Here is a 141,934-nt window from a genome sequence, read left to right on the forward strand (position 1 = left end):
CATGTGCTCAACTCCAAAGACCTCCTCAACTCCTGCTTTGCCTCCTCCATAGGTTCTATAAACCATATGAGTCATCTAAAAACTCCAGTCTCTACAAATGGAGCCAGTAATGGTACCATTTCCTGGCAGTCAGTCAAGATCGCCCCACTTACCCCGTTTCCAGTTCTGCACTCCTGCGTCTCAGTGATGGACACCTGGTTCCTCTCCTCACTCTTCAGGACAAGGGCTTGTATTCATCAAAAGGGTAATTCCAACTTCCCAGGAAGACAAGCTGCCTGCAAGAACGAAACTCATGTTCTCAAGGAATGAGGGAAGGGGGTGAGCTTGCAGGGCAAGGTGCTTGTGATAACAGTAACATCAATAATGATGGCCAATACATGAAGCCTTTCCAAAAAGCTGAGATCCAAACTCAGACCACATGCCTCAAAGAGAGGATCTTAGCACAGAGCAGCAGCCCGAGGATGAGAGGGTGCGGCCGGGAGTCAGGGGCCAGAACCAGGGAGCAGACCTCATGTATTCCGGCTGGCAGGGTGCAGGAAGTGTGCCTAGCCCTGGGATGTGCCCAAGCAGTTTTCTCCCTTTCCTGGCCAAGATCAAACAATGGTCTTCTTAGCCCAGGCCTGTGCTTCCTTCAGACAGCCAGTACAGTGGAAGAGAGACTCAAAGGCAACCAGCGTGTTTTTGGGAAATGGGACTATGATAGAAATGCCGTTGGAATCAGAGGGTGGAGAATGAACTGCTCATAGGCAGTGGGAGAGCGGATCGACCCTGGGATTCTGACCTCACACCACACACACTCAGCCTCCAGCTGGATTACACACCTGCATGTGAACAGCAAAAGAACGAACATGGTGAAAGAGAACATAGAAGAGCAAAGGAAAATATTGTTAAAATAAAAAACACAAAAGCACAAACCCTAAACAAAAACATTGATACATTAAACTGTCGTCAATTTTTAAGAATAGTCTATATGGTGAAAGAAATGAGGCTGCATGTGGTGCTCACTCCTGTAATCCCAACACTTTGGGAGGCTGAGGCGAGAGGATCACTTGAGCCCAGAAGTTCAAGACCAGCCTAAGCAACATAGTGAGACCCCATCTCAAAAAGGAAAAAAAAAAAGAGAAAAAAGGAAATCATCAGCACAACGATCCCTAATAAAGCTGAAAGATTACCTCATATGTCTGCATTTTCTTCCTGGTGCCTACCCTGGAGAAACTCTCACACATGTGCACAGGAAAACCCACGGGTGATCGTTGCAACCCCAATGTAAGAGGAAATGAGTGGAATCAACCCAGGGTAATGTCAAGTCAGTAGAGACTGCTTTAATTGACCAGAGTCTGTTAATTATCATCACTAGAGCCTGACCCTGCAAACTCCACCCCATTTCACCATCCCCAATTAATTCGGAAGGACAAAATTAACTACAGTCTGTCAGGACGAGAGCCAAGTGATTTAAGCAAAACAGTGATAATGAAGGAGCTAGAGCGACAGATGTCAACACAGGTGAATCTTACAAATACCGTTTGAATAAAAGCATCAAATGGTAAGAAATGCAGTCATTATTATTTATGCAAAATGTTGAAAAATAAGATGTAACAATATATGCCATTTTGGTTGACTGTTTCCATGTGAGGCTTTTAAATGAGTCAAAGTCCCTAAGTGCCTAAGGCAGTCTGCCCAGCAGGAATGAGGCTTGTTTGAATTCTAGTCATTGTCAGCATCCTGAGAGAGAACCCTACACAGGCTTGTTTAAGCCACGGGGTGTTTGGAGTTTCTATTCTGTCGAAACCTACATTTCACATTTCAATTAGTTAAGAGTGGAATTGTAGGCTGAGGCCAGGGATTCCAGACCAGCTTGGGCAACATAGTGAGACTCCATCTCTTCAGAAAACGTTAAAAATAAAAAAGAAGTGGTATCATAACATCTTTTTACTCTTTTATTTCAATTAACGTTTTCAAAAAACGAAAGAAAACACTGGCTGCGTTTGATGGGAGAGGATTCGGTGGGGAGCAAGCAGAAGCTTAGCAAAGGCCAGCAAATGGGAGGGCTGCGGAGGGCTGCTGGGCCAGCAGCTCCTCTTCAGAGCAAAGCTCCCTGACCCAGGACAGCACCCCCGACCTAGCCAGGGCAAGGGACCTGCGGGACCCACAAGAGGGAGGAGAAACAGCCCATGGGACTTCAGATTTGCCCGAAGCACGAGTGACCCCTGATTTAGGCCTCATATATGTAGCGGTAACGTTTGTATTTTTATTTCTTCTTTTGTCGTTTTAAATTCAATGATTATTCCTCTTTTTCAGTTTACATCTGCCATAAGTCTATACAAGATTAATTCCTTAAATTATCAAAACTCAAAGTCAGCTGAAGACTGAGCTAGGAAGAACGCCCCAGGTGGGAAAACTGGAGGAGGGGAGGGAGGCATGGAGAATGCCCTGGAGTTCGCTGGCAACCCCTCAGCTGCCCCTTTGATGAGTGCTGTGGCAGCTGGCACTGGATCACTCCTCTGGCCTGGGGCTCCTCCCTGCCCCTGCTGTCTTCCTTTGATCTCCTGGACACCACCCTGTTTTCCAGCAGCGCACTGAATCCCCAGCGAATGCTGGCTTGTCTGGGGAGTTTCCCAGGGAAAGCAGGAGGAATGGGGAGGGGGCTGAGGAAATGAACTGGAAGCCCAGCAGGCCATCCTGAAACGGGCAGGCCCCGCTGAGCCTGGCCCAGCTTGAAACAAGCAGTGAGCAAAGTCGAGCAGGACCTTCAGAGGATGTGGCTGAGAAGGCGGGCAGTGAGGGACGTGAGCCTGATCCTGCGGAGAGCACCCAGCCACAGAGTCCACGGGAGCTGGGGAGAGCGTCCTGTGTCAATGGGCTTCCCCTGGCCCACCACCCGCTGTTCAGCTTCACAGAGAAGGGCCAATGGCTTGGTCCTGGTCGTTGCCAGCATTCTCTAATCATTCAAAGCAATGCATTCAGAAATACAGGGCCTCGGTTCCCCGAAAGCAGGTCCATTTCAGTGAGGAGTCACTGGGACCTTCCTATGAGACCACACGGGTGCTCGGTGCCAGTGCCAGCAACACAAAGAGGGCACCACACAAGTCCCAGCTGCCTTGGAGGCAGACAGGCCAACGAGGGCCCAGGACCAAGCTGAGTGAGACAGAACTCTTGCAAGGGGACTCGGGAGAAAAAGCCTCCAGACCTGAGACCTGGGGATAGCCCCGTAGAGAGCTGTAAGCTGTGGCTGTGGGCTGGCCAGCCAGGCCCTCCAGCCCTCCGGTTTCAGTCTGGCCTCAACAACGTGTTGACCACATCCTTGGGGCTCCACGTTCTTTATATTCCCATCTCTCTCCACCTGGCAAGAGTGGCCACCCCAGGCCGCTGGGGATTCAACCAGAAAATAGACACACTGGTAAGGGTCCATGGTGTCTGCATGCCTGTGGTCCCATGTCTGGGTGTGAAGATCTCCTGTCTCCCCCTCGGCTGAACAGTGAGGACAGATCTAGTGCCCCAGACCAGATAACACTGCTCATGTAAGAGTGAGTGTGGGCACCCCCTTGGGGAGCACGTGGATATCTGCCCTCGGAATGGTGGGAGACCCACTGGCCATTGGCAAGATGCCCCAAGTTTGCCGGTCCCTCGCCTTGCAAGGTGAGAGTGACCTCCGTGGGCATTGCAGGCGTCTCTTCAGACACTCGCACCTATCCAGGTGGCAGGATTCTAGTTCTCACAGCTCCTTATGGCCTGCTCATCCCAACACCCACGAAGGCATTTCTGCAATCGCTGACACCCCCTTCCCACCCCCACATGCACCATCCCTCTCCAGCTAAGAACCACATTACTTAAGCTTTAGCTGCAGTTCCTGTGAACTCCACACCATCAGAGGACGGACGCAGCTCCCTTGGGTGGTGTTTTGTGGCACATCTGGCAGCTTCCTGGAATGGTCACATTGAGTTGCTTTTCCTTTGCAAATGGGGTCTAGAAACAAACTTACTCTTTATCACCAGCCATGCTGTCTGAGCCTGTCCCCCATCCTGTGTGCCCTGCAAAAGCCATTCTCATCCCCCGTGCCCCTCCAGGTGAGTCACTTCTCACTGTGGTTTGGTCTGTATGCCCTCCCCAGGAAGTATTCTGAACCTGCACCACTCCCGGTTTCAAGACCGGGAACACCACCATCCTCTGGAAGCTGGTGAGAAATGCAGGTTCCCCGGCTCTGCTCACAGCTTCTGGGTCAGAATCTTTGGGTGGGGGAACCAGGAACTTGCTTTTTAACATGACTTCAGGGGATGCTGGTTTCTTCTGAAGTTTACAAGGAGCTGTGGATAAGCATCGAAGGCATGTTCCACAGGGACAAAGCTTTTATTAAGTCTGGTCTGGGAAGAGCGCATTATTCAGTGTTTTCAGAGCCCTGTTCGCTGCTGGAGTTGGAGGCTCTGAGGGTCTTGGTCCTCGAGACTGTAACACTGAGCTGTGCCGGCTGTGGCCACCGGAGGGCACTCGTGACGACCAAATGGGCACGCCTCGGCCATCCTGGGGGCGTCTTCTTCCTCTCTCAGGCTCTCAGTGCTCCGGTTGCAGGCGTCCGCCTGTCCTCATCCTTGAAAAGCCTTTGAGGGATGGGGGCGGCCATAACCAGCCAGACCCCAGCCCAGCACTTGGCAGCACGTGCCTGGGCTGGGAAGCTGCGCTCGGGGAGGCGCAGAGAACGAGGTTGAGGACACCTGCTCTTGGGTTCCTCAGCCCCTGTCCCTGACCCCCAGGCTGGCGCCCCCCTCTCGAGACCTTTAGCATAGGGGGAGGGGCTGGGGAGGGGATGGGGAGGCAGACACTTCCCGGACTCCCCGCCTCTCTCTCAAGAGGCGCAGCGCTTTCCCGAGCTCACCCACGACCCTGGCACCCACTGTCACCCTTTCCATTCCTTTCGCCTCTGCCTTTCCAAGGCTCCTCCCCTCCCATCCCACTCCCACTGCTGTGTCCTGGGGTCACTGTCCTCTCACACCTCTCACACTTGTATTCCGGGGTCTGACTCTGGGGTGCCCCGTGGAGGTCTCCCTCTGCCCACGGGGGTGCTGGGCTGCTGGGGCTGGGGCTCATGTCTGGGGCACCCTCTCTCCCATTGCTCGTCCTTCCCAAACCACCTGCCTGGGTGTTCACGTTCCTCTCCCCTGAACAGGAGGTGATTTAACAGGCTTGGGAGGAAGGAAGCTTCTGTGTGGGAGAGACAGGGTGAAGCCATGAGGCCTGGAGGAGGCGTTTCTGCAGCAGCAGGTCAATTTAAGGGCCAGACCTGAGCCCTGGGAGGCTTCAGTGGACACCAGGGCTCTGAAGGGCAAAAGCAGGGACTGCTGGGCCCTGCACCATGTCGACTCCGCAGAGGAGGGCTCTGCCCTGGGCACTGTCACTGCTCTCCATGGGCCTCCAGCTGCTGGTGACCTACCCTTGGTGTTCCGAAGAGGAAATGCGTAGTGATAATAAAATGGCCCAGGATCCTGTGTTCCTGGCCACAGTGGAGTTTGCCTTGAACACTTTCAACGTGCAGAGCAAGGAGGAGCGTGCCTACAGGCTGCTGCGCATCCTGAGTTCATGGAGGGAGAACAGCAATGAGAGAAAGGTCGGTGATCACATCCTCTTCTGGCCTGTCCTCCTCCATCTGCCCCTAAGTGAGGGACCAAGGCATCTGGTCTAGGAAACTTGGTTCGCCATCTGCAGTCCATACCTGGGTAGTTTCAGTTCTGGAAAACATTGAACTCAGAGATCGTTTTAAATTAGGTAAATGTCTATTCACATGCAAGATGTATTTTTCAATCTTGATGATTGTTATGATGTATAACTGAAGAGTGACTTCCGAATAAGGACTTCTAAAGAGATGAAGCTGAAAAGAAGGGAAAATGACTGAAGAGATTGAAATATTCTAAGGTCATAAAATGAAAATAGAAAAGCAAGGGAACACACACACACACACACACACACACACACACACACAGACACACACACGCATGCATAGGCAGAGAACAGTGAGAATTTGGGGGCAATAAGGAACACCACCAGCCCCGAGAGGCCGCTGTGAGAGGTCAGTTCTCTGATTCTCTGGGCTCCTCGTTCTGTCTGCACTTCATGAACTGAAGGCTGATTCACACTGTTCCTCAGTCAATGGTCCTTCATGCTAAAATTCTTGTTTTTTTGATGAAATCATTAATGCAGTCGGGAGTGCACAGTTCATCAGGGCTGCAGGCATGAATGTTAAAATGTGCCCCTAATGGAGCACTTCCGGTTGCAGGGGAGCAGGAGCATTGGTCTTCCTTTCTCGGCACCAAGAGCCTGAGAGAAGGGCAGACGGACTCCAGTGCTGCACAGAGCTTAAGCTCTGCAAAGACTCTGTGCAGGGCCCCCGCTGGTGCTCTGCCCCTGGGGTGGAGTCCTCACTGCTGTCCTCAGGATTGCAATGCCTGTGCAGAGGAATTCTCCTCCTTGCTCATGTGCTGCCTCCTCCCAGGAGAGTTAGAAGCCCGATGCAACAGAGGGGCATCTGGTCAAGTACTGGTGTCTGATAAGATTCATGCTGGAACCTTGGAAGCCTCTGAGATTGAGATTGGCCAGACCTCCTGCTTCTGTTTTCCCAGAGCTTTGCTTGATTCTCTAAGACCTCAGTGTAAGCCTCCGTTGTGATACCGTTAGAATAAAATCTAAGCTCCTCACTATGGTCTGTAAATCTCAAATGACTGTGAGTCCTAAAAGCCTTCCACGTGGCTTCCTGGATGTGGCAATCCCAGAGTCAGTTTGGGGGCTGAGAGGAAGGCGTGGATGGGGAGGGAGGGTATGGAGTGGAATGCAATGGAATGGAGTAGGAAGGCGAGCAAGAACGTCCGTGTGCGCTCTGCAGTGTTTCCTGAAGCCCTTTTCCTAGGGTTTGTGCCTGTGTGTAGTGAGAGGGCTGTAGGTCCTTTTCCTGCTGGAGGTCAGGTGAAAGGTTTCACAACACGCTGTAGATGCAGCTCCCTCTGCCTCAGGGCTGAGGGTACCCTGAAAACTCTTGGAGAGCCAGCACCCTCCTGGACATGTGGCTCTGTCCTCCGGGAACGCAGCTGCAAGATCAGAGGCCTGCTGAGAGTGATGCTGGAGTCTCACGGTGGGAGAGGGGGGTGGGTAGAGGTGGAGCATGTGTTAGTGGGGTCTGACTCAGCCTGCATCCTCCCCAGCCCCACCACGGCCACCTGCTCTTTGCTCTTAACTCCTCAGTCTAGAGAAGATCCTTTGGGTTTTACCTCTAGCGAGCTGATGCCAGGCCCATGGGCAAGGTCCCAAATGCAAAAGGGTGTTGGGGCCTCTCCTACGCAAATGGTGTCTTCACTTGCAGCTACTTAAGGGCAGGAAGACTGTGCGTCCACTTTATCTTTTTTTTTCCCCCAACAGTGGCGAGGTAAGATGGTGTACTCCATGAATCTGCAACTGCGCCAGACCGTATGTAGGAAATTCGAAGATGACATCGAAAACTGCCCTTTCCAAGAAAGCCCGGAGCTGAACAATGTAAGACAGGGCACCAGCTTCTCTCATTTCCACAGCTGTGGATGTTGCATGGGGTGTGGCTATGGCACAGGAGCCGCTGACAAAGCCATTCTGAGGGACAAAGGCGAGTGAGCCCACAGCAGGCTCCACCAGGCTGCCTTAGCGGGGAGCCCAGTGAGGCAGGAAGCCCAGGGGTTCACTTTCAGGCCCCTGGCCAATCTGAGTTTCCTTACTCTGCCCTCTGACCCCATTGCAGCTACCTGCACGTGGGCCATGTGGCCTTCAGAACCTTCTCTCTGGTCTTCCTCTCTACTTCTTCCCTGTCTTCTAGAGAAAGATCCTGGAGACAGTGGTGACAATGTCTGTGGGTGCTATTCTCAGGGTTTTCCTACCCTGCCCTAGACTCAAAAGTGGTGGAGGCTGAGAAGAAGCCCCCCACCTCACTCTCAGGCCCTGCTGAGCTGCAGCACCTGCTCTAGAGGACACGCTCCAAGGGAAGCCTGGCTCTGGGAAAACTCTTCTCATTCTTAGTCAACCCCCTTACTGTAAGATGAACAAATAGGTAGCTAGTTGCCTAAGCCTGGGAATTGCTTCCGTGGGGACAAAGCATTCTCCTGCTACTCTTGGGTGCAGAGATCACACAGGGACATCCTAGGGTTCCGCTAAGGGCCACTGGCTGGAGGAGGAGGCATGGCACAGGTGACCCTGGCTAAGGAGGGAGCCTCAAATCATGATGCGATTCAGGGTTGACATCAGGGTCAGGTTAGACCTGAAGGCCGGAGCCACGTGGCTCAATTGCTGGCCCCAGGAATGGGCAAGGTGGCGATGGAACCTGTGTTGAGAGCGGATGCCACGAGATTCCCAAGCCTCCCCCCCACCCCCGCTCTGCTGTCTCTTTCTATGCTTTGTTCCCTCAGACCTTCAGCTGCTTCTTCTCTGTGGAAACCATGCCCTGGAATACGTATTTCGAACTCCTGAACAAGACCTGCTCAGAGGGTCTCTCCTGAGTGGAAGTCACTGACATGCCTGACCACACGCTGTCCCCTCCTCTACGGACACCAGCTGTTCCCAGGAGCTGACACATCAGTGGCTGAGCAGCTCCTTGCATTATGTGTTCTCTCACTTTGCAAGTGTCTGAAGTTTTATGGCTTGGCATTTTAGAAACTTCTCTTTGTCCAGGGTCTTCCTGTAGAGTAGGTCATTAAACATCAGCATTTTCAGAAGTTTCCTGTGCCATGTGCTGGAGAAAGGGGGTTGGGCAGTCGATGGCGTTCCTCTAGGAAGGGCAGCCTGTTTGCATCTGGATCAGTGGGGTCCTCCCTCCCTTAGGACCCTGTGCGGCAGCTCCAGGTGGAGCAAGCAAGAAGAGTCTGAGCTGCTGTCTCCAGGCTTATGGCTGATGATGGCCCACGTGGCCAGAGGTAAAATGTCTGTGATCTTCCGGGGCCCCTAATGTGCACGATGGAGCAAGACAGGGCCTCTGGGTCCCACTCAGCACAGTCAGAGGGGCGTCTGGTCAAGTAATGGTGTCTGATAAGATTCTTGCTAGAACCTTGGAAGTCTCAGAGATGGAGACTGGCCAGGCCTCCTGCTTAGGCTTTCCCAGTGCTTTGCTTGATTCTCTAAGACCTCAGTGGCCACTGCTCTTGAGGGGTGGCTCGCACACCTTTCCTGGTCCATGGAAGGTTGGTGAGTAGAGGAAGAACTTCTAACCCCACCCTTATAAATTTGTCCTGGCATCCAGAGCAGCAGCATCTTCTGGAAGAATCTTAGAAATATCCAACTTCAGGGCCTCTGACCTTTGGAAAATGCATCTGCACTCTCACAAATCCTCAGGCATGCAGAAATCCCCGGAACATGCAGGATTTGCAGGAATGGGCACCCCCAGAGGATGCAGCGTGAGGTGCACGGGCAGGCTGGATGCCACTAAGACCCTGGCCAAGTCACCTAAACCAGAGTTTGGCCAAAAAAAAAAAAAAATCTGAAGAAGCCAGAGAGTAACTATTTTGGCCTTTGTGGGCAGACGGTCTCTCTCAAATACTCAGCATTTCTGTCATATCTTGAAAGGAACAATAGCCAAGCAAACCTATAAGATTGGTTGTGTTCCAATAAGTGTTTATTTACACAAACAAGCAGTGAGCTGCTTGGGCCTCGGGCCGTAGTTACCAGTCTCTGACACTAATCGCTCCTCTGGTGCCTGAGACGTACCATGCTACCAGCTCCCACACCAGCACCTGCGTCTCCCCCAGCTTCGCTCAGGTGTTCATCTGTGCAAATGGCCTCCATCGGCAGGTACACACTCCAGGTTTGGAAGAGGTCAAGTCTGAGGGCCACATTCTGTCACTGGAAGTGAGCAGGTATATGTCTCAGTCTTCCCAACCTCAGTGCATCCAGTTCAGAGTTGAATTTTTGCATTTACATCCCAGCAGGAGATACCCCTGTGGTCCACAGTCTGGCCTCTAGAAAGAAACCATCATATTCTCCAGCTAAAAATTAATTACTCTTTCTGGACAAGACTTAAGTTTCTTTTCCACAAATATGCCTTCAGCATTTATCTTCACTTACTTGTGAACTTCAGAGGGACTAGAATATCCTGAAGGCAAGTTCTAAATACCCTAAACCCAAGTTCTTATTCTCCCTATCCCCCAGGAATCTGCCCGCTAGGCAGGGCCAGGGAATTTGTATGTGTCACCAGCTCCCCTGGGACAGACATTTTCCTGTCCCCCAGACCACACTTTGAATGATGCAGGTTCAGAAGACATCACTGCAGTGTCCCTGCAGACCAAACCACAAGTGAGAAGTAACTCACGTCAACGGGCACTGGGGTGAGGCTGAGAATGGTTTCTTCAGCACACATTGAACTGGGGAAGGGGTCAGAACACTATGCCTGATTGTAAAGAAAAAGGAGCATTTCTATTGTGTATATATGGTTATTGCTTTCTTATAGGCAGTGTGCTCAGAGATTAAACTATTGCCTAATGTTACAATGTCCTCTATTAAAGCAAATAATAGGTCGTTATCATGAGGTTGCTTTTGTACTTGGGACTCTTTCAGAAGTAAATCAAAACTTAAGTTGGAGGCATTTCTCATGGCTGACTTATAAATTAAAACCTAGCATCAATCAATCACAAACAGCCAGCCAGTTAGTTATATAACTAGGGACCTCTGGTCACAAAATACCCAAATAAGGCAAACCCCTAGGACTAGGAACATCACCGTTCCCTGGGTGCTGGTTAGCGATGGGATTTTCTGGGCCCCGCCCACACTCACTTTGGCAGTATCTTGGGAGTAGCGTGGCTAAAACTTGGGTTTTCACAAGCGTTCAGGCGATTCTGGTGTCTCTGAAGTTTGCAAGTGCTGGCAGATAAATGTTGAAGTCATTATACCTATCATTACATCATGCCCAAATAAGGTAGACATCTAGCTAAGCCAATCAGATAAAATTATCTTTTACTTTGCTACCTTCTTTAGCCTGTGAAACCTCGCTGTTTATGCTACAAAAGCTTTCTCAGTCTTTTCCAGTTGCCCAATTCATGAATTCTTCTTTGCCCAATAAACTCTGTTGAATTCACTTTGTCTGAAGTTTTTCTTTAACAATTTCATGTCAGATGTGGAATCTTAAGGCAAACTCCAGCAGCATCTATGAAAACCTACTACCCAAGCCAAGGCACCAACTGAGCCACGGTGCTCTCTTGCTGCAGCTGGAAAGTGGGGGTGAGTTTCCTGCCAAATAGGAGCTCCAGAAACTTGCGTTTTGACGTCGCCAACTTTATTTGCACATTTCCTTAGCCAGACTACATTCACAATCAGAATGGATCCAATAAATAGCCACCCTGGGACCACTTAGAGCCCTCAGGTAGGTATTTTCTGAAAGTTGATTTCTCCAAAGAAAGGAGCCTGTGACTCCACTTGCTGGGATACTGGCTAATTTCATGTCTGATAATTAGGGACCAGGAACTTTTATATTTTTGAACAAACAAGTTAACCTTGCTAAGGAAAATTAGAATGACAGCATTCACACAGGGAAGTTTTAACCTTGGCAACATTGTTCATTTGCAAGGTGCAATAGAAACGAATCCAAAACATCTAAAAGCAATACCATCACCAACAACAAAATAAGAAAACTAAACTATGGAACAATGGGTTGTAGTTTTCATTAGCATGCAGAAGCTCCTAAATAATAAAATGAATAAAAACTATCTTTCTAAACGTTTCCTCCCAAAAAAGAAAATCAGAAGTCTTCAAAGTTTTTTTCCATATATATTAGTAAAAAACTTCAGCCTTCTTAGCAGGCAATTTTGTTCCATCAGTCACAAGCACAATTCGAATCAAGATACTATTTTATAAACTTGTGAGCTTTGTATTATTGTACCTGGCACATAAGTAAAGTTCTGAAATGAAAGCTATAGTATTTGCTTCTGTCTGTACATTTCTGTATGTTATATGCATATGTTCTATGTTCCTACCTCTGGACGGTATTATCAAAAATAATATAAAAAGGAGCCGGGCGCAGTGGCTCAAGCCTGTAATCCCAGCACTTTGGGAGGCCGAGGCGGGTGGATCACGAGGTCAAGAGATCGAGACCATTTTGGTCAACATGGTGACACCCCGTCTCTACTAAAAATACAAAAAATTAGCTGAGCATGGTGGTGCGTGCCTGTAATCCCAGCTACTCCGGAGGCTGAGGCAGGAGGATTGCTTGAACCCAGGAGGCGGAGGTTGCGGTGAGCTGAGATCACGCCATTGCACTCCAGCCTGGGTAACAAGAGCGAAACTCCATCTCAAAATAATAATAATAATAATAATAAATAAAAAGGAGCTCTATTTAATTGGCTTAAAGAAAAATAAGCACTTATATAAACGAAACATTTACTAAACTCATAGAATGATAGGAACTACCATAAAATACTTTCCCAGTTCATGTGATCTGGAATAATTTTTCAGTTAAAAAAAGCTAGTTTATGTTGGTTGGTTGAATTAAAACAGGCATTTCTTCAGAGTAGTCTGGATTAAATATGCAAACACACAATTTATTCTTCATAGGTTACTGGTCATGGGAGTTTATGTAATGTCTACCAAAAGTTTAAGATTATTAAAGTATGAGTTTGACTTAACAAATGTGCAAGTGAAAGATAGTGTCCATTGCTTCACGTATCTCAAGCATAGCAGTGATACAAAAAATGAAAACAGAAACATGTATTTAACTTTTTAGAATTCTGGCTTTTATGATGACTGCCTAACATGCACATTCTTTGAAAACAGCTAAAAGAAAAATAATGTGGTGATGGCTAGACTTGTTTGGTGTTACAAAATATCTAATCAGCTTCTCAAATCTCTTTTGTACTTTTTGGAGTTTGGGTAGCGAACTTAAAGAATGTATATTAATTGAATATCTAGGTCATTTACAAATAAGATAAAATATTAAATATTTGGTAAACGTAAGATTTCTGACTTTGGGCTTCTTATTACAAAAAACTTAAAAACATTTGGTCATTTAGTAAACATGCCCTGTGCCACATTGAAAAATGATACCATGAGGAAGCAGATGCTGTGAGAAATGATCAAGTAATATTAATTTACAGAATGCTCATATGTGACAAGCCATTCACACTTGCTTACCCCGTAGTTTTCACTAGAAATTCAAGCTACCAATAATTAAGAGTTATAACTAACATGTGATAATTAATGATGGAAATAATAAGAGAAACAACTTTGTATGTAGGACTAGTAAGACAAGTTTTTGGTAGGTGAAGCTATGAGATATACACAATGTGTTTTTCTTTAAAGAGAAAGACTAATTTTTTTTTTAACCTAAAGTAGAATGGTTGGTTTTTCCATGATGGAAAAGAGAAAGCAGATAGGACAAAACCAAACTGATAGTCAAGAAGTTGCAGAAGGTTTGTGGAAAGAAATCTTGGAAAAGAAATTTCATATGTGATAAAGTTTGATAAAATTTGAAAGAAATTATTTATAATTGTGCTTCATTGATCATTAATATCAAAAGTATGCTGATGTAACACTAGAATTTGGTCTCCTATGTTAACATGACAAGGATATCTTGGATTATTGGAATGCCCTAATATGAAATTGTGAGGGGTTTTTTTTAGCCTTTTAAGAATTCTAGCTAGGAGACAAAGATTGTGTCTTATCAAAACAGTTTACCGTGCTTCGAGTTGTCTTTGGTCAAGTCTTTAATTACTTAAGAAAACCAAAACCTCTATTGAAAGAGCCAAGATTTCACTATAACAACATAACTTTCTGTATTTGCCTTTAAAATCTGTTCATCACTGTCTTGAGTAGCAGCATTTTGTCACGGTGACCTCATATCCTATTTAATCGAGTATTCAAGCATCAAAATATTTGACAACTTCCCAAAGTCAAATTCTATTTTTTATGTGTTTTTAAATTTTTTTGTTGCTTCTTTCTTTTAATTTTTAATTTTTTTTTAAGTTTATATCTAAAATCAAATTCTAAATTAAGTCTTGTGACCTTAAACTAACTTTGGGAGTTTCCAGCTGGCCCGTGTCACATCTCCGAAGAGTTTGTTTTCTCTCCTCACAAACAATAATAAACTAATCAGGCTTATTTGATATTTTAAATTGTATAAGAAGTACTGTAAAATAATAAAAACCTCAGGTGGAGTATTTCCACCACTATCTGGATCATTTGAGCACTTACAGTTGAACTCATTCAGTTGCCACTCTCAGTGGGAGAGCAATATGTTCTTTTATATATATATGTATATATATATGGAGAGAGAGAGAGAGAGAGAGAGAGAGACAGATGGGGTTTCCATGTTGGTCAGGCTGGTCTTGAACTCCTGACCTCAGGTAATCCACCCACCTTGGCCTCCCAAAGTGCTGGGATTACAGGCATGAGCCACTGCGCGTGGCCAACAATGTGTTCTTATAAAAATCTGTGTGTTCTCTGGTTGTATAGAAGCTTCCCCATGCAGGAAGGATAGCATTATAAAATAGTAGCTGGAAGGTTTTTAGAAAAGGTGTTACCTTTATGGGGAATTCCTGAATAAATCTCCAGCAATAGAAATACTCACTTCACTGGACAAGTTATGACACAGTTAAATAAGCTATTGCAAGCACGATGGCATTACCATTATTTCTATCACACTTAATTTTATGGAGAAAGAACAAATGGCATTTTAAGACTGAAACTGGAAAAGCTGATTAATTGACAAGACTTTCTTGGCCAAATGTATTACTATCAGTTTTGGTGGCAATTAGATCCACTCCCACAGGAAAGCACAAATTAATATTTCATGACGTGTAAGTAGACCTATGCACCCGATAATAGAGTCTTATATAGCTCTTGATTTTATAAATTCCAACATGAGTCAGTGTTATAAATTTTACTGCATTATTTCAAAGTGTATTTTCACCAAATGAAAGAAGCCTTACATGACCCTCCAACTGACGACAAACATACCTTTTACAATCTAGAACCCAGAGACTGGGTCTTTAAGAAATAACACCAGAAAAAGACTGCCCCTAAACCCCGCTGGAAATGACCAGGCCAAGTTCTTCTCAGTATCCATGCTTCAGCAAAACGTAAGGGCCTTGAGCCCTGCGTCCACATTTCTCAGCTCACAAGGGCCCCTTCAGACCCTTGTGACTGTACATCCATTGACCACTCCAAGGTGAAACTCTCCAGTGTGGTTTCTCTCCAGAAGCAGATGGCATTCTAGCTGTAGACAGCTTCTCCAAGATCATGAATCAAGACTTCTCTTAATGCTATCATAAAAGAATTGCTCCTTCTCTTTTCCCTGTGCCTTCTTTCTGTTTATGAGTGGCATGATAGTGCCATGATCAGGATCTCCCAATCAATAGCTTCAACAAGAATTTTAACTGAATGTTGAACATGTCATGCTAAGCTTAAATTCCTACATGATTTTAGAGATCCTCTAGTTCACCCTATAACAAATTTTACTGATATTCCTAGTGTGAATCCCTGTTGGAATCACATATCTGGGTTATACTTTAAGACTCATACGTTCAGATTTCTTGTTTAAATCTAACAGTATACAGAACCTCCAGTGAGGATTTTGCAGTTAATTTTTGCCGGAAACTGAATTTAAAAACCAAAGGGAAAGATTATCCAACAGTTTATAGACACATTCATAACCCATGGCCTTCAGCCATGCAATAATTCAATAAAATAACCTTGGATACGTAATACTAATGCTTATCTTCCGGTGGCCCCTGATACACAGAGCGCCCCACAGGAAACTCGCTGTTGTGCCCCTACAGGATATATTTTTATCTGTAGAAGATTTAACAATCAATCATAAGAATGAGCAAATCCATGTTTTCCTAAGTGAGAAATTAAAGGTCAATGTGCATTGCGGATTTCCACAGCACCACTCTTAATCGGTAACTGTCTGGAAACTATGCCTTGGTCAACACCTGTTAATTTGCGTTGTAGAATAGCAAAGAATTTGCCAGCAGGCATAAATCCCCCTAAATTTGCATCTTGTGGTAGAATACTCCTTTCCTGTGTTGACATAAATATAAATGAGGTGATGAGAAAGAGGTTGCAGACAGACAGCTGACTCTACTTCGAAAGCTCCACAACCTCCTCCAAAATGTCTTGCTAAAGTTGTTTTAGTTCACAGCATTGCTTTGGAATACTTTTTGCTCAACAGGAAGGGATGTGTGAGATAGCTGTCACCGTCTGCTACACTTAGAGAATTACATCGGGTATAGGAGAAACTCAGTTGCCGGGCGCAGTGGCTCACGCCTACAATCCCAGCACTTTGGGAGGCCGAGGTGCAGGTGGGTGGATCACGAGGTCAAGAGATCAAGACCATCCTGGTCAACATGGTGAAACCCTGTCTCTACTAAACATACAAAAATTAGCTGGACATGGTGGCACGTGCCTGTAGTCCCAGCTACTCAAGAGGCTGAGGCAGAAGAATTGCTTGAACCCCAGGAGGCGGAGGTTGCAGTGAGCTGAGATCGTGCCACTGCACTACAGCCTGGGTAACAAGAGCGAAACTCTGTTTCAAAAAAAAAAGTACATTTTTCTTTTGGCTCATTCTTTAATTTATTTAACTTTACTCGTTGAGGTTCATGGTGGTCTTGGTTACAGAGCATATTTTAGTCTCAGCATTTCCCTCCTGACAGTCAGATTAGCCCCCCTGGTGCTCGGTGTCCTCATGAGTCTTAAATGTTTGCGAGGAACTACCTACTCTTTGCCAAACAGCATCACTCCAGTCAGAGTGACAAAAACATGAAGAACAACAAAAGGAATTATTCAGTTAGCTTGGTGTCTCATGACACCAGTTACCATATTGAGACGAGCTAAGTCCTTCATAATGATGAGAGAGAGAGTTATGCCGAAGTTTTAGTCAACCTCTCCTGATCCTTAAAGCAAATAAGAAGGCCAATAGCTTGAGGTTGTCTCTGCTCTGTAGCTTTTATGTAAGCGAACTGGTGCTTACCTTGGAGGCATTACTTGTAGCTGATATTCAAAAAAACAAACCTAGCCTCAATCAGTCACAAACAGTCAAACCGGCCAAGTGCTTATATAACTAGACATCTGCGTGCCCAGTCATGAATCCAAGGGAATGGTAAATTGACAAGAACAAACAAGTGTGGAGCTGGTCAGCTACTGCAGAGCCACCTTTGGAGAACTGGCGGTGCCCACGGAAGGCGAGGACAGCCTGAGCCCAGGCCGGTGGGTGGGAAGCAATCGAGGGACCCCTCTGAGCAGGTCTTGTTCAGAGCTCACACTGTTACCCAGGGCTGGGTGCTGAAAGCGAAGAAGCAGGTGAGCATCTGGGAGGGAAAGGATGGGAGAGGCCGTGGGATCAGGGGGCTCAGGAAACCTGTAGCTCCTACTCTGAGCAAAGGATCAATATCCATCTTGCTAATTTCCCAAGCTGTCAATTGATGGATGCGACTGTCATCCTCATATGGGGCCATCCAGCCTTACTCCTGGGACATTTCTTAGCTGCTTCCAGATCTGGGGCTCTCTCTTTACTCAGGGTAACCTGTGTTAGGACCTGATCCCCAGACAGTAGCCTCCTGGGACTCTGCAGGCTGGCCTGTGTGATTCATACCACCAAGAGCACCAAAGGTCACTCTCTCCCCAGAGCTGCTCTCAGAGGTAAGCCAATGGTTAACCTATTTGTTAATCCTTCAATGAGTGGGTCCACCTGTCCTAGGTAGGCTGTCCTCAGGGCTGGGCTTCCCCTTGTCATCTGTCCTTGTCCTCTGGAGCAGGCATTGCAGCTCAACAGGGGCCAGGACAGGACCAGGGAGGCAGGGCAGTGGGGCCCCTCCTCTGCCTCCATTTACTTTAGGCTCTGGATTAGGGGAGGGGAACCCTGTGAACTACACTCTCAGACAGAGGTGATGTTGGATCCCCACTAGGCTCTTTCTTCAAAAGGCAGAGGAAGGCTGGGAAGGAAGACCAGAGAGGGGACAGCCTCTATTCAGGCCTAGGACACCAGGACCCCAGGGGGACAAGAGCAGTGATTCCTTGTGCCCTGGGTACAGGAAGCTACAGTGGCATGACAGGGCAGGGTCAGGAAGCCTGCAAGTGGACCCCTGGCTGCCTGCCCTCTGTGCTCCCCTCTAAGGGTAGCCTGGTGGAGGCCGCTGAGGGCTCACTCCTCTAAGTCTCTTTGTCAGCTGCACCCGTGCCCACACCACACCCATGCAGCATCCACAGCTGTGGACATGCGGGAAGCTGGTGTCCGGTCTTACTGTCTTACATCGTTCAGCTCTGGGCTTTCTTGGAAAGGGCAGTTGTCAATGTCCTCTTCAGATTTCCCACACCTAGTTCTCCCCAGCAGGAGCTCCATTGAGAATACGGTCTTGGACTCCACCTAAAGTACACAGAGAGATTAATATGAGCACGCCCTCTTGCTGCACCTAAATCCCTGCAGGTGAAGACGCTGTCAGTGCAGGGAGAGGCCCAAACATGCTAATCCAGTAGGGAGCTCACTCATGGGCCTGTCATTAGTTAACTGGAGGTAAAATCCATGGGACCTTCTCCAGATTAAGAAGTTAAAAGCAAAGAGCAGGTATGCATGGTGGGTCCTGGGGCAGACACAGGCTGAGTCAGACCCCATTAATGCATCCTCTGTCTCCAGCTTCACCTCCCCATCTCCCGTGATGAGACCCAGCTTCACTCTCAGCAGGCATCTGATTCTGCAACTGCTTTCTCAGAGGATAGTACCGCATGTCCAGAAGGGTGTTGGCTGTCCAAAAGTTTTCAGCATAACCTCAGCCCTGGGACGGTGGGAGCCTCATCTAGAGCGTGTTGTCAAACCTTCCACCTGACCTCCAGCCAGAATGACACACAGTGCTCCCACTATACACAGGCACACACCCTTGGGACAATGACTTCAAGAAATAACATCTGTCTCATTGCAAAGTGTACTTTGAAATTTTTTTGGAAAACTGGGCATTTAAATGCTAAATTGTGGTAACTCTAGGAGTCTGAGTCTGCTTTCTCCTTAAGATTTACTGCTGTTTCCTGTGGATTGTAATTGTGTCTGTGTTTAGTGACTTTTCTAAACTATGTGCAGAGTGTGTTACTTGTCACATGTGGTCAAAGTCACCAAACAATTGTAACAGCAATGACGATCTTCCAAAACTAGCCCACGGGGTGCGTGTACTGGGCACGCCTTCAATGCTTAGACCACACACACCTCCATCCTGGCCACGGCTTCTTCCTTGCACTGAAGTTTAAAGTCAGGCAGAGATGCAAGTTCAGGGTAACCTCTGGTCTTTCTTGACCTGTCTCTTGTTTTTGAACAGAGCAAAGACATATCTATGAGCTGTAACTGTGTCAATTTGTGCCATTATTTTTGTTGTCATTATTTCATTTCCCAATCTCAGTTTTTAGGGAACCGATGAGAAGGTTTCATTTCTGTCTAACTCATGCAGCGGGAAAGAATCCTGTAGTGCCGGCTTCTGCCTCCCAATTATAAGCAAGACTTTGCCAAGTGAAAAGGAGAGTATGAATCTTGTGTCATGGATTCCTTGACTTGTGAGTTGTGTTTGATTGAAAATCTTTCTCAAGTGAAAATCTTTCAGAACCCAGTAGATCTCGCAAATAATTTTGCAAATAGTTGTATGGCTGAGCTGTTTGTTTGCTGTGGGTAAATAAATATGAGGAGAATGAGTCAGCTAGGTTTGATCAGAAGACAAGTGACATTTCAACAACCCAATAGGGTCCAGGCATGGTGACTCATGCCTGTAATACCAGCACTTTAGGAGACTGAGGTGGGAGGATCACTTGAGGCCAGGACTTTGAGACCAGCCTGGCCAACATGGCAAAACTCCTTCTCTACTAAAAATACAATATTAGCTGGGGCTGGTGGGGCATGCCTGTGATCTCAGCTACTTAGGACGCTGAAGCAGGAGAATTTCTTGAGCCCAGGAGGTGGCAGTTGCAGCAAAGAGGCAAGATCACACCACTGCACTCAAGCCTGGGTGACAGAGTGAGACTCTTGTTTCAAACAAAACAAAACAAAATCCGAGAAAAACAAAAACAAACAAACAAAAAACATGAAACAGTGCAACAGCGATGGATTTCACTTGTGATCACTGCTAATCAGGACACAGGTTTCAGCTATTCTGTGTCACCCACTTCCTGGAGTCGGGGCAGTTGATCGAGATGCAGGTGGCACCTGGCTCCTGCACAGCAGCTCCCCGCATGCTAGCTGCTTTCTTCCATGCCTGGTGGGTGAGGTCTCCTGTGAGCAGACACTCGGGACCTGGTATTGGATCAGGCAGCAGGACTGTCTTCACCTGCAGCTTTCTTGACCTGGCCAGTGCCATGCTAGTGTGGATAGATGCAGGGACACTCTGCCCGGGGCTGGCCCTGCTGTGATCTGGGAACAGGTGTGGGACATGGTCAGAGCAGGTCTTGTAGAATCAGTCTTGCTGACTTGGGACTGGACGTTCTATTCTATTAACTGGCAACAAGGCTAGGTTCTTGCCCATCTTGCACTGCCATAGTCTTCTCAGCCAAATTCCCCGCTCTCACCTTTTCATACTTCACCTGTCCTGCACTATTTAATGTCCATTCTTATAGCAACACAATATTATCATTTCCTCCTTCAGATTAGTTACTGCCAGGAAATTGATTTAAAAGTAACCACCTGGCCAGGCGTGGTGGCTCATATCTGTAATCCCAGCACTTTGGGAGGCCAAGGTAGGCGGATCATGAGGTCAAGAGATTGAGCCCATCCTGGCCAACATGGTGAAACCCCGTCTCTACTAAAAATACAAAAATTAGCTGGGCATGGTGGCATGTGCCTGTAGTCCCTGCTACTCAGGAAGCTGAGGCAGGAGAATTGCTTGAACCCGGGAGGCGGAGGTGGCAGTGAACTGAGATCACGTGTCACTGCACTCCAGCCTGGCGACAGAGCGAGACTCCTTCTCAAAAAAAAAAAAAAAAAAAAAAGTAACCACCTAACATCACCTAAGTGTTGGCAAAATATCTCGCTCTAGAACACCAAGAAGGATAGTCAGATTGAGACAAAAATGATCAAGGGTCAGAAGAATAGTCCAACCTCTATCTCACTGAGAGAGAAACATGTGCTCTCCCGGGCACGTGTTTAAAAATTTGATCTAGAATGGTGCTCCAGTCATAAAACGTTTAAGTGTCTGTGGTGGGGCTGCAGTTGTCGGGAGGTGAGCCCTGTAGGAACTTTGGCTCTGGCTCAGATGGGACCGGGGCTGACAAGGCTTAGAAATGCATGCAGGGCTGGGCTTGGCATGACCAGGCTGGGGCCTCAGGACTTGGGTCTCTGTCTTTCCTGTCCTTTTCTCACAATACTCATTGTCCCTTCCAGGTCAAAATGGTTGATAAAAGTTGCCATTTTTTTTCTTAGCATTTTTTCCCTTGGTTCACAGAGTAGAACTGCTGAGATATTAGACAACAAAAGAACAAACTGATATCTTAGTTATTTTTCTGAACAGCGGAGATCCTTTTTTTGTTTGGGTGAAGGAGGAGAGAGTGAGAGTCGAGATTTCCCCAGGTCTTATCTCAGTTTGCTGTGGGAGGTGAAGGCACAGAATCATCCGAGGACACCAGGCACCTGAGGGCACCCCGAGTCTGTTGAAGAAGCTTTCATAGCTAGTGGCAGAGAGTAGCTCCTCTCCTGCCTGTGCCTGGCACTGCGTTAGAGAGAAGAGGGCAGAAGGAAGGCAGATGAGTGACTCCACATACAGAGCTGCCTTCCTTTCATCCAGGATTCTGTCCCTCCTGTCCTGCAGAACTGCCTGTCACCAGTGTGGGGTGAGACAAGTTTGTCTCACAGAGCTGTCTTCTCCTTGGAGTCAAGTTTGCAGCTACTCGGTGTCACCTGCTGACTCAGTTTGGCGCCTGACCACTCAGCCTGCTTCTTGAATCTTTTGGGAGGAGAGTGCAGGAACAAAGCTTTGGTGCAGTTGGTGACCTGAGAAGCTCACCTGTAGGGGCTGCAGATGACACAAAGCCAGGGGCCAGCAGATGAGCTCCCAAGGCTCAGGCCTCACAAGGAAACTGAGGGACCAGGGCTCAGCGTCCTTGTGATGCTTGCCCTCTCACCTGGTAAAAGGCAAACTCTTTACTTCCTCTTGTGGATTTCCACACATTCTGTGTGCTGCTGCTTTTTCCTTCTGTGAGTATTTCATGATTTAAAATTCACCCTGATATACAGGGCCAGCCATAAGCTGCATGGTGGAAATAAATTGCCTTGGCTGGAGGAGGCAAGGCAACGTGTGGGAAGGGACAGGGTGTCCTGGCAGAGCTGAGGACCAGTAGGAGGAGTCTGTGCCTGAGCGGATGAGATTGAGGACTGCGCCCGAGTCCCACTAACTCCTGTGGACACAGGGGCTGAGAAGAGCAAAGGCAGGGGTGGCTGCAGTCAGCACCATGCCAGGCCTGCTGCAGAGGGGGGCTCTGCCCTGGGCACTGCTGCTGCTTCTCTTAGACTTCCAGCTCCTGCTGACCCATGCCTGGCATTTCCATGAGCAAAGGGACTGTGACGAATACAATGTCATGGCTCGTTACCTCCCCGCCACAGTGGAATTTGCCATATACACCTTCAACCAACAGAGCAAGGACCACTACGCCTACAGACTGGTGCAAATCTTGAATTCCTGGAAGGAGCAGGTTGGTGACCATGTCCCCTCTTGCCCTGGCATCTGCTGCTAAGGGAGAAATGGGAGTGGGGTGGGGACAGGGGTAATTATTGAAGATTATTGTTCACCAATTATAGTCCATACTTGAGATAATACAAGGTAATTTAGTTAATTTTTGATTTTAAAAACATCTAAGGTAGCAATTTTTTAAAAAATTGATCCTAATCAACTTTCATGCAAAATGTATTGTTTAATCTTCATCTTTTTATGACATTATTTGACTGAATAATGACTTCAAAATGAGCACTACCAAGGAAACGAAGATACAGAATAAGGAAAAGGGCTAAACAGAAAATGTCCATAGAGAGAAATTGAGAAATATTTCCCCAAAATGTGATTTTAAAAAAAGGTAATTTAATTAAAAATAAAAATTAAAAAAGAACAGTACGGGTTCAGGAGCAGTAAGAAACCCCCATCAATCCCAAAAGACCTCTGGTCTGGTCAGTTTCTCTTTGCTGGTTTCTACCTTCTCTGGGCTCCTTGCTATGTCCACACTTAATAAACTGAAGGCTGTTTTACACTCTTCATCAGATCAGGTCTTAATGCTAAATGTTCTCCTTTTAATGGAGTCACTACAGAACGCAATCAGGAACACAATGTTCATCTGTACTGCAGGCATGGACAATGAAAATAGTCTCCAAGTGGAGGACTTCTATTTGTTTTGTTTTGTTTTGTTTTTGAGATGGCGTCTCGCACTGTCATCCAGGCTGGAGTGCAGTGGTATGATCTCTGCTCACTGCAACCTCCACCTCCCAGATTCGATTCTCCTGCCTCAGCTACTCCGGAGTAGCTGGGATTACAGGTGCCTGCCACATGCTTGGCTAATTTTTTGTTTTTGTTTTTTTTTTTTTTTGATTTTTTTTTTTTGAGACGGAGTTTCGCTCTTGTTGCCCAGGCTGGAGTGCAATGGCGCGATCTCGGCTCACCGCAACCTCCGCCTCCTGGGTTCAGGCAATTCTCCTGCCTCAGCCTCCTGAGTAGCTGGGATTACAGGCACGCACCACCATGCCCAGCTAATTTTTTTTGTATTTTTAGTAGAGACGGGGTTTCACCATGTTGACCAGGATGGTCTCGATCTCTTGACCTCGTGATCCACCCACCTCCGCCTCCCAAAGTGCTGGGATTACAAGCTTGAGCCACCGCGCCCGGCCTAATTTTTTGTATTTTTAGTAGAGACGGAGTTTCACTCTGTTGGCCAGGCTGGTCTTACACTCCTGACTTCATGATCAGCCTGCTTCGGCCTCCCAAAGTGCTAGGATTACTGGCGTGAGCCACCACATCCAGCCCCAGATGGTGTTTCTTGAAGCCATTGTCCCCAGGGTATGTGCCTAGGTGTAGTGGGAGAGCTGGGTGGCATTCTTGCATTTTTTTGGTTGAAGGTCAGGTGGAAAGTTTGACAACAAGCTGTGGATGAGGCTCCCTCTGGCCCAGGGCTGAGGTTACCCTGAAAACTCTTGGAGAGCCAACCCCCTCCCTGGGCACATAGCTGTGTCCTCTGGAAATGCAGCTGCGGGTTCAGACACTCGCTGAGAGTGAAGCTGGGGTCTCATCATGGGAGAGTGGGAAGCACATCTGGAAATGAGGCTACATTTGTGGGTTATGACTCAGCCTTGTCTGCCCTGGGGACACCATGCCCATCTGCTTTTTGCTCTTAACTCCCCAGTCTAAAGAAGATCTCCTGATGCCAGGCCCATAATGGAGAAGAGTGTTGGGAATTCTCCTACATCAGCAGCTACTTAAGAGCAGCAAGGGGGGCGTGTTCACATTAATCTCTCTGTGTACTGTAGGTGGAGTCCAAGACCGTATTCTCAATGGAGCTCCTGCTGGGGAGAACTAGGTGTGGGAAATTTGAAGAGGACATTGACAACTGCCCTTTCCAAGAAAGCCCAGCGCCAAACGATGTAAGACAGTAAGACCGGACACCAGCTTCCCGCATGTCCACAGCTGTGGGTGCAGCACGGGGTGTGGTGTGGGCGTGGGTGCAGCTGACAAAGAGACTTAGAGGAGTGAGCCCTCAGCGGCCTCCGCCAGGCCACTCTGCTTGTGCCTTCGTGGGGAGTGCAGAGGGCAGGCAGCCAGGGGTCCCCTTGCAGGCTCCTGGCCAATCTGAGTTTCCCGACTCTGCCCTATCATGCCACTGAAGCTGCCTGTACCCAGGGCACATGGGCTTCAGCCTGCTCTTTCCCCCAGGGTTCCCAGGCTCCTGGGCCTGAGTAGAGGCTGTCCCCTCTCTGGACTTCCTCCCCTGCCTTCTGGATGAACCTGGGATCCGACATCACCTCTGTCTGCGGATGCAGTTCTCACCTCAGGGTTTCCCTACACTGCCCTAGACTCAAAAGAGGTGGAGGCTGAGAAAGAGCCCCACTGCTCTCCCTCCCGGGCCCTGCCCAGGGCCCTTCTAAGCTGCAGCACCTGCTCTAGGGGACAGGCTTCAAGTAAAGCCTGGCTCTGGGGAAACTCTTCCTATGCTTAATCAACCCCCTAATTGTAAAATTAACAAACAGGTAGCTAATTGCTTAAATCTGGGAACTGCTTCCACTGAGACAATGCATTCTCCTGCGCTCTTGCGTCCAGGGATTACACCAGGACAGCCTGGGGTTCCCCTGAAAGCCACTGCCGGGGGGACAGAACATGGCATGGGTGTCCCTGGGTCAGAAGAGAGCTGCAGTTCAGCTCAAACCTCCAGAACTGCCCAGGACTCAGGCTTGGGGGCAGCACCTGATGGCCACAGCCTCCATCTTCCCGCTGCCTGACCTGGGAAAGGGCAATGCGGAGAGGAAGCCATTGTTGAGAGCTTGAGCTGTGAGCTTCCTGAGCCTCCCTGACCCACTGTCCCTTCCTGTTCTTCTCTCAGACTTTCACCTGCTTCTTCACCATCAGCACCAGGCCCTGGAGGACACACTTTGGCCTCCTGAACAAGACCTGCCTGGAAGGATTCCACTGAGGGAAAGCCACTCCCAGGCCTGGCTGTGTACCGCTCCCACATTCTGTGGACATCAGCACTTCTCTCCTGATGACTCTTCAGTGACGGACCAGCTCTGTACTTGCTTGTTATCCTGTTTTGCAAGCGTGTGAGATCTCAGACCAGTGTTTTAGAAAATCCACACATCTTGAGCCTATTCATGTGGTACAGATCATTAAACATCAGCATGTTCGGAAGCTTTGCGTGCTGTAGTTCTGGATGAAAGGGTGTTTGATGGAGTGTTTGATGAGTGTTTGATGGAGTTATTCTCAACAGGGCAGACAGGGAGGATCTGGGTAGATGGATTTCTGAGCAGCTCCAGGTGGCACAAGTGATGCATCTGAGCTGCTGTCTCAGGGCTCATGGCCAATAACCCATGTGGCCAGAGGCACAATGACTACCTCCTCTCAGACACCTCATGTGCATGAATGAGCTCAGACAAGGCCTCGGGCTCCCCATGTCTTGTAGCCTCTGCTCCTGAAGCGTGGCTCACATGCTTTTCCGGGTCCTTGACAGGTTGGTGGGTGGAGGAAAGTCTTCTAGGCTCATCCTCATAAAGTGATCTTGACATGTGAGGTGGCAGCAGCATCTTTGGAAAATCTCCTTAAAATGCTGAACCTCAGGGCCTCCCCACCTTTGGAAAATAAGTCTGCATTCTCATTAATCCCCAGGGGTCCATGAACCTGGATAACAACATAAGAAACATAAAAGAGCCGGGCGCGGTGGCTCAAGCCTGTAATCCCAGCACTTTGGGAGGCCGAGGCGGGTGGATCACAAGGTCAAGAGATCAAGACCATCCTGGTCAACATGGTGAAACCCCGTCTCTACTAAAAATACAAAAAATTAGCTGGGCATGGTGGCGTGTGCCTGTAATCCCAGCTACTCAGGAGGCTGAGGCAGGAGAATTGCCTGAACCCAGGAGGCGGAGGTTGCGGTGAGACGAGATTGCGCCATTGCACTCCAGCCTGGGTAACAGGAGTGAAACTCCGTCTCAAAAAAAAAAAAAAAAAACATAAAAGAGCAGCCTTAATAAGTAGAATGGAAGTTAAACAAGATATAAAGGTATAGGATTTGTTCAAGAAGGAAATCAAGACCAAGCTACTTCCTCCCAGAGGGGAGAGATTGTCCAATGTGGGATGGGCAGAGGCATGAGAGAGGCAGGAAGGGAGTGAGAGGCTTTTGGACTTACTTACAGAGGAATAACCAATTGCTTAACTTCTGAACCAGCCTAGGCAGACAGAAAACCTTCAGGAACATAGGAATTAAATTGCCCACTTTTCAGGCTCAATTACATAGGATATTTTCACAATGTTTATTGTAGTAAAAATCCCTGGAGTGATACCAGCAAGTTGACAGAATAGAAACTTTCAAAAAAATTCATCCCTTCACAAATGCCTCAGTTTGAACAACTACGCAAACATAAAATATCCTTACAGGAGCTTGTAAAACCAAGTGATAGATTTTAACACTTGGATAGTACAGAAATAAGAAAAGAACATTGAAAAGAGTAGTAAGGAGAGTTTTATATGACCCACACCATCCTTCCTCCCACTCCAGGCTGTACGATGTGGACAGAAATATCCTCCACATGAAGGAGGGTGAGTGAGTATTAAACTTTGCCTCAGATCTCAACACTGCACCTACCACAGTAAAACCAGTGCCAGGCGGTCCCACAGGACCCCAACTTTCAGGCTGGCACCATGGTCCAGGGCTACAGCCCCACCCCAACACTCAGACAGCTATTATGGTCCCAGGTTGTAGGCTAACCCAGCACTAGGTCAGCTCTGACAGATAAAGGCTCCAGGCTGGCCCCTCAGAGTCAGTCTCCAGTTACTGCAACCCTTGACTTCAGGTCAGCACCAGAAGGTATACAAGCCTGCATATACTCAAGACCATCCCCTGTGACCCTGCGCTCCAGTAAACCCAAAGTTCAGGCCTATCTTAAAAGTTTCCACTGCCAGTCCAGCCTCTGCAAACCCAGGTTCTAGAATTTCCCCGGCACACTCAGGTTCCAGGCCAGCCCCCACAGTCCCAGGACCCATATTCAGCCTGAAGGGTTGATGACACCAGATCCGAACCAGGCGCTGTGCCCCAGGCTTCAAGCCAGTCCTCATGAACCTAGCCTCCATGCCAACATGCCCACATCTAATCTCCAGACTGGCTTCTACAGACCTATGCTCCAGATGAGAACTTGCAAACCCAGGTTCTAGGACTCTCCTGCGCTGCACTGCCCCAGCACCCAGGCTGGTCCCCAGAGCACCAGGCTCAGTGAACCCAAGATCTAGACATGTTTCAGTGTATCTTGGGTCCAGAACCATACCAGTAGACTCCTGCATAAGCTTTCCCTGTGGACTAAAGCTCAGGAACCACCCCTGTGGACTCAGTCTTCAGGATAGCCTCTAAAAACCAAGGACCCAAGCCTATAGACATGGAATCAGGCTCCAGGCTTTCTCCAGGGCTAGGCTAGAATCTATAGACTCAGGCTCCAGTTCCATCACAGGCACCACTCCCATCTCAGCACCTGGATGGCCACTGCAGACGCAGACTTAGGACTTCCTCAGTGCCAAGTCAGCCTCTGTGGACTCAGGATTCAGACTTGCCCAGTTGATTCAGGCTTCAGACCCAACCACATGGAAAGAGGCTATAGAACCATCATTGTAGACCCAATCAACAGGTCAATCCTGGTGATCCCAGGCTGCAGGCTCAACCCCACAGAACCAAGCACCAGGTGAGCCTGCCCAAGAACTCCAGCATCAAGCTGGACTAATTCTGGGCATCAGATCCCTGCCCAGAATTCTGGACAGAATGATTGGTGAAAGGTTTTTCCTGTCAAAGTCAGTCTATGTTTATTAGAACAAGTGCCTACTTAAAATGCGCAGTCACCAACACATGGCCATAAGAATTGCAAACAATCAGAGAAACACGACACTATCATAAAAATAAAGCACCAGTAACTGACCCTTTAAAAAGGTGGAGATTTACAAATGTTTGACAAAAAAAAATTCAAAGTAGTTATATTTAAATGTTCAGTATGCTACAAGAGAATATTAAAATACATATAAATAAAATCAGTAAAATACACACAAATAAAATTATAAGATCAAAAAAGAGAGAAACCATAAAAAAGAACAACACAAATTCTGGAGCTAAAGACACAATGACTAACTGAAAAATTTCTTCAACAGTAGACTTGATTAACCAGACGAAAGGATCAGAGAGATTAAGAACAGGTCATTTGAAATTACCCTGTGAGATAAACAAAGCAAAAAACACAAACAGAGTAAAGAAATCCTGTAGAATTTATAAAAATTATTATCAAGCAAACGAATGAATGTTCTCCAAAGGAATATAAAAGAGGAAAAGACAAAACATCTTTAAGTAAATAATGGCAGAAAATTGTTCAAATCTAGAGCTAGAAATTAACATATAGATTCAGGAAGCCCAAATAACCCTAAATAGATTAAATATACAGTGATCTTTACCAAATACATTATAATACAATTTTCAACTGCCAAAGGCAAAGATAATTTTTGAAAGTAGCAAGAAAAAATCAACTTGTCACATACAAGAGAAGTATTTTAAGATTACCCTCTGATTTCTCAGCAGAGACCATAAAAACCAGGACAAAGCTGAATGATATATTAAATAAACTGAAATTTTTAAAAAAATTGGCAACCAAAAATACTATAAACAGCAAATCTGTCCTTCAGAAGGGAAGGACAAATAAAAATTTTCCCAAACAGATTAAACTGTGGAAGTTCATCACCACTAGACCTGCTTTAAAAGAAATACTGGCTGGGCATGGTGGCTCATACGTGTAATCCCAGCACTTCAGGAGGCTGAGGTGGGGAGATTGTGAGGTCAGGAGTTTGAGATCAGGCTGGCCAACATGGTGAATCACCCTCTCTACTAAAAGTACAAAAATTAGCCAGTAGTGGTGGCAGGTGCCTGTAATCTCAGCTACTTTGGAGGCTGAGGCAGGAGAATTGCTTGAACCCAGGAGGCAGAGATTGCAATGAGCCAAGATCATGCCTCTGCACTCCAGCCTGGGCAATCACAGTGAGACTTGATCTTTAAAAAATAAAGAAAAAAAGAAAGAAAGAAAAAAAGAAAAGAAATGCTAAAGAACATTCTTTTAGTTGAAAGAAAATAATACTCATTGGTAGCATAATAATATATGAAAATAAAAATCTCCCTGATAGTTTCTAAGTACATCCTGAAATTCAGAATACTCTAATACTATAATGGTAATGTATAAATCCCTTATATCTTTAGTATGAAGATTTTAGGACAAAACTCTTTGAAATGATAGTAGTTACAATGATTTGTTAAGGCAGTGGTCCCCAAACTTTTTGGCACCAGGGACCAGTTTCATGGAAGACAATATTTCCATGGACTGGGGGTTGAGGGGTAGGGAATGGTTTGGAATTATTCCACATCAGATCATCATTAGTTAGATTCTCATAAGGAGCATGCAGCCTAGATCCCTCGCATATGCAGCTCACACTCCTATGAGAATCTTATGCCACTGCTGACCTGACAGAAGGTAAAGTTCAGGTGGTAACGCTTTGTCAGCCACTGCTCACCTTCTTCTGTGCAGCCTGGTTTCTAAAAGGCCACAGACTAGTACCAGTTGGCAGCCCAGGAGTGGGGACCCCTGTTTTGAGGGATACACAATATTAAAAGATGTAAACTGTGACATCAAAACCACAAAATGCTGGGAGAAGAGTGTAGAGTTTTTCAACATAATTGAAGTTAGGTTATTGTCAGCTTGACATAGCCTGCTATAACTATAAGATGTTTTGCGTAAGCCTCATGGTAACCAAAACCAAAAACCTGTAGTAGATAAAGAAAGTATTAAAAGTAAAAATGCAAAACATACCACTGCATAAAATTGTCTAATCATAAAGGAAGAAAACAAGAGAGAAAGAAAAGGGACAAAATCTACGTAACAGCCAGAAAACAATGATCAAAAGGGCAGTGTAAGTTCTTATATGTCAATACTTACCTTGAATATAAATATATTATAATCTTTAATCAAAAGAAATGGAATGGCTGAATGGATAAACAAATAAGATCTGTGTCTATGCTGCTTACAAGAGATTCATTTAACCTTAAATGTATGAATAGGTGGAAAGTAAAGGGATGAAAAAAGATATTCTATGCAAACAAATCAAAAGAGAGCAGAGGTACCTACACTGATATCAGATAAAACAAACTTTAAGTAAAAAATACTTAAATAAGACAAAGAATATCCTTATAATAAAAGCATTTATTCATTAGGAGTATATCAGAATTATAAAAGCAAACACACAAGGCATCTGAGCACCTAAACATATAATTCAATAGTTAATAGATTTAAAGGGAGAGTTAGACTGCAGAACCAAAATAGTAGGGAACTTCAATATTCCACTTCCCATTATGAGCAGATTATCCAGATAGACAACAATAAGGAATAAGGAAACATTATAATTGAATATTCCCTGAACCAAATGACCTCACAGATATATACAGAACATTCCAGTCACCAGAAGTAGAATATAAGTTTCTTTCAACTGCACAAACAACATTCTCAAGATACACTTTACATTAGGCCAAAAAAATTTCAAATTTAAAAAGAATGAAATCATATCAAGTATTCTATCTGACCACAATGGTATGAATCTACAAATCAACAACAGAAAGATTTTCAACAACAGAAAGATTTTTAAATTCACAAAGAATGTGAAAATTTAAAGATGTTCTTCTGAATAATCAATGGATAAATTAATAAATTAAGAGGAAAATTTGAAATTATCTTGAGACAAACAGAAATAAAAATTCAATATATTAAAACTTACAGGATGCAGCAAAAAGTGGTTCTAACAAGGAAATTTATAGCAACAAATGTCTATATCAAATTTTTTAAAAACCCAAATAGACATTCTAATATTGCATCTCAAAATCCCAGAAAAAGAAAAACAAATTAAGCCCAAACTTCATAGAAGGAAAAAAATTGTAAGAGCAGAGCAGAAAGAAATAAAATAGAGATTAGAAAAACAATGGAAAGTATCAACACAAACAAATAATTGGCTTTTTAAAAAGATAAACAAAATTGACAAACCTTTAGCTAGACTAGGAAAAAAGGAGAATAGTCAAATAAATATAATCAGAATGGAAAGGCAAGATATTACAACCGATACCACAGAAATGCAGAGGATCTTAAATGACTAGGAAAAATTATGTGCCAACAAATTGCATAATGTAAAATAATGGATAAATTTCTGGAAACATATAACCTACTGAGCCTGAATCATGAAGAAATAAAAATTTGAAGAGCTCAATAATGAATAAAAGAATTGAATTAGTAACAAAACATCTCCTGTCAAAGAAAACCCAGAAATTGGTGGCTTTCCTACTGAATTCTACCAAACATTTAACAAACCAATACCAATTCTTCTCAAAGTAGTTCCCAAAATGGAAGAGAACAGACTATTTACAAATTCATTTTATGAGACTACCATTAGTCTTGCATGAAAGCCAGAGAATGACAACATAAGAAAAGAGAATTATAGGCCAATATCCCCAATGAGCATAGATGCAAAATTCCCCCCAAAAATATCATAATGTGAGTTCCGCAGCATGGTAAAAGAATGATTCACCATAATCAGTTGAAATAAATGAATACAATTAAAAATGAATAAAATAAAAAAATGATCTTTTATTTTAACCAAAACTATAAAACACTGATGACAGAAATTGAAGAAGACACACACACACACACACACACACACACACACACACACAAGATATTTCATGTTCATGGACTGGGAGAATAGACATTGTAAAAATGTTCATATTGCCCAAGTGATCTATGGATTCAAGTGATCTATGGATTCAAGTGGTCGATGCAATACCTATTAAAATTCTAATGATGCTTTTCCATAAACAGAAAAAGCAATCCTAAATTTGTTTGAGAACCAGAAAAGATGCTGAATAGCCAAATAAATCCTGAGAAAAAGAACAAAGCTGGAAGCATCACACTACCTGTTTTTAAAATCTACTGCAAAGCTGGAGTAATCAAAACAGTATGGTACCAGCATAAAAACTGACTCATAGACCAAAGAGAATAATAAAGAGCCCAGACATAAATTCAAGCACGTAAGGTCAATTGATTTATGACAAAAATGCTAAGAACACCCAGGGAGAAAAGGATAGTCCTTTCAGTAAATGGTGTTGGGGAATCTGGATATCTATATGCAGAAAAATAAAAATAGACACTTATCTCATGCTACCTACAAAAATCAATTCAAAATGATCTTATAGTTAAGTGTAAGACTCAAAACTGTAAAATTATTACAAGAAAACACAGGGGAAAGGCTTTATAACATTTTCTCTTGGAAATAATTTTTAGGATTGGACCATAAAAGTACATGAAACAACAGCAAAAACGGAATTACATCAAATGAAAAAGCTTCTGCACAGGCCAGGAAACAATTAACAGGATGAAGAGACAACCTATGGAATGGGAGAGAATGTTTGCAAATGATTTGTCTGATAAAAAATGAATATTCAAAATACATAAGAAACTTCAAGCAACTCAATAGCAAGAAAACAACCCAATTCAAGAATGGACAAAGAATACAAATACACATGTCTCAAAAGTGGACACAAAAATGACCAACAAATATATGAAGAAATGCCCAACGTCACTTATCATCAGGGAAATGTATTAATAAGTCAAATCACGAGATACCACTTCAAATACGTTAGAATGAATATTATCAAAAAGGTGAGAGATAAATGTTGGCAAAAGTTTGGAGAAAAAGGAATTGTTGCACATTGTTGCTGAAAATGCAAATTAATACAGCCATTATGGATAAAAGCATAGCTGATACTCGAAAAATTAAATATAGAACTACTGTGTAATCCAGTAATCCCACTACTGGGTATATATCCAAATAAAATAAAATCAGTCTGTCACAGAGATATCTGCACTTCCATGTTCACTGCAGCGTTATTCACAGTAACCAAGACGTAGAATCAACCTAAGTGTCCGTCAATGGATCTGTGGATAAAGAAAAATGTGGTGCATATACAAGATAGAATATTATTGATCTGTTAAGAAGAAGGAAATTTCTCTCACTTGTAACATAAATGAACCTGGATGCCATTAAGTTAACTGAAATAACTACGGACAGAAAGACAAAAGCCACAGTATCTCACTTATATATGGAATCTTAAAAAATAGAAATCATAGACGCAGAGAATAGAATGGTGGTTATCAGATTCTGTAGGAGTGGGGAAGGGAGAAACTGAGATAAGAGAGATGCTCATCAAAGAAATCAAAATTTCAGTTGGAAGATATAAATTTGAGAAAACCATTGTAGAAAATGGTAACCATAGTAACAATGTATTTTATATTCAAACATTGTTAATAGATTAGATTTTATTCTCACCACAGAAAAATGATGTGTATGTCAGGTAATGTATATGTTAGTTAACTTGGTATAGCCATTCCACAATGTGTACATGTTTTAAAATATTACATTCTATACTATATATGGGTGTGTGTGTGTGTGTGTGTGTGTTTCTGTGTATATGCTCATGTGTATATACATATATAATATTTGTCAATTAAAATACATAACTAATTACATTTAAAAATAAAAAATCCTTAAAAAGTTAAGAAAATTGAGTAATTCAACTTCTGAGAACTCTGTCTCCAAGGAAGGCATAATCAGTTATACCCATGAATAAGTATAAATGGCATGTTCAGCACAACAGTCTTCATTATAACTAAAATCAGAAAACTTTAAACAGTCAATTCTTGGCATTGACTGAAATGTAAATGTGACTCTTACAATTGTAGCTACTGGGAAGCCTCAGCTCTGAGGGGCCACTGTGCAGAGGGCCAGCTCTCAAGATTTAAAACAGACTCTTTCCTTTCCAGAGGTTTCATCCTGGTTACTGACACCTGGGTCTAAAAATCCTTTATCACCAGGCATGGTATTCTAAGCAATTCCCTGATTCTGTGTGTCTCCCCAAAGCCATTGGCTCTCCCATCCTCCACCTTCATGTCCTTCAAGGTAAGTTACTTCTCACTTCTGGTTTGGTCTGTATTCACATCTCAAAGAAGTATTTTGAAACTGGATGACCCAAAATGTAATCTAGGGACCAGAAATATGTCCATCCCCTGGGTGCTAGTAAGAAATGGATATTCCTTGACCTTGCCCAGACCTAGTAGGTCAGATTCCTGGGAGGATTTGGAGGAGAGAGGTAGATATTTGGTTTTTAACATGTCTTTAGAGAATTCTTTTCCCCTCTGAAGTATTTAAGTAGCTGCAGATAATGCTGAAGGCATGTTGCACAGGGACAAAGCTTAAGTTTTGTCTGGAACAAGTGCATTATTCAGTCTTTTCAGAACCTCATTTACTGCTACATTTGGAGGCTGTGAAAGTCTCCTTCTAGAACTCACCATCTCCACACAGAAACTGTGGCCACTGAACTGCGATGACTGTGTCCACTAAAAGTCACTGATGACCACCTAATGGATGCAGCTAGGCTATCCCTAGGGGCTCACTCTGTCTATGTCTCTCCATCTCTTTTGCTGTTTCTCCCTAACTCCACTGCCCTCCTCTAATGGCAAATTCCTACAAAAAGGAAACTAAAAAGCCAGTGTGGCAAAGATCATAAATGGACACGTCCCAAAAGAAGACATATAAGCAGCCAACAAACATGAAAAAATATTCAACATTACTAGTCATCAGAGTAATGTCAATCAAAACCACAATGAAGACAGGAGCCAAGATGGCTGACTAGATGCAGCCAGAAGGAACATCTCCTACCATGAGACTGGGACATTGGGAAGACTGGCAGTCTTTGAGCAGATCTTCAGAAGGAAGGCATTGACAGTAGATGGAGAAAAGATGCAGATGCTGGCATGGATGTTAAAAGAATCTGGGAATGTTGAAAGGGACTGTCAAGCACCTGGACTCATTTCTGGCCTCCAGTGACTTACAGGGAAGGGGTGAGTTGAACAGGTGAGGGCTGGCCTACTCCCACTGTGGGAGATTGAAAACCTAGCAATGGGAGACCCCAAGACCCCCATGGATACTTGACATGGTAGGGACTTGACAAGGTCAGTAACTACTTAGAGAGGTGGCAGGGGCAGAACTCCAGCCTGTGTGGAGCGGAGAGAGTTTGGTATGGGAATATCTGTAGTGGAGCACAGCCGGGGTGCCCATCCTTCATGGTTAGTCATGCTCCTCTAGGAGACATCAGTCTTACATTGAGTGTCAGACCTGGACAGAGCAGGGTGGTCTTGTCCATGAGATGGGGCCAGTCTGGCCATGCTTGCTTGCCACTCTGATGCCCAATCAGAGTGCTTCCCTGGGGCCCTCCTCCTAGCTCCTTCACTGGTAGGCTGTACCTGACCATTGGACAGCTTCAGCAGACTGGTCCCAAGCCACCTGCTACAGCATTCCCCCACCGCTTTGATGGCTTCTATTTACCGTGATATTTTCATTGCTTTGCCAGCACTCATGAGCAGATTTTCTCTCCAATCTTCTGCCTTTGCATTGATGTACACATACCCTGCCACCTCACTGCTACCACACCAATGGCTCACCATTGCTGATGCAGGGACATCTTTTTGCACTGCCACCAATGACACAAACAAGCCCATGGATGCTGGCAGCCCTGCCCATGCCATGCCACTGCCACCATTAGTGCAAGTGTGTGCACAGAAGCCAGCAACCCTCCCTAACCAGTTCCCCACCCTCACCATGCCCCCGAGTACATGCAGGAATGCTGACACCCTCATCCCACCAGTGCTGTATTCCAGCTGACATATGGGTGCCCTGCCGTGCTGCTGGCACACACAAGTGAGCATGGATCCCATTGCCACTACCCCAGTGAAGAGCTTTGGCCAGCACTATTTGTGGGACTGTTGTGACCAACAGACTGGGAACCCCTCAACCCCTCCAGCACAGCAGTTTCCTAACATCAATGGGGTTAGGAAACAAAGCAGGGAACCTGGTACTAGCCACCCAGATTAGGGTATGCAGCCCAGGACTGCTGATAAATGAAACCAGGTGACTGAACCCACCTTATAAAACAATCAAAACCCTAAGCAAATTAAAAAAAAAAGACAAAAACACCCCATCCAAACGACAACAACTTCAAAGATGAAGGAATATCAGGCCACAGGAAAAATAAAGAACCAGTGCAAGAACTCCAGCAACTCAAAAAGCCAGAATGTCTTATTAACTTCAAAACATTGTACTTCTTCCCCAGTAACGATTCTTAACCAGCCTGAAATGGCTGAAATGACACATTTAGAATTCAGAATATGGATAGGAAAGAAAATCATCAAGATTCAGGAGAAAGTCGAAACCTAATCCAAGCAATTAAAGGAATACAATAAAATAATCCAGAAGCTGAAAGATCAAATGGCCAGTTTAAGAAAGAACAAAACTGATCTAACAGAGCTGAAAAACTTACTTAAAGAACTTCATAATGCAATCACAGCTATTCACAGCAGAATAGAACAAGCTGATGAAAGAATACTGGAACTTGAAGACTGGTTCTCCAAATTAAATCAACCACACACAAATAAAGAAAAGAGAATAAAAAAGAACTCATAAAACCTCCAAGGAATATGGGATTATATAAAGAGATGAAATTTAAGACTCATTGGCATCCCAGAAAGACAGTAACAGAAAGCAGGCAACTTGAAAAACATATTTCAGGATGTCATCCATGAAAAATTTCCCAACCTCACTAGAGAGTCCAACATTCAAATTCAGAAAATGCAGAGAACTCTTGCAAGGTGCTATATAAGATGACCATCCCTGAGATAATAGTCTTCAGATTCTCCAAAGTCAAAATGAAAAAAAAAAAAAGTGTTAAAAGTAGGTTCCAACCAAGAATTTTATATTCAGCCAAACTAAGCTTCATAAGTGAAAGAGAAATAAGATCATTCTCAGAAGAGTGAATGCTAAGGGAATTCATTACCACTAGATCTGCCTTATTTAAGTTCCTTAAGACAGTGCTAAATATGGAAAGGAAAGACCATCCAGACACCACAAAAACACACCTAAGTACCTAGGCCATTGACAGTATAAAGCAAAAATGTGCAATCAAGTCTGTATGATAAACAGCTAACAATATAATTACAGGATCACACCCACACATAAATATTAACCTTGAAAGTCAACGGGCTAGATGCCCCAATAAAAGGTGCAGAGTAGCAAGTTGGACGAAAAAGAAATACCCAATATTATGCTATCTTCCAGAGACCTATCTCACATGCAATAACACCTATAAAAACACACTCACACGCAACAGGCCAAAAGTAAAGGATTGGGGAAAAATCTACCGACCAAAAAACAGATAAAAGGAGGAGTTACTAATTTCAGACCAAACAGACTTTAAAGCAGCAACATTTAAAAAAGGCAAAGAAGTGCATTACATCATGTTAAAGAGTTAAATTCAACAAGAATACCTAACTATCCTAAATATATATGCACCCAATACAGGAGCACCCAAATTCATAAGACAAGTTACTAGAGACCTACAAAAAGACTTAGATAACCACACGATAGTGGGAGCCTTCAAAACCTATTTAACAGTATTATACAAATCATTGAGGCAGAAAACTAACAAAGATATTCAGGAACTGAACTCAACTGTCAACCAAATGGACGTAACAGATACCTACAGAATTCTCCACCCAAAAAAAACAGAATATATATATTTTTTCTCATCTGCTAATGGATATAGTCTAAAATTGACCACACAATCAGCCACAAAAGAATTCTCAACATATCTAAAAAAACAAAAATCATACCAACCACACTCACAGATCATAGTACAGTAAAAATAGAAATCAATAGTAAGAAGATCACTCAAAACCATTCAATTAGATGAAAATTAAACAACCTGTCCCTGAAAGACTTTTGGGTAAACAATAAAATTAAGGCAGAAATCAAGAAATTCTTTGAAACTAGTGAGAACAAAGATACAGCATACCAGAATCTCTGGAACACACCTAAAGCAATATTAAAAGGACAGTTAATAGCACTAAACATCCCAATCGAAAAGTTAGAAAGATCTCAAATTAGCAGGCTAACATCATACCTAGAGGAACTAGAAAAACAAGAGCAAATCAATCCTGAAGCTAGCAGAAGACAAAAAAATAACCAAAATCGAGCTAAACTGAGTAAAACTGAGATGTGAATTACACAATCAGAAATGACAAAGGAGACATTACCTACAACCACACAGGAATATAAAAAGCCCTCAGAGACTAATAAAAACACCTCTATGTACACAAACTAGAAAACCTAGAAAAAATGAAAAAATTTCTGGAAACGTACAACTTCCCAATATCAATCCAGGAAGAAGTTGAATCCCTGAACACACCAATAGCAAGTTCCAAACTCGAATCAGTAATTGAAAGCTTACCAATGAAGAAAAGCCCAGGATCAGACAGATTCACAGCTGAATTCTACCATTGTATAAAGAAGAGCTGGTATCATTTCTACTGAAACTATTCCAAAAAGTTGAAGAAGAGAGCCTTCTCCCTAACTCATTCTACAAAGCCAGCATCATTCTGATACCAAAACCTGGCAGAAACACAATAAAAAAAAAAAAAGAAAACTTCAGGCCTATATCTTTGATGAACATAGATGCAAAAATCCTCAATAAAATACTAATATATCAAATCTGACGGTACACCAAAATGCTAATCCATCATACTTAAGTAGGCTGTATCCCTGGGATGCAAGTTTGATTCAACATACACAAATTGGTGAATGTAATTCATCACATAAACAGAACAAAAAAAAATAAACCCAAATTATTATCTCAATATATGCAAAGAGGCTTTTAATAGAATTCAACATGCCTTCATGTTAAAAACTCTCAATAAAATAGGCATTGAAGGAATATACCTTAAAGTAGTAAAAGCAATATATAACAAACCCACAGCCAACATAATACCGAATGGGCAAAAGCTGGAAGCATTCCCCTTAAAAACCAGCATAAGACAAGGATGCCCTGTCTCACTCCTATTCAACATAGTATGGGAAGTTCTGGCCAGAGCAATCAGGCAAGAGAAAGAAAGAAAGGGCATTCAAATAGAACGATGAGTTTGTGTCCTTTGTAGGGACATGGATGAACCTGGAAACCATCATTCTCAGCAAACTGACACAAGAACAGAAAATCAAACACTGCACGTTCTCACTCATAGGTGGGTGTTGAACAATGAGAACACATGGACACAGGGAGGGGAGCATCACATACTGGGGTCTGTGGGGGGGGAATAGGGGAGGGACAGCAAGGGGTGGGGAGTTGGGGAGAGATAGCATGGGGAGAAATGCCAGATACAGGTGATGGGGAGGAAGGCAGCAAACCACACTGCCATGTGTGTACCTATGCAACAATCTTACATGTTCTTCACATGTACCCCCAAACCTAAAATGCAATTTAAAAAATAATAAAAAAAAAGAAGAGGAAAGCAAACTATCCTTGTTCACAGATGACATGATTTAATATCTAGAAAACCCCATAGTCCAAAAGCTCCTTCAGCTAATAAACAACTTTAGCAAAGTTTCAGGATACAAAAAATCAATGTACAAAAATAATTAGCATTCCTATACACCAACAAGAACTGAGCCAAGAGCCAAATCAGGAACACGATCACATTCACAACTGCCACAAAAAGAATAAAATACCTAGGAATACAGCTAAGATCTACATTGTAGATCTCTACAATGAGAACTATAAAACACTTCTCAAAGAAATCAGAGATGACCTAAACAAATGAAAAAATATTCCATACTCATGAATAGGAAAAATCGCTATCATTAAAATGACCATACCGCCCACAGTAATTTATGGATTAAATGCTATTCCCAACAAACTACCAAAGACATACTTCACAGAACTAGAAAACACTATTTTAAAATTAACTCAAAACCAAAAAAGAGCCCAAATAGCCAAGGCAATTTTAAGCAAAAAGAACAAAGCTGGAGGCATTATGTTACTCAACTTCAAATTATGCTACATGGCTACAGTAACCAAAACAGCATGGTATTGGTACAAGAACAGACACATAGACCAATGGAACAGAATAGGGAGCCCAGAACAGAATAGAGGGCCACGCCCCACCAATCATCTGATCTTCAACAAAGCTGGAAAAAAAAAAGCAGTCGATAAAGGACCCCCTATTTAGTAAAAGGTGTTGGGATAGCTAGTTAGCCATATGCAGAAGATTGAAACTGGAACCCTTCCTTACACCATATGCAAAAATCAACTCAAGATGGATTAAAGACTCACATGTAAAACTCAAAACTATAAAAACTCTGAAAGACAACCTTGGCAATACCATTCTGGACACAGGAACTGGCAAAGGTGTCATGATGAAGACACCAAAAGCAATGACACCAAAAGCAAAAATCAGCAAATAGGATTTAATTAAACTGAAGAGCTTCCACACAGCAAAATAAACTATCAACAGAGTAAACATACGACCTGCAGAATGGAAGGAAATTTTTGCAAAAATGCATTGGACAAAGGTCTAATAGCCAGGATCTGTAAGGAACTTAAACAAATGTATAAGAAAAAAAAAGCATAACCCCATTAAAACATAGGGACATGAACAGACACTTTTCTAAAGAAGACATACATGTGGCCAACAAGTATATGAAAAAATGCTGAACACCACTAATCATTAGAGAAATGGAAATTGAAACCACAATGAGATACCACTCACACCAGTCAGAACGTCTATTATCACAAAGTGAAAAGACAGATGCTGGTAAAGGTTGTGGAAGAAAGAGAGCATTCCCACTTATACACGGCTGGTGGGAATGTAAATCAGTTCAGACACTATGGAAAGCAATTTGGTGATTTCTCAAAGAACTCAAAGAAGGATTACTATTCAACCTAGAAAACTTATTATTGAGTATATAGACAAAGGAATATAAATTATTCTACCATAAAAACACATCCATGTGTATAATCTTCACAACACCATTCACAATAGAAAAGACATGGAATCGACCTAAAGGTCCACAAACAGTAGACTGTTTAAAGACAATACGTTGAATATATAGAGTCTCACTCCGTCACCAGGCACCAGGCTGGAGGGCAGTGGCGCGACCTCGGCTCACTGCAGCCTCAGTGGAGGCCGTTATCTTAAGTGAACTAATACTGGAACAGAAAAACAAATACTACATGTTCTTGCCCATAAGTGAGAACTAAACATTGAGTATACATCAACACAAAGAAAGGAATTCAGGTCTACTTGAGGGTGGAGGGTGGAAAGCCAGGGGTTAGTGAGAATCACAGCAATACCAACAGGTACTTGCTTGATGAAACAGCCTGTACAGCAAACCCCTGGACAGGCAAATTACCTATAAAACAAATCTGTGCATGTACCCCTGAACCTAAAATAAAAGTTAAAAAAGAAAACACAGTGAGATATCATCTCATACCAGTCAGAGTGGCTATGATTAAATATTTAAACGTCAAAAAACAACAGATGCTGGTAAGACCGCAGAGAAAAGGAAAAACTGTTGGTGGAAATGCAAATATTTCAACCACGGTGGAGAGCAATTGGCGATTTCTCAAAGAACTAAAACTAGAAAGACCATTCAATGCAGCAATCCCATTACTGGGTATATACCCAAAGGAAAATAAATCATTCTACCAAGAAGACACATACATTCTTATGTTCATTGCAGCACTATTTGCCATAGCAAAGACACGGAATCAACCTAGGTGTCCATCAACAGTGTATTTGATTACAAATAAATTGACACATATACACCATGAAATACTACACAGCTGTAAAAAAGAACAAAATTATATCCTTTGCAGGAACATGGGTGAAGCTAGCAACCATTATGCTAAGTGATTTAATATAGAAACGGAAAATCAAATACATTATATTCTCACTTATAAGTGGGAGCTAAACAGAAATTCTAGAAAATAGTAGGGTGGGGAGGGATGGGGGAAAGAGTTAAAAAATTAACTATCGGGTACTATGCTCACTACCTGGGTGACAGAATCAATCATACCTCAAACCTCATCATCACCCAATACACCCATGTAACAAACCTACACATGTACTCTTCTGAATCTAAATTAGAAGGTTAAATTACAACAAAGGGGGGTGGGCAGTGTGTATTAGTAGTCACTCATAATTATTATTATTTTTTTGAGACATCTCACTGTGTTGCCCAGGCTGGGGAGCAGTGGTGTGATCATGGCTCGCTGCAGCCTCCATCTCTCAGGGTCTAGTGATCCTCCTACCTCAGCCTCCCAAATAGCTGGGACTAGAGATACACACCAGCATTCCCCCCACAAAAAAAACATCAAAACATGCCCAACATCAAAAAACTCCATTTGTATAGAAAATACAAAAAAAAAATAATAATTTTTGTATTTTTTTTTGTAGAAATGGAGTTTTTTTGATGTTGCTCTTGCTGGTCTTGAGCTCCTGAGCTCAAGCAACCTTCCCACTGGGGCCTCCCAAACTGTTGGAATTACAGGCATGAGCCACTGCATCCAGCCACCACCCATCTTCCACACACCTTTGTAGGGGTCATTTTCATAACCAGCTCAGACCCCAGGCCAGTAAGTGATGGTGCATCTCTGGGCTGTGAGGCTGCCCTCAGTGAGGTACAGAATACCTGGCTGAGGGCTCCTGGCTCCAGATGCCCTCAAACCTCCCATCCTGGCATCATCCTCCAGGGAACTTGTTCGGTTACGGAACTTGTTCTGTTCCAGAACTCCACAGGAGCTGGAGATCACCATGGGAGGCGCTGCCCTGCTAATTCCAGTCCTTTTCCCTGTCAATGTTCAGCACAGAGACAGTACAGAGGTACACAACAAAGACTCAAAACTCCTGCCATCAAGGAATCAGGTTTCTTGTGAAGAAAGAGCCTGGCAACCCATGAGAGCCAGGCGGTGGGGCAGAGCTTCAGGAGATGTTGGGGTGAGAGCTTACGTATTAGGGAGCAGCCAATGACATCATTCTCAGTAAGTACAGTGTACCCAAACCCCACCAGCTAAGCCTGGAGGGTTATTTTGCCAGAATCCTTGTAATATAACAAACACTTTAATTTCATAATTATCAGATCATTCTTTGAAAAAATTATATACTGTGTACAGCAATGTGAATATATTTAAACAAATTTTCTGTTTATTTTGCCACAATTTAAACACACTTTACATTTTATATTTAGTAAAGAAATTTACAGGCAACTACTGAAGTAGGCTGGTTACTGTATCTGTCAACCCTGCTGTATCCTTTATAACACGTGGGCTCTGTAAGCCAGCTTCTGGGAGACATAGTAAACACTCCCAACGTGGCTGCAGAAGTGCCACATTCCCTGTGACACTGCCCTTTGTTCTGTCATATACTCCAAGCCTATGGTGGCATTTGTATGCAGGTTCATACTGTTATGGCTTCTTGATGGACTTTTTTCTTTTGATCATCTAACCTGCATTTGCATTGCTGTACCGTGCATGCTGTCAGTCCAAGATCAAATCATGCACCAAGTCACGACTGCAATAAGAACATTCTTTTCCTTGCTCTTTGACTAGTGATGTATGTGAGAGAATTGGACAAAAGCCTTTAAATGTCAACTACAGATTCCTGTACTTGGCCATGATACGCTTGTTGGGGAGTGGGGGTGAGTTTATCCGTCTGTTCTCACTATGGTTGAGAAATCTGACTTGGATAAATGATGGTTCTGTGACTCAGAAAGAAAAATAGACTCAGTATGAAGATCAAAGAGATGGACAGCACGTGGTGCAGATGGGTAGGATGCTCCAAGTGGGTGACGAGAGTACAAGGGAGCACCCAGCTGGGGCCCTGGAGAAAGCAGGGGGAGGAAACCGGACTGTGGCTATCTCCAGGGCCCCTGCCTGCCCTCCCTCTGAGCCCCTCTCTGCAGGAATTTCTTGTGCTTTGGCCTCCTTCGTCTGCGTTCCTTGCTGGAGAGATATGCAGGTGCCTCCGGTCATCACAGTGGGGAAAACAGCTCCCAGAATCTGCACTTTGCTGTCAGCCTTGGTGGCAGGGCTGAGCCTGTCCTTCATTCCTTCCCTAGGCTGGGGTCGGGAAGAAATGCCAAATGTGCAAGGTCCAGATGTACCCTCAGCAGAGATAAGGAAAGGAGTTGCCAGTGCAGAACAATTGCCAAGCTAAGCGTACAACTTTGCCATTATCACAGCGCTTTGACTCCATGAGGACAATTTATCCAGGAAGCAACAAGCCTCTGGAGGCTGGATGGATGATGCTACTCCCATCTGAGGAGTGGACAAGTGAGGCCCAAGAAGCTCAGAGAAGGTTGAAGATGCAGGACCGGCTCCTGGCATGGCTGGACTGGCTCTCAGGTCTCCAAGGCTAGGACCAACCCCACCCCCACTCCCAACGCCCTGTACCTCTGAGAGAACTCCAGTGAATTCAAGTGCTGCCAGCTGTTGGAAGGGACAAGGATCTCAGGGGGTGGAACCATGAAATGGCACTTGTCACTCATGACTCAGGGCTGAGAGGGTCAGCCAGAGGGGGTGGGTTGTGCTGCAGGCAGATCTGCTGAGACCCTCTCTTGTGAGCAGCATCCATGGACTCAGAGTCCCACCTGGATGCTCCCTCCGCCCTGCAGGCCTGGGAAGGAAGGGTGTGCACCAGCTCATGGGAGTGTCCTTGTCCCTGGCACATTGTTCTTCATGGTCACCACATCCAAGGTCAGAGCTCAGCACAGGACACACTTACGTACGGCTATGCTCAGGAGAAAGTGACCTAGAGCTGAATGCACAGCGTTGTTTCTGTCCCTAGCCCTCTCCTCTATCCCTGACATCCAGCGGAGTGGGGTTCCTAGGACCATCCCCCAACTTTGCCAAACTTGTATCTCCAGTGGCTGAATCTAGCTGAGAGCACCTGTACTAATCTCCCTCAAGTTCTTTGTCGGGAGGTCGCTCTGCCAGTGGAGCAGGTCCTCAGCTTTAAACAGCAGTGAAGGATGCCCAAGAGCAGCCTTCACCCTCAGCTTCAGAGCCCGAAAGAATCAGGTTGCTCATGCTCAGGCAGGTGGTGTGGATCTTCCTGAGTCCCGTGCAGCCGTGCCGTCTCTTCACCCACAGCCCTTGCTTCCGCCAGCTCCTCCTTTGACCCACTGCTTTTGTTTCCCCACTGCCCTGGTATGTCCAGGGATCACCTTCCATTCACACCTCTTGCACTTCTGGTCTTATATCAGGATCTGATCCTGGGATGCCGAAGGAAGTGGGTGCTCTCCTCTAGCCCACTGAGGCACTAGGGAGCAGTGGTGGTGGGACCTCATGCCCAGCAGACCCTCCCTCCCACTGCTGATCTTTCTAATCCACCCCCATGGTTGCTGCTACTCCTCCTGGACAAGAGATGATTGAAGCAACTTTGTCTGGAGGAGGCAAGGCCACATTTGGGAGGGACAGATTGTAATACAGTGGGGAGTTTCTGCCTGAGCTCAGGAGTTTAAGGGTCAGAGCTGTGTGCAGCAGTTTCCTGTGGGAGTTTAACCTGGGAGGGCTGGAGTCAGGGGTCCAGTGCTCTGCACCATGCCGAGTCTGCCACAGAGCTGGGCTCTCTTCTGGGTGCCACTCATGCTTCTCTTTGGCTCCCAGCTCCTGGTGACCTATACCTGGAGTTTCCAAAAGGAAGAGGAGTGGAATGACCAAAAACTAATTGCCGTTTATCTCCCTTTCACCCTGGAGTTTGCCGTGTACACATTCAACCAGCAGAGCAAGGACTGGTATGCCTACAAGCTGGTGCGTGTCCTGGATTCCTGGAAGGAGCAGGTTGGTGACCACGCTGTCTCCTGCCGGGGTGGGGAATGTGTGGTCAGGGCTTAGCAAGGACTCTTGGTTCACCAGCTGGAGTCCGAACTTGTATAAAATACAACCTAGAAAGTTACTTTCGTCTTTATGAAAGATATAAATTAGAATTTTTTTGAGTCTAGGTCTACTCAATACTAGATATATTGGTCAACCTCCATGATTTTTATGGCATCACTTAACTGAAGAATAACCTCAAAATAAGGAAAACTGAGAAAATGAGGCAGCAGGTAAGAAAATAGGTCGCACCAAAAATGTCCGCAGAAACTGAGAAACATTTCAAAGAAATTAGAAAAGAGATCATCAGAGTAAAAGAAAGGGAAGAAAGAGAGACAGAGAGACAGGCAGATAGGCAGAAAGAGACAGAGAGAGAGACAGAAAGACAGAGAGAGCTGATAATTCAGAAAGTGAAAAAAGCAGCGCTATCAGCTCCCGCTGCGAGGTCAGTTCTGATTTCCACCTGCTCTGGGCTGCGTGCTGTGTCTACACTCAATGAGTTGAACATTGTGTTACACTCTTCCTCAGTCCATGGTCCTTAATCCTAAAATGTTCTCCTTTTAATGGAATCGGGAATGCAGTCGGGAGTGCACAGTTCACCTGGGCTGTCGGCATGAACAATTAAAATGCCCTCCTAATGCAGCACTTCCGGCTTCGGGGGAGAAGGAGCATTGCTCTTCCTTTGTCAGCACCGAGAGCCTGAAAGCAGGGCAGAAGGACTCGTGCTGCACAGAGCTTAAGTTCTGCAAAGACTCTGTGCAAGGCCCTGGCTGGTTCTCTGCCCCTTGCCCTCTGCTGTGGAGCCTTCCACGTGGCCTCGCAGATGTGGCGAATCTCAGAGGCAGTTTGGGGGCTGGGAGGAATGCCTGGAGCGGGAGGGAGGGTACGGAGTGGAATGAAATAGAATGGAGTGGGAAGGAGAGCAAGGAGGACTTCAGATTGCCTTTGTAATAGGGCAGATGGTGTTTCTTAAAGCCATTGTCCCCAGGGTGTGCGCCTGTGTGTAGTGGGAGCTTTGGGTGGCATTCTTGCATTCTTCTTGCTGGAGGTCAGGTGGATGGTTTGACAGCACGCTGCAGATGAGCCTCCTTCTGTCCCAGGGCTGAGGTTGCCCTGAAAACTCTTGGAGAGCCAACATCCTCCCAAGCATGCAGCGACTGTCCTCTGAAAGTGAAGCTGCAGGATCAGATACCTGCTGAGAGTGAAGCTGGGTCTCATTGCGGAAGACGGGGAGGTGAAGCTGGAGACAGAGGACGCATTCATAGGGTCTGACAGCCTGTGTTTGTCCCAGAACCCACCACGAATACCTGCTCTTTGCTCTTAACTCCTCAATCTGGAGAAGGTCTCCTGGTTTTTACCTCCAGTGAGCTGATGCCAGGTCCATGTACGAGCTCCTTAATGGAGGAGAGTGTTGTGGCCTCTTCCTACGAGGTCACGTCTTCCCAAGGAGTTACCTATGAGCAACTCAAAGAGTGTGTCCATTTTAATCTCTTTTATTCAACAGGGTGATGATAAGATGACATTCTCCATGAATCTGCAACTGGGCCGAACCACATGTGGGAAATTTGAAGACGACATTGACAACTGTCCTTTTCAACAAGGCCCAGAGCTGAACAATGTAAGACAGGGCACCAGCTTCCCGCATGTCCACAGCTGTGGGTGCAGCACGGGGCGTGGTGTGGGTACGGGTGCAGCTGACAAAGAGACTTAGAGGAGTGAGCCCTCAGCGGCCTCCACCAGGCCACTCTGCTTGTGCCTTCATGGGGAGCGCAGAGGGCAGGCAGCCAGGGGTCCCCTTGCAGGCTCCTGGCCAATCTGAGTTTCCCAACCTGCCCTGCCATGCCATTGCAGCTGCCGGTACCCAGGGCACATGGGCTTCAGACTGCTTTTGGCCCCTGGGGTCCTGGTCTTCTAGGCCTGAGTAGAGGCTTCACCTCTCTGGTCTTCCTCCCCAGCCTTCCTCTGCCTTCTGAAGAAAGAGCCTGGTGGGGTTCCAACATCACCTCTCTCTGAGTGTGCGGTTCTCAGGGTCCCCCTATCCTGACCCAGAGCCTGAGGGAGGTGGAAACTGTGGGCGGCCCCACTGCCCTCCCTCCCTGGTCCGGTGCTGGCCCTGGGGACAAGGACATAAGGAACCCTGACACTGTGCACAACACAGCTAGCATGACTTCACCCCCTTATCAGAGGACTGGGTAATAGGTTCTGTAACTGTTTCAATCTGAGCACAGCTCCCTCTGGAATGGAGTGTGCCGTGCTGTTCTTGGGGGATGAAAGACACCAGCCAGCCTGGGTTTCCCCTGGAGGCCGCTGGCTAGGGAGGAGGGTGCCAATACAGGGGTTCCTGGGTCAGGAGGGAGCCACAAATCACCCTGAAAGTCTGGAACAGCCCATAACTCAGGATGAAGGGCCACACTTGGGGACCAGAGCCCAGCCCTGGGAATGGGCAAGACCGAGATGGAGCGTGTGTTGATAGCAGAAGCCACAGGTGTCTGCTTCCCGAGCCCCCACCCACTTTTCCTTCCTGCGCTTGCTCCCTCAGACCCACACCTGCTTCTTCACCATCAGCCTAGAACCCTGGAGAACACATTTTGAACTCTGGAACAAGACATGCTCAGCCGGGCATTCCTGAGTGGGACCCAGCCACGTGCCTGGCCACGTGCTGTCGGCTCCTTTCCAGCACGCCGGCAGGTCCTCAACACGGCCCGGCAGCGCCTGAGCAGCTCTGGGCTCGCACGTTCTCATTTTCCATGTGTTAGATGCTCATGCTCAGGTATTTTAGAAATTCTTCATTGTCTAAGTTGATCATGTAGTATATATCTTAACAATTAGCATTTTAAGAAGCGTTGTGTGCCTTGATTCCGGACGGAGGGCCTGGGCATTTGATGGAGCTATTCTCAGCAAGGCAGCCTCCTAGGCTCTCAGGGGTAGGTTTTCTCCCCATCGGGCCTCCTGAACTGCCTCCAGAGGCACAGCTGAGCTGCATCTGAGCTGCCGCCTCAGGGCTCATGTAGGCTGCAGAGGACCAGTGACAGTGGCCTCCTGGGGAGGAGCAGGACAGGAACTCAGGATCCCACACGGCACATGTGACATTGGCGCTAATTCCCAGCGTGCAGGTCTACTTACTGTATTAGCTGAGAACGACCGGCAGCTATGGACACCCTGTCCACATCTCCCAGACCACGCCTCAGCATGCCTTCTCTGCAAAGATTTTACAAGTAACTATTTTGGTCTTTGTAGGCCATGTAGTCACTTTCTCAACTACCCAACAGTGCCTTAGTGTGTTGAAAGCAGCCATAGACAAAAGTCAGTAAGAGCGGTCATGTCCCAACAAGACTTTGTTTACACATGGAAACCAGCAGATGGGGCTGCATTTGGCCCTCGGGCCATGATTCCCAACCCTAAGGTCAAGTCTGAGAGTCACACTCCATCTTCAGGAGGGAGGCAGGTGAATGTCCCAGTCTCCCAGCGTCCGGGCACCTGATTCAGAGGCGCATGCCACATGGTTCAAAGAGCTCCGTAGCAGGATGAACGCCCGGCCCCAGGGTAACACATTGGTAACAGACACGCTGCGTTTCCCCTTCTCTGTCTCTCTTGCTCACTTGTGTGTCCTGGGATCACCTCCAAATAAACTACCTGCACCTGCCAGTCTGCGTTTCAGGGTCAGCCTTTGGGGTCCCAGCACAAAGCCATCGTTTGGACCATTGTCTTGGGATGTGCCCTTCACAGACATTCTGGAAGGGTGGTCCCTAGACCACATGCATTCAGGCAAGCAGAGGGGAGAGCCAGGCCCGGAGGCCTCCCTGTGGTCTGCCAGCCCTGGGGTGGGCACGGCTGCTGCACTTTGTCCCATCTGGTCTCTGGAACCCACACAGCCCTGCCCTGCCTTGTTCCAGACTTGAGCAGGTTTTCCTCTGAGACCTTCCCACCACCTCCCCTGTGCACTCCCACCCTTGGTCCTTCTCTTGACCCTGACTCCGTCAGCAGAAGGAAGCTCAGAGGAGGCGCTTTATCCACAGTGATTCCCACAGGTGTCTTCCAAAGAGCCGGCCCCACTAATTTCATTCAAACATCATTTCTGAGGCAGTTCCCAGGACAGGGTCTCATGGGGAGTGAGCCCACTGTGGGGGGTGACCTGGCCCAGGACTCTGTGGAAGCAGAGTGCCCCCTCATGGAGCAAGGGGAGAGGAACCCACCCCAAGCACGTTCCCTGGGAGGATGTGCTAGTTTCTGCCTGACTCAGATTACATGAGTGTGTCTTTAACAGTTTTCTGCATCCCCAAGAAATATATGTCCACAATTTCTGGGACATGTTGACTTCTACATATTTCCAGGACTCTCCGTCACGCATGACATGACCTCAGGGCACAGGCCTAATTAGAGGACAGCTCTTGCATTAAGGGCCCTGTTCCTTTGGAAAGGTGTCCTCTTGCCCTGCCTGAGGACAGCTATACTTTCTCCTGGCGATAGCTACACTTCTCCTTCAGAAATCTGTGTGGTCAAGAGTCAGAAAATTAGGTTCATAGATGCTGAGCGTAGCCATGAGGTGGGCCCCTGAGCAAATTCTGTGCCAGAGGCTAAGGCCAGAGACATGCTGGGAACATCTGGTCAGTAGTATTCCTGGACCCCAAGCCCAGGAAGGAAAAGGGGCACAGATTGTAGTGGTGTTACGAGCTTCCTCTTTCCCCAGAAATGTGAGTTCTCATTCAACTCTGCACCCCTCAGCTCCTAATCTCTCATCTGCTGTCTCTGAGTCACTTATATAAACATGGCAACCTCTGCTTGGCTATCCGCAAACGGTGACAGCTGAAATCACACGAGGCAGTAGAAGAAAACACTAAATGTAAATTAATTCCACAATGTGCTACGTACACACTGCTTTATTCTACACTGCGGGCACTTTCCCATCTGCTGGGGGACATCTGGATACTTTCCTCATTTTTCCCAGGAGGTCAGGGCCAGGACGCGGCCCTGGGGAGACTGACCATTGTCATGAACACGAAGTGACAAGGAGAATGTGAGGAGGTTTTTGCAGACTCTACAAACCTCTCTCACGAGGTAGAGGAAGGGAAGAGGGGGTGGAACTTGGGGAGGGCAGGGAATTGCCAAGATACATACACAAGGACACTTCCCAGCTGTCAATCCTGGCCGTGCATGTGGTCTCAAGACAACTCCTACTCACTCCACATGTCCCCTTCAGGTCCTAACATCCAGAGTCCCTCATGTCCATATGCATCCTGTAAGTTGGAGATGTGATTCTTCCCCGGCCTCTGCTGAGCCCAGAAAAGGAACTGTCCTAGTCTGTTGGTGCTGCTATAACAGAATAACACAGGCTGGGTAATTTATAGGGAATAAAAATTTTTCACAGCTCTAGAGACTGAGAAGCCCAGGACCAAGATACCAGCATCTTGTGAGGACCTTCCTGCTGTGTCCTCACGTGGTGGAAGGTGGAAGGGCAAGGTACACTGCGTGAGGCCTCTGTTATAGGGCCTTAATCCCACCCATGAGGGAAGAGCCCTCATGGCATAATTATCTCTTAAAGGCACCACCTCTTAATTCCATCACATTGACAACTCCTGGATTTTGGATGGGACGCATTCAGTCCATTGCAGGAATATTCCCTGCTTTGTAAGGAGAGTTTTTGACATTGTCTTCCTTTTTATTTTTTTTCAAAGTTATTCATAAGGGAGAGAAAAAGAATGGCTTGATGGCAAGATGACACTTGAATCCAGGTTGTCATCTGAAGAGCAAGGTCTTTGATGTGAGGGTGAAGGTGGGATCTGGCATCCCACTGGCTGTGTCCATCCTGCATGGCCAAAGCTAGCAGCCTTGGTAGAAAAGGAGACAATTTGGGGGTTTCTCAGGAGTCTGTGTGTCCACACATGCCACTTCCTTTCATGCTCACACAAAAATGTTGCTGTTAGTCAATAAACTCAAAAATCCCGTGAGTCAGTAAAGGGCCTTCATCTTGATTCTTCATCCTGAGTCTGACTCAATGGGTCACCAGAGGCCAGATAGTTTTGAAGAGCTACACCCGAACCAATGCATGTATCACATTAACAAAACTGACTCTAGATGTGGGCAGTAGAGTTTGGCAGGCCCCAGAAAACAGGCGTTAAGAGTATGATGGAAACAAGTAGCCCAGGGCATGTGAACACCCAGGTCCCTCCAATGTTCAATCACACTGTCGGGACTCAGCAAAGAACACCCTCCTTCATGGGCTGCTCACAAGACCACGTAGGGCTGGCCAGCTCAGGCCAAGAGGCAAGGGAGACCAGTGGCCCCAGAAGCACAGAGCTTGGAGATGAAGGCTGGGTGGATGGGAGAGATGTGTCCTCAGGTGCTGCAGGTAGCAGCATAGAGATCCTAATCCTGAGGCGGGAAAAGGATGGAACAAGAACTGCTCTGACAGTGTCCCCACGACCCTGCCAGCACATGAGAGAGGAGGGGGCCCAGGGCGGGGTGGGACCATGAAGAATGCCACTCATCTGCCCCCACCCAAGAGCTCAGCTGCTGGCAGATGTGAGGGAGTGCATGTTGAGAACTGAACCCTTTCCTTCCTTCCTTCCTTCCTTCCTTCCTTCTTTCTTTTTCTTTCTTTCTTTTTCTCTTTCTTTCTTTTTCTTTTTCTTTTCCTTTCTTTCTCTCTTTCTTTTCTTTCTTTCTTTCTTTTTCTTTCTTCCTTCCTTCCTTTCTTCTTTCTTTCTTTTTTTTCTTTCTTTCTCTTTCTTTCTTTCTTTCTTTCTTTCTTTCTTTCTTTCTTTTTTCTTTCTGAAATTTCTGTTTAAGGGCCTGAGGAATGATGCCTTACAAACCATAAAATCTCATCAAAAAGGAACTTTCTGACCTAGCACATTGTGACTTGATTTTCCAACTGACTGGCAAGGCATCCCTTGACAGGTAGAAGGTCCCCTTGGCATTCCTTTCCACTTCTCCATGTTTTAGACAAAGCTTAACTTTTTCTACCAATTTCCAACGAAAGAATCCCTAAACACACCTATAACTTGTAAGCCCATGGCTTCAGATGTCCCACCTTTTGGGGCTGAACCGATGTATACCTTCCATGTATTGATTTATAATTTTACCTGCAACTCCTGACTCCATGACCTGTATCAGACCAACCTGTAACCTGACCACCTCAGGCACACTTTCTCAGGACCTCAAGACTGTTTCCCTGCCTTAGTCACTCATTTGACTCAGAATAAACCTCTTTAAACAGTTTGGCAGAATTTGGCGTTTCCATTGTCAAGATGAAGGGTGTCCCGATGTCTGATCTCAGCCAGAAGCCCCCTGGGCATCTCAGGCTGCCACTTACAGTAGCTCTCTTTCCACTGTTAGGTTGGGTCCTCCAAAAGCTGACTTTGAGACAAAAATTCAAGTACAAGTATTTAGAAGTGATTCCAGAATGGCAGTTGGAAAGTGGAAATAGTAAGGGGCAGATGCAGCGTGGATAGCGAAGCTAGCAATATGGGGAGCTACAGCTCAGTCTCGCAGAGCACTCCTCAGGGCCTGGGTGGAACACAACTACACAACTTGGTGTTCTATCCATGGGACAAGAGCCCAGGATGTTTATCCTCCAACTGCTATCATGAGCTGAGGGCTCCTCTCATGGGTATTACTCACTGGCAGTCCAGCCTGCCCCTCATTGGCAGAGAAAGCCTTCAGGCAGAGAAGCTCAGAAGGTTGCAGTTGGCTCTGTCAGAGAAGAGCCCTCAAGGAGAGTTGTCATGCAGGTGGCCTCAGAGCTTCACCATCCCCCTCTCATGTGTCTAAGTTAGAACCTGACCCTGTGTTATTACTGGCCATTACACAATATTGTCTCCTGGCCCCACCCTGCACACTGGTGCTGCTGTCTATGCATCAGGTTTTCAGAAAGTGCCTCTGTATGGTCAGGTTATCCCTCCATCACTTCAGTCCACTCCCCGTACACGTGCATGCACACACATGCGCACATGTGTACACACTGTAGTGGCCAGCCTCCCAAATGGCCTCCAATGACCCTAATCTCCTATCTTTATGTCCTTGTATAGTCCACACTGAGCCAGGGCTGTTCTGGATTGAGTCTAGGTCATAACACATATAATAGCTTCTGTTGTGGTCTCAGGGAACACTGTGTCTGGAGCAAATCAACTGGGATACCAAGCTCACATGCAATCTTGTGGAGAAGCCACGTGGAGAACAGAGACCTCCATCAATAGCCACTGTCAACCTGCAGCCATGGGAGTGAGCTACCTTGGAAGGGATTCTCCAGAGTCCGTCAAACCTTCAAATAATGGCACACAGTCAATATCAGAGTGTAACCTGATGAAAGGTGACAAACAGAACCACCCAGCCAGGCCACTCAGAGATGCCTGACTCACAGACACCATGAGACATATAAATAAATTGCTTGAGCTGTTAAGTGACCAGGTGATTTGTCATGCAGCATTAACTAACTGATACATCTAATTGTGATCACACATTTATGCATACCCATGCACGCACGCGCACACACACACACACACACACACACACACACAAAAGCAGTCTTCTCTCCCTGAACCATTAACTTTTCTGCCTCAACTCAAAACCAATGAAAATCTCCAAATGATCCTACTGTCTCTGTGGTTGGATCTGTTTAAAACTAGATGTTTCTAAGCCAACAGGATGTGTCTTCCAAAAAGTCCTGGGAAGGGAGATTTCTACAGAAATCCATGGACAGAAACTCCCAAGACAGCCAGACTCTCAGAGCCTTACGGAAAGTGCCCAGCATGATTGAAGCAATTAAGGGCTGGGTTCTCCTGTTATCTAGAAAGAGCTGTCAGTCAGTGAAAGGTAATTTGTACTCAGGGTTGGGTGAGGTGTAGAAACAGCTTCCATTTATTGGTAGCAGATTATCCCAGCTAGTAGGTGAAGTATCCAGCTAGAACAGGCTGTATGATGCCGTCAAAACACACCACAAATTTTCAACATCAGCCCACGAAGAACACAAAAGCAAAAAGGCCAAACAAATGAGGTCAGTGGGTTAACTGTGTTGTTCCAGTTCTTGCAAGTGTCTTTTCTTCCTCTTTAAAATGGAAATGAGTATGGCAGAACACGCTAGAAGATTCCTACATATCTTTGCAATGTTTCTTCAGCATGGTGAGTTCAAATTTCCATGGTTTGGATGCAACAATAAAGGTACAAAAAACCATCTGAAAGAGACAAAAAAAAAGTCAGCTTCTATTTTAAAAAGAAAAAACAAAAGCAGAAATTCGTATTTCCAGGTAGGAGTTAGATTCAGCAGGGCTAAAAGGCTGTCTGAGTCAGTCACACTCCATCAGACAACAGAGGATCCAATTTCTGCAAAGAGAATAAAATACCTAGGAATACAACTAATGAAGGACGTGAAGGACCTCTTCAAGGAGAACTACAAACTACTTCTCCAGGAAATAAGAGAGGATACAAACAGATGAAAAAACATTCCATGGTCATGGTTAGGAAGAATCAATATTGTGAAAATGGCCATACTGCCCAAAGTAATGTATAGATTCAGTGCTATCTCCATCAAGCTACCATTGACCTTCTTCACAGAACTGGAAAAAAAAACAAAAACAAAAAAAAAAAAAACAAAAAAAAAAACACTTTAAACTTCATATGCAACAACAACCAAAAAAGCCACATGGTCGCAACAATCCTATGCAAAAAGAACAAAGTTGGAGGCATCATGCAACCTGACTTCAAACTATACTACAAGGCTACAGTAATCAAAACAGCATGGTACTGGTACCAAAACAGAGATATAGACCAATGAAACAGAACAGAGGTCTCGGAAGTAATGTCATGCATCTACAACCATCTGATCTTTGACAAACCTTACAAAAACAAGCAATGGAGAAAGGATTCCATGTTTAATAAATGGTGGTGGGAAAACTGGCTAGCCATGTGCAGAAAACTGAAACTGTACCCATTCCTTACACCGTATACAAAAATTAACTCCAGATGGTTTAAATCTCTAAACATAATACCTAATACCATGAAAACCCTAGAACCATTCAGGACATAGGCATAGGCAAGGACTTCCTGACTAAAACACAAAAAGCAATGGCAACAAAAGCCAAAAGAGAAATATGGGATCTAATTAAACTTAAGAGTTTCTGCACAGCAAATGAAACAATCATTACAGTGAAATGGCAACCAACAAAAAGGGAAAAAATTTTTGCAAGCTACCCATCTGACAAAGGGCTAATATCCAGAATCTACAAAGAACTAAAACAAATGTACAATTAAAAAAAAAAACAAAACATCAAAATGTGGATAAAGGACATGAACAGACACTTTTCAAAGAAAGACATTTATGCAGCCAACAAACATATAAAAATGCTCATCATCGCTGGTCATTAGAGAATTGCAAATCAAAACCACATTGAGATATCATCTCATGCCAGTTAGAATCATGATCACTAAAAACTCTGGAGACAACAGATGCTGGAGAGGATATGGAGAAATAGGAACACTTTTACACTGTTGGTGGGAGTGTAAATTAGTTCAATCATTGTGGAAGACAGTGTGGTGATTCCTCAAGGACCTAGAAATAGAAATTCCACTTGACCCAGAAATCCCATTACTGGGTATACACCCAAAGGATTACAAATCGTTCTATTATAAGGACACATGCACACATATGTTCATTGCAGCACTGTTTACAATAGCAAAGACTTGGAAACAACCCAAATGCCCATCAATGATAGACTCGACAGGGAAAATGTGGCACATATACACTATGGAATACTATGTGGCCATAAAAAAAAGATGAGTTCAGGTCCTTTGCAGGGACATGGATGAATCTGGAAACCATCATTCTTAGCAAACTGATGCAAGAACAGAAAACCAAACACTGCAGGTTCTCACTCATAAGTGGGTGTTGAACAACGAGAACACATGGACACAGGGAGGGGAACGTCACACAATGGGGTCTGTTGTGGGGTAGGGGGCTCGGGGAGCGATAGCATGAGGTGGGGAGATTGGGGAGGGATAACATTAGGAGAAATACCTAATGGAGGTGAAGGGAGGATGGAGGCAGCAAACCACCATGGCATGTGTATACCTATGCAATGATCCTGTAATATCAGCACATGTACACCAGAATTTAAAGTATAATAATAATAATAGTAATAATAATAATAATAAAACAGAGGACCCAGCCCCTTCACCAGAGGAGTCCTCATCAGCTCACCTCCTGTGATCTGAGCCATCATGGGTGTGGCTTTATTCACTCCGGAAAACAAGGGTCAGAGCACAAGGATGGGTTATTACTGGAAAATCCCCATCTCCAGCCCTAGCCCTCATCCAGCCACATGGGCTCCCTGTAGTCCACAGAGACCCCATGCTGCACAGAGAGTTCTACCCAGGGAAGGCAACATTGCAAGAATAGTGCCAGGTCCTTCACACCTTGGGGAACCAAAATTTGCCAGCAACCAAGGAGGAAAGCTTGCAGCTGGAGGACTGGAAGGAGACAAGAAGCTCTCATCCCACAGTCCTATAGAACCTGTGGGTTTCAGGCTCCCTGCATGGCAATGAGAACACTGTTACCCTCCTGTCTCTCTAACATCTTCATTTACAATAAAACTGTAAAGTAAGAATACTTCCATGAAGTCAATGTAAACTTGAATGACAGCATCAAGTAGGGAAGAAGTTGTATAAGATATAAAGGTGCAGGAAGAGTTTAGGGAGAAAATAGTTTACAAAACCAGAAACTCAGACAGGGCCTTGCAGAACTGAGTCCAGACTTCTGCGCCTGGGCAGGAGGAGGATCCAGGGTTGGGGAAGTCTGTGTGTGCCAATGGTGTGAAGAGAGAGAGTGGACATCGGGTTTACCAGAGAGTTGACTAAGTAACTGCTTAACTTCTGGACCAGCCAGGGTAGACAGAAAACAATCATCAGGAAGCAGAGTACCTGAATAACTCAATTATCAAGATCAGTCCTAGAGGATATTTTAGCAATGTATATTAAAATCCTTAAGAGGCGACAAAATATTGGATAAGTAATTTAATTTCTGAGAACAGTCCCTATAAGGAAACAATAATCAGACATACACACACAAAGAAATAAGACTATTCATTATAGCACTGTCCAAAGCAGCTAAAAATTAGGGAAAATCTTAAATAATCAATTATCAGAATTAGCTAAATAATATGTGGAAGTATCATAAAATAAGTCTGAATAGTTTCATTATGTGATGCTCTCTAATAATTTTACAGTTTTGGAAATGCTGAGGATTGATTATTAAATGAAAATCCAGACCATGAAACAGTATTTATTATGCTCTCAACTACAAAAAATATATAAAATATTTTTAAACTAAAATATATACCAGTATATTCACAGTGGTAAGTTTTATATAAGGGTATTTATAGCTGATTTTAAAATGCTTAATATTTTTGAAAATTTCCAAATTTTTTACATTAAATGAATCAGGCCAATAATTATTTTAAAATAATATTGTTTTAAAATTTATTTTCCAAGGATCCCAGATAGACACACTTTCTTCCCTTCTAAATACCAATAAATAAACCAAGAAAACAGATAGGGTCCAACGTATAGGGGCTTTATGAAACAGGAAAGGGCCCCATTCAAGGGAAGAGACTGCTGAAAATCTCCACGTGATAAGAAATAGATGGATAAAACCTTATCAAGTGCCAAGCACTCGAGATAGAGGATACAATCATAAGAGAAAACCAAGAGAGTCAACCACCTCCAAACCTCTCAGACCCCAAGCCATCCTGAGTTTCCTCCTTTCATTGTCCTTGGCTAATCTATCAGCAAATTCTGAACAAACTTTCATAGACCCAGAATCTGACCACTTCCCCAACCTAACCGACATCATCTCTTGTTTGAGATACCTCAATAGAATACTAACTGACTCATACGGCTCACACATCTCCACCCCCGCCCCTGTGCTGAATTGTCCCCATTTGTCCCCCAAGGCCTGCACTTCTGTCTCTACCTAGCATGTCTTGGAAAGCTGACTTCCATGGGCAGCTCCAATGGGCACCCTTGCCCTCTGATCTCCACATGCAATTGCTGTGGGCACCCGTACCCTCTGATCTCTGGAGGTTGCTCAAATGGACACCCTTATCCTCTGACCTCTGCAGACTGTGCCAATGGGCACCCTTGCCCTATGACCACCAAGGACAGTGTCAGTGGGCACCTTCTGACTTCCAGTTGAGTTTGGCCAACAGGGGATAAAATCAGAAAAGTGGGAAGCAGGAGGAGAGTGAGCTCAGGGAGTCGCAGTAGGTTAGCTGTGTTTCCCTATCTAAGGACTAAGTCCCAACAGGGGCTGCCTGAATGCTCTAGAATGAAGGATATTAAGAAGCAAATCCTATAAATAAAACCTAGAAATATTAAAACATCCCACCTTGCTACAAATTAGAGAGATGACAAGGTGAAGTGATGAGGTGTTAGCACCTATATCACCCTGGAGAAACTTAAGACTCCTAACACCAAGTGCCAGCGCGGCTGTGGAAAAATGAACAATTACCCACACCACTGATGGAAGCTATGCTGGTTTAACCACTGTGGTGAGTAAAAATGAAGCCAGGCATCACACATGGCCTGCCACACTGCAGCGGAAGTTGTGCGTGGTCCGGGACACAGTAGCCCTGCTCCAGTGCCGTCTCTGTGGAGATTCTCGCTTCCTGGTACCGTGGGCATGTATCAGGACTTTCACTGAAGCATTATTGCTAAAACTGAAAAACTCCTGTAATCCCAGCACTTGCAGAGGCTGGAGCAGGAGGGTTGCTTGGTCCCAGGAGCTCGAGACCAGCCTGAGCAACATAGGGAGACCTACATCTCCAAAAAAATAGAAAAATTACCCAAGATATTAAAAATCAAGTCTTATAAACAAAACCTAGAAACATCCAGGTGTGGTGTCCATGCCTGTAGTCCCAGCTACTCAGGAGGCTGAGGTGGGAGGATCACTTGCACCCATGAGGTTGAGGCTTCAGTGAGCCAAGGTCATGGCACTGCTCTCCAGCCTGGATGACAGAGTGAGACCCTGTCTCTAAAAGTAAATAAATAAAATTAAAAATAAAGTGAGAAACTGAAAACAGCCAAAAGTGTTCAAAATAGGGAACGATAAAATACAGTATTATATAGTCATACAATAGCTTAATATACACTAATAAAAATGATTTTTGGCCTATTTCTATATACATCAACTGGCCGAAAAAATCATTCAGCATGAATAAATAATAGTAGATTGTATCAACATGGATAAATCTCAAAATATATTGTTGAGACTAAAAAAATAAAGTTCCAAAATGCATGTAAATTTTGAAAAGCACAGAAAGTTCCTTTACAGAGGTGAAAGTTTTTAAACTTAGGAAGAAATGTTACCCACCAATGACAGAAGATTGTTTATCTGTGATGCCGGAGCACAATAGATGTGCAACATTTCACTTTTTAAAATAAATATTTCATAATACCCATTAAGATGGCTATTATCAAAATCAGGAGATAAAGAATGTTGGTGAGGGCGTGGAGAGAAGAGAGCCTTTGTACACTGTGTCTGGGACTATTTCTGCAGCCATTATGAAAAACAGTATGGAGATTCCTAAAGAAATTAAAAATAGAACTATCATGTGACTCAGGAATCCCTCCGGAAAGGAAATCGTCACCTCATAAAGATACCTGCACTCCTATGTCTCCTGTGTTCATTGCAACACTATTCACCATAGCCAGCATGTGGAAACAACCTAATCAACAGACGGAGGCATAAAGAAAATGCAGTATACACACACAGTGAGATGTTATTCAGCCTTCAAGAAGAAGGAGATGCTGTCATTGGCCGCATGGATGAAGCTGGAGGACATTGAACTAAATGAAACAAGTGAGACACAGAAAAAAAACATATTGCATGATCACATGTATATGTAGAATCTAAAAAAATAAGAATCAAATATACAGAGAAAGGATTCAAATAATGGTTATCTGCAGAGGGGGTTGGAGTGAGGGTTGGGAGACACAGGTTAGAACTTATAATCGAGCAGATGCAGGATGAAATTTAATGTACCTTATTATAGTTAATTAAATTACACTAAATTGGGGATTTCTGCTAGACGACTAGATTTAGCTGTTCATGTCACAAAGACAATGCATAACTATGTGAGATTATGGATATGTTATTTTACTTCACTATGGTAACCATTTTACTATGTATATGAATCACATATTAGCATGCGATATACTCAATAAAATTTATTTTTAAAAATAAATAAAAATAAATTTTAGAAAATAGATCTAAAATTAATGTAATAAAATGATAATAGTTGTAAAATTTGCACGGTAGGCACATGGGCATTAGATATATCATTCTAGTACTTTCCTGGATTTTTCAAATATCACTCAATTTAAAGTTATTCCTAATCTTTTACGAGAATTCACTCTCTAGAGTTAGCCACCCCCTTGTACTTGGCGTTCTGCTGTGATGTTTGCCCTTCATTGAAATATGAGGTGTTTTGTTTTGTTTTGTTTTTTTGAGATGGAGTCTTGCTCTGTCACCCAGGCTGGAGTACAGTGGTGGAATCTTGGCTCACCACAACCTCCGCCTCCCAGGTTCAAGTGCTTCTCCTGCCTCAGCCTCCCAAGTAGCTGAGATTACAGGCATGTGCCACCACGTCCAGCTAATTTTTGTATTTTTAGTAGAGATGGTGTTTCACCCTGTTGACCAGGCTGGTCTTGAACTCCTGACCTCAGGCAATCCACCTGCCTTAGCCTCCCAAAGTGCTAGGATTACATAAATATGTAAGTAATCCTGCCTAAATATGAGGATTTTTTTTTTTTTTTTTTTTTGAGACGGAGTTTCGCTCTTGCTACCCAGGCTGGAGTGCAATGGCGCAATCTCGGCTCACCGCAACCTCTACCTCCTGGGTTCAGGCAATTCTCCTGCCTCAGCCTCCTGAGTAGCTGGGATTACAGGCACATACCACCATGCCTAGCTAATTTTTTGTATTTTTAGTAGAGACGGGGTTTCACTATGTTGGCCAGGATGGTCTCGAGCTCTTGACCTCGTGATCCACCCGCCTCGGCCTCCCAAAGTGCTGGGATTACAGGAGTGAGCCATCGCGCCTGGCCATATGAGGATATTTTTAATTGACATTATGTCTGAGCAGTTTTTGCCAATCACTTATCTGCCACTAATTCTGCCAATCCATGTCTTGTGCCTGCTTTAGGTATTTAGTAAATATATTTAAAAATACACAAGGCAACGAAACATATATATAAGGATTTTCAATTTAGTTCCATTTATGAAAGAAAAAAATTGGAAATAATATCTATGAGAAGATTACCAAGACAAATGTGAAAAAGAGAAAGTTACATCAAAAAACACACTATGTGTTAAATTATCTTAAGGCTGTCCACACAAAGGATCTCAGCGGAAACTCCCTGGTAGGGGGCAGAATTGGGGCATCATCCAGGAGTCCAAGGAGCATGACCTCACTGTTATCACTTACATATTTATGAGAATATACCTTTAGAAAATATTTACATATATTTTAAAAGATTAAATTGACATCTGAAATGTATCCCTGTTAATCAAATACGAGGGGAGTAAGGGAATTTTTTATTACGTCTGCTCCTCTGTGCGATGAACTTGCCTTTGTGACGGTCCCCATCTGACAACACCCTGGCCTGGCTGAGGTTGTCCCCCATCTTGCTCTGAAGCAGCAGCAGCCTGAACCTTGGAGACTATGGGGAGCGTGCCGGGCCTTTGGGCTAGAGTCTTGGGACAGTCCCAGAGCCTTGCGGGACTTCTATGCAGCAGCTGGACTAGTGGGATTGAGAAAGGAATGCTACAGGGTGGTTGCAGGATTATAGAAAATTCCAGGCAGTAGTTTTCCATGACTAGCAAAAGGAAACTGTTGAAATAGCTGCAGAAGCCAGGGGCTGATAATACCCTGGAAACCAGGATGTGGACCAAGCTGGCTAAAACTGCCTGGACCCAACGTGGCACACTAGATTTGACCTAAATTTCACCTAGGCCTTCATTATGTGCTCATTAATATACTAAACACACGCCCACCAGCACCATGGAGCTCCAGAAACACCCATATTTGATGTAAAAATGGGTGGCACATCGGTCTAAGAAATCTCCATCTTTTTCCAGGAATTTTCGTGAATATTCCACCCCTTGGTTAAAGAAACCCAGAAAGGTCGGAGCACCAAACCCCCTTGCACATGACTCTCTCCAGTACACACCCACACTCCCTCCTTCTTGAATGTGTTCTTTTTGCTTTGCAACAAATCTCAGTATTTTCAGTATTTTCAAACTTGTCCTTGAATTCCTTCTTATGCAGGTGTCATGAGCCTAGACACCACCCAGGGTCGGGGTCCCACGGCATGTGGGGATCTTCCCTAGCCCACTGGTATCAGAATTAGCCAAGAAGCGCTGCTTGTGACAACCCCTGCTTCAAAGCAATCACAGGCCTGTGGAGTCCCAGCAGGAGAAAAATGCTCTTCAATGACTGCAGTGAGGGAAGGTCACGCTGTGCCTTCTACTGGGCCAGCACCCCTCAGCAGAGGGTGCCGGAGTAGGCAGTGAACCAAGATGGCGGCCATCACTTTCTTCTCTGTCAGCTTTGGTGGCAGCTTCTGCTTCTTCCTCTTAGAAGCTAATTAAGAATTTTGACTCTTCTAGAAGCACCATGTTGTGAGAATGTCCAAGTGCGGGATGACCAACCCGTCTTGGGTTGCCAAAATTTCCCCGGTTTTAGTACCAAAAGGCCTACATCCCAGGAAAGCCTACAATCTTTGACAAACGAGGGTGACTGGATCACTCTACAAGCTTGGTCCATGAGCAGTCCCCGAGCAGAATGGGGTGGAAACCTGGCAAGCCTCCCATTGTTTAAGCCATCCCCGTGGAGGTAGGAGGTGCCAGACACATGAGTAAAGCAACTATCTAGAATATTCATGCCCCAGCAGAACACAGCCCAGACTGCAGAATACTGATAAATAATGAGTTGATTTTACTTTAAGCCACTGTGTGTGTGTGTGTGTGTGTGTGTGTTGGTGGTGGTGGTGGTGGCAGCAGTGGCACATCTAGAGTGGCTACTGACAAGACACCGGCTAGAGCAGGGAGGTGGCCCCAGGACTCAAGGACAAGCAGAAACCCCGTAGTTTCTGAGTTGCGAAAGGCAGGAGCCCCTAGGTTCAGCTGCAGCTGCCCAAGTCCAGCTGCAGACCTGGGCATGTCTGTGCTCTTGAGGCCTCGGAAGGCCTCCCTCCCTGCCCCAGGCTTTGAGATGCCTGTTCACACTGCCTGGCCTTTCCCCACTCCTGGCGCCTGCTCTGACCATCCAGCAAGGTTGGGACAGAGCCTGGAGCTGTCACAACCCTGCTGGGTGTGTGCATGCTCAGGCCAGCTGTAATACTCTGGAACCTATTGCTTTGGCCTCCTCCCATCTTTGGGCATCAAGGACCATTGGGAGGGAGGACAAGGGGTTGCTGAGGATGAGGGGCTGCTGAAGACAGCTCAGCACTGGCCCGCAGGAGCCCCTTGGCATGAAGAGCCTGGGCCTTGAAGGGTGGTGGGAGGCAGACAGCCTCCTGGGCAGAAGGGGGTGTGTCCGAGGTGAAGCCCCGCCTTCAGGCTGGGGAGGGCCTGAGGCCTCTGGCTGGCCTGCCCGTCCTGCAGACCAGAGAGCGGGAGCTTGTACTTGTTCCTGGGCCCACCCACGACTGCTCATGGACAAATAAGCACACATTTCCCTCCTCTGAAAACCATAAAATCCCAGCTGCACAAAGGAGCTCTCCTCTCTGCTGAGAGCTGGGAAGACTACCAGATGACCAGCTGCAGAGAGGAGCTGCCTTCTCCGCTGGGAGCTGCACACTCTGGACAAACTGCCTGCAGAGGAGCTAACCACCACGGGGTTTCTCTGAGCTGTTCTAACACTCAGTGAAGCTCCTGTTCATCTTGCTCCCCCTCCACTTGTCTGTGTACCTCATTCTTTCCAGATGCGGGACAAGAACTTGGGCAAAGGTGCCACCAGCTGTCGAGGTTTCCAGCCAGAAGAGCAACACCCCAGAGATCCCATAACACTCAGGTAGGGAAGGCTGGCGTCGGCAATATGGTAGAAACAATGCTCTGTGCCTAGAACCTTGTCATCCGCAGTCCCAAATACAATTTAGTATACAAATCTCACCAGGCAGGGAGTTCCCCCTTGTCTCAGCCACATACCTTTTGCATTTTAGGATCCTTTTGAAATGCACAGTTTTCATCTTCTGAAATTTTCTTGCAAATTGTTCGGGCAATTTTGACCTCAATATAGTACTCCAAGCTGTCTGTCACCTGTCAATGAGTAATGTGAAAATCATGTATCACTAAAGAATATATAATATCAACTGTCATCTCCAGCAAATAAATAGGTCATTGAGTACTCAGGGCTAGGAATGTCTTTCTGCCTTCTCCCTCTTCAACTGTTTTCTGTCCAGAAGTTTTTGGGTAATTTGGAAGGTTCCTTGCCTTGATATCTCGGTCTCTCTCTCATCATAGTATTTAATTTTAAAGTAATGGCAACTGTCTCCAAAATAAAGCAAGGAAACAATTCTCCCAAAAGTATTTTCCTGGGGAAGCTAATAGTTTGCTTATTCGAGCTTGGGAAACAGCAGTGCAAGGTTCTTTGGACTGAATGCACCATGGACTACACCATAATCAAGCCATGGTGACCCCATGACCCACACGTATACCTCCACATGGTCCCCCGGAGCCAGAAAATATTAGATAACAAGAAAACTGCAAAAGGAAAAGATTAGCTAGCTCCTGCAGTGCCTGATTAACCAACCTTGCAACATTCCACCATTGTTCTACCTCAGCTGATAAGTCAACCTTGTGACACTGGACCCTGTGATCTGATTAACCGACCTGGCAAAATTCTACCATTTTTCTTGCCTCAACTGATGAGTCAACCTTGTGACATTGGACACTGTGACACCACGACCCCCTTTCCATTACCTACCCCCAACCTATAAAACCAGGTCCTATTCCACCACCGTCTGCTAAATCTCTCTTTTTGGACTCAGCCCACTCACACCTGGATGAATAAATAGCCTTGTTGCTCACACAAAGCCTCTTTAGGTGGTCTCTTCATTCAGAGTGTGGTTAACAATCAGTGCTTACAGCATCTTCACACCTAATCAATAGATATTGAGGAAATAAAACTATGACCCAGAACTAGAACTTGCTCAGTGTGTATTTCTACTGATGCTCTCTAAAATATCCTATTCTTTGCCAATCTTAGTATCCACACCCTATTGAAATGCAGATTCCTCCAACATTTCTGCATCTGGGGGCATTCTACCAGCCAGAAAGCCCCTAGCAGCCCTTCCGTTCAAGGAGAGCCTCTTGGGGAAATGGAGCAGTTCAATGGCAAAGGGACGTTATTGAAAAATCAACAAGAAAACAAGGTTTACAAGACTTGAGGGGAGAGAACATTTTAAAGAACTGACAAAATCCTTACAATTATTTTTAGAAATTCTAGGGAAGTTTCCTAGGCATTGAACAAAAGGAATGTGTTATGCAGAATTCTAAGAGGCCCCCAGGAGTCCTGCTCCATGTTGTGGATGCCCTGTGAGACCCACAGGACTACGAACAGGATGGATTTGAATTCTGTGATTAGGCTATCCTCTAGGGCAGAGCTGAATTCAAACATGGGGAGATTGACTTGGCTGACCCGATCTACTCACATGAGCCCTTTAAATCTTAGGTTAGAGGTCAGAGAGAGACGTGCACACCCTTGGATTCAGCAATTTCACTTTTGGATGTATACCTAACTTCAAAGGCACACACATGTACAAACAGAGACACACCTCATTTTGTTGTGCTTGGAATTATCATGCTTCACAGATACCGTGTTCTTTACAAGTGGAAGGTTTATGGCCACTTCGAGTCAAGCACCATGTCCCAATATCAGTGCCATGTGTCCAACAAGCATGTGCACATCTCCTCTCTCTGTGTCACATTTTGGCAAGTCTCACAATGTTTCAAACTTTTTAATTTTCATTACATCTCTATGGTACTTCGCGATGAGTAGTCTTTGATGTTAATATGTATGTAATTGTTTTGAAGCACTATGAACCATGGCCATATAAGTCGGTGAACTTAAATCTATAAATGTGTGTGCTCCCCATCTCTCTCCTCTCCTTGGGCTTCCATATTCTCTGAGACACAGTAATACTGAAATAAGGCCAATAACAACCCTCCTGTTGCCTCGTTGTAAAGTGAAAAGTAGAGTTATCCATATCTCACTTTAAATGAAAAACTAGAAATGATTAAGCTTACTGAGGAAGGCATGTTGAAATCCAAGATAGGCTGAAAGCTAGAACTCTTGCACCAAACAGTTAACAAAGCTATGAATGCCAAGAAAGAGTTCTTGGAAAAAAATTAAACTTGCTACTCTAGTGAACCCATAAATTATAAGAAAGCAAAACAGCCTTATTGGTGATATAGAGAAAGTTTTAATGGTCTGGATAGAAGATCGAACTAGCCACAACATTCCCTTAAGCCAAGTCTAGTTGTCTGTCTAGTCCAGAGCAAGGCCCTAACTAGCCTTAATTCTATGAAGGCTGAGGGAGGAGAGGAAGCTGTAGAAGAAAAGTTGGAATTTAGCAGAGACTGGTTCATGAGGTTTAACAAAAGAAGGCATCCCCATAACGTGAAAGCACAAGGTGAAGCAGGAAGTGCTCATGTAGAAGCTGCAACAAGTTATCCCAAAAACGCAGCTAAAATCAGTGATGGAGGTGAGTACACAACAGGAGATTTTCAACGTAGATCGAACAGCCTTCTGTTGGAAGAAGATTCCATCTAGTATTTTCATAACTAGAGAGTAGTCAATGTCTGTCTTTAAAGCTTCAAACAACAGGTTAACTCTCTTGTTAGGGGCTAATGCAGCTAGTCATTTTAAGTTGGAGCCAATGTTCATTCACTATTCTGAAAATCCTAAGGTACTTAAGAATTACGCTAAATGTACTCTACGTATGAGAAAACAACAAATCCTGGATGCAAGTATTTCTGTTTACAGCATGATTTACTGAATATATTAAGCCTACTACTGAGACATAATGCTACAAAAAAAAAAAAAAAAAAAAAAAGCATATGCACAATTCCCTTCAAAGTATTGCTGCTCATTGACAATGCACCTGGTCACCCAAGCGCTCCAGTGGAAATATACAAGGATTTATATTGTGTCCATGTCTGCTAATACAGCATCCTTCTGTAGGAGTAATTTCAACTTTCAAGTGTTGTTATTTAGGGAAAACATTTTGTAAGGCTGTAACTTCCATAAAGAGTGATTCCTCTGATAGATCTGGGCAAAATAAATTGAAAACCTTCTGGAAAGGATTCACTATTCTAGATGCCATTCTGAATATTTGTGATTCATAGGAGGAGATCAAAGTATCAACATTAAAAGAAATTTGGAAGAATTTGATCCAACCATTATGAATGACTTTGAGGGACTCAAGACTTCAGTGGAGGAAGTAATTGTAGATGTGGTAGAAACAGCAAGACAACCAGAATTAGAAGCGGAGCCTGAAAATGTGACTGATTGCTGCCATCTCATAATAAAACTTGAATAGATAAGGAGCTGTTTCTTAGAGATGAGCAAAGAAAATGGCTTGTTGAGATGGAATTGATTTCTGGTGAAAACGTTGTGAATATTGTTGAAATGACAACAAAGGATTTAGACTATTATACAAACTGAGTTGATAAAGCAGCTGTAAGGTTTGAGAGGGTTGACTACAGTTTTTTAAAAAGTTCTACTGTGGGTAAAATGCCATAAAACACCATCATGTTACATATAGTGAACCCCAATTTTCTCTTCCAAGAATTGGTATGTCAGTATGTTCAGCTCTCTTATCCTTTAATTCTCAATTTTAAAGTTTAACTTCCCTCTAGTTCCAGTAAACAACCTTCTCCACCAGTTCTAACCAGTAGTTCACATCTGTTCCCCTGGCCCCCGGCTCCGGCTCCATCCTGACTTATCCTGGTCACCTGCTTCAGTTACCTGCTCCAGTCACCTTTAACCTAGGCCACCCCTGGCTACCTGCTCTGACCTGCCCACAACTGTCCTCCCCACCAAACCACCCACCCTGTCACTCCAGCTCAGACCCCTACTCTCTTTAAAATAGCCAATCAAGATTAGTCTAGCTTATGTGCTCTAACCCTAGCCAATAGGGGAACAACACAGCAGTAGGGATGACCCCCGACAGCCATAAGTACCTCTTCCCCTCCTTGTCCAGGCGTCCACTTGCCATTTGTCCATCGGCAAGCTGCACCCTTCTATGGAAGTAAATTGTCTTGCTGAGGAAATTTATACTGTAGTGCTGCTGCTTTTGCAGCATCGAAAATTCTGCTTACAACAATCCCGTGCTACAGGAATTAAGTCAATCAAGGTGGCAAACCTCACTGTTCCCTTATTTTAAGAAACTGCCATCATCTCCTCAACCTTCAGCAGCCACGACCCTGCTCAGTCAGCAGCCACTAACATCGAGGCAAGATTCTGCACCAGCAAAAGATTACAATTGGCATAAGGTTTAGATATCATTCACATTTTTAACAATAAGGTATTTTTAACTAAAGTATATATTTTTGGATTTAGTGCTATTGCACACTTAATAGACTCCAGTATAGTATAAACATAACTTTAATGACACTGGGAGTCCAAACTATGTGTGTGGCTCACTTTAGTGTGACATTCACTGTATTGCAGCCTTCTGGAACTGAAAGCACAGTATCCACAAGGTATGATTGTGTGTGCACACTGTCACTACTTGTTCAGTCAAAGCCAGAAACAACCCAAATACGAACCAACAACAGCAAGATAAATACATGGTGGTGTGCTTATACAATGAAATACTCTGCAGCAATAAGAACAAACATCCTTTTTTCTTCTTTCAGATTCCACACATAAATGAGATCATGCAGTATTTTTCTTTCTGTGTCTGGTCATTTCACTTCATATAAAAAGTGAGGTGGGTCAAGAAAGAAATGGGGAGATACAGGTCAAAGGATAAAAAGTCACAGATATATAGGACAAACAAGTCTAGGGTTCCTATGTACAATGTGAGGACAAAGTCGAGATTATTGTACCGTATTTGGGATTTTTAGTAAAAGAGCAGATTTTGGAGATCTTGATCCCTGTAAAAAGGTAACAATGTGTAATGATGGATATGTTAATTCACTCGGCTACAGTAACCATTTCACTATCTACAGGTATATAAAAATATCATGTTGTATACTTTAAATACATAAATTATTTTAAAAAACATTTGATCCTGTAAAAACAAAAGGAACATGCTGCTACATGCCACAATGTGTATGAAATGCACAAACATAGTATTGAAAGACACAGCCAAACCAAAAGAACACAGAATGAGGGATCTCACTTCTATGAGGTTCAAGGAGCAGGTAAGCCGTGGTGTCAAGGGCTATACACTTGAGAAGTGTTCACGGTAAAGGTTTCTTCTGGGTCAGGGCAGAGAAAAGTAGTATGCATCATTCAGGGGAGCCTGAGATGTTCTCTCCAGACTATATGGGGATTCATTTCATGAACGTTCATTTTAAAGTGATTCATTCTGCTTGACATCTATGTGTTATGAACTTTTCTGGTTTTGTCTTGGTTTTGCAATAAAAAGGTTTTTCTCATGAGATATGATGGTTAAAAGAAAAAAAAAACAATAAAAAGGTTTTAAGGAATAAATTGTGCATTCTTATTTTTAAAAGGTTTTTAAAAGAATAATGTAAAAGATTTTTCCTACACAATAGCAACTCTACAATACTGACCCAGGAAAGAATAAATTAATCAAGGAAAGAGAATCAAGAATCCTGCAACAGACCCAATTATATTTGGATACATAGTCTGTGGTATGCTGGCTTTTCAAAACACAGAGGCCTTTTACTGACAAGGTTAGGTTTAAGTTAGATCCAGTACCCACACCATAAATAAAAATAATTCCAAGATAGATTACTGAGCTAAAATTATAAATGTCTTAGAAAAATTGTAACTGTTATACTCAAGAATGGAAAAGAATTTCTTAAGCAAGATATAAACTCCAAACAACATATGGGAAGAAAAAATAAATGTTATTACTTCAATTTTTTTTTTTTTAAAATCTTAGGCTGGGCACGGTGGCTCATGCCTGTAATCCCAGCACTTTGGGAGGCCGAGGCGGGCAGATCACGAGGTCAAGAGATTGAGGCCATCCTGGCCAACACGGTGAAACCCTGTCTCTACTAAAAATACAAAAAAATTAGCCGGGCATGGTGGCACACACCTGTGGTCCCAGCTACTCCGGAGGCTGAGGCGGAAGAATGGCTTGAACCCAGGAGGCGGAGGTTGCAGTGAGCCAAGACTGTGCCACTGCACTCCAGCCTGGTGACAGAGCAAGACTCCATCTCAAAAAAAAAAATCTTAAAGACACTGTAAGCAAAATTAAACTACAAGCAACCCACAGGCAAGTACAAAATATTGGCAGTACATATGAGAACCACGATTTAACATGAATAGTACATAAAGAACATCTACAATTCTGTAAGAGCAAGACAAGCAATGCAAAAGAATAAGGGAAACAATTCTTAGAAGTAAACATATATTGCAGGTAAATTCAATGAAAGACAATTCCTCACTCTATATGGGAATTTAAAAGTGTTATTTTTGTATCTGTCAGATTGGCAAACATCTGAAAGACAAAATGAGACCACAGCTGATGAAGATGAGAGGCAGGAGGTACTCAGACCTGCAGCCTTGCCAAAAATTGAAGGTGATTTAGCCCTTTTAAGGGGCAATTTGCCAGTATTTTGCAAATGTTCTCCTCAATCAATGAATTCAAATTCAGGATACCTATCCATATTAGTCAGGGTTCTCCAGAGGGACAGAACTAATAGACTAGATTTGTATATAAAAGGAGTTTATTAGGGAAAACTGGCTGACACAATTACAGTGCAAAGTCCCACCACAGGCCGTCTGCAAGCTGGGAAAGAGAGGAGCCAGTGGTGGCTCATTCCACGTTCAAAAGTCTCAAAACCCAGGAAGCCGGCAGTGCAGCCAAAGGCCCAGGAGGTCCCAGGAAGCCACTGGTGCAAGTCTCAGAGTCCAAAGGCTGAAGAACGTGGACTCTGATGTCCAAGGACAGGCGAAGCGAGCATGCAGCACAGGAAGGAAAAAGTCAGAAGCCTCAGCAAGCAAAGCCACCCTCCTCTCCCACCTGGCCTACTTTGTCCTAGCTACACTAGCAGCCGACTGAATGGTGCCCACCCACACTGAGGGTGGGTCTTCCTCTCCCAGTCCACCGACTCAAACATCCATCTTCTCTGGCAGCACCCTCACAGACACACCCCGAAAAAATACTTAACCAACCATTCAGCGTCTTCAATCCAGTCAAGTTGACATCCGATTTTAACCTCACAGTATTGAGGAGGAAAATAAAATTAAAGACAGACTTGAAATAGAATAAGTAATAGTTAACAGTAGGACTAGGTCATTAGGAAAAATCGTAGTAAGCAAAAGTAAATAACCCCTCCCAGCTTAGCCCAAATAACTCCAGCTGCAAACTTATCTCACAGCCCACATTCCGGCTAGTCATAAAACCTGTATGTAGAGAACACAGAGGCGGAGCAGACCTGGTACCACCCTCTACATAGATAAGAGCAGCAGAGCATATCTTTGGGTCTGCAGCCTGCACATAGTTACGCAATTCCTGTTCTTCTGATCTCCTGGGGTGTCCTCCTCAACCTCTCGACCCCCGACCTCAGCTGCGAGATTATAGAGTCAAATGACCACAAAGTCCAAAACTGTAAAACTGGATTAACTGTTTTTGTCCAAAACCTGTTTCCTGCCTTGTTTTTTCACATCAAATTGGATGAAAGCAATGTGTTCTCTTTGTTCAGGGCTGGCGGCCATTCAGGCAGGAAGGCCACCGTTAGCTGGAGCACCAATAAAGAAATTCTCTTGGCCACACAAGGGGGTGGAGGGAATTGGGGAGGGATAACATTAGGAAAAATACCTAATGTAGGTAACGGGGCGGGGGGATGGATGCAGCAAACCACCATGGCGTGTGTATACCTACGTAACGATCCTGCACAATCCCAGAACTTAAAGTATAATAATAAAAAAAGAAAGAAAGAAAGAAACTTTCTTGTGTCTCTTGATCTCTCTGCTCTTCTTGGCTTGAATTCCCACGACAGTATATAGTGACACATACAAAGGAATATTCGTTGTTGCACTTTTCCTATCAACAAACCTCATGGTCCATTAGGAGGTGGGCAAAAAAAAAAAAAAAAAAAGAAAAATTACAGCACATCATCTCATGAAATACAACTAGGAGGTGGGTCTAAGTGTACTTATACAGCTTTTTCAAGACATATTTTAAGTGGTAAAAAAAAACGTACAGAATTGCATATAAAGCATAATTGTATGACTATAAAATATGCTTTTAATTATTTCAGATGCATATGTGAATAGGTAGAAAATATCTGGAAGGACAGAGCACACCGCTCTTAGTGGTGACCTCAGGAATGACAAGCCAGACTGGAAATGCAAGAAATTGAGGGCCTGCTTTCCTTTTGTTAACAACTTTCAGTTGTACTCTTAGAACTTTCTGGTGACTGTCTTGTTTTTTTATTTCTTTTCTTTTTTTTTTTTTTGAGACGGAGTTTCGCTCTTGTTACCCAGGCTGGAGTGCAATGGCGCGATCTCGGCTCACCGCAACCTCCGCCTCCTGGGTTCAGGCAATTCTCCTGCCTCAGCCTCCCGAGTAGCTGGGATTACAGGCACGAGCCACCATGCCCAGCTAATTTTTTGTATTTTTGGTAGAGACGGGGTTTCACCATGTTGACCAGGATGGTCTCGATCTCTTGACCTCGTGATCCACCCACCTCGGCCTCCCAAACTGCTGGGATTACAGGCGTGAGCCACTGCGCCTGGCCCCTGGTGACTGTCTATCAAGTTTCTTAACCTCAGAGATACTGAGATTTTGGGGCTGGATCGCTCTTTGTTGGGGGGCTCCCCTGTGCATTGCAGGATGGCTGGTCATATCCTGAGCCTCCACTCACTGGATGTCAGGAGCAGCGCACTCTGGTCAGGTCATGACAACAAAAAAATGTCACCAGGCATTGCCAAAACTCCCCTAAGGAGCCAAAGCCAGTCACAGTTGCAAACCACTGCCATACGTCTAAGTCATACGTCTAAGTTGAAATGACCATTAAAAACTAACAGCTCTAATTCATACTCATCAGCTGCGAAGCAGCCGCTAATCCTATCCTGACCCCCACTTGCTCAGGAAATAGGAGTCAGGTGGGGTTCTGGCTGCGGAGGAGCCCCTCAGTCTTTACACAGACAGGCGCTTCTGACTCCTGGCCATCTGAAAGTCCCTTCCCTCCCCTCCCCCGAGGCTGCACTTTTTTCTCAACGCCTTCGCTCCGTAAGGCATCATTCAGAGACAGGTGCTGATGAAGAAGAGCACAGCAGCCTGAGTTTATTTTATTTTTATTTATTTTCTTTTATCTTTTTGATAAAAAAGGCTGGAGCTCAGTGGCACAACTTCAGCTCACTGCAACCTCGAACTCCTGGACTCAAGCAATCCTCCAATCTCAGCCTCCGGAGCATCTGGGACTACAGGCAGGTGCCACTACACCCAGCTAATTTTCTTTTACTTTTACTTCTTCTTCTTTTTTTTTTTTTTTTTTCTAATTTAGAGACGAAGTCTTGCCATGCTGTCCAAGCTTATCCCAGGCTCAGGCAATCCTCCCGCCTCAGCCTCTCAAAGTCTCAGATTACAGGTGTGAGCCACCACGCCTGGCTCAGACTGGCTTTAAATCTTGGCTCTTCTACTTACTAGCTGTGTGGCTCTGGGCAAGTTACTAAACCTTTCTGTGACTGTTTCCTCCTCTGCAAAGTATAAGAAAATAGTACTAATGTAGTGAGCTGTGAGACCTGAGAGCACGTGGGGAAAGCAGCCAGCCCTGGTGCCCAGTAAACCAGAATTCTCTCACTGCCATGTGACTCCAGGCTGCTAGGGATGGGATAGTGCTTGGTCCCAGCACTCAGGGTAGCTTGATTGTGGTAATCATTCCACAATGTATAGAGCAAAACATCATGTTATATACCTTACAAACAAATAGAAACATTTAATATGTCAAGAGAAAAATAAATAAAATTGTTTCAAATAGCCAAAAGAAAAGAAAAGAATCAGCAGCATCTATAAACTTTTCCGTAAAGGGCCTGGTAGTAAAGACTTCAGGCTTTGCAGGCCAAGCTGTCTCTGTAACTACTGTTTAAAAGCCTGCAGCAGGCCAATCTGAGACAGATCTTTGTATTGTTAACTTAAATCTCCCAATAAAACATGGCTATTTTCTTTTCATAAAGTCTATGTGTATATTATTAAGTTAAGTTGAACTGTCACCAAGAATTTTCTTTTTCTTTTATGTTGTGTTGTTTGGGGGATGGTACATTTAAAAAAATCTCTCTGTGTGCTCTTTTCCAGCAGTATGTAGCTGTAAGGTCAAGGAATTTTAAATACTTGTATTGCAGTCTCTTATTGAATTTGTTTCTGCCTGATTCTTTTGAATTACTACCTGTATTCGACAGCTCACAGCGAACTGAAAAATAACACATTCATTCACAGAAAAAAAAAAAAGTACAAAATGGTACATAATTTTTTAGATATCTGGGTATTTGGTTTACTGTATTATTAAACATCTGCCTATAAACCAAAAACACTGTTTTATTGATGTAAGTAGGGAAGCGTAGATATGGAGAAACCCGAGAAAGTGGAATCGTTCTGGAGGGTGGGAACTTACGAGAACTGGTGCTAAACATGCCTGAGGGCTGCAGGCAGCCTGCGTTCTTAGATTTTAATCGGCCCATTGGTGGCACATCCCTGGTCACAGGTGTCCTCTACTCAAGCAACACAAGCAGCATCACCAGACCCACAGAAAGAACCGGAGGGAACCAAGGTCCCCACAGAGCACGGCAAGGTGCAGAAGAGGCCGAATGTCCCAGCAGTATCAGGGATGCAGCCTCCCCGTGAACCTTCTCTCCTGGTCAGACAGAAAACAAGAAAGTAGGGCAGGGCTTCTGGCAGCCTGGACACGTGGACAGGAAATGTCAAAGGGAAGGTAGCAGAGAGATGAGCTCGAGGAGGAGCATGGCACTGCACGTCAGCGCCTTCATGACCGAGCTCGGTGTCGCCTTCCACCTGTGCCACCCCCTCACTCCCCAGACGCCAGCAGACGGGTCTCATTCCCGGACCTTCACACGGTTCCACCACGTCCTGTCTCAGGCACCCGTTGAGCCACAGGACAATCACCTCTCGGAGGAAATTCAACGCAGGTACAAGGCTCTCGTCTATTATACAGGCCAGATTAACATCTCATCAATTGTCCCAATAACATCCTTTATAAATCCAATGAGAAATAAAAATAAAACCCTAAACCTCAATGGACTGAACAGACCCTTTCTAGGTCAAGGGGACCCCAGAGAAACCTTAAAAACTGAGTTTCCGGCCATGATGGGATGGGAGATCAGACATACCTCAGTGTGTCCCCTCCTCATTAGCCTTTAATTTGAATTATTTCCTAAGGAGTAAGCAGAAATCAGCACTGGAAAACAAGAAATGAACAACTCATTTTTTTATGGCCATTGGTCAATCATCTGAGGCCAAGACCAGACTCCCCCTTCCGTCTTTGCATTTCGATGTGACAGCTCAGCAGCTTCACAAGGCATCCCTGCCTGAAAAGCGGCCACCATCTCTGGACTGGTTTTGGCTGACATGCGGAGGGTGCACAGTGAGGGTTTTTGTGACTGCTTCAGCTTTTGCCATCACAGGGCTGAAAATCCACCTTGGGAATCATGCAAATACCATCATTTTTTTGAATATGCAACCCATGAAGAGGCATGAAGCTCAATTATACATGTATACAGTTCATTCATGAATATTCATGACTGCTCCTATGGTTTATTACATATGTATACTTAGCCAACCCATTCAGCACGGATTCCTGCCTTATGCTTCTCCTCTCAAAGTAACTCTTTCCAGCTTCTATCAGAGGCTACAACTCCCAGCCTGTCAGCATGGCCACCCTGCAGGCCTTCTTCTAAAGGCCTAATTTTCTAGCTGGGCCTTTAGAGAAACAAAGCTCTCCTTTGCAAATTCATAAGCCAGACTGAATGTCTAGTTGACCCCTGAGAACATACGGGACCATCTACTGCCTTCAGCTGTCCTGCTTCTCAAGTCTCCTCTGTCGGGGAACGATTTTCTAGTATTTTCCCCCTGTTTCTCATGATATTGATATTGTCAGTGGTCTTATAGAATGCCCTGAATTATGGATTTGTCTGATTTTTCCTCTGATTACATTCAAAGCATGCATTCCGGGCAAGAATACCATATACAGGTGCTGGCATCCGCTCTGCACACAGGGTGTCAGGAAGGGCATGATGCCAACTTGTCTCGGTGTTGGTGGTAAGCATATGGTGAGAAAGGTGCTGATCAAATTTCCTGATTAATCCCTGCAATGGTTCACACCAAACACTCTCCCCCAGTGGCTGTAGGATTCATTGATGATCTTTTCCTGAAATAGTTGTGACTGGGGTGGGGCTAAGAAGATTCAACTAGAAGCTGGCATACTTCTTTAATTAGGCCATTTCTTTCACATTTATGAGTGGACGTTTTCCCGTAAAGAGGAGCCTCCCTCTGTCAAGCCTCCTTTCCCAGCATCGGCTGGACTCCAGGTTCCTCAGCTCATTGGCTGTGTCCTAACCCATCCTTGCCATGACCCACATTGATGAGGCACAGATGGTCTAAACTTGCTCCCTTCAACCTGCCTTCTGGGCTCTTACCTCTACTTTTTGATGTGACTATACCACTTTTAAGTGATTTTAATGGATATTTTATGTATCACCCCCATCTCAGAATAACAAACAATGAAATAGAATTTGTTATTGTGGCTAAAGGCATCTCCAGTTGTGTCTGCCATTCCCAGTTTCAATAGCCATCCACAGATAATGGGCTCTGCTCTGACTGATGTAAACCGAAAATAAAATTCTAAGACCTCTCAGATGACCGAATGGACCCCCTCTCACTCAGCTGCATTCCAAAGTAAAACTGAAAGATTAGTTTAGGCCATGATGGAAAGAGGGGGTCAGGCATGCCTCATTATACCCTCCTCCCTTTGGAATTCAGAAACAACCCACCAGCTTTAACATTAAAACAGAGGACTTGGGCCAGGCATGGTGGCTCACACCTGTAATCCAAGCACTTTGGAGGCCAAGGCGGGCAGATCACCTGAGGTCGAGAGTTCAAGACCAGCTTGATCAACATGGTGAAACCCGGTCTTTAAAAAGAAAAAAAAAAAAAAAAAAAAAAAAAACAGAGGTCTTAGGACTGACAAAACAAACTCTTTGTAGCAATAAGATACCAAATTCTGATTTGACTGTAGTATAGTATCCGTGACAGATAGCAGGTCTTGAAAGAAGCATTTTACCCCAAAATATATTCCTTTGATGAATTTTGAAATGGCCCTGCAAAGCCAGCTCTTGCGGGGGTTAATTTGCATTCTGTAGAGAATCCCCTTCCTGTCCCAGGTCTTTCTCTGATCCAGAAGAGAATTAACTAAAAGTCTGGCACCTTTTAAGGTCTGATAAGAGACATCTACCATCTATTCTCTCAGAAGCCTGCTATCTGGAGGCTTCATCTGCATGATTAACCTTGGTCTCCACAACCCCTGATCTTAACCCAGACATTCCTTTCTACTGATTCCAGGTCTTACGGTAACAATTTAACTCTTTCAACCAGTTGACCACCAGAAAATCTTTAATCCACCTATGACCTGGAAGCCCCCACTTCGAGTTGTCCTGCCTTTCTGAACCAAACCAATATACACCTATGTATATTGATTGATGTATGCCCGTAACTGCTATCCCCTTAAAACGGATGGTATTAAGCATAAACCACCTTGGCACATGTCCTCAGGACCTTCTGGGAGTGTATCACAGGACTCAGTCATGCACATTTGGCTCAGAATAAACTCCTTTAAATATCTTACAGAATTTGGTTCTGTTTGTTGACACTGAGGGTGGGGAGTGAAAGGGCAAGGAGCAAGCACCCCCACCCACCTGCTCCTGGCTCTTTAGAATCGTCAGCGCCCTAAAGCGGAACTTGTCCCTGCTGGCCTTGTTGTACTCCTTCATGGCGAACCAGAGTGCCTGCTGCACATAGACGTAGTTCGGAGGGATATCTTGGAATGTCCTCACCACCTTCACTGAGCCCCAGGCGTGGACTCCTCTGGACACAAGGGCCACAGTGGCTACCAGCAGCAGCAGGGCCTCGCAGAACCTGGCCATGGCGCCTCAGCCAAGGATCACAGGCCAGGCACCATCTACCCTTTCAGATGCAGAGATACCGACACCCCAGCTCCTCTTGGCACTGCCGATTAAAAGGAATGAACTTCGGTTAACACAGCGGTGATACTGTAATAGGATTAGAAATATACATTTGGTCTTCACCCCAGGTTTCTAGCAGGAAGCATCTAAAACCCTTGCTATCTCCTGAGCGGTTGAGATGTGATAGTAGCATCTCAGGGGTTGAGAAGGGTGATTTCTAATATGCGCTTTTCAACCCCACTGAGTGTATGCTAAGGAGGTGACTCCTCCTGGGTCTTCTCAGCCCCACCCTCCACATCCAGGGAAGAAAGAGGGGCCGAAGATTGAGTTAATCACCAGCAACTGGTGAATTAATCAACCATGCCTATGAAATGGAGCTTCCACGAAAGCCTCAGAAGGATAGGGTTGAGAGAGTTCCTTAGGCGCTTCATGTGGCTTATGTAATCATTGCTATCCCCTGTGGGGGCTGTTTAGTGAGTAACCCCTTTATGCAGGAGGAAAATGGCACATATCAAGAGATCAAGAGAGCACCTAAGCCTACTTGATGGAAGCATCCACTCTTTCACTCGGGGCCTGCCCTTCCCCCCACCTTGTAACCTGCCTCTCGGTCTAAGAGATGCACACATGTAGGCAACAGCTTGGAATGTACACTTGCTTTTGAGGATATCCAGTTCTACTACAGAATATAAATGAGCATGCAGTTTTTAAGACAGGCAAACCAGTTAAGGTGCGTTAAGTATAGAGAGTGAGCAAATACAGATGTCCACAAAAGTGGTAAGCTGTGTTAATGAAAGGTGTGTGGAAGTAGTGTATATCTAAGTTGAACACAGAATGTGATGGCAAAACTAAGAGGCACCTGATCCATCAGCACTAAATATAAGCGAGATACACACAGCCAGAAGATTCATGAGATCTTAATCTGGCCACCCTCTGTTGACGTCATTCTGGCACCCTACATGCTCTTGCCTAGAAATGCAAATCAAGTCCTCAGCTGTGCAGGAGGCTCAGCAGCTGGGCGGGGCAGCCCTGCCTGCATCTGTTTATAAACCAGTGTGTGTGACTGACAAGCACCTTCAATTCCAGGACTCTTGCCCAAACATCCACCATGGTCCTCCAACCCTACCATTAGCCGGGAGCTGATGTGGCTGAGAGAGACAGGAGTTGTGAACACGGAGGACCCAGGGCCAGGTGGGGGTCTCCTCACCATCACCCCACTTCCCTGTGCTTTAAGCGCATTGACCTGTCCACCCTCTTCGCACTTCTTATTTTACACTGATCTGACACTGGTGGGCTTCCAGAAGCTCACTCTGACAAGTAAGCCTTTCTGCTCCATGGTCTCTGGATCACCCTCCAGGGTGGGCTTGGAGGCCACTCTGGCACCCACACCACAGCTACACCACGGGCCCACCTCAGATCCAAGTTCTTCGCCGAGTTCCTAACTGCAGGTCCTTGAGCCAACCGTCCCGACTGTCCCCTTCTTCCCGAGGACTTGGGCTAACTGCTGGCTGCCCCTTGGCTGTTCTCTGCCCCCAGCACGCTCACTTCATGCCCCTGTGCCTGGTCAGAGTGTCTGCTGGGGTCTGCACTCCAGGGGCTTCTGCTCTCTGGCTCCACTCCCCAGCCAGGTGGTCACACCCAAGGCCCCTTTGTGAGGTCAGCCCAGCCCCTCTGATGCTGCTCAAGTGAAGGGCGCCTCTGACCACTGGCAAAACCAAGTCCCTCACCCTTGTCCCACACCTGCTGACTTTCTAAACTTCTGTACTCTGGACTGTGCTAGGTACACGTGACAGCACCTCGATGGCCATGATGGCCATGTCTTTCAGAGCCCCATTATGCAATGCCACGGTCCAAGAAGCAGAAGGAGCCACCGAAGAGCCAGGCTCAAGGACTTTGGGACTAACAGGTCTTCAGGAAGGCACCTGGCCAGGAGCTAAGGGGCCACCAGCTGACAAGAGCTGCCACCAGACACGCCAGGTAGAAGGTGTCAGATGTCAATGGCCATGCCAGCCTCAGCTACCTCTGTGGAGTGAGCGGTGTAGCCCAGAAGAGCCAGCACAGATGCCTCCCACCTATCAGCCCTGTCGTCCCCCATCTTGTCACATGTCCCAGGTGAGCATTCCTGATTCTGCTTACTTGGGACACAGTTCTCTCCCCTGTTTGTGATCTCAGGACCTGCCACCTATCTTCAAGCCAGGTTCCATGGAGGAGCAGAACTCCATCCTACCCTGCATTTAGGGCCTGCCTCGGTGACAGTAGGGAAGCTCCCAAGAACTCAAAAGTCTGGAAATTAATATTTCTCTTTGCAAGATAAAATACAGACCAGCCCAAAGCACATCAGACCTGAGATCCAGTTCCAAACAGAAAGTCAGGCCTGAGAATCCCTGGGTTAAATGTTCAAGTGTTTGAAACTGAATTGGATGCTCAACTGGGGAGCCCTTTCTAAGCAGGTACAACACACAGAGGTCAACGGAAAAGAATAATAAATCTGGCTACACATTTTGTATAGGGTGCACACGCGCATAAACACACATACCCTGACACACACACACCACAAAGACCCAAAAGGAAAGGGAACACCGAATAAGTCATTTAGAGCCTATTTGATAAAGGGCTAAATTCTCTTTTATGGAAACAGCACTTTAAAAGACAGAAGAAAAAGACAGTTTCCTCAATTGTCTTGGCTCAAAGTGAACCAAGAATTCAAGCAGACAATCTACCCACAAGAAATTCATTTCCCTTCTTGGCCACACATCAATTGCCTGAAAACAGTTGGCCCGTGGTGACACCTGACTCCAACTGCCCCGCCGATCCACCTATTACCTGATGTCTTGTGCCCAAAGCAGAACACAAGTGTCCACGGAGGTTTCACTCTGAGAGCCGAGAGACACCTGCGTCCTCCACCCCACGTTCCACAGGGGAAGGGGCCTGGTTAAAGGAAAAGGAGGGAGGTGGTGTTTGTTGAGTGCTGTGATTGGTGTGGACCCACAAGCCTGCAGGGGAACCAGAACTCTCCTGGGCTCCTTCAGGGCTGGGGGTGGGGCCCCTTAGAGGTTCCAGGGCCTTTGCGTGGGCCCCAAGGCGTAGGGACAGGAGGCAGCCCTTCTCGCCTCTTGGCATAGCTCCTCCTTCCTGTCAATGTTCACATCACCAAACACGCTCTAAGGTGGGGTCATCAGGACCACAGGCGCTGGGTGCTCCAGGAACTACTGCCTCATAGAAAGCATTTTACTTTGCTCATGAATCACGATAACCAGGATTTTAGGAAGGGCCCAGATAGGAAAGTCCTAGGAGGTGCAGGCCAGGAGCAGCTGGGACCACCATCATCCACAGCAGGAATGGGCTCCCTGATAATGAGGAAGGGGTTTTTTATTTTTTGTTTTTTGTTTTTTTTTTTTGAGACCGAGTTTCGCTCTTGTTATCCAGGCTGGAGGGCAATGGCGCGATCTCGGCTCACCGCAACCTCCGCCTCCTGGATTCAGGCAATTCTCCTGCCTCAGCCTCCTGAGTAGCTGGGATTACAGGATTACAGGCACGTGCCACCATGCCCAGCTAATTTTTTTGTATTTTTAGTAGAGATGGGGTTTCACCATGTTGACCAGGATGGTCTCGATGTCTTGACCTCGTGATCCACCCGCCTTGGCCTCCCAAAGTGCTGGGATTACAAGCTTGAGCCATCGCGCCCGGCCGAGGAAGGGGTTTTATAACGGATTTATCCACAGGTGATTCACACACTGTAGGACTCACCTGTTTAAGCATACAAGTCAATGACTTTAGTATATTCACAGAATTTCAGAGCCAAACCACAATCAACTTTACAACATTTTTGTTACCTTAAAAAGAAACCTCAAATGTTTTAGCCTTTCTATGTCAATTTCCCCAACCCCTTTCAGGGCTAGGCAGCCACTAATGTGTGTTCTCCACAGATGTCCCTCTTCTGCGCATTGCATGTAAATTGAATCGCAGTGTGTTATTCTGTCTGGTTCCTCTCACTGAGCATGTTTCCAAGTTTCCTCCAGGCTGTAGCCTATATCGCTACTTGTTATTTCATTATGTTATTGTATAATTTTATTACAGATAATAACCTGCTGTCCAGATAGACCATATTTTATTTATCCACTCAATTAATGAGAAGTAGGGTTATTTTGGCTATTGCTCTGGCTTCTGGGTTGTTTTTAATAAATACTGTTATGATCATTCATGTTCAGACTTTCATGTGGACATATGTTTTTCTGTCTCTTGAGTATATACCTAAAAGTAGAATTATTGGGTCATATAATAACAGTATGTTATTTTTGAGAAACTGCCAGATGGTTTTCCAAAGTAGTTGCATCATTTTGCATTCCCATCAGCAGGGTATGAGGGCTCCAATTTGTCTACACCCTCGCCAACATTTGATATACCTGCCTTTTATATTATAGCCATGCTAGTGGGTATGGGCTGAGACAAGTGGTAAGAATGTGACAAATGTGACACAGGGAATTTTAATTTTCATATCAAAGAGCTCTTATGAGAAAATTGTTTAAAAAGACAAAAATCCAGCCAGGCACGGTGGCTCAAGCCTGTAATCCCAGCACTTTGGGAGGCCGAGGCGGGTGGATCACGAGATCAAGGGATTGAGACCAACGTGGTCAACGTGGGGAAACCCCGTTTCTACTAAAAATACAAAAAATGAGCTGGGCATGGTGGCACATGCCTGTAATCCCAGCTACTCGGGAGGCTGAGGCAGGAGAATTGCCTGAACCTGGGAGGCGGAGGTTGCGGTGAGCCGAGATCATGCCATTGCACTCCAGCCTGGGTAACAAGAGCGAAACTCTGTATCAAAAAAAAAAAAAAAAAAAAAAAAAAGACAATAGAAAATGTGGAGGAAAGTCATGAACACAAATCACAAGAAAATAAATATAAATGTCTCTGCTACACATGTGCGAATATGGTTATGCTTTCCACAATAAAAATTTAACCCAACAAGGAAATGTCACTGTTCTCTTACGCATTGGAAAAAAGTTAAACACAATAACAATGCTGGATAGATATGTGGCCTTCCTGCCATGTTGGCAGAGTGGGCATTCAATAGTCCTTGCTGGTTGCAATTTAGCAATCTGTTAAACATTTAAAGATTACATATTCGTCAACACAATGTTCTGGATCTAGGATTTTTATCCCACAGAAATATTTGCTTACGTGCACAAAGTTGGCTGAAAAATTACTCACTACAACATAGTTTCTAAGAGTAAAAAAGAAAAAGAAAATGAGAGAAGCAGCCCAAATATATATCAATAATAGACTTATTTATTTATTTTTATAGCAATGGGGTCTCGCTATGTTGCCCAGGCTGGTCTCAAACACCTGGGCTCGCGCTATATCCTCCAGCCTCAGCGTCCCAATGTGCTGGGATTACAGGCATGAGCCACCACACTCAGCCCAATAGTAAATTTTAAATAAAATGTTTAGTATTTGTGAAGTGAGATTTAAAACAACCACCAGAATGTGTGTGTACACTGAAAGGAAAGAGATCAGACATATATGAAGTGTTATAAGGGAACTGTGAAACGCTAAACAGAGAAGTATCTGGGTTTGTTAAGAATGCAGTGATTTCTTAAGATCCACGAAAGGACATCTGGGTATTTCCAGCCATTTGCAGCTTGTGCCTCAGACATGATATTATGCAGGAATTTCACTTTCTAAGTGAATTGTTCCTATAATGCTCGCTCTGTTCCAAAATAAATTATTTTTAAGAAGGTCAAATCCCCATAGTAAAAGTCAGATGCAGAGAGGCCTAAAGAAAAACCAAGTGTCCACCCAACTCCTTACCTCCCAATTCCACTTCCCAGGGCTCCTAAAGGATGTTGAGTCCTGGCTAGAGAAGATGAGAGGTTAGTTCACGCACTCTTTCCTCTGCCTCTCACTGTTTTGATTAATTGATCAATAGACAGATAGATATTCCACTAGTTACTTTTATAAGCTTGAAAACTATCATCACACTCTCCCAGTTCACCACCTCCCAGGAGTCCCTGGCACTTCTCTCCGTAGGATGAAGATGTCAGCACAGCCCTGCCGTCACCCCCACCTCCTCTACGCCTATGTGCCACCTCCTGTTGTCAAAATCCTCATTTGTTTCTCTTCTCAAGACTGTGCTTTGCCCAACATTTGCCCTGAAATATTGAAAACCAAGAAAACAGATGCTTAAACCCATAGACGCATTAACAGGCAGAAGGGAGAATGAACCATACCTGGAGCTATGGAGCTGACTGAGTTAACACAGCCTGGAGAAGGAGGCGTCAAAGGCGAGACCCTGAGGCCATAAGTGGCTTCAGCAGCAAGTAGTGGTGAGATGCGCCAGAACAGGGAATGGAGGAGAAGCAGATTTGGACAGAAAATATGAAGGGCTGCATTTTGGCCAAATGGGGTGTCAAGGACCTGCGAGTTGCACCTTTATCAGGTGGCCCACACCCTACCTCTTGTTGCCAGCCGGTCTCCAGCCCACTACCCCAGTTCACATTCTATTGGCACATAGGAATGCCAGAAATAGTCTTATTTGCCTATTAATCTGCTGTTGCCACCCTCCAACCCCAATCATAGAGTACCTTTTTTACCTGTAATGCTGAATAATGTTCCATAACTGATTTCGCCTAGTCCCTATTCTGAGCATATGTGTTATTTTCATCATTTGCTATTATTAGCAACGGCATAATTGTTAGGCTGTGTATAGCTCCTGTACGTACCACCTGTCTTTCTGGAGGGAAATTTCATCCACTCGCATTTCTGTGATCACTAATATTTTATTTTAATCCATTCACAACTCATTTATTTTATTTTCTTGTAATTATGATTTCTATCATTTTTTTTTCCTTTACTGGTGCTCGGAGAATCGATTTTCTTTTCCTCTTCTAGTAATTAGAAGTTCTCCATTTTGCTTCGTTCTATTATTTAAACTCTTTTGTATTTAGAAATGTTACTTTCAAGGATCTTGAAATGGGCAGATTACCTGGAACTATCTGGGTGGGTCCAATACAAGCACCAAAGTTCTTGTAGGGGAAAGAGGGAGGTCACAGGGTCCTAGAAAATGGGACAGAAGGAAGGGAAGAGCAGGAGGCTGAGATGTGGGGCTGCTGCACTGCTGGCTCTGAGGACAGAAGAAGGCGGTCCTGCCCTTCTTCTGTCCTGGGCTGGAGACAGCAGGCTTCTGTTGGAACCAGGAACAGCAGGACTGTTAACAGATGACAGCCACCATCCTCAGCAGCGTTGCCAGCACACATCCATTCTGACCTACTAGGCAAAGCTTGGGAGAAGAAACAAAACACACAGTGGGTGGTGGGTGTGGGGGAAGCTTCACAACCTGCATCACAGGTTGAACATGGGGAAGCGAATCCCACTGAAACTGGAGCACGTCGGAAGCGTGGCGGGCTCATGGTGTGAGCGAGGGCCTTGGCTCCCTCCCTCCCTCCCCAGGTTGCATACATCAGCGGAGTCTCGATTTCTGCACGTGAACAGTTGGCTTCTCTCTCACTTTTATACGCGCTGTAGAAAAACAGATCAAGGCAAAGCCTCCAGCTTCTCGCGGGATTGCTGTGGAGAGCACCTTCTCTGCAGAGCATCTGGAGCAGGCATCCCCAAACTGCGGCCCGCGGGCCGCACGCGGCCCCCTGAGGCCGTTTATCCGGCCCCCCGCCGCACTTCAGGAAGGGGCACCTCTTTCACTGGTGGTCAGTGAGAGGAGCACAGTATGTGGTGGCCCTCCAACGGTCTGAGGGACAGTGAACTGGCCCACTGTGTAAAAAGTTTGGGGACGCCTGATCTAGAGCCACCTCGGGCTGGAGGGCCAGGATAGACCGATTGATTTCTCTGCCGGTCTCCAGACCTCCGTCCCCTCCCTCTGACCTCCCCCAGATTTCTCCAGAAACCACCTGAAGCCCTTCTCCATCTATAGGATTAAAGGTCTCCTAAGAGGCAGGTCTCCCAAGAGGCTGCCAAGTCCACACCTCGAGAGCTCTGTTACATTTGGATGAGTTCCCTTGCAAAGCAAACGAGCCTGGGAAAGAAAACAGTTCCCCACCCCTTCTTTCACAGACCCATCATTTACTGGCCACTTCCTGAGGCAGACGTTAAGCTGCAAGTCCAACCCCAGTCGGGGACAGTGCCCAGCGCAGCCCGGCTCCCTGTGAGCATGGGCACTGGGCTGCGGTCAGCACCCCTGGGCTGCAGCTCATGTTTGGGAAAGTTGTCTAACCTCCCTGGCACTCAGCCGTCTCTGTGGGATAGATAGGATGGTCTGATTCAGTGATCCTCCTTCTGGGAGGGTCCTCACGTCTTGCTTCAGGGATTGCCGAATTAGGAAAGACCCTGTAGAAATTTCTTTATCACATCTCCCTTCATCAGAGGGAAGCGTGAGGGACTTTGAGCAGTTCTCGGACCTGTAGCCCGGCCCTGGGTCTTGTCTTACAGTTGAAGTTTGCCATAACATTTAGCAAGTTAAATCTGACGCTGCCACAGAGCAGGCATGCCGATGGCCTGCACACACACCCCCGCAGGGGCGAGCCTGTTGTGTGAAAGCCCCGGGGGCTCGTCCCTGCAGTGTCTCTGGTGTCAGATCGCTGGGACAGGGGATGGGGGCGCTGGGGAGGAAAAGGAACAGCATTTTCACCCTCCCATAACTGTCTTCCTCAGACAGACACCCAGACTCACACCCCGCTTCACATCCAGGGAAGCCTGGGAGCCGCAGATGCTCCTTGTGTTTACGTAAAACCAGAGGCTCCTGAACTCAAGCCCGCCCTCTCCCCCAAACTGAGAACTTTCTGTTCTTTGGACAAGAGAGTTGGAGTCTCTCTTTGTCCCTGGCCCACTTTGAAGTTGCAACAATCAAACTCTGTGTCGGCTCAGGAACAAAAGGAACCTGAGAAGTAACATTTCTCCTCCGGTAAAAGGAAGTCTGCAGCCAGCCGGTGGGAGGAGGCAGCAGAGGCGAGGATGGGCACCGGGCCGCTCTTCCATCTGTGCCAGGCCCCTGGCTTGACCCCATCAGTGACTCACAAAAGTGTCCAAATACTTCCATGACCCAAATGGAGAAAGACCACTGCCCTCCCATTCAAGGGCACTGAAGCGGCTCCGCCTGCCCACGCTGCCCATTCCCAGGATGCCCGCTGCCCACTCCCAGGCAGCAGCCCTGTCTGAGGTGGGAGGCGGGCTTTCCTCCCAAGCTGTCGGTGAGCCGCTGAGGGCTCAGCTGCAGGGCGAAGGCCTTAGAGCCAGAACATGGCAGAGCTGGAACAGGAGCTGCCTTCCGAGCTGGCCTGTGGCTGCACCCCTGCTCTTTTCCAGGTCAGCAACCTGGAACTCAGATGCAGGGTCCATGAGATTACTGCAGAGCCAGCCTCTGCTCTGACCTCACTTCCCACTGGCCAGCCTGGCTCCCATGGCCCAGTCAAGACATTGAAACTCATTTTCCTTGTGCTAAAACATGGCTAAGAAAGGAAGTTATTAGCTAGGACTGACCACCAGGTAGCCAGGCACTGCCAGCCTGAAGAGATGGGTAGAATACTGAGAGGAGAGGGTCTCCCTGCACTCCTCAGCCTCTCTGCCTCCCCCTACCCAAGCCTGGCCCACAGCTACAGGCAGTTACCCAGACCACATGGCTCCTTTGATCATGCCCCACTGCCCTGGTCATTCCCTCTGTCCTCTGTTCCACGCGGCTTCCTTAGACGCTGGTCCTCCCACAGCTAGGGCTGAGCCTGCCAGGGTGCAATCAAGGAGGAGGGAGGTGCCAGTCACTGGGATGCAGCCCTGGCTCTGGTGGGACAATGGTGTGTGTGTGTGTGTGTGTGTGTGTGTGTGTGTGTGTGTGTGAGAGAGAGAGAGAGAGAGAGACAGAGAGAGACAGAGAGAGAGGAGTTTCTGAAAAGGGGGTACTGACCCCAGCACAGGGATGCTTCCTGTGTAACTGGAGTCAGGGCATAGGAGCAGAGGAGGAAAGAAGGCTTCATGTGGAGAGCATCTAACAGCTCTAGGCAGGGTGTTGGATGATCTCCACAAAGACACTGCCAGCCATCGCCACCACCAGGAAGGCTGCCAGGTCTGCAGAGCGAACTGTCTAGACACTGAGTTTGACTCTCTCCTTCTGGAGGCCCCGCACCAGTCACCTCATGGGAAAGAACAGATGCTTAGGTGAGCCTAAAGATGGGCTTCCTTCCACCCTGTGGGAGGTGGATGACGCTGAGCGGACCTAGCCCCAGCACGTCCAGCCGAAGCTTGTAAACTCGGCAGTGTATCTTTGTTACTTCTCTTTGATCTATTTTTTTTAAAAAACAGCTAATTTTGGGAGTGAGAAAAACGCACCAAGTAATGGCATAGCGTGAATTATGCTTCAAATCTAGTTTACGGCCGTTTGGTGATGAGGACAGAAGGGAATTACCTGGCAGTGGTTTACACAGTGGGCACCGACTGAGCTGGAGGGTGCTGGAGGGGGACAAGGTCGTTTTTTTTTTTTTTTTTTTTGACACTTCCACCCTTAGCTGCCCATCTCATCCCGAGTCCTGCCAGGAAATTGGAGACAAATTCCACAGGGTACTGAGGAGAGGTAACAGAGGAATATTTGCCAAGGAAAACCAACAAGGGAGGGTAAAGGACCCACAGTTAGGGAAAGGGGCACGTGCGCCATCTCTAGACCCCGCGGGTGAAGGCCGCAGTGGTGGCCAAGCCCAGTGCGCTAGTTTCCCACGGCTGCTGAACAAATGCCACCCCCTTGGCAGCTTGGCAGCAGGAGTTTAGGATCCTACAGCTCTGAAGGTCACAGTTGGGGTGGCGGGGTTGGCGGGGCGGGGCAGGGGGCAGCGCACTGGGCTCCCAGCAGTGTGTCAGCGGGGCTGCATTCCTTCCGGACTCTCCCATTTCCCTGCCTCCCCCCTGCTTCTAGAGGCTCCCCACAGTCCTTGCCCCACGGCCTTCTTCTATCTTTCAAGCCTGCAGTGAGTTGAGTTCCGCTCCCATTGAATCACTTCAGCTCCAACTCCCCTACCATTCTCCCGTCTTTTAAGGAATTTGGGCCCATCTGGATAATCCAGATAATCTTCCTATTTTCAGGTCAACCTATTAGCACCCTTCCCTCCCTCCGCAGCCTGAACTTCCCCTTGCCGGGTTGCGTCACATATCCACAGATGTCAGGGCTCTGGTGTGCACGTCTCTGGAAGCGTTTTTCTGCCTGCCACACTGAGGGGGGTTGCTGTAGGGGTGGGAGGGGCTGCCCAGCAAGAGCGCTGGCCCCTGGGGGAAGAATGCAGCTGCTGTTAACTGGGTTCCAGCAGCCAGGAAGAAATACCCCAACACTGGTTCCAGCGGCCTTCACGTCTCCTGCCGCTCCCTTTCCCCAAAATTAGACAAATGTTGCCAACAGTGGAAGGGCTAGGGAGCCTGTTAAAGGAGCCCAACAATGGCAGACTCCCAGGACCCAGAGCTGTCTGTCAGTGAGAACCATGCAGCCCAGCACCAGAATGGAAGTGAATATCCAGTTAATTACAGATAAGTTTTATATATATATAAATTTATATATATATAAAAATTTATATATATATGTATATATATAAATTTATATATATATGTATATATATAAATTTATATATATATAACTTATCTGTAATTATAATTATATATATTTATACATGTATGCTCAATATATATATATAAATTTATATATATATAAAACTTATCTGTAATTATAATTATATATATATTTATATATATATGCTCAATATATATACACACATATACACACACATACATATGATTCTGGAGTTCAGAAGGATGTAGCACAAATATAAAATATCTATTGAAAATGAAATTTTTTATACACCTAAAGATACAAAAGTAGAAAGATCAATTGGGAGTTTATTACAGGTGGCAGTGAAATGTATTCAAAGGAAACAATAAACTCCCTGAACAAGGTAAGTAAAACTACTGGGACCCCTGTGAACAAGGCATGCGCATGCACTTAGGAAACCTCCGAGAGCTGCCAACCTAATGTTTACGGTGCTCAAGGTTTAGACCAGAGATGAAAGCTCCAAGTGCCAGGGCACGTGAAACCCATTCAGGTCACACTGGGGCTGGCAGGAGGAGAACTTCTCATTGCCACGGAGACAGCTCCCCTAAATCTTCAGTGAAACAGGTTCTTCTCGGAGCTGGCGTGGCTAAGAACTCTTGGGACCCTGTGTTGATTGCACTAAAAGAGAAACGAAGGAAAAGCCCGAAGTGAGACTCTGGAGTTATGAAGGGACCATTTCCCTGCCTGTATATGGCACGTAGTCAGAACTTTAGCATGAAGGGTTTGTAAATTATCTTTTGTATTTTAACTTTTTGCTATGCTATTATGTGTTGTCTTACAGAAAAAAAAAAAAATCTGTGTGATACCATGATGCTTTTTAGTGTGGAACATCAGGGATTTCTGAAGAATATAGCAGAGATAAAAGAAGGAGGAGGTGTTTTGAAAGTCAGAATATGGGGCCGGGTGCGATGGCTCATGCCTGTAATCCCAGCACTTTGGGAGGCCGAGGCGGGTGGATCACGAGGTCAAGAGATCGAGACCATCCTGGTCAACATGGTGAAACCCCGTCTCTACTAAAAATACAAAACATTAGCTGGGCATGATGGTGCGCGCCTGTAATCCGAGCTACTCAGGAAGCTGAGGCAGGAGAATTGCCTGAACCCAGGAGGCAGAGGTTGTGGTGAGCCGAGATCGCGCCATTGCACTCCAGCCTGGGTAACAAGAGCGAAACTCCGTCTCAAAAAAAAAAAAGAAAAGAAAAGAAAGTCAGAATATGGGGTATAGAAAGTTCTAAAATCCTAGAATCATGGAATCCTCATAAACTTTCAAGAATGGGGAATGGGGCTTCTTCAAACCACAGTTTTCTATAAAACTGGTAGGTCCCAAAGGAAAGTGAAGCCATGGACCTCAGTCACTCTCCACACATCTACAGCTAAGCCCACACCTAAAGGAGGGGTCTGGGACCCCCACAGCACCCACCCTCACCATGTCTGTGTTGGCATCCTCACATAGGCATGCTGTGTTTCCTGGTGTGTCCATCTTGTTTCCCAGTAATCCCTAAGCCCCTTGATTTACCATTAAAGGAATCAATGAGTATTTCACTTAAATTATTCCAGGAAGTAAGATAAGTCACAAAATGTTATAATGTAGTCAGATTCATATCATTCTCCAATACAAACTACCAGCAACTGGGGAAAATTTCAACTCACAGCAACAACTAAAAACCACTGGAAGCTGTTTAGGAACAAAATGGAAAGAAGTTTACAGGATTTTTGTGGAAAAAAAAATCTAGGAGATTTAAATAATTTAACATATTAAATATTCTGAACATGACAATTGTCCTGCATGTTAATGTATAGACTTAGGTGGTTTACCCTTATATTCAGCAGAAATTTTTAAGAGTCTAAGGCAATGTTTCTCAAGTTTTAATGTGTACACAAACCACCTGGGCTCTCATTAAAATGCAGATTTTGAGTCAGTGCGTCCAGGAGATTCAGCATTGCTCGCAGGCTCCCAGTGCCACTGATGCTGCTGACCCATGGCCCACATCTGTGTGGCAAGTCTAAGGGAGGACATCTCATTTTCTGTTGGATCCACCTAGTAAGGGCGTTCCTCAGGGAATGAGTCAGAATCAGGGCAAATTAGACCATGTGTGGCCCCACGCTCAACCCCACTCTGTCCAATTCTTCAAAAGTGGGTTGGGTTTTCAAGGTAACATTTATGAGAATGAGGCGAAGCGGGTTCTGTTGGTCTTTATTTTTAAATGTCAGTAGGCACTCCATGCTTCTTTTCCAAACACCCATGCACCGGTAGGAATGTGTTTAGCACCATTAGGAAAGGAAGAACCCTGTCTTTGGGGTGACCGAAATCTGGACAGGAGTTCCAGCTGGTTTCCTTCTTCTGTGCCTGTCCCTAGAGTGCCTGGCCCCAAGACGGGGGTTGTGTTTGCCTTACTGGCCAGAGAGGTTGCTTTGGAAACCCCAGCCTCATCCCAGGGGTTCCAGCAAGGACACCCTGGGCTAAGTGCTTTCCTTGAGGCAATGGGAAGCCCCTCACCCAGAGCAGACCTTGGCTGGTGGGTGTTTTTTTTTCCTCTCCTATTTTTTAAAATTAGTAGCTGTTCCCTGTATCTTTGTCCATTTAGAAGGCTCAGTGAAGAATACTTGCCTGTGGGATCTACCAGAGCTATTTCTCTGAAGAGAGTCATGGCCATCTTAGACATGGAGATTGCCCACAACAATCACAAAAAAACCTTCAAATTCAAAATTGAAGGAACCCCAATCAAAAAAAGGTGGTCACAGGGTAATTGTCAAAGTAGCTGTGTGTGATCTGAGCACAGGAAAGTCCTCCAGCTCCCAATACCTCCCGATTACACGTTCCATTTGCCCTCCCATGACCAGCCGTGGTGAGCACCCCAAACTCCCAACTCCCAGCCTTCCCAGCTTCAGAGAAACTAGTACTTGTGACATATTTAATGTTAAATCTTCCTGTTAGGAATATAATCTGTCTCTCCATTTCGCCGGATCTTTTGTTCCATCAATAAAAGTTCAGTTTTCCCTCCTTGAAGGCATTCTAAAGCTTGTCATGGCGTGCGTTCTGTATGTCTGTTGTTGTATTATAACAACAGCATTATAAACACATTATTTTTTATCATGTATTTTATATATATGCATTAGATAATACAGTAAAGAATTTCATTTTTACATTTCAAGGTAAAAAATTTATGTCTGTAAATAAATTACTTTAGCCTCTTACTTTCCAAATTCTCCAAAATTTCTCTGGTCCTCTCTGTCCACCTAAAGAAAGAAACTGACAAAATTAATATAGAGTTTATTTGGGCCAAGGTCAACAACAGCAGCCCAAGACACATTTCCAAATTGCCTTGGGGAGGAGGGCTCCTGTTCGGCTTCGCTGCAAGCAGTCTTTTTAAGGCAAGAAAGGACAAGAAGTGGGCGGATACAAAGGTGTTTGACAGGAGTTCTCATTGGTTCACAGAAACAACTCTGGGTGGTGATTGGTTGACACTGCTGAACTCTACAGGGTATGGATAAGGGCGTCCGGCACTTGGCACCCTGCAGCGACCTGGCATCCATTCGTCCAGAGTCCACGTAGGAGGTCATTATTTAGTTCGAGGCGGGAGGGAGACACGGCTGCGGTGGCCGCTGCCATATTTCAGCACCCCTCTGTGCTTGATAATTAAACGGGATTCACATTCCTCAGATTAAAAGTTTCTCTTTTTTTCCCCCTCATCTCTTCAGCAGAATCTTTCAAAAGAAGTATTTATCCTCATGGTCTCCGGTGCTCCTCTTCCCGCGCTCTCCAGAAACAACTCCTCTCTGTGTCCCGCGCTCTCACCAAGGCGAGCAATGACATGAGAAGGTCGAACCCCGGTCAGCTGTGAGCGCGCATGCTCCTTGGCCCGGGGGGGAACTGCCTCCCCTTGAGGACAGCAGGTCTCTGCTGCCTCATGGCTCCTGCTGGCCGGCCCTCACCTGGGAGAGGCGGGGCGGAGTCCTCAGATGTCCGAGGTGGCTTTCCCGTTCTTCCACCCTTGTTGATTTCTTCCAGTCTCCTGGGTGGGAGGCACATCTCCATTTCCAAGTACCTAGGAAAATAATGGCTTCATGACTTTATCCACGTCATTCAGAGCCTCAATTTTTTTTTTTTTTTTTTTTTGTACTTCTGAAAGATTTCTCATTCTTCAGCTTTATGTGTGATTTTGTCATTTCTATAATATGACATTGGCTTATGTGTCATTTAGGGCCATTTTATTTGTATTTTCTTGGTGTCTTGAGTATGTTTTGTTGAGACATAATTCTTGACCCCACCTAACGCTCTTTGCCTAAATTCCATGATGCCTGATGTTAATATTTTCTCCCCTACATTCTTTAATTAGCAGCTGTTCGGTATATCTTCATCCTGAGCAGATTTTCAACATATCAGGATTAGTTTGTGGTGGATGTGGCTTTTATAAGCATCCTGTGAGTTTTACGTGCTAATAAAGTCTAAGACTCTCTAGTCTATTAGGCTATAAAACCCACCCACATTGATTGTTTCCGTGACTATATTTTATTTCCTGGTTTTAGCTTGGGTAAATTTTCATTCCTTTGGATTTCCCTCTCATGCATTTGTGCATGCTACCTGATATTTCCATTCTACTACTACTTATTATTAAAAGTTCTTAATTATACATTTACCCTGGTGCTTTTTTCAATGCATCAATCAGTATCTGCCCAACATAGCCTGTTAGACAGCTGCCATGGGAAACTGGTTTTTCTTCTTCCATGATTTCTCCTTTAAAGAAAAAAAGGTAATTAATCATTTTTCTTTTTTAGAAAGCTATTTGTTCTTTTTTTGTAGGAGCCAGCTCCTAGACTGGTAAATTCTCCATCATGAGAAAAGGCACAGTAGTGATACCCAACTGTTTTCTAGTGTCAACTAAAGGAGGACATCAAGCTTTTCAAGAATTAAAGTTAGTTTTATTCAGGAATCTTACTGAAGAACATAGATGGAGCTCTACAGCCAGGAGCAGCCCTCTAGAGAAGTTCCATCACACTGCTCTGAAATAGGGCTTGAGCCAACAGTTTATATATGAAGTGTGGAGGTTCGGTACACGCAAAATCATATCACACGTGTTCAGAAGTTACAGTAAAGCGGAATCATGTGAAGGTTTGGATGTGAGAGTCCACTAGGTTATAGATGACAGAAGCATCATCAGTAATCCCAGCAGGCGTCATCTCAGGTGCAGCAGAAGCCAAGGACTAGATGATTTATCTTTCAAGGAACATAGTGGCTCAGGCCAGAGATGAAGGGGCCGGGCACTCTATCTTGTTTTGTCTTCAAAGTGTTTTTCAAGTCATAAAAGATGCTTCACATCCCAATCCTCTTTCCTTTGTTAGTTGGGGATTTGAGAAGAGAAACAAGGAAGCAGGGTAGGGCCTCAGCAGAGGAAGCGGAGTGGGCATGATGGGGGAGGCGCACGGAGGGAGACCAGACGAGATAGCTAGGAACAGCAGAGCTTTCCAAGGCAAGTCCCATTGTCTCTGCTGCCTGAAGGCAGGGCCAGAGTCTCCAACTCCTGGAACACACATTGGCTAAGCCAGAGGAGCCAAAGGGAAAAGAAGTTTGAGGCCTTGGAGTTTCATGGCCTCATCCTGTTCAGAGCAGAAATATTGAAATCCCTACCACCTACCCAGCAAGCCATGGGAGGTACAACCTGGCTTCTGCTGATGGACATTGGAGATACAGTTAGCTTCCTGAATCATACTAACACTGCATTTAAAATAGATACATCCATTTTTAAAATTTTTAACTGTTGTAAAATACGAAATGTACCATCTTCACCATTTTTCATTTGCAGTTCAGTAGCATTGTCTATTCACATTCTCATGCATGCAACCTCCAGAGGTTTTCATTTTGCAAAACAGAAACTCCACCCATTAAATCCTTCTCTATTAGACACATCTGTTTAATAATTAGTTTCTTTAAGAGAATTTTATCTTCTGCTTTTGTTCCTGTTTGGCTACTTTCTTCTTCAAGTCCCCCTTCCCTGTCTCCCTCTTCCCTCTCTCTCTCCACAGACACACACACACACACACACACACACACACACACTCACACACACACACCCATGAACAGACACATGCAAACAATGCATATGTCCCCACCCAAATCTCACCTTGAATCGTAAGAATCCTCACATGTCAAGGGCAGGGCTAGCTGGAGATAATTGAATCAAGGCGGTGGTTTACCCCCTACTGTTCTTGTGGTAGTGAATAGGTCTCATGATAGCTGAGGGTTTTATAAATGGGAGTTCCCTGCACGAGCTCTCTGCCTGCTGCCATGTAAGACATGACTTTGCTCCTCATTCACCTTCTGCCATGATTATGAGGTCTCCTCAACCATGTGGAACTGTGAGTCATTTAAACCTCTTCTCTTTATAAATTATCCAGTATCAGGTATGTCTGTCAGCAGTGTGAGAACAGACTAATACACATAGGAAGATACACAAATCCCCCAATTTATAGAGATCCCACAGGGGAGGGCTACTACTTCTGCCACAGGGGTCCCCCAGCCCAAATGACCTGTCCACTCAGGACTCTTAGGAAGAGCCTCAGGCCCAAGGAAGCATCCAAAAAGAACCTGCAGAGTTAGCACCCACTGGGTGCAGACCTCTGTAAGGGATTGTTACCTAAGCAAAAGGGATTCCTCCTCTGATTTGCTGTAGGGAATGGAATCCGACCTCACCCTATCCTTTGTACTTGGTGACGGGTAAACCATCAAGCTAACCAAAGGTGCGTGGCCACACTTGGTGCCAGGAAAGAGGAGATGAACATGCCCATCTTCTGTCCCCAATACTGTGAAACTAAAAACCGAGAGGCATGCATGGAGAAAGCATGCTGGGAACAGCCTCCACTTGCCATTGCTTTATTTTCATGGATAAAGTAGTCGCAGAGATCGGAGGGACGCCCCGAAACACCATTAGGCATCTTCACACTTTTTCTCCATCACAGTGAATTCGCCATTCCAGGGAAGTGCTCCTACCAAAAAGTTGCAGCTTAATTTCTGAAAAAGACGACAACAACAAAAATCAGTAGCCTGCTGAAAGAAAAAGAAAAATTGTCCTGTTGCCAGGTGCCAGTTTAGGAGTATGCTTAGAGATGGGTCGCTGTCCTTCAGGGATGCTCCCATTAATATGCAGAGCTGGAGGCTGCAGACTTCACAGCCATCAGCAGTTGCCCAGAGGGATCGCTGTTCTCATTAACCACAGGTAGACAGGAAACGTTAATTATCATAACACTATGGCAGCAGTTCAGATGTGAACCTGACGTTACATTAAGTTCTCTTTAATACTTTCTACGATGTAAATAAAACAATTTGAATTGGTAACTTAAGCGTGTTGTTTTAATGATTAAATAATCCAGTTTATTTTATTTTGGTTTTGAGACGGAATCTTACTCTGTTGCCCAGGCTGCAGTGCAGTGGCATGATCTCGGCTCACTGCAACCTCCATCTCCTGGGTTCAAGTGATTCTCCTGCCTCAGCCTCCTGAGTAGCTGGGATTTCAAGCACCCACCACCTATGCCAGGCTCACTTTTGTATTTTTAGCAGAGATGGGGTTTCATCACATTGGTCAGGCTGATCTTGAACTCCGGACCTCATGATCCACCTGCCTTGGCCTCCCAAGGTGCTGGGATTACAGGTGTGAGCCACTGTGCCGGCCTAAATAATCCATTTCAATGTCGGCAAGGTTGTGGACAAAAGGGAATGCTTATACGCTGCTGAGTGCAGCCATTGTGAGAAGCAGTGTGGTGATTCCTCAAAGAATTAAAAACAGAATTACCATTCAACCCAGGTATCCCGTTATTGGCTACATATCTTAAGGAATATAAATTGTTCTACCATGAAGACACATGCACATGTATGTTCACTGCAGCAGTATTCACAGTAACAAAGACAGCAAGTCAGCCTAAGGCCTGTCAATGGTGGACTGGATTAAAATAATGTGGTACATATATACCATGGAATAATACACTGCCATAAAAAAGAATGAAGTCATGTCCTTTGGAGTAACATGCAGCTTCAGGTCATTATCCGAAGCAAACTAATGCAGGAACAGAAAACCAAATACCACATGTTCTCACTTATCAGTGGGAGCTGAACAGTAAGAACACATAGGAAGAGAGGAACAACAGACCCTGGGGGCTCCTGGAGAATGGAGGGCTGGGGAAGGACAGGATCAGAAAAAGTAGCATATCGAGTACTCTGCTTACTACCTGGGTGATGAAACAGTCTGTACACCAAACACCCGTGACACGAATTTACTTATAAAACAAAACCTGCATGTGTACCCCTGAACCCAAAATAAAAATCTTTTTAAAATCCCTTTTGTTTTAATAACAAGTCAAGAGCAATTTAGGAAATTCTATAGCCTAACATATCTTTTCTTCCAAAGAATGCTGCTTTTCTTTCAAAACATCAAAATATTGAAACAACAAATAAAATACCCTATGTGTGAGGGACAGATGAATGGATGGATGGGTAGTTGGATGGGTAGAAAGAGATAGTGGTCCTGGACAAAGTAAAAGGCCATCTCAAATAGACTGAAATCACTGGGGACTTCCAGGAGTTAAGAGGCACACAGAGTCAGAAAGAAGAAAGTTGAGTTCCTGCTGAGCATTGAAAATATTCAATAAATAATACCAAGTACCAAATCAAGATTATTTTATAGGCAAATCACATCAACTATGGGGACCCAAAAGCATCTGCAGACTTTAGACTGATGCAGAACACAGAAGATAATGAAAAACCCTCAATCTCATTGTACCAGACCAGCAAAATCCTGAAACTCAGATGTAACTGAGAAATTATTACCCAAACTTACCTAGTAAATAGCAAAAATCCTGAACAAAACCTAGCAAATGGAAGTCGATTGCTTATTAAACCACTACTGTCCCTAATGTAGTACTTTCTAGACTTTTTCAGTCATATAACGTATGTGGGTGTTTGAAGGGGGAAAGTCTGATTCAGTAGATTTGGGATGAGTGCATGGAACTTGTATGTGTGTATACGAGTATGTACATGCATGCATGTGTGTGTGTGCGTAGATGTGTGTATGTTTACCCCATTCTCCAAGAGATTCTTAACATCAGAAGAGCTTGAGAGTAGTTAATACATACAAAAGCAAAATTGCTGTCGAGAGCAGTGGCTCAGGCCTGTAATTCCAACACTTTGGGAGGCCAAAACACGAGGATCACTTGATGCCAGGAGTTTGAGATCAGCCTGACCAACACAGTGAGACCTTGTCTCTACTAAAGATAAAAAAAAATTAGCCAGGCAACATGGTACATGCCTATATTCCCAGCTACTTAAGAGAAGGAGGTGGAAAGATTGCTTGAGCCCAAGAGTTTGAGGTTGCAGTAAGCTATAATGGCATCACTGCACTCCGCCGAGGGCAACAAGCAAGACCCTATCTCAACAAAATAAATAAATAAATGCAAAATTTCTAAGTTAAAAAGTGGCATATTGAACCCTACTCTATTCTACACACGTGCAGACTGATTCCTTCACATTCTTATTCTGCAGGCTGAGCCCAGCGGACTGGCTCCCGCAAAGAGGGGTGGTGAGAAGAAGGGCCATTCTGCCATCAACAAGGTGGGGACCAGGAAGCACCTGTAAACATTCACAATTGCATCCAGGGAGTGGCCATCTTGAACAAATGTGCCCCTCGGGCACTTAAAAAGGTCCAGTAATTTGCCATGTAAGAACTGGGAAAACAGATCTGTACATCCACATAGCTAACCAGTCCAAAAGAAAAGAACGTCTCACACCGTACGGATGTCCAGAAAATGTACCGATGAAGAAGTTTCACCAAACAAGCATGGTATGTTGGTTACCTGCGTACCTGTCTCCTCTTTCAAAAACCTACGGACAGTCGATGTAGATGAGAGCTGACCACTACCATCAAATGAAGTTATAAAACTGCCACACATGCACACAAAGATGAGTGCATCATATTCTAGATGTGTAAACGCACCTCATTATTAGAGAATCTATTATTTTAACTAATTATACCACTAGGTCCAAGAGGAAAAATTATTCAATGTACTTGGTAGATACTCAAAGAATATTTGGTAGAAGAAAACAATCTTAAAGACTCTCGATACAGAGAGAATTGGAAGACCATCTAAAATCAGTACTTGATGTAATATTTAATAAGAGTATACAAATACTGAAGACAGTTCCAGTAAAGCTGGGAACAAGAAAGATTGTCCAGTATTGTTATTCTTCAGCATTATTTCAAAGGCTTGGAAAAAGAGAAAGTTGTTATTGGCAAATGTCTGCTTAAACATGTATGTCTTAAAAACTGAGAGGTATCTTGGAAGTCTTAGACACAAATGGGCTCCTTGAGACCAATTTTCTTTAATGCATTTTAATATTTTCTACAAACTGGCAAAAGCAAATCTTTCCTACAATCCCTAAAAGCCCGGGAGAAAATATAAATTTAAAACAACCATACTCCTAATACCAGTAAAAGATAAAACAAACATAAAAGATCAGATGGCATTTGGAAAAGCTCACTGCTGAAATGTTTGTCCTGATGAGTCATCTACTGTGAGCTGAAAATGATAGGGTTCGTTTTATTCAAGCCTACAGAGGCAGTTTTCCTCAAACACAATGGCAGTGTGGTTCAATATGTTATACTGGACCGAGCATAGAAAGTTAACACCAAGACAAAAGTATGCCAAATTGCAGGGTCTTTATTGCCGGCGGCCACGGAGGACTCGCGTCTCTCCAACCTGTGGCGTCGAAAGGAGGGTGCCAAGACTTTTTATACCCGAAAAACCACCTTGGGAGTGGGGGTGAGGAGCGGGGATGGGGATGGAAGTCTTCAGACATTCCGAGGGCTAGTGGATTCTGTAAATCACCTCCTGGGTGGAGACGAGGGTGAGGGGGACTCCGGACATTCCAAGGGCCAGGGGACTTTTGTCATTCCGATTGTTACTTATGTGGTTTACAGAAGTCAAGATAAACATTAGTTTATACATTATCTGGGTAGGGTGGAAATCACAGATCTTAGTTACTTATTACAAGTCACAGGAGCCAAGATGGCATGGGTTAGGACGGCTTGCTTGTCACATTAGGGTTACAGAAAGCAGTTACTGATAAGCAAAAGCTAAGCAGCTTTACATAGTAGTTACTTTGCAGAGCAAACTAGCGGTTTTATTTATAGAAGCCAAGGCCAGCAGTTATTGTGAGGAGAATGGGGCAGCCGTTACAACTTATTTTAAAAACTGCTTTGTCTTTTATAAAATGGTGCTGTTCAGGCTCTAACTCTAGGCCAGCTGTAGCACACATAAAAGTATTTGCAATTTCCTGTGCCATGGCAACGCCTAGAGCAGTGGTTCTCCAAATCATCCCACGGCCAGCAGCAGCACCACCACTGCTGGAGAACACATTGAGAATGCAAATTCTTAGACCTCATTTCCTGACCCACTGAATTGGAAACTCTGCAGGTGGAACCCAGTCATCGGGGTTTGTCAACACCTCCAGGTGATTGCGACGCCTGTTCACATTGGAAAACCACCGATGTAAAGTCAGGGGCAGTGGCGCAGCTGTTGGGCCAGCCCGTAGAATGCTCGGGGCCTTCACCTGTCTGGGACCGAGTCCTGGTGTATAGCTGCCTGGGTTCTTTGTAACTCCGAAATGAAAAATACAGGCCTGAGGCCAAAAGGCCCTGGGCCAAGTCATTTGTTTGTTGGGAATCTAGGGTTTGCCCCACCATCCTGGAAACCCGGGCTGACCCCAGCAATAATCAACTGTAAACTCAGGAGGCTGGGGCCACCAACTGGCTTAGCCATTGCTTAATCTCCAGCACCCAGAATAGACCCAGTGCAAAGCACGTAGCACCTGGTGCTCAGTAAGTTTCTGTGAGTGAAAGAGTGAATGACTGAACTTCCTTTTGTGCCTGTACAGGGATGAGTGATGGTGGGTCCAGCAATAGTGGGTGGCTGGTCTGGACCCAAGAGGACAGATTTTTGGTGATTATGTGTTGTCCAGTGTCTGGCATCAAAAGGTCGGACATCAATGGGGCCCTTGAGATAAGAGTGCCCTTGACAACATCCTTTCCCCAGGATGAGGGATGAGAAAAAACCTCAGAGGCCTCCATCACGTTCCGTGGCCCTGCAGCTTCTGCTCTAAAGGCCACAGGGTTGGCTATCTGCAGCTAAACATTGGGAGCTACCCAGTCCTCCAGAAGAAGGTCTGGACACCTGAGCTTTCTCCTCTGGGGCTCAGAACTGCCTAGGCCATCATAGACAGGTGGTTCATCACTTACCTTTTTCAGTTTGGAGTTTTCTTGAATGGCACAGATATCATTACTGCTTAAAGGCTTTCTGCAATCGCTGCGGGCAATTTCTACATCAATAAGGTATTCCAGACGATTTGTGACCTGTCAGTTAGCAATTGTGCAAATTTATTTTAAAAAGTTGTATTTTCTTTTAAAGTTTTAGCAAAAAAAAAAAATCACTTTCACTCGTGTCCTTTCCGCTTTCCTTCTCCCCCACTCCAGACAGATCCTTAGAAGAAGGCCGAGATGCCCACTGCCTGGAGTCCTGTACACACCAAGATCAGCCAGGACTCTGCAGCCTCCTGGAGCTGGACACTTGGGTAAAGGTTCCTCACCAGTTTGTCACCTCCTTGAAGGCAAGACCTTCTCATTCCATTTCCTGTCCCCAAGCCCAGGGCATGCTGCATGCTCAGTGAGGAGTAGGAGGAGAAGAACTATCAGCTCTCCAGGGCCTGAGATGCCCAGGTTCACACAGGCCTGACCAGCAGACAGCCCCCTCAGCCATATTTGGCCCCAGTCCCTCAGATTCCTGTGAAACCTCCCATCCTCTGGGGTTTCCCCACCCAAAACCCTCCCATCAGCTCAGACACAGTCCATAAGGAGCCATGAAGTCATGAGTTTGCCTGCCTTGTTCTCTGCTGAGTCTTTAGTGAGTGAAACAACAGCAGGTTTATAGCAGGACATCGGTATTTGCTGAATTCATTCGTGATTAAATGCAATCAAGGTTACTTATGATGTCTATTTAAATCTGTTTTCATCTGGCATTAAAGGATTACAGCAGGAGATGAAGGAGTGTCTGCTGGTTGGGTTCAGGTTCACCCAGGCTCACCTTTCCTTATCAGACCTTTCCTCATGGCTAGCGCTCCCTTTGTCTCCCAACCTTAGCAAATAAATGAACGTCTGATCTGCAGTTTGGGGTTTAAATGAGTTAGTCTATGCAAAGGACTTAGAGCAACAGTCCAAGCATTTGCAGAAAGCACTCTGTGTTCGCTGCCTTGTTGACGCTATGCAAGCATCTATGCTCTCCAGCACTCACAGATTGAGGATTTTTGCCTACTGGTATTTTCCTCCTATGCCCACTCTTTAACTATGCCACCATATGCAAATGTCCACCTATATAGAGAGAGCACCTTTACCTGGAGCTGGGCTTGCAGTGTCCTGACCACCAGGAAGACGTACTTGTCCTCGCTTTCTCTGTTGTATTCTTGCATGGCAAACCACAGACACTGCCTCACGTTGGCATCTGAGGCTTTGGTGGGTTGTAATTTCCTCAGCACCCCCTTCTCATCCTTGTGTGGGTTTTTCCCGACCACTAGGGTCAGGGGAATGGTGAGGAGAAGGAGGGAGAGCCACCGGCATCTGGGCATGCTCCTTCGGGCAAGAGACCCAGTCGAGTCTCCTTGTCCTTCCAGGGCTGGAGCTGCTGGCAGGATGCCGTGGTCGTGGCCACCGCTATGGGTGCAAGAACCTTCGTGCCACACGTTGCCTCCTCTTAGCATAAGCCCAGCTGGATTCAAGACAGGACCATTAGGGTCACTCTTTGGGGTGAGCCCTCTCTTTCTCCAAGGAAACCCACCTAGGAATGCTAGTTAAGGAGTCTCTCTACCAGCCTCCTCTCCTTATCCTGAGAACTCCCCTCCCCGTAGGCCCCGAAGTGTCTATGCCTACCCCTCTGTGTGTCACTCTTGTTATCTGCTTCTCAGTCCTGTATGGTGTGACCATGTAAACTCTGGCTGCCCCAGAGGTCTTGTGGCCTCAGCCCTCAGTGGGCTTTCAGCGTACTCTGCCTGCAGCTCCCTGCGACTCCCTGTGGAGTTGAGTGCTAATCCAAACCGTGGTTCTCGTGGGTCTCCAGCACGCTTAGTTCATGCCTGTGGCCCAGTCAAGGGGCTCTGGGGGGCCCTGGTCTCCAGTCTCCCTTGCCCTTCTGATTCCACGCCCTACAGGGAGGTTATGCTTTGTGATGTAATCCAGCACCTGTGTCCTGCCCCAGTGAGGACACCTCCCACTTGCCAGCCTCTGGCCTTTGGTCCCAGCAGATCTCACAGGCCCACAGAGAGCAGGCAAATGCCTCCTGCTCTGCCCTCAGAGTGGGGGAGCCTGTGATGGTTAATACCGTCAACTTGATTGGATTGAAGAACACAAAGTATTGATCCTGGGTGTGTCTGTGGGGGTGTTGCCAAAAGAGATTGACATTTGAGTCAGTGGGCTGGGGAAGGCAGATCTCCCCTTAATCTGGTGGGCATCATCTAATCAACCGCCAGCAAATATAAAGCAGGCAGAAAAATGTGAAAAGGAGAGACAGGCCTAGGCTCCCAGCCTGCACCTTTCTCCTGTGCTGGATGCTTCCTGCCCTCGAACATCAGACTCCAGGTTCTTCACTTTTGGGACTCGGACTGGCTCTCTTTGCTCCTCAGCTTGGCAGATAGCCTATTGTGGGACCTTGTGATGGTAAAAGTTAATGCTTACAAACTCTCCTTTATATAAAAATTATGTACATACGTATAGATGAGTTTATTAAGTTAATAATTATTATATATAAATTTTATAAAAGGGGAGTTTATTAAGTATTAACTTATGAGATATACATATATATATATATATATATATATATATATATATATATATATATATTAGTTCTGTCCCTCTAAAAGAACCCTGACTAATACAGGGCCCCTCTGGCGTCTTCTGCCCACCTGTGCCAATGACTCTGGTTTCCTGAATGCCTGGCTGCAGAACTTCCTTGGCTTGGTCCAACAGTACCCCTCTGCCCTGCCCTACCAGGGTAAGGGTTACATGGCTCACTCTGACGCCCAGGCCTGGCCCTTAGTGGGAGGAGGGGGTCATGCACCTGTTGAACTCTCAAAGCTTCTGTTTTTCTGTGAAAATCCCAAACCAGCGTCCAGAAAGTTCCTGATAAGTCAGAGAGGCAAGCATTCTTCCCAGGCTATGGGTTCCATGAGGAGGGGTAATGTACAGGAAACACATATGGGCAGGAATCTGTCAGGCAGGTGCAAAGCATTGCGGAGTGTGAATGCATTATGCTGTATTTAAACTTTCTCCCCATAGGTGAATTCTTCGGTTGTTATTTTCATCTGTTCTAAACAGTATTGCAGTGAACAATCCTTTTCCAGTATCTTCATGATGTTACACAAGTATTTCTGTGCAATAAAAGACTAGATCAGAAATTGATGCAAAGCTTTATGCAAATTGAGGTTTATTATTTATTGCCAAAATGTTCGGCACTTACTAATTATGTATTCATGATTTTCAAATCCTGCTGCATGTTAAAAATACTGAAGGAGTTTTGAAACACCAGGGCACACCTCACTGATAAAATCAGATTCTCTGGAAGAGGGTCCAGGAAGTCAGCTGTTTTTAAAGTGCCCCAGGGGTTCCAATCTGCAGCCAAGTTTGAAAAGCACCGTAGTGGATCTGCACGTGAACCACCTGGGACTTGTTAAAATGCAGGTGCTGAGTTTGTGGGTCTGAGGCAAGGCCTAGATCCTGCGTTTCTAACCGTCTCCCCGTGTGATCCAAATGCTGCTGATACTCGGAACCCAGTTTGATTAGAGAAGTAGTGATCTGTGACAATCCTTGCTTCTTCATATCTTTGTCTTCAGCCTAGCCTTCCTTTATGGGATAGGAGATGATTGTGTTTCATTGATTTGATTTGCACTATTTGTATTATTGGTTAAGGTTCCATGTTTTCATAGTGACCCATTGAGTCTGGGATCACGTGATCAGGGTCCCAGGATGCACTTAGAGCAGACTCCTTTAGTGAGGCCAGCTGTGACACCTTGAAGTGAAGCCAAGCCTCTTGGACCAGCCAAGGGGCAGTCAGCCTGTAGGCCTATGTGCCTGAAAATGAAGGCTCACTGCGGTTAGCTACAGGAGGGGTGGTTTGTTATGCAGCACTTCTGGGTCAACAGCTGACTGATATGTACACATTCACTGAACCAAAGCAGTATTTCTAGGTTTCAGACTTTGGAGAAGTATGTGGTAGTGGTTGATAACTGGATAAAATATCCAAATAAATTTTTACTTCCTACTGAGTCAGGCCACGTAATGACAGAGCCAAATCCAGAGAGATTTCTCCAGGACACGAGACTGATTTGTGGATTCTGGATGATCTTGGATATTGACATATTATTCAAAAATCTACTAATTTGAGTTCATCATATAACTAACAAGAGTGGCAGGCACAGAATTTACCAATCCTACGAAGGCTTCTTACATAGCTCATGACAGCTGGACACTACCAGCTCTTGAAATCTGCAATAGGGTCGTGTTTTTTAATTTCTGAGAGAGCAGGAACTAAAGAACACAGGCCATGGACAAAATAAACAACTGCAATAAACAATTTCGAAAGTATTGGAGTACCTTAAAGAACCATTTCACAGCCATAGCCCCAAGTGCCAACCACCTAAAGACTTCATGTATTTCTGATTTAGGCCAACATTTTCTTTTGCACCACAGATAGGGATAATGCCTGGTCCCTAAGAGAAATGCAAAATGAAACCAGTGGGATTTTGTGTGGATCAAGGTAGAAAACAACTGGGAAATCTGAAAAAGAGCAGGACACCCGGCCTTTCTTGTGAACTTGGAATCGAACGTAAAGGTGCTTCCATCAGCGAGCAATGCTGACCAGAGCTCAGGGAGGGTGTGGCTGCACTTGTCCAGAACAGTGGGGTCCATGAACAGGCGCTCCACCCATCCCAGCCTCGGTGCTCTCAAAGCCAAGGGCCAGCAATAGATTTGTTTGACTAACCATGCAGACACACCCTTGGTAATATAAATATGCCCTATCAAATCGTGGAGGGATGTCACACACAAATCCTGCACACAGGCTGGTCAAAGACCAAAGCTGTCCCATCTTTTTGCCATGACAGATGGAGCCACCCAAAGTTGTTTCTGAAAATTCTGTCCCATAAATGACAAATTCATGGTAATGAGCCAGCCAGAAAAAAAAGGCAGACTTCTTACCAAGAAATATTCAAATCACCCCCCAAACCAAGGATGGAGGCAGAAAGATCCCCTAGCCCTTTCATTCTGAAAGACTCCTCCAGAAACTGCTGCACTGTCTCTTTGCTCAACGCATGCCCCCCACCACACCATCCCCTCATCTTTCTGCCCCTCCAAGACTGTTCCCCCATGAAGACCCCAGCAGAGAGATGGGTGTCTGTCACCACAGTCCTTCTCCCAGGGGCAGTGAGTGGTGCCGGCAGCCATGAAGCCCTGGCTGGGTCCCAGATGGGTAACACAGGCATCAGGAGCAGGTGGGGAATGGGGATGGGAGCTGCCATCTTCTAAGCCCTGGAGAAAACATCTGAGCCCTGGAGAAGACATCTGAGCCCTGCAGAAGACATCGTTGTGCTTCATGCAGCCCTCGGGGTCCACAGAGAGCAAAGCCTCCTGTCAGCTTCCGTGACCTCCTCTGACCCCTGGGTCTGGGCCTGTCCCCTCTGCTGAAGGGCCACCCACGATGAGCCTGTCCCTGAGATGGAAACAGAGGGAACACACGTGGCTAACAAAATGTGCTGCATTCCTTTTGAGTGGATGAATGAGAGTATAGAGAAACTGGAGAAGAGAGGAAGGCAGGAAGGCAGGAAGGAAGGAAAGAAGAGATGAAAGGAGGGAGAAAAAGAGGGAGGAAAAGAGGGAGGAAAAAAGAAAGGGAGGAAGGGAGGAAGGGAGGGATGGAGGAAGGGAGGGATGGAGGAAGGGAGGGACGGAGGAAGGGAGGGATGGAGGAAGGGAGGGATGGAGGGAGGGAGGGATGGAGGAAGGGAGGGATGGAGGGAGGGAGGGATGGAGGGAGGGAGGGATGGAGGGAGGGATGGATGGAGGAAGGGAGAGAGGGAGGGAAGGAGGAAGAGGAGGAGGAAGGAAATAGAAGAATGGATGGATGGATGGATGGATGGATGGATGCATGAGCACACAAATCAAGCGGTGGGACCCCTGTAGGAACTGCCTCAAATCAGTCAGAAAGTTTCATTTATTTAACACTCTGCATCTGCAACCGAAGTAATAATGATATTCTCCACTGCTTATCAATGGCTTATAAACAATACAGGAGAGTGAAAACTTCTCAGGGACGCAGAAAGTTCTCTGAAATGCCTTTAATTCCGCCGGCTGCACAGATCCGGGACTACAGACTGTCACACTCCAGAGGAAGAGGGGGCTTCTGCTGCGGAAATCCATGGGCTCTGTCACCACCTTCTCTCCCCACAGGTGCTGTTCAGGCGGGTAAAGTGGGAAAACCACCATTGAACATCTACTATAAAAGTGCAGCGCACCTGGAAAAAAAAATTGTAACATACAAATTAGAAAATGTAAGCATTGAGAGAATCTAGCATGCAATAGGGGGTCAAGATGTATTAAAAACTACACATGTAAATAAATAAAAAGCAAAAACAGTCACCCAGGAACAGGGCTTGAAATGCCCAAGGCTCCAGCAGGACGAGGGGCGCAGGTGGCTGAATCCTCCCACATGAGCCTGGGGATTCCTGAAGGGATGTCTGTTTGGGCCATCACCTGAGCCTCGAAACCTCCTGTGCACTCACAGCCTCCACAGAGCACATGAGGATGGAGGAGGTGCCCCCACCCTGCGTCTTCTGAGGGAGACCGTGGACTTACCGAAGGGATGGCTCTGCCAGTCACTCACCAACTGAGCAGCAGCGGCAAACCCACCCCAAGGGGAGGGTGCCCCTGAGGTTGGAGGTGGGAGGGTGAGATCAGCCCCACTGATCCCGTAACTGATTCAGGGTATCCTCAAGCTCCAGTATCCCGTGGATCACATATGGGTCCTGGGAGGATGACCGGGACACATCCTTACCACACAGGAACTAGAGGGACAGGTTGGGTGATCAGAGAAGCTAGGCCATCCTCCAATCCCCAAGAACATGAGCAAAGAAGAGTGAGGACCACAGGGAGAACACCATCTGCCTGGATCTCGAGGGTCTCGGGAAGGTACAGGGCTGGGACCCAGAGTGAGGACTCCCTCCAGAGACATAGGCCCTTTGGAATCTGCAGGTGCCTGTGTCCAGTCAGCTGGGCTGCGGGCAGAGGGCTCTCCCTGGCATTGAGGGCCAGGCTCTGTCAAATGCCCGCCTTCTGCCTTCACTAAAGGAGCCCTGACCCCAGGTGGGAGAGGGTCAGGGACCGTCATTCTGCCCAGGATCACCCTGGATGCCTTTCCTAAGTCTCCTCCCAAAGGCCTGCCTTGACATTTTTCATTCCTGAGAGATTCATGATTTGGGTTGATTTTATTCTCAAACCATTTTCTCTTCTGTTCCTTCTTGCAATGGGCAATTGTCAATGTCTTCATCGTGTTTCTTACAAATGGTACGCCCCATCGTCAAGTCCATTAAATATGTCCATGTCCATGTCTGTCAAGAAGAAATTGTAGACACTTCTATGAAACTCTTTTTGGAATGAGAAAAATAGAATCAAACAGAAAAGTTGCCAGAAGAGGTGAATGTTAATATTCATGCAAATAAAGATATACATATCATGTGCAATCTTTCTTCTCTTATTTCTAATTTCAAGTTTCTTTTTAAAAATTTTTCTTTTAATTCTCCATTTTTCTACAAAAAAAAAATCCATTCACTACACCAAAAGCATGCACTAGAGTCTTTCTACAGTTCTCTTCCTGATGTCCAGTACCTGACAGTCACATTGGCGGGGTGATGAATACACAGGGTGTGGACCATCACATGATTGAATCCTACACAGCAGTGCAGGCCGTGTACACAGAATGGCACTATCCCTTGGAAGATCGATCTGGGCAGTAACCTGGGATGGGGACTCCTGGGGGCTGCAATGTTGTGTCCTTTATGTGAGTGAAGACTGCATGAAAGTGTTTATTTTGCAAATATTAATGTAAGTAAATATTAAGTTTCTGTTCTGTGTGTTTATTAGGATGCTATAAAACGTTATTAAAGGTTACAGTCATTTCTGTAAATAGAAGTTCATGAAACTCAGGAAACATACAGAGAGAGAGATACCAAATCCAACAAGGCAATCTTCCCAGGCTGGAACTCACATCTCTCCTGAAAATTGTCTAGGAAGCAGACATCCCTTGGGGATAGCAATCCATGCAAGTGACAGTGATACCCACTCATGCCCCAACATACATGACCTACACACTCACACCCTCATGCTCCAACACATCAGCACACTCATGCACACTCATGCCCCAACATACACCAACACACTCACATACACTCATACCCCAACACACATGCACTTGTGTTCCAACACACACCAACAAACATACACTCATGCCCCAACACACATGCACTTATGCCCAAACACACACCAACAACACACATACACTCATGCGTCAACAACACACACACTCATGCCCCAACACACAGCAACACACATGCACTCATGCCCCAACACACACCAACACACACACTCATGCCCCAACACACATACACTCATGCCGCAACACACACCAACACACATACACTCATGCCCCAACACACACCAACACACACACACTCATAACCCAACACACATGCACTTATGCCCCAACACACACCAACACACATACACTCATGCCCCAACACACACCAACACACACACACTTATGCCCCAACACACACCACCACACACACTCATGTCCCAACACACTCACACACACTCATGTTCCAACACATACCAACAACACATTCACATGCATTCATGCCCCAACACACTCACACACTCATATGCCAACGCAACACACACACACTTATGCCCCAACACACACCAACACATTCACCCATTCATGTCCCAACATATCAACTCCACACTCACACTCATTTATGCTTCAGCACACACCAATACACACTCACATACACATTCATGTCCCAACACACAACACACTCATGCCTCATATGACCATATGCCTCATATGACCATGACCACACTCATGCTTCAAATGACCATAACACACCAACACACACACTCATGCCCAACACACACCAACACACACACGCTCTGACACCAACACACTCACATGCTCATGCCCAACAAACACCAACTACACACTTACACACACACTCATGTCCCAACATACCAACACACACACAGGCTCACGCCCCAACACGCCGACTACACATTCACATCTATGCCCTGACACACACCAACTCATACACTCGTGCCCAATCACAAACCAACACGCTCACACTCATGTCTTGTTTTCAGGTGCTACCCTCATTAAGAAAGCAAAACAGAAAGCTGAAGCTCTCCTAGTGATACCTTACGTTTAAATTACGTGATTGTATGCGTATTTTCAGAATTTAGAAAGCGGTTGTCCTTTCCTGCAGACCAAGGACCCACCCAGCCCTGGTCTGGTGCCGGGGAACTCGGGGTTCACAGGGAGAGACAACAGCCACTCACCTTGCGTTGACTCCTGTGGACATGCAGCAACTTGTAGGCAAATTCATCCTCCTGGTCCTCATTGAACTGAAACACAGCATACTCCACAGCACTGGCGAAATAATCCAAGTTCTTATCAGTGTCTACAAATTTGCAGCTGCAGACATGTGTGCCCAGCACAATGAACCCCACAAGCAGGGGCACCTTCCACCACATGGCTGTCTCTAGTGTTGGCACTGGAGGCCAGGAGCGCTCAGTGGAGGGGAGGTCACCACTGCTGCCGGTGACGTCCTTCCCAGCTCTGACCCCACGCAGCACTGCGCAACAGGGGCCCTGAGCTGCTGAGCCTGCCTTTGACTGGTCCCTCTGTCCAGTGCCTCTCTTCACTCCCCCACAGTGTTCCTCCCATCATCTCCAAATAAGGCCGGCAGGAGGTCACATAGGACCCACAGGCATGCATGCAACAAACATGCCTGCACATTTTCAGGGCCACCTTCTCTGACCCCAGCCCAGCCCTGACACCACCGGGGTGGGCGTCTCTAGCTCACCTGCTTTGCCTTCCCATGACTGGCAGAGTGATGGGAATGCTTAGGAATGATAATGGGCACTGAGTCCTGAGCAGCTGAGGGAAGAACTGTGTCTGCCTGTGACCCTGGCTGTATAGTCCATGACCTCAGGGAGCTGTAGGAGCTTACAGAGGGAGGGGCCAGTGTTGGGGGCTGGGCCATCCTCTCCACCCTCTCTGGCACCTCCTGGCCAACTTGCCAGGTCCCCCTCCTGCCCTGTGGCCTTGCAACACCTGTTCTCTGCAGGGGCCAGAGAGAAGCCAAGACTAATGCCAGAGCCCTGCTAGGATGGGGGTGGGAGGCAACTATGAGGATGAGAAGGAGTCAGGAGACAACTCGTGTTGTCACCCAGCTCTGCGTCTTTGCAGTTCCCTAGGCCCGTGCCCAGCCAGTGTCAGACTCTCCTCAGAGGAACTGACCTGAGCTCTGTCTGGCTTCTGGGGAAGCCGCTGGGAGGGAAACAGGGCCAGGAGATGAGCGGGTTGGGAGGGTGTGGAGGTGCCTGAGCCAGATCTGGATGCACTAATGCCCACAAGGGGGCCGTGCTGGGGCAATGACCCTACCTGGCCTGTAGGGCATGTAGATTGATGATCACAAAAAATGTCTCAGAGCTTAGGCCACTGCCTTGAGGACCGGAAGTAAGGGCAGGACAAGGGCTGACACAGGAATAGATGGGAATGTGGCCAGAACAGTGGGCACAGTTATGACCATCTTCTTACAGCTTCTCGATGGGAGGAGACCCAGAGGCTCAGGTGCACTTCCACACAGCACTGGCCTGAAAGTGGCTGGCAGGTGAGGGCCTGACGAGCCTCGTCAGATGGATCACCCTCAGCTTGTGCCTGAGCCCCTGTGTGTCCTCCCGACAGAGAAGCTGCAGCTCCCAGTTCTCATTCATCTTTGCCGTGGCTGCCAGCAGTCTGATTAAAATGTATCGTTGTTGTGTTCCGAGGTCCGCAGGGCCTGTCCTGAGGCCCCTCCTCCTGCTGGTGTGGACTGTGATTGCCTCCTACAATTCCAGCCCTCCCTTGCCCAGGGTTAGAGATTTTATTAGACCTTCAAAAAATTAACTATTGGTTTTCTTCATCCTTGCTGTCTGTCTTTGCTTTTTCCTTTACCCGACTATGCCTTTTTGCTATGACTTTCTTCTCTCCTTTTCCCCCAGTTCAATTTGCAATTCTCTGATTCTTGAGCTTGAAGGGCCTGCTCATTCTCTAGCGTGTGCATTTCCAGATCAGGAGGAGACCCTCAGAGCATGGCAGCAGCAGCATCTTATATGTTTATTACTCAGGTTTCAACTCCAGTGTTTCAAAAGTGCAGCCTAATCTGCACTGGGATGACTTCTGTAGCCCATGTGCTACTTCGAGGTGCGTAGCCGAGTTTTCAAACATTTCTGTCCTAATTTCCACCTAAATTTCACCGAGAACATATTCTATGTGATTGAAATTCATTAAGAATATGTTCAATTGGGATAAATGTTCTCTCCGCTCAAAAAAAGTGAATGGTCTCCAGTTGTTGGATGATATTCTACATAACAAAAGATGAAATATGTTTAGAAAGCTTTTAAATTTTTTGAGCCTCTTCTGAGTTTTACTTGGTGGGTTCTGTCAATTCTTAAGAGAGGTGCCTGAAACTCTCCCATGAGGATGATGTCATTGCTGGTTTTCCTCGTAGCCTTGGCATGTGTTACTTTATATATTTTTAGGCTGTGATAAGAGTGGGCGCCACAGATAGAACTGTTGTAACTTCAATAATTGAGCAAAGCTGTGCCCTTTAGTTCCCCAAGGCCATGTTTCTAATTTCGTAAAACCAGCAGAAAGAGACACTGCAGTCAGAATTGGTCACCCCTGTTTTCACCAAGGTGCCCAACTAGAGGCTCATGAGAATCATCAAAGGAAACTCTCAAATAACCCACATCTGAGCCCGAATGCTAAAGAGTGTGGCATGAACACCGAAAGCCACCTGGTGCACTTATGTGCATCTGAGCTCGAATTATAAATTGAAATTGAAAAAAGAGAAGGATACTATGCCTTCCTTGTGGACTGAGAATTGAAAGTGAAGGTTTTTCACTAGCGAGCAATGCGAACCGGAACCCACTGCACTCGTCCGGAATGGCAGGCATGAGGTCCATGTACAAGGGCTCTGCCCCTCACAGCCTAAGTGCTCTCAGAGCCAAGAGCCGGCAATACATTGGCCTTGCTGACCACATAGACACATCCTTGGTAACATAAATATAATATGTCCTGTCAGATTGTGAGGGGATGTTACAAATTCTGCACACAGGTTGGTCAAAGGACCAAAGCTGCCCCATCTTTTTACCATGACAGATGGAGCCGCTCAGGGCTGTTTCTGAAACTTCTGTTCCATCAACTCTTATGGGAAATTCGTGGGAATGAGCCAGCCAGGAAAAAGGAAGACTTCTTAGCAAGAAATATTCAAATCAAAGTCCCCAAAAACCCCTGATGGAGGAGGAAAGACTCCCCGACACTTCAGGTCGGAAAGATTCTTCCAAAGGGCTTTGCATTGCCTTGCGTTTCTGGCCCACCCATGTAACCCTTCCCCCAGACCCTCAGCTCTCTGCCCCTTCAAGGCTGCTCCCTGCCAAGACCCCAGTAGAGAGACTTGCTCATCAGGATGGGTGTCTGTCACCACGGTGCTCCTCCCAGGGCAAGTGAGTGGTGTCGACAGGTATGAAGGCCCGGCTGAGTCCCAGCTGGGGAGCATATGCACCAGACAGGGCACGGGGGACCTGAGGACTGGAGGTGCCATCTTCTGAGCCTAAAGAGGACATCCTTGTCATTCATGCAGCCCTCTGTGTCCACAGAGGGCAGAGCCTCCTGTCAGCTTCAGTGACCTTCTGCAAAAGGTCACTGGCCCCTCTGCAAAAGAGCCACCCACTGTGAGTCTGTCCCTGAGATGGAAACAGAAGGGTCATGTGTGGTTAACAAAATTTTCGGCATTTTTTTTGAGTAGATGGATGATGTCATAGAGAAATGGAAAGGTGAATGAATGAATGAGTGGATGAATAAATGAAGGAATGGATGGATAGATGGATGGATGAGCACACCAACCAGCCAGTGGGGCTCCAATGTGAACTGCCTCAAACCAGCTGGGGAGTTTGGTTTATTCAACACTCTGCGCCTGCAGCCAAGGTAATGATGATAGTAAATTCTCCCTTGCTTATCGCTGCCAGCAACATCCATGGTTAATGAATTCTAGGAAAGAGTGCAAAACTGTTTACAAACCCAGCCAGTGCTAAGATGCCTTTAATTCTGCTAGTGCAGCCTAGGTCGAGAACTACAGACTGCCACACTCTAGAGGAAGAGAAGACTACTACCGTGGAAAACCAGGGGCTCTGTCACCGCCTGTTTCTGCATTACTGGTGCTGTTCAGGAGGCTGAACTGGGAAAACCAAGGTCTGGCATCCACGACAAAAGTGCTATGCGCCTGAAAAAAGTAATTTTAACACACAAGTTAGAAAAATGCAATGCATTGAGAGCATTTAGCGTGTAGTAGGGGGTCAAAATGTATTAAAAACTATTAAAAACAATTAAAAATGAAAAACAAAAACAGTCACCCAGGAACCGGGCTTCAAATGCCCAAGGCTCCACCAGTACTAGGGGCACAGGTGGCCAAATGCTCCAGCCTGAGCCTGGGGATCCTGAAAGGATGCCTGGTTGGGCCATCACCTGACCCCTGATGCATCCTGTCCCCTCACAATCTCCCTAGCACACATGCTGCTGGATGAACTGCTCCCACCCTGGGTGTTCTGAGGAGAGAAAGGACTTCCCAAGGGATGGTCCCTCTGGGCACCCACCAACTGAGCACAGCGATTGACAGCAATACTGCAGGTGGAAGGGGGAGATCAGCCCTGCTGCCCCTGTTACACTGATTCTGGACATCCTCTGAGCTCACATGGATCACGTATGGGTCGTGGGAAGATGGTGTCAGAACTCAGACTGACCGGGACATATCCTTATCACGCAGGAACTAGAAGGAAAGAACCACCTTGATGAAAGAAACTGGACAGTCCTCCGATCCCCAAGAACATAAGCAAAGAAGAGTGAGGACCACAGGGAGAACACCATCTGCCTGGATCTTGAGGGTCTCAGGAAGGTACATGACTGGGAAGCAAAGTGAGGACTTCATCCAGGGACAGAGGCCATGTGGAATCTGCAGGTGCCTGCTCTGTCCAGCCAGCCTGGCTGTGAGCAGAAGGCTCTCCCTAGCATTGAGGCCAGGCTCTGTCTGCTTACATGCCCACCTTTTGCCTTCACAGAGGGATCCCTGATGCCAGGTGGGAGAGGGGGTCAGGGACCCTCATTCCGCCCCAGGAGCACCTCTGATGACCTTTCTAAGCCTCCTCCCAAAGGCCTACCTTGATACTGTTTTTCATTTTTGAGAGATTCATGATGCTTTGCGGTTGATTTTATTCTCAAACCTTTTCCTCTCCTGAGCTTTCTTGCAATGGGCAATTGTCAATGTCTTCATCGCATTTTTTACAAATTGTGCGGCCCATCTCCAAGTCCATTAAAAATATCATTGTCCACATCTGTCAAGAAGAAATTATACAAACAGCTGCTAAGTATTTTGTTTTCATGAATCAAAAAAAAAAAAAGGCAGAGAAACAAGTAGGAAAGTGGATAAAAGACTGACATCATCATGTCAATCAAATAGGGCTAGACAGGGCATGTACAACCTCTCCGGAAGTCAGTAGAATAGATCCACTAAGTGCCCTTCAGATACACACTGGCCTCTTCCCAATGGCTAATACCTGACAGTCAGATTGACAGAGTGATAAACATATAGGGTGTGACACACTCACACAATCCAATTCTCTGCAGCAGTGAGCCTGCTGGTGCGGCAACCACACCCGGCAATCCCCGCCTCCGCCTTACACCTGAGTCTCAGCCACACACAGAGGGCTCACACTGGATGGTTCTTTTTACACAGAGTGGGAAATGGGCAAGACTAATGCCTGGGATTAGAAACGAGGTCAGCGGGACTCCTTGCAGGGATAGACTGTAGATGGGATCACAGAGGGGCTCTGAGGGAATGTCACCGTTCCGCTTCATGTGGGTGACGACTGCTCATAACTGTCTATCTTGCCAGTGCTCACTGAGATGAATGCAGAGCTGCACCATGCTGTTGTACATGTTTCTTAGGCTTCCATAAGAAGCGATTAAAAGTTATTTTCATTCTTGTATGTAGAAGTCCATGAAACTCAGGAAGCATCCAAACATAGAAAACTAATCCAGATGGGAAGTCACGGCAGGCTAGGGCCACGGGTCTCACTGGACGGCCTAGAAATTGTTGAGAAACCTGACCCAGTCAGGGGATCTGCAATCCATGTTGGGGATGAGATGATATCCAACTATGCCCTGACACAGACGAACAGTACACACGCATGCCGCTATATACACAACACACTCACACTCATGCCCAACACACACCAACACACCCACTCATACTCAACACACTTATGCTCATACACACACGCTCCTATACACACAACACACTCACATTCATGCCCAACACACACTAACACACTCACACTCAACACACGTTCATACACACATGCACCTATACACACAGCACACTCACACTCATGTCCAACATCCCCTCCTATACACACAACACACTCACACTCATGCCCAACACACACTAACACAGACTCAACACATGTTCATACACACATGCACCTATACACACAACACACTCACACTCATGCCCACCACACACTAATGTACTCACACTCAGCCCTATACACACAACACATGCTCATGCTCAACACACACCAACACACTCACACATGCATGCCTAACATGTGCCAAAAACAGGCACTCATGTCACCATACACCAACAACATATGCTTATGCCTGACACACTCACACATTCATGCCCAGCATACACCAACACACTCACACTCATGCCCCTATACATACAACACACTCACACTCATGCCCAACACACTCACACAGTCATGCCCAACTCACCCCACACATTCATCCTCATGCCTGACACACACCAACAAACACTCATGCCCAACCCTCTCCAACACACACACTTATGCCCCAACACACCAACACACTCACATTCACTCTCTGATACACATCTGCACATTTATTATTATTTTTTGAAACAAAGTTTTTTCTCGTTGCCCAGACTGAAGTGCAATGACTCAATCTTGGATGATTGCAACCTCCGCCTCCCTGGTTCAGGCGATTCTTCTGCCTCAGCCTCCCAAGTAGCTGGGATTATAGGCACCCGCCACCACGTCCGGCTAATTTTTTGTATTTTTAGTAGAAACAGGGTTTCACCATGTTGGCCGGGCTGGTCTCAAACTCTCGATCTCAGGTGATCTGCTTGCCTTGGCCTCCCAATGTGCTGGGATTACAGGCATGAGCCACCACACCTGGCTCATGCTTTTACATATATCAATAACACAATCACATACTCATACTCCCATACACATCAAGAACACACACACAACCTGCCTCTCCTTGCATGCTCCCCTCCCCAGCTAGCATGAAGTCCCCAGGTACTGTGGTTGGGCAGCAGCGTAACACACTGTGCCCAGGGCTCCTGCAGCCTCCCAGGGTCCAGGGATGGGGATGCAATCCAAGGAAGAGGCAGATGGCCAAGGAAATGGGCAACGATCAGGAAGGCTGTGTGCCCTCTGAAGGAAGAAGGGTCCCTGAACCCTGTCCTCAGAAGTGTGGTGCAGACATGGGACCCCCCCCCATGTCACCCAGAGCCCTGCTGCCATCACCACTGGCTCTGGGCTATTCAGCTGGGGAAGAGAGTTCTGGAAATAGACAAAATGACTGTCACTCACCTTCTGCTGGGTGCGCTGGACCTCCAGCAACCTGTTTGTGAACTCCCCCATATTGTCCTCATTGAACTGAGCCACAGCAAACTCCACTGATGCCACAAAATAATCTAGGTCCTTACTGATGTCTACGAATTCTTTTTGAATGGTCCAGATATGGGTGCTCAGTACAATGAGCATCACAAGCAGGGATACCTTCCACCACATGGCTGTCTCAGCATCCGCACTGGAGGCCAAGGTCGCTTGGGTGGAGGGGTGGTGGCAGTTGCTGCTGGTGACACCCTTCTCAGCTCTGGGTACCACAGAGCCCTGTCCACCAGAGGCCCTGAGATGTTGAGCAACTCCCTTCGAGCAGCGCCTCTGTCCAGTCCCCCACAGAGTGCTTCCCACTATCTCCAAACAAGGCAGAGCAGGGAGTCCCATACAGAACTTTGGATCCACAGGCATGCCCGCCACATGCTGCCTACACCTTTTCAGGGAAGCCTCCTCTAGCTGCAGCTCCAGACCTGAGAAGACTCGGTGGAGGTCTCAAGCCCACCTGGCTTGCCCTCATGTAGTGCAGGTAAGGCTCACCAGGATCAAAGGAATCTCTGAGACCTCTGGTGAGCCAATTCCTGAAGAGCAGAAGCAGTTGCTAAGCCTGCTCATGACCCTGGCTGGAGCCCACATCACCAGCTGGGCCCAGGAGAGCACAGGCTGTGTGGTCAGTGGGGCTCAGCAGAGTGCAAAGAGAATGTCTGTAAGAGTCCATTTTACCCGCTGCCAGGCCTTCCTCTGCCAGGAGATGCATGTGGCTTCATCCTCCCAGGCTGATTATTAGTTTTCCCTCATTTCAGAACCTGTTCTAATATCCACTATGACTTTTTTTTAAACTTGTGGGCTGTTATAGCTGTATTGTTTAATTTCCAACCATCGTTGATTTTCTAGTTATCTTTTCTCTTATCAACTTCTAACACAAATCCACTATAGTCAGAGAACACCATTTCACTATCTTTCTTTGAAATTTTTGAGTTATTTTTTGTCCAGAATAACCAATATTCTATTAATTATATGCAGTTGAAAAGAATATGTATTCTGTATTTTATAGGTATATAGAGTTAGATATTTATATACATCAGTAAGTCCATTCTGTTGAAACTTTCTGTCTTTTCTTCTCTTTCTCTTTTCTTTCTTTCTTTCTTTTTTTTTTTAAGCAGTCTCACCCTGTCACCCAGGCTGGAATGTAGTGTCACGATCTTGGCTCACTGCAACCTCCACCTCCTGGGTTCAAGCAATTCTCATGGCTTAGCCTCCCGAGCAGCTGGGATTACAGATGTGCACCACCACACCCAACTAATTTTTGTATTTTTAGTAGAGACAGGGTTTCGCCATGTTGGCCAGACTGGTCTCAAACTCCTGGCCTCTCAAAGAGCGGGGATTCCAGGCATGAGCCTCCATGCTTGGCCGTGTTTACTCTTTTTACTTTGTTCTGTTTTATTCAGTTTAGTTTGGGTTTAGAGTTCGGTCTTCTTTTCTGCCAGTTACTGAGGGATATGTTAAAATTTCTCATGATGATTATGGTTGTGAATTTGTGTACTTCTTTCTGACCATTTTTGCTTTATTTATTTTCAGACTATGTCATCAAGTGCTTACTTGACACTTTCTTCGTGGCTGACCATTTTATCATTATGAAATGTACCAGTTTATGCTGAGTAATGCCTCTTGCTCTGAAGTCTGATGTCAGAGACATCAAAACATCTAGCATTGTTTTGATTTTTATTTACTTGAATATTTTTATCCATATTTTTATTCTAATATATTATCTTAATTAATACGTGCCTTTATAAGCAGCAAATAGTTTTTAAAATCAGTCTAAGTGTCTTATTTAGAATGTTTTTTCCATTTACAATTGCTCATATTACTAATGACTAATATTATCGTATGTTCGGGTTCAGATCTACCATATTGCTATTTGTTTCCTATTCATTTCATTTGTCCCTGTTTCTTGTGTTACTCAAGTTTCTTCTCCACAGTGGCTTTCAGTTATCCCTACTCCCTCCTTCTTTTTTTAATTTTTCGTTTTTTGAGACAGAGTTTCACTCTGTCACCCAGGCTGGAGTGCAGTGGGGCAATCTTGACTCACTGCAGCCTCCTGGGTTCAAGCTATTCTCATGCCTCAGCCTCCTGAGTAGCTAGGGCTACAGATGTAAGCCACTATGTCTGGCTAATTTTATATTTTTAGTAGCAATGGGGTTTCACCATGTTGACGAGGCTGGTCTTGAACTCCTGACCTCAAGTGATCCACCTGCCTCAGCCACACCAAGTGCTGGGATTACAGGCATGAGCCACTGCGCACAGCCAAGTTAACCCTTCTTTACCTCTTCTTTTAGTGGTAACTATAGTGATTATAATGAGTATCATTGACTTAACTGAGCCTACCATAAATTAGTACCTTTACCCCTGCAAAGATGATGGGAAAAACTTAGGGCACTATTACCCCTTTGTGCCCTTTTTACCCCCTTCTACCTTGTATGTTATTGTCATTGTGTCCTTAAATTCTACATATTCGATAGCACATATAACACTATTATTGTGGTTTTATACATTTAATATTCATGTGGATTTATCAATCATATTTACCCTTCGTCTGTGCAACATTCCTTCAACATTCCTTAGCTTCTGCCTGGGATTATTTTCCTTTACCCCCAAAGAACTCTCTTTAGTATTTATTTTTGGTTGGATCTTGTTGATATATCATTTAACTTTTTCCAAAAGCTGACTTTTCTCTAAACAACTTTACTTCTTTGGGACCCCCATCCTAGGGGTTCAACCAAGTCTCCATCCTGTCTCTTCTGAGTATCCCCAAAATATTGCTAATATACGGCTTTCAGACTATAAATTTCCCTCTAAGCTCTTCTCTGGCAACATCTCAGAAATGTTGATATGTCAGATTATGATCTTTCAATTCCAATTATTTTTTATTTATTTTGTGACTTTTTAATACAGGAATTACTTTTAAACAGAGTGGTAAATTTACAGACAGCTAAGATATTAGATTTTTTTTCTTGTTTTTTGATGTTTTGTAGAGATGGGGTCTTGCCACATTCCCTAGGCTGGTCTATAAACTCCTGGGCTCAAGCAATCCTCCGACCTTGATCTCCCAAAGTGCTGGCCAGCATGCCCAGCCCTAATCTTAAGCATTTTTAAAAATGACAAAAGTAATATATACTAATTTTTTAAAAATCAAGCATTACGGAAATGTCCCAAACACAAAACCAGTGTTGCTGCCCTATGCTTATTTATATGATTCTTTTTCTGTTTCTTTTTTCTTTTTTCTTTTTTTTTGCATATTAGGTTTTGGGGTACATGTGAAGAACATGTAAGATTGTGCATAGGTACACACATGGCAGTGTGGTTTGCTGCCTTCCTCCCCTTTACCTATATCTGGCATTTCTCCCCATGTTATCTCTTTCCAACTCCCCATATTAGATTATTTTTAACTATTTTTATTATAGTTGTTTACTGTGAACAAAAAACATAGTCTGAACCATTTTCATCTTTTACATTTTTGAGGCTTTTTTCTTTTTTGATTTGCTGAAAATGTCTTTATTTTGCTTTCATTTTTGAGGAGTATTTCTACTGACTATAGAATTCTAGATTGTTCATTACTTTCTTTAGGTTCAAAGATTCAAAGCTGGGCTTCTTCTAATGGTCTGTTTCCAGCTTACTTTCACTCCTAGGATGTGGCCTGTCATGGTTTCACCTGAAATCCTGGCATATTTACCATAGTCTTCTTCCTTCACAGGCACTGAACTTTACCTTTTGTCCCCACAATTGAAGCAGAGAAAATGCATTTTCTCAAGTGGTGTTGAAAGTCAAGACCTTTCCTCCCCTTTCTGCCCCTGTGCCCTCCGCTCCAGGTCTTGCTCCAAGTCAGGCAGGACAGAGTTGAGACTGTCCTACATCAAGGTAAAGTAAGGGTCTATTACCGCAGTGTGTCTCCAAGGGGCAGTGAGTAGCATCTGCAACTGAGTCCTCACCATGGAGACCAGGCTTGGTCCCCAGGCTGGAGGATTTAAATATCAAAACGCTGGTAGGGGCATGCTGAGTTGAGCTGCTGCTTCTAAGGTCATCTGCAGTCTTGACAAGAATTTTCTTATTAACCAAGAAGTTGGTCAGGCCCCTAGGGACAGGCTCATGTACCTGGAGGACCCTTTGGAGACTCCCGGGCAGAGCAGAGAACTGCCTGGTAGGGGCTCCTGCCCTGGAGCTTCTGCAACCCTCCCTTGGGATTGCTTCATTACCAAAGGTACAAAATCAGAGGCTCAGAATTGAACATACATCCACACACTCGTGTTCATAGCAGCATTATCCACCATAGCTGGGAGGCAGCAGCAGCCCAACTGCCCACGGATGAATGAGTGAATAAACAAAATGCGGCATTCCCATTCAACGGAATATTATTCAGACATAAAAAAGAAAATCCTGTCACATGTTACAACATGTGTGAACCTTGAGGATGTTATACTAAGTGAAATAAGCCAGGAACACTACGTGATTCCACACATATGAGATATCTAGACTAATCAAACTCACAGAGGCAGAAGTAGACTAGGGGTTGCCAGGGGCTGGGGGAGAGGAGACTGAGATGTTATGGTTTAATGGGCACCGAGTTTCAATTTTACAACATGAAAAGAGTTCTAGAGATGGATGGAGGTGAGGGTTGCACATGGATGAATGTACTTAACACCACTGAACTGTACACTTAAAAATGCTTACAATGGCAAATTTTATGTTATACATATTTTACCACAAGCAAAAGTTCGGGGGCTCAGAGGAATTCAGAATCACAGAAGAGAAGACCTATGATGTGAAGGCAGCTTGCTCCCTTTAATGTTTTCTCTGGCATTGTCCACTGGTGCCCAACCTGGCAGTAGAGGAGGGAGTGGAAGGGAAGAACACCCCCTCCCTCACGTCCGCACTGCTGGCCTGCTTCCTCTCCTCTGGTCTCCCAGCTGGCCTAAGGGTTGCTGCCTTCTTCTAGAGCATTTGTGTTGCCTATGAGCACCAGGGGCTAATGTTAGCCACTCTGGAAGCTGTGTCTCTGCCAGCCAGACTTTTACAGAGTTCAACTGTCTCAAAATATCTCTCCTTGGATGTCCAATTATTATGTTGCTTTTGAGATCCATCGTTCTCAGAGAACCACTGAAACCAGCAAAACACAGCAGGGTGGCCATCTGGGGTTAGAACATTTCATCATTTTCCAAGCTCTGAAAAGTAGATCTGGAGAGAAACAAATAAACAAAATGCCTTTTGATCAATCATTGATCCATAAATCAGAAACAGGATCAAGCATCAGCACAGTTATTTCACCATTTGAAAAAGTAATAGGAATTTTCTTCCTGGCAGCTGGCAAAATACTTTGTGAGTGTCTTAGGGAACCTTGCTGGAAGGGAACATGGATGCTGGAGAAGACAGAGATGCTGGCTGAAGCTGTTCCTAGGGTTCTGATGCCTGAGGAACCCAGACTAAGGCTGGTGGGCCTCTCTATAGAAGACCTAAAATCCAAACATAACAATCATTATATTAAATGTAAGTGATCTAAATTAAAACACAGAGACTGTCAAAATGAATAAAAATATCACCCAACTGTATGCATGTAACTCCCTATTTGCATATGGAAACATGTATCATTATATGTGTCATGTTATGAAAATCTCAATAGTCTACCCCAAATCCCATAGAACTAGAGGATGGTGGTATTTATAAGGTGATAGACACACATATAAGAACAGACTAGAATAGTCAAAACATAGAATAGGCTGAGTGCCGTGGCTCACACCTGTAATCCCAGCACTTTGGGAGGCCAAGGCAGGCAGATCACCTGAGATCAGGAGTTCAATACCAGCCTGACCAGCATGGTGAAACCCCGTCTCCACTAAAAGTGCAAAAATTGTGGTGTCACGCACCTGTAGTCCCAGCTACTCGGGAGGCTGAGGCAGGAGAATTGCTTGAACCCAGGAGGCAGAGGTTACAGTGAGCCGAGATCATGCCACTGTACTCCAGCCTGGGCAACAGAGCGAGACTCTGTCTCAAACAAATAAAAAACATAGAATAGCCAAAAACAGAGCAGCTGGTATCCAACTCACATTTGGCATTGGTGTAGAAGCAATTCAATATACAAAGAACAGTCTTTTCAGTAAATGGTGCTGGAACCATTGAGCTTCCATATGTGATAAAAATGAATCTGAAACTAAATTGCATCATATGTGCATTATGCAAGAATTAACTCAAAAAGGAATCATAGAAAAACTATAAAACTATAATAGTTTTAAAGCAAAATATTCACAGCATGAGATTAGAATTTTTAAACATGACACCAAAAGGAAGATCTTTTTTGTAAAAAAATTGTATCTCTCTCATTTTATGTTAAGGAGTCATAAATATGATGTCTCAAGATACAAAATAAATGTGCAAAAATTACTAACATTTCTATACACCAACAACAGTCAAGCCAAGAGCCAAATCAGGAATGTACTCCCATTCACAATTGCCACAAAAAGAATAAAATACCTAGGAATACAGATAACTAGGGGAGTGAAAAACCTTTACAAAAAGAACTACGAGACACTGCTCAAAGAAATCAGAGATGACACAAATGGAAAAATATTCCATGCTCATGGATAAGAAGAATTGATATTGTTAAAGTGGCCATACTGCCCAAAACAATGTGTATATTCAGTGCTATTCCTATTAAACTACTATTGACATTCTTCACAGAACTAAAGAAAACTATTTTAATATTCATATAGAACCAAAAAAGATGCCAAATAGCCAAGGCAATCCTAAGCAAAAAGAACAAAGCTGGAAATATCACACTACCTGACTTCAAACTATACTACAGGGCTACTGTAACCAAAACAGCATGGTGCAAAAACAGACACACAGACCAATGGAACAGAATAGAGAACCCAGAAATAAGGCCACACAAGTACAACTATCTGATTTTTGAAAAAACTGACAAAAACAAGCAATGGGGAAAGGTTTTCCTAGTCAATAAATGCTGGGATAACCAGCTAGCCATAAGAAGAAGATTGAAACTAGACCCCTTTATACAAAATTTAACTCAAGATAAATTAAATACTCCAATGTAAAACCCAAAATTATAAAAAACCCAGAAGACAACCTAGGCAATACCATTCAGGACATAGGCATGAGCAAAGATTTCGTGTCAAAGACACCAAAAGCAATTGCAACAAAAGTAAAAATTGACAAATGAGATCTAATTAAACTAAAGAGCTTCAGCACAGCAAAAGAAACTATCAACAGAGTGAGCAGACAACCTACATGATGGAGAATTTTTTTTGTAAACAATGCATCTAACAAAGGTCAAATATCCAGTATCTATAAGGAACTTAAACAAATTTACAGGAAAAAAAAAAAAAAAAAAAAAAAACCCTGTTAAACACTGGGCAAAGGACATGAACAGACACTTTTCAAAAGAAGACATACATGCAGCCAACAAACATTTGAGAAAAGATCAACTTCACTGATCATTAGAGAAATGTAAAGGAAAACCACAAAGAGATACCATCTCACACCAATCAGAATGGCTATTATTAAAAACAAAAAAAATAACAGTTGCTGGCAAGGTTGTGGAGAAAAAGAAGAATGCTTATTTACTGTTAGTAGTAATATAAATTAGTTAAAGCATTATGGAAGACAGTGTGGTGATTCCTCAAAGTCCCAAAGACAGAAATATCATTTGACGTAGCAATCACATTACTGGGTATATACCCAAAGGAATATAAATTGTTCTGTTAGAAAGATACATAATTGCATGTGATCATTGCAGCACTATTCACAATAGCAATCAACCTAAATGCCTATCAATGATAGATTGGATAAAGAAGACGTAGTACACATATACCATGGAGTACTATGCAGCCACAAAAAAGAATAAGAGCATATCCTTTGCAGGGACATGGATGAAGCTAGAGGCCATTATTTTTAGCAAATTAATGCAGAAACAGAAAACCGAATATGGTATGTTCTCATTTATAAGTGGAGCTAAATGTTGAGAACATATGGGCACATAGAAGAAAACAACCCACACCAGGGCCCATGGCAAGGTGGAGGGTAGAAGGAGAAAGAGGATCAGCAAAAATAATTAATGGGTGCTAGACTTAGTACCTGGGCAATGAAACCATCTTTACAACAAACCCTCATGACGCAAGTTGTCCTATGAAACGACCCTGTGCATGTATCTCTGAAAAGAAAAAAAAACTGAACTTTATGAAAATGTAGAGTATTTTTTCTCTTTCTTTCTTTTTTTTTTTTTGTATTATTATACTTTCAGTTCTGGGGTACATGTGCAGAATGTCAAGTTCATTACACAGGTATGCACATGCCACGGTGGTTTGCTGCACCCATCAACCCATCATCTACATTAGGTATTTCTCCTAATGCTATCCCTCCCCCAGGTCCCCACCCCATGATAGGCCCTAGTGTATGACGTTCCCCTCCCAGCGTCCATGTGTTCTCAGTGTTCAACTCCCACTTGTGAGTGAGAACATGCGGTGTTTGGTTTTCTGTTCTTGGGTCAGTTTGCTGAGAATGATGGTTTCCAGCTTCATCCATGTCCCTGCAAAGGACATGAACTCCTCCTTTTTTATGGCTACATAGTATTCCATGGTGTATGTATGCTACATTTTCTTTATGCAGTCTCATTGATGGGCATTTGGGTTGATCACAAGTCTTTGTTATTGTGAACAGTGCTGCAATAAACATACAAGTGGAAAATTTCAAGTTTTACTCTAATAAAGAAACTTGTTAAGTGAAAAGATAAGCTATATATTGAAAATCACATACGTAAAAAATTATAAACAGAAAAAATAAATAACCCCAAAAACTCAATAGTAAAAAAACAAACACATCAATTAATAAATGAACAAAAGACATGAATACTTTACCAAACATAAACGAAAAGCAATTAAACATTTAAAAAGAACAGTTAGTTATTGGCAAATAGACTCCATGTCATTAGTCCTTGGACAAATGCTGATTAAAATCATAATGAGATACCACATAGCTAAAATTAAAAATAGTGATAACAACAAATGCTGGTGCGGATGTGGATAAAGTGGTTCTCTCATTCATTGTCAGTCAGAATGCAAAATGGTGCAATCACTGTGGTTATGTTTGAGGAAGAAAACCCTCAATCATCCTTAAGCATCTAAGATCACCTTCCCCTTGACTCCCACACTGCATTTCAACAGAAGTAAAGGCTAGCAGGCTGGGCGCCACCTTTAATCTGCCTCCTGTAGGTGGCAGGCATGGTGTGGAAGAATCCTTCCGGAAGGCATTGTTTTTACTTAAACAGAATCAAAACCCCATCTAAGCTACATCCCAATGCCTACTCCATGGACCAAGACCCTTTCACATGCAATTTCTAGAGTTGTAAGCCTTTATAATGGCAGGGATTTTCTTTGTTTAGGGACTGTTTGGGGCATTCAGACCCCCACCACCGCCCCCACCCCTCCGAAGCCCCCAGCCGAATAAATCACTACTTCCTGCTTCTCCGCCTTCCCTGCCTTAGTTTTGCAATTTCTTACATAGGCATACCTTAGAGACATGGAGCATTTCATTTTAGGCCACCACAATACAGTGGATATTGATATAAAGTGAGTCACACAATTTTTTTTTATTTCCCAAAAAAAAATTTTGCGTGTGTTTGTACTACATCGTAGTCTATTAAGTGTGTATAAAAACAATCTATATACCTTAATTTAAAATGATTTATTGCTAAAAGTGCTTCAGGAAGTCATACTTTTTTTGCGGGTGGAGGGTCTTGCCTTGATGTTGACGTCCCTGACTGATCAGACTGGTGGTTGCTGAAGGCTAGGGTGGCTGTGGCAATTTCTGCAAATAAGACAATAAAGTTTGTGTCGGGGGGGGGGGGGGGAGGGGGGCGGAGTGTGACTGAACTTTTAAAGATAAGCTAATCAATTTGCATTGCCATGGTGAAGTTTTGACATCTCATCAGGAATTTCCTTGTGGGCAGAAAATGGGGGAGGCGGGCAGCTTTTCCTCCTGCAGCCATCTTACTTAGAAACTGAAAGGTGGAAGCAGGTTTGCATGACCCAGTTCCCAGCTTGACTTTTCCCTTTGGCTAAATGAATTTGGGGTCCCAAAATTTAATTTCCTTTTACAGGGTGTATCTGATTGTTCCTCTACCCAATTTTGTCTTTGTTATGTGAAAGGCACATTCCCCACATTTTTCTTTTATGCCTTTTGTTTATGTGAACGCTGTGGGCTTCTCAATGTCCCACCCCTTCCCCTTTAAATTTGGAGCCCTCAAAATCATCTTCAGAGAAAGGAATAGAAACCTGTCTCCCAGGCGTGTCCTTACTTTGGCAAATACATCCAAAAATGACTGAGACTTGTCTCGCCATTGTCCTCGATTGGCAATCCCATGATTACAAAATTTATGAATTAAAAATGGAAAGATGACAATTCGACAAATGGAGTGGGTAAAACTAGACAGCCATGTGCAAAATAGGTAGATAAAGAAACAAATAGTTCAACCCCCAGGGCATTCCTTCCACCAACACAAATTCCAGATGGGATCAACAAATACAAGGGCCACTTCGGAATGCTGCTCTGACAGCCGAGACAGCCACCCTGGGACCGTCTGGATTGTACTGAGGCTGCAAGGGAATCCTGGCTGTAGGGAGAGAAGGAGCTAGACTTCCTGTTGGTGAGGGCATTTGGGGAGCTCAGCTGTGAGGCAGCTGCATTTGCCTTCTGAGCTGTGAAGCAGGATCCCGTTATGTTTGTTCCCAGAATGGTATAAACGCATTTTAGGTGCTTATAAGGGACTTGGGGAGGCCAGCAGGGGTTGTGGAAAAGGCATTCCCATCTAATGTTGGCAGAAGTACAAGCTGGGGAAATAGAACAGAAGTGATGCTATAAACACACTAGTTGTGTTGCTAGGCCACTGGGAACCAGCTGAAGACCTCACAGCAGGGGTGGTTGTTAGGTAGAAAGAGCCCATCCCCCGCCTCTGGGGCCCACATCCAGCAGGCCGCCCCTGGAGGTTGGTCTGCCCAGCAACAGGACTAGCCAATCGCCTTCCCGCGTCAGCCCGCCAAAACCCTTACACGCCCCGACATCAGCCCGCCAAAACCTAGCCAATCCCCTCTTGCCACAAGGCTCTTCCCTCTCCTTTGTTTGGCCTCCACCAATCACTCCACAACACCTCACCTATGCGGATCGCCTCCCTATAAAAACCCTCTCCGGCAGCTGCTGGGTGCAGCTCAGCTCCCCTCCCGCCTGGGTTGCCCGCAGATCCCAATAAACCTGGACTCGGCTTAACAACTCCTCGCTCTCATTTGCCTTCGGAAAGGGTCTCTGCGGGTCGCACAGTGGTAAAAAGAGTTATGCTGTGCAGGGAGAGGCCAGAGTGGACAGTGTGGGAATGGGCAGGATATTACCTGAGTCTGGGTGGAGTCATGAAGAACAGACTGGAAGGCAGCTGTGGGAACACAGTCTATGGGAAAAGGATTTTATTCATTCAATCATTCATGTGTTCAGGCTTTCACTCATCCACTATGTTTTTGAGAGATGACTTTGTGTCAGGTCCTGGGGCTATAGCTGTGAATAAAACTAAATCCTGCACCATGTACTTCCATGCCAGTGGCTTTTGACAGGTGTTCTGAAGAATGACCCATGGGACCTTATGACTGACTGGACACAAAGAATGAATCAGAGGAGAGAATGAAAGTTTAACTCTTTAACACGCTTGGGCATATGTGTGTGTGTGTGAACATTGTCAGTGATTCATTCATCAAGAACTGTACTACTTGTCAGAAATACAGTAAACAGCAATGATAATAACCACAAAAATAATTGAACAACAACATTTTTTGAAAACCATCATAAGCTCTCTGCCTGGATTACCTCATTTCATTAGCATGAATGGGAACTATTTTATACCCATTTTACCGATGAGAAGACTGAGGCACGTTGAGTGTAAGCAACTTGCCCACAGCCATCCAGCTGGTCAATGGTGGAGCCAGCTGTGAGTTGAGACAGTCTGACTTTATTGTCCCAAAGGATGCAAAGCGAAGTTTCAGAGGCAGAGCCCAATAGCAGTGGAAGGAGGACAGCTTGCCTGTTTTGATGGACATGTGGCCGGAGAGGAGTGGCATCCGTGTTAGCCTGGGCAGAGGACGGGCCAGGCAATCAGAAGGCACTTCCTGGAAGAGACCGCTCTTCAGCAGAGTCCAGGAATATGAGCAGCTGTTAGCAAAAGGAGAAAAGAGCAAGGGTGCTCAGCAGAGAGGAGTCCCCTACCAAGACGGAGCTACGGCTCGATACTGGCGACCTTGTAGGAGAGAATTTGGCTGCCCCAGGAAGCTCATGGTCTCGGACTTCTACAGACCTACGTCTCCTAAATGTTGACCCCACTTTGATGGAGAAAAGAGGTCACGTGGTCTAGGGAAGGTGAGGAAGAGGAGTCTCTGGCTAAGAGCTCCGCCTCCCCTCTGAGGCCCAGCAAGTCCAACTCCTCTGGCCCCAGACCCACAAAACAAAACCCATCTCAACCAAAGTCCCAAGGAAACTGGGGCCACCTTCAATAGTCCTGAGTCCTTCCTTCCTGGGGACAGTACTGATAAATGCACCTTTCTCATCCTCACCGTAATTCAGTGAGATTTGCTGGTTCTGCTGGGAGACCGGCACCCTCCTGACTCATTGCCACTCAACCCTCTCTGAGTCCAGAGCTCCGCATTCGTTCAACTCTGCCGAGAGAATGGTTTTCAGGAGACGTGAAGGCTGAGGGGACAACAGCAAGTAGGAATCAACATGCAAGGAGATGCCTCCACCCGCGTAGTGAAGAAGCTTTAGCAGGGCAGGAACATTCATTGATTGCAACCAGAAAACTCGCAAAGCCACTGGAGTTGAAGAGTGCATGGAAAATTTTAGAAACCTGCGAGTCCCTCAGCATGTTACTCTGTGTGAGATGACAGTTTGGTGACCAGGTAGCATCTTCCAGCAGAGCAACTCCATGCCTGTTAGCTGCAGGAACTTTTGGCAAATATACACAAACCGCACTCTGAGTATTCTGTCCCAGGCTGAGAGGTAGTCTTTCTGATGGCTGGAAATGACCATCCATTCCATTTTTGATTTTAGCATCCTAACAAACTCTCGGTAGGATGTGGAAAGTCAGAACAATATTTTGTAAGATAAACGCGCTACAATATTGCATCCGTGGATGGATGTCTCCTAGCAATTAATCCACGGACCCACAGATCCATGTTACCATAAAGAAGCCGTACAGGATGGGGCGTGGACTGGAGGACTTGGTGGCTGATTCTGGGCCTCCCAAGAGACAGAATAAAGTACCCCAGAGAGGCAGTGGGAGGGATTGAAGACAATGAGCCCTTCTTGGGCTCAAGGAGATTCCGTTTACAGTGGGACTTTGAAAGGAATTTGCAGCAATCAGGTGGCAGTATAGAATCACATTTCAAAAGGTGAACTTGGAATGAAGTTAACTATATGGGAGTCACCTCTGTAGGAACATTGAATATGGTCAAACTCTTAGAAGCTCTACAGTTTCTGAACTATAGGAAAGGGCTTCTTAAAATAGCGTCAAGGCTGGTGCACGTAGAGTGCTATTTATAACGAATTGATCACAACCAATTACAGATTGCTGTGTTCTGTCTCCACCCCACTGCTTCACTTCACTGGTCTTTAATGATTTAAAAATATATATATGGCCCAGGCCAAGGGATTGGATTCAGGGGCCTGTAACCTCCCTAAAGTCATATGCAACGTTTTATGTAAATGTCATTGAATGTTAAATGGAATTTTTTATTAGGACAAGTTTCAAAATCAGGTGCCAGAGAAGAATGCAAAATTTTTCATAGTGAATAGAGAAGCCACCTGAATTGCTCACCCATGCTGAGAGAATGAAATGTTCAGGAGTTGGGAGCAGAGGAAGTTCTGAGAGAGGTGATCTACCTGACCCTCACCGCAGCTAGTTGGGGACTGACTTCCTGCTTTTCTGGCTGGCCCGCCAAGAAGCAGCTGTGTTGAGCTGGTCCAGAGCAGAGAAGGAACTGATGTGGGAAAGATGTCAAGAGGGGTCCACAGATCTCAGCAAAAAGGACCAGAGCAGTCCTGGGAGAAGCAGGAGCAACCAGCAGTCAGACGGGAGAGTGTCTGTGCCGCCATGACAGGCAGAAGAACACCCCACTGGAGATGTACATATCCTAACCCCAGAGGCTGTGAACTTGTTACCCTGTGGGCAAAAGCGACTTTGCGGATGTGATTAAGTGAAGGATCTTAAGATGGCGAGATTTTCTGAAGGGGCCCTATGTCATTAATCACAAGGATCCTTAGAAGAGGGAGACGGAGACATGCTGGGAGAACCAGAGGCCGGAGAGTCAGAGAGACGCAGAGACTCCAATGCTGGCTTTGATGATGGAGGAAGGGGCCATAAGCCACGCAATGCTGGCAGCTGGAAAACCAGAGTCTCCCCTAGGGCCTCCAGAGGGAGAGCGACCCTGCCATCACGTTGACTGTAGGACTGCTTACCTCCAGAATTTCGAGATAATAAAAGGGTGTTGCTTTAAACCACTGTTATTAGTAACCAGTTACAGCAGCCACAGGAAATGAGCACAGCTGCCAGGGGAGCTGCAGGGGAGGGACTGCTAGCAATGGAGGCTGGGCAGAGGCAAGAAGGGGCCCCAGAGCAGCCAGCTTTAAAATTCTGCCAAGGCTGGGGAGCACAGCAGCTGTAGTCAAGTAGGAACTTTCCCGTTCTCTACCTCTCCCTCCTCTGCTCCTTCTGACACAGAGGGGCCCGAAAAGCCAAGGCTGGTGAGATGGAAGGGGCAGAAAAGATGTGGTGCCTAGGGGACAAGAGAAAGAAGCAAGCCCTCCTTCCCAAATGCAAGCCTCCAGGAGGGAGAAGCGCAGCTTTAAAGCACATTCAAAGTTTTGACCGTCTCCCAAAACCGACATATCAGTAACTGGATTGAGACTGTGTATGTTGTCTGGGAGTCACTTGAAAAGTCACAGGGGACAAACAGCATGGCTGAGTCCACACAAAGGAACACTGGGAGGTGAGGTCAAAGCCACGCCACGACGACACTGCTGAGTGAAGCCTGGTCCCCATAAGGGGCACATTCTCCGTTTCCTGGGGAGTGGGCCACAGCTTCCTTCAGCTTCTCAAAGGGGATTCTCATACCTGCTGAGGCTAAGAATTATGAACACAGGGCCGGGCGCGGTGGCTCATGCCTGTAATCCCAGCACTTTGGGAGGCCGAGGCGGGTGGATCACGAGGTCAAGAGATCGAGACCATCCTGGTCAACATAGTGAAACCCTGTCGCTACTAAAAATACAAAAATTAGCTGGGCATGGTGGCGCACGCCTGTAGTCCCAGCTACTCAGGAGGCTGAGGCAGGAGAATTGCTTGAACCCAGGAGGCGGAGGTTGCGGTGAGCCAAGATCACACCATTGCACTCCAGCCTGGGTAACAAGAGCGAAATTCCGTCTCAAAAAAAGAGAAGAATTATGAACACAGAGGAAGAGGTTAAGGTTTGAGCTTGGAGAAGAGCTTGTATTCCAGCCTGCAGGGAAGTGGCGAGGGAATAACAACAAAAAAAAAAAAGCAGAGGAGAAAAAAGGCAAGATCAAGAAGGCGTGGAGGACATGGTGTTCTGCAGACTGCTCACCTCCTCATGCAGAGCCAGGAGGAAAGTGGGCGACAGGAAGAGAACCCACCGGCCACCGGTCCTCTTTCCAAGAGGAAATGCCACCAGGGCATTCTTGTGAAGGCTCAACCACCTGCGGCTCCTGGTCCCGCTTCTTTGGTGCTGCCCTCTTGCCTTGCTACCTGGGGCCTGAGGGAGCTGGCAAGTCGTGTTTTAGGTGTGTGTCTGCCCAGTGAGGTTCGAGGTGAACACTGCTGGTTCTGCACAGCTACAAACCGCACATGGAGGGGATCCATGGTCAGACCCCCACAGACATTGACAGGAGGGATTCTCCGTGAGCCCCACTGCCTGCCCCACCGTGTGCTGGGTGCTTACATATACTATTCCTAGTCTTTTTTTTTTTTTTTTTTCTGACGGAGTTTCGCTCTTGTTACCCAGGCTGGAGTGCAATGGCGTGATCTCGGCTCACCGCAACCTCCGCCTCCTGGGTTCAGGCAATTCTCCTGCCTCAGCCTCCAGAGTAGCTGGGATTACAGGCATGCGCCACCATGCCCGGCTAATTTTTTGTATTTTTAGTAGAGATGGGGTTTCACCATGTTGACCAGGATGGTCTCAATCTCTTGACCTTGTGGTCTGCCCACCTCGGCCTCCCAAAGTGCTGGGATTACAGGCTTGAGCCACCGTGCCCAGCCACTATTCCTAGTCTTACAGCAACTCTGTAAGAGACATGAGATAAACATGTCTATGCCATGAACAACCTAAATCAGACAGTAAAGAACAAAATTTCATAAATACTGTTCAGACAAGTTCACAATAATCCTACTACATATTAAGCACTTACTATGAGTCGGGTTCTGCTTCAATTAATAGTAGTCTGTGGCCAGCCATGAGAATTAGAGACCAAAACCATGGTGGCTTAAACACACAAGAGTTGAAAATATACTCTTATTTATATAAACTAGAAAATAAACTTTTCTATAAAAGAATTGGGATGGCAATATAGGACTGGCACTGTAATGCCAAAAAGTGGCAAGGGCACAAGGAACCAAAGTCCTTTCAGCTTTTTCTCTCCCATCCTCGGAGCTGGCTTCTGTCCTCCAAATTATTTCATGTTCCAATACAGCTGCTGGAGCTCCAGCCATCGTGTCCTGATTCCCAGTGGCAGAAAAGGCAAAAATGACTCCTTGCAACTGAGTCAGCAGTTTGCAGAGTAAATTCCTCTGTCTCAAATAAGAATTTCACTTAGATCTTGGTCATAAGACCACTCCCACTGCAAGGAAGGCTGGGAAATGCAGTCTTTTTATTGCAGGCAGTCCCATTCGCAAACAAAAATGCAGTTCTGTTACTGAGGAGAATAAAATGGGCAGTCTCTGCCATAGGCTCTTAATTATAAGAGGAACCCACTGAAAACAGCGTTGATAATCCCACTACAGCCACTCAGGGAGCTCAGGGCGGAGGCCAAACAACTCACACTAGGCTCAACTGATGCTCAGTTTCTCACCTTTTTCCACTTTGCCTTTGTGCCCCCAGACAAATCAAGGCCGTCCTGGAAGCACAGACAGGAGGCCAAGTCGGGGCCCTTCCACAGTGTTCACACTGCAGTGATGCCAGACCACCCATCGAGACGGCGTGGGGGACGTGCACTCCACTGTACTCTAAGGAGTGAACCCCGAGCTGCATGTTTTGGGAGTATGTGTGTCTGTGTGTGCAGCTGTGTGTGTGTCTGTGTGTGTACTGTGTCTGTTTCAGTGTCAGTGTGAGTATGTACATGTGGGGGTATGTGTTATGTGTCTGTGTGTTTTAGCGTGAGTGTGGGTATGTATGTGTAGGTATGTGTCTGTGTGTGTGTTGTGTGTTTCAGTGTGACTGTGGATGTGTCTGTATAGGTGTGTGTGTCTATGTGTGCTGTGTGTCTGTGTGTTTTAGTGTGAGTGTGAGTGTGTATGTGCAGGTGTGTGTCTGTGTGCTTCAGTGTGAGCATGGGTGTGTACATGTATGTGTGTGCTGTATGTGTTTCAATGTGAGTATGGGTATGTACATGTAAATATGTGTCTGTATGTGTGTTGTATGTCTGTGTGTTTCAGTGTGAGTGTGGGTGTGTACATGTGTGTGTGTCTGTGTGTGTTTCAGTGTGAATGTGGATGTGTACATATAGCTATGTGTCTGTTGTATGTCTGTGTGTCTTGGTGTGAGTGTGTATGTGTAGGTGTGTGTGTGTGTTTTGTGTCTGTGTTTCAGTGTGACTGTGGTTGTGTACATGTAGGTGTGTGTGTAGTGTGTGTTTCAGTGTGAGCATGGTTGCGTATGTGTAGGTGTGTGTCTGTGTGTGTGTTGTGTCTGTGTGTTTCAGTGTGAGTATGGTTGTGTATTTGTAGGTGCGTGTGTCTGTGTGTTTTGTGTCTGTGTTTCAGTGTGAGTGTGGTTGTGTATGTGTAGGTGTGTGTCTGTGTGTGTTGTGTGTCTGTGTTTCAGTGTGAGTGTGGTTGTGTACATGTAGGTAGGTGTGTGTATAGTATGTCTGTGTGTTTCAGTGTGAGCGTGGTTGTGTATGTGTAGGGGTGTGTGTGTGTGTGTTGTGTGTCTTTGTGTTTCAGTGTGAGTGTGGTTATGTACATGTAGGTGTAGTGTGTGTGTTTCAGTGTGGGCGTGGTTGTGTATGTGTAGATGTGTGTGTCTGTGTGTTGTGTGTCTGTTTCCGTGTGTGAGTGTGACTGTGTGTGTGTAGGTATGTGTATGTGTTGCGTGTCTGTGTGTTCGGGTGTGAGTGTGGCTTTGTGGCAAGTGTGCCTGTGAGGGAGGCTGTGCAGGTATGTCGGGAAAGAGGCCCTGGCTTCCTGGTTCCTGGCCTCCCCTGGAGGCACATGAGGGGGACTGGACACAGGCCTTGGGTGCGGTCAGGGCTCCTCCCTGGGTTCCCACACAGGAGCCATCACTGCCAATTTTTATATCACATCTTCCCAAATGACATCATTTCAGGCCTCCTAGGAGTCGAACATAACCACACCAAGCCGACACCTGTACTGTGTGTGCCATGGGATAGGAGTGCCAGCCTCCACCCCCCGTGGCTTCTTGCTTCTGTACCTGGCTGCCAAGCCTGGACACTCCCCTCGGTCCCCAGGATGGGACCCTTAGGAGACCTGAATGTCCAGCCAGATAGTTCCCTGTGTCTCACACCTGAAGCTTTCTCCCCACTGCCCTCTCCTCCAAAACATCCGAGCCCAGCCGAGGCCACTCCAGGACTTGGCAGCACTGGGGAGTTACTGGGTCAGAGCTGACTCCCTCTCACTTCACATTGTTCTTCTGCAGGATGCCCCTGCTCCTTGGTCCTCTAAGGGAGAGGATCTTCCAGAACTCATCTCCAGGGCCGGGCTGGGGTAGAGCAGCTTCCAGCGCGGGCAGCCCCTCCCTCAGTGCCCGTCCCCTACTGCCCACCTGCTCACGTTACGGTGCTGGCGTGCAGTCTCCCTGTGTCTCCAGCAGTTACCATCCCTCGGGACTCCCAGGGCCTCTGGCCTGGCTTCACCGAGACAGTGCTGAGTCCACGGAGCCTGTGTGTTGCTGAGGGAGCAGCCCCCAAAGAGAAAATGTGTGTGTTAGCATGTGTGTGTGTGTGACATGAACTTATGCAAAAACCATTGCGCAGTCTCTTGCTGCTCTCCTCTTGAGTTCAGCTGCTGAGGAAGGAGGAGGAGAGAGGAGAGCTGTGGGTGTCCACCGCCAGCTACTCTTAAGCCCTGCCAGGGCAGGGAGGGTCAGTGTGGTTCCACTGGTCCCTGAGGGGTGCAGAGAGGACTCTTTCTGTTCCTTTGCAGCTGAGGGATGATGGCTGAGCTCTGGCAGGCCCTGCGGCTCCGGCTGGCCATTCTGTTGACTCTGATGGCCCTCACCTACCAAGCAAGGAAGAAAACCTTTCTAAGTGTCCAGGAAGTGACCGCAGTAGAGGACTATGCGAAGGACAGCTTGCAGTGGATCACTGACCAGTATAACAAGGAAAGTGACGACAAGTACCACTTCAGGATCTTCCGAGTCCTGAAAATCCAGAAGCGGGTGAGTGTATGACTTCCCGCCTTTCCCCAGGCCTGATATGCCTACATCGGGTGACCACTGGTGTCAGGAAGAGTCCCACTCAAGGGAAATTCAGCTTTGCTTAGTTAGAAGTGAGCATTTTAACAGAAGCATAAATTCACTAGTGGGAATGAAGTTAAGGCACTTAAATGAAACCCAGGACCAGTGGTCCTCAGCAGTTTACATCCCAAGGACCAAATCTGCCTGCCGCCCACTTTTGTAAGTCGTGTTCTTGTGACCCAGCCATGTGCGTGCGTGTGCTTGCCTGGCACTGCTTACTGCTGCCATGCTCACACTGAACTGAGTAGTTGCAACAGAGACCGAATGGCCAACAGCTAAAATGTTTACCAGGCAGCCCTTCACGGGAAAAGTTTACAGACCCCTATCCAGAACCACTGGTATCACTTGCGTTATTCTAGGGGTGGATTTGCCCATGGGAAAAGATCGTGTTTCTGATAGTTTCTGGTGAATTCTCTTTGAATGATAAAAACAATCACGAGTCAAAAAGAAAAGGGAGAGAGGAGCCCGCTAATACGCCCAGGACCAGGTCTTTGCCCTTGGATTTGGAGGGTAACGGAGCTCCCATGCACAGAAACCACGGAGAGGGGAGAAGGAGTCATGCTGTGCCTCCCCACCGCCTGTCACCCACAGATCACTGACCACATGGAGTATCACCTGAATGTGGAAATGCAGCGGACCACCTGCCAAAAGCCAGAGACCACGAACTGTGTCCCCCAGGAAGGGGAGCTTTACAAGGTACTGGGTAAAAGCACTTTAACTGAGACGGAAGTCCTTTTCAGTGAGGTTTTTCTGTGGCTTTAGGAAGAATTAATTGGGATTTATTCAAGCTGGCTTGAAAACAATGCAGGGTTCACATCTCCTTTCTCAGAGAGGATAAAGCGAAGGGGAAGATGGCCAGGGTGCTCCTCCTTTGCTGCTGGAGGGATTGTGAGGAGGCTGAAAAGGTCCAGAGATTGGAGTTGAGGTGGCCAAGCTGCAGGGGTACACCCTGGGTGGAGGAAGCAGGTAATTATTAATAGATGAGCAGCCGATGGGCGGGACCTGGCAGGTGCTCTGGCTGAATACCTGAGGGCCAGCATGACAAGGCTGCGCAGGCGTGGGCTCCTGCCTCTCTCGTTTCATCCAGCCATGTTCATCCAGTAGGTGAGGATGAGGAAACAAGTTCAGAAATGATCCGACTGGTGGGTGAGGGTGGGTGAGGGGGACAGACTTGCACGCATGTGCTCTGCTGAGAAGCCACCGTCCCCGAAGGCAGCTCCAGCTCCCACAGCCTTTCTTCCCACCCGGCACCGGCCCATCCGTGGGACGGTAAGCAGACCCCAATCCACACCTCCACCACCGCAGCGTGCATGGGCAGAGTGGTCCCTGCACACAAAACGGCCTTGGAGATTGCCAATCCTACATGTCCCGCAGATCTCTTGACTTCACCCAAACAAATGGACACAAGGATGCCGGGATGTCCCACTCTGCCTGACATGACCCTGATCCATGCCTGACTTCTCAGTGCAGTCACTGATAGCGCCCCCTGTTGTTTACAAATGCGTCCCCGTTCAGTTGATAAATTACATGATCATCCTAGTTATAATGGCCTGGGTGTTCTCAATACAGAAATGTGTCCCGCCCTGGGCTCCCTCTGTGC

The 141,934-nt window shown here is 45.6% G+C and overlaps 8 protein-coding genes across 10 annotated transcripts in view; 4 read left to right on the forward strand and 4 right to left on the reverse strand.

Moving 5' to 3' along the window:
- Positions 1–5,291: 5,291 nt before the first annotated feature.
- CST9 (cystatin 9) lies at positions 5,292–8,711 on the forward strand. The gene is made up of 2 exons (XM_003942923.2): positions 5,292–5,596; positions 7,396–8,711. Exons 1-2 carry the CDS (start codon positions 5,345–5,347, stop codon positions 7,618–7,620), a joined length of 477 nt encoding a protein of 158 aa, XP_003942972.1. The 5' UTR covers positions 5,292–5,344; the 3' UTR covers positions 7,621–8,711.
- Positions 8,712–17,079: 8,368 nt separating this feature from the next.
- On the forward strand, positions 17,080–25,811 carry LOC101051268 (cystatin-9-like). Of its 2 annotated transcripts, none has more exons than XR_743790.2 (3): positions 17,080–17,274; positions 17,492–17,613; positions 24,440–24,526. XR_743790.2 is itself a non-coding variant. In XM_003942924.4 (3 exons), exons 1-3 carry the CDS (start codon positions 22,384–22,386, stop codon positions 25,594–25,596), a joined length of 444 nt encoding a protein of 147 aa, XP_003942973.1. In that variant the 3' UTR covers positions 25,597–25,811. The 2 variants fall into 2 exon arrangements, 1 of the variants encoding a protein (XP_003942973.1); XM_003942924.4 differs by lacking the exons at positions 17,080–17,274; positions 17,492–17,613 and adding exons at positions 22,384–22,623; positions 25,507–25,811 and having other exon boundaries at positions 24,440–24,553.
- Positions 25,812–46,206: 20,395 nt separating this feature from the next.
- LOC101051587 (putative cystatin-9-like protein CST9LP1) lies at positions 46,207–49,108 on the forward strand. The gene is made up of 3 exons (XM_003942925.2): positions 46,207–46,446; positions 47,984–48,097; positions 49,019–49,108. The coding sequence occupies exons 1-3, from the start codon at positions 46,207–46,209 to the stop codon at positions 49,106–49,108; spliced, it is 444 nt and encodes a 147-aa protein (XP_003942974.2).
- Positions 49,109–54,985: 5,877 nt separating this feature from the next.
- Positions 54,986–79,829, reverse strand: LOC101051908 (cystatin-13-like). The gene is made up of 3 exons (XM_003942926.3): positions 79,602–79,829; positions 65,675–65,785; positions 54,986–55,649 (listed from the first exon to the last, which is right to left on the reverse strand). The coding sequence occupies exons 1-3, from the start codon at positions 79,827–79,829 to the stop codon at positions 55,566–55,568; spliced, it is 423 nt and encodes a 140-aa protein (XP_003942975.1). The 3' UTR covers positions 54,986–55,565.
- Positions 79,830–98,278: 18,449 nt separating this feature from the next.
- CST8 (cystatin 8) lies at positions 98,279–105,635 on the reverse strand. Its single transcript, XM_003942927.4, has 4 exons — positions 105,410–105,635; positions 104,878–105,248; positions 103,730–103,843; positions 98,279–98,457 (listed from the first exon to the last, which is right to left on the reverse strand). The coding sequence occupies exons 2-4, from the start codon at positions 105,238–105,240 to the stop codon at positions 98,374–98,376; spliced, it is 561 nt and encodes a 186-aa protein (XP_003942976.1). The 5' UTR covers positions 105,241–105,248; positions 105,410–105,635; the 3' UTR covers positions 98,279–98,373.
- Positions 105,636–109,953: 4,318 nt separating this feature from the next.
- LOC101052877 (putative cystatin-15) lies at positions 109,954–113,329 on the reverse strand. The gene is made up of 3 exons (XM_003942928.1): positions 113,135–113,329; positions 111,022–111,132; positions 109,954–109,995 (listed from the first exon to the last, which is right to left on the reverse strand). Exons 1-3 carry the CDS (start codon positions 113,327–113,329, stop codon positions 109,954–109,956), a joined length of 348 nt encoding a protein of 115 aa, XP_003942977.1.
- A 3,680-nt stretch (positions 113,330–117,009) lies between these two features.
- On the reverse strand, positions 117,010–120,715 carry LOC101034397 (putative cystatin-16). The gene is made up of 3 exons (XM_039479724.1): positions 120,515–120,715; positions 118,118–118,228; positions 117,010–117,123 (listed from the first exon to the last, which is right to left on the reverse strand). Exons 1-3 carry the CDS (start codon positions 120,713–120,715, stop codon positions 117,010–117,012), a joined length of 426 nt encoding a protein of 141 aa, XP_039335658.1.
- Positions 120,716–139,963: 19,248 nt separating this feature from the next.
- CST11 (cystatin 11) overlaps positions 139,964–141,934 on the forward strand; it is a 3,190-nt gene continuing 1,219 nt past the window's right edge. Inside the window, exons 1-2 of one of the 2 annotated variants that reach the window (XM_039479701.2) lie at positions 139,964–140,256; positions 140,926–141,030. In XM_039479701.2, coding sequence (XP_039335635.1) covers positions 140,029–140,256; positions 140,926–141,030 — 333 coding nt within the window. In that variant the 5' untranslated portion in view covers positions 139,964–140,028. The remainder of the gene's footprint in view (positions 140,257–140,925; positions 141,031–141,934) is intronic. The other variant, XM_039479702.2, reaches the window with a different exon arrangement.

The sequence above is a fragment of the Saimiri boliviensis genome, chromosome 9, assembly GCF_048565385.1.
Source record: "Saimiri boliviensis isolate mSaiBol1 chromosome 9, mSaiBol1.pri, whole genome shotgun sequence".
In the NCBI taxonomy this organism is placed as follows: Eukaryota; Metazoa; Chordata; class Mammalia; order Primates; family Cebidae; genus Saimiri; species Saimiri boliviensis.

Excerpts from the sequence above, each read along its gene's own strand:
- CST9 (XM_003942923.2), top strand. The coding sequence starts at position 5,345 with ATGTCGACTCCGCAGAGGAGGGCTCTGCCCTGGGCACTGTCACTGCTC. Across the intron at positions 5,597-7,395 it reads AGAACAGCAATGAGAGAAAG|TGGCGAGGTAAGATGGTGTA; the intron begins GTCGGTGATCAC and ends TTCCCCCAACAG.
- LOC101051268 (XM_003942924.4), top strand. The coding sequence starts at position 22,384 with ATGCCAGGCCTGCTGCAGAGGGGGGCTCTGCCCTGGGCACTGCTGCTG. Across the intron at positions 22,624-24,439 it reads TGAATTCCTGGAAGGAGCAG|GTGGAGTCCAAGACCGTATT; the intron begins GTTGGTGACCAT and ends TGTGTACTGTAG. Across the intron at positions 24,554-25,506 it reads AAAGCCCAGCGCCAAACGAT|ACTTTCACCTGCTTCTTCAC; the intron begins GTAAGACAGTAA and ends TTCTTCTCTCAG.
- LOC101051587 (XM_003942925.2), top strand. The coding sequence starts at position 46,207 with ATGCCGAGTCTGCCACAGAGCTGGGCTCTCTTCTGGGTGCCACTCATG. Across the intron at positions 46,447-47,983 it reads TGGATTCCTGGAAGGAGCAG|GGTGATGATAAGATGACATT; the intron begins GTTGGTGACCAC and ends TTTATTCAACAG. Across the intron at positions 48,098-49,018 it reads AAGGCCCAGAGCTGAACAAT|ACCCACACCTGCTTCTTCAC; the intron begins GTAAGACAGGGC and ends TTGCTCCCTCAG.
- LOC101051908 (XM_003942926.3), bottom strand. The coding sequence starts at position 79,829 with ATGGCCAGGTTCTGCGAGGCCCTGCTGCTGCTGGTAGCCACTGTGGCC. Across the intron at positions 65,786-79,601 it reads TTCTAAAGAGCCAGGAGCAG|GTGACAGACAGCTTGGAGTA; the intron begins GTGGGTGGGGGT and ends ACTCATTGACAG. Across the intron at positions 55,650-65,674 it reads AGGATCCTAAAATGCAAAAG|ATGGTTTTTTGTACCTTTAT; the intron begins GTATGTGGCTGA and ends TGTCTCTTTCAG.
- CST8 (XM_003942927.4), bottom strand. The coding sequence starts at position 105,240 with ATGCTAAGAGGAGGCAACGTGTGGCACGAAGGTTCTTGCACCCATAGC. Across the intron at positions 103,844-104,877 it reads CACTGCAAGCCCAGCTCCAG|GTCACAAATCGTCTGGAATA; the intron begins GTAAAGGTGCTC and ends GCTAACTGACAG. Across the intron at positions 98,458-103,729 it reads AAAACTCCAAACTGAAAAAG|AAATTAAGCTGCAACTTTTT; the intron begins GTAAGTGATGAA and ends CGTCTTTTTCAG.
- LOC101052877 (XM_003942928.1), bottom strand. The coding sequence starts at position 113,329 with ATGTGGTGGAAGGTGCCCCTGCTTGTGGGGTTCATTGTGCTGGGCACA. Across the intron at positions 111,133-113,134 it reads TCCACAGGAGTCAACGCAAG|ACATGGACATGGACATATTT; the intron begins GTGAGTGGCTGT and ends TCTTCTTGACAG. Across the intron at positions 109,996-111,021 it reads AAGGAACAGAAGAGAAAATG|TTTACCCGCCTGAACAGCAC; the intron begins GTTTGAGAATAA and ends TGGTTTTCCCAC.
- LOC101034397 (XM_039479724.1), bottom strand. The coding sequence starts at position 120,715 with ATGTGGTGGAAGGTATCCCTGCTTGTGATGCTCATTGTACTGAGCACC. Across the intron at positions 118,229-120,514 it reads TCCAGCGCACCCAGCAGAAG|ATGTGGACAATGATATTTTT; the intron begins GTGAGTGACAGT and ends TCTTCTTGACAG. Across the intron at positions 117,124-118,117 it reads AAAGCTCAGGAGAGGAAAAG|GCGCATAGCACTTTTGTCGT; the intron begins GTTTGAGAATAA and ends TACTTTTTTCAG.